Source organism: Balaenoptera musculus, chromosome 7, assembly GCF_009873245.2.
Source record: "Balaenoptera musculus isolate JJ_BM4_2016_0621 chromosome 7, mBalMus1.pri.v3, whole genome shotgun sequence".
Taxonomy (NCBI): domain Eukaryota; kingdom Metazoa; phylum Chordata; class Mammalia; order Artiodactyla; family Balaenopteridae; genus Balaenoptera; species Balaenoptera musculus.
This window is the reverse complement of record NC_045791.1, coordinates 47,077,302-47,221,480: the sequence shown is the minus strand read 5'-3', so window position 1 is coordinate 47,221,480 and position 144,179 is coordinate 47,077,302. Positions and strand designations below refer to the sequence as shown.

Sequence of the window (144,179 nt, the reverse complement as noted above, 5' to 3'; positions counted from 1 at the left end):
CATTGGGGAAACCAACAGAGTAGAGAGGACTATGGCATAGTATGAAGAAACCATTGAAGCTCCTCTTTAACCCCAAGCCATGGAAGATGGGATGGGCAGAGAAATAGGAGAGGAGAATGTAGAGATTATAATGAGTTTATTACATGAGAAATTAGACCACAAACTATCTCAATATGTTGGAAAAATAAGTTAAATATTACAAAAACAGAATGGTTAATAGAGATAAATATAAAGCTCTGGCTTGGATATAAAAAATATAAGTTTAGGATGAGGTGAATCAGGTTTAATAAAACTGTATCTGAAAAATAAAAATGTAGAGTTCTGGCTGCTTAGACAGAATAAATTTTAAACTAAAACGCTGTAGAGATCATTCTCTTTGGCTCTCTGTGTATCACTTTTATGCAAAGGAAATTTAGTTTAGCTAATGAAATATAAAACTCTTGGGGGATATTTCAAATGACATGATAAATAGGAAAACACCTTAAAAATTGCAAGTTAAGTTTTATTGTTTTTAATCAGAGGTAGAGCAAGACTTAAGAAGACACTGCCCAACAGTGAGATTGTCTTTGAGTGAGTGTTAGCTAAACATTTATCTGAATTTGGGCTAGAGAGAAGGGTTGTCCACTTATTTGGGTGTTCAGTTGCCACAGACATATTCCTTACAAGACAGAATCTTTAAAGGAACCATTTCTGGGGAAAGCAATTTTAGTGGCCTTTAGATGTCACCACAAGACACTCTCCTTTTGCTTCACTATCCTCTTCTAGAAGTGACCAGCGGGAAAAATCTATAGCGGATACTTGCTGCACTTGCAACTCTGCACACTCTCCTCATCTGCTTACACTCACACCCCAATTTCTCTTTAGAGATCCTTCTTGACCAAACTGTTGGTACCTGTAGTCCAGGTAACTCTGTCACTGCCACTGGCTTCTGTATTTCTCTGGCCACCAAGCCTGGTTCAAGATTGGACATTAGTCTCAATCAGAACCAACGGATCAAAATATCAAAGCTTTGGAACTGGACTAGAATTGTGAGCATATAAACATGTAATTCCTAGAGGCCATCTTGGCATAAGAGAGGAGAGAATATCTATGAATAAAGCCAATAGTGAGAAAAGAAAAGGCAACAGCTGGAAGAGAGATCAGGTCCAGATGATTTCATTTGATCTCCAGGTGCAGGCTTGCCCGAAGCTATAGCATATGCTGGACTTCCCAATCCTATAAGCCAATAAACTCTCTTTCCGCTTAAGCCAATTATGGTTGAATATTCTGTCACTTGAAGCCAAATAATCCCAACTAATTTTTACAGCGCTGCTTCTAAAATGCCTGCTTCGTGGCAGGCAAAACAAAACTGGGCAGTCTTTTTCATAGGCAGCTAAGGCCCCTACATAAGAATAAATCAATAAATTAAGGCTCGCTTAGCAAACATCTTTTCTTTCCAAATGATTTTGATTATTAATGTGATTGATCTAAGTCTGCGTAAAACATAAATGGAATAGCACTATATTAAAGGAAGCTTTTTATTTGCAGTGCTCAGGGAAAACATTATCAGGTATATGATAGCTCTCAGAAAGCAGTTTTAGTTCTAGCACTTGAAATTCTTGTACTCAATTACAAGTCTGTTTTATTAAATGGCAATCTCATTTTATTTGCTCTTACCATGCCCTGGGCTTTGCTTTTGCTAATGCTTAGGACACACCCTGTGAATTAAACCCTCAGGAAAATACCGTCAATGCTTCCTGCAATTGACCTCCATATTAAAAGCGGCATGAAGGTTGTCCAACAGACATAACATGTTCCCTAAATGCAATGCTTCCAACTTGTAAAAGAGACATGGCAGGCAACCTTGCTTTGTCACCTCATTTATTTCCTCCGAATTTATGATCTATACAATGGAGTTTTTCATGTTTTTTTCTTCAGCAGCTAGCTTGCTATGTGTAGTGATGTATAGAACTGTGGGACTGAAGTTTCTAGAGATTATTTAAGTATTCCTCTCTAGTTAAAATTGTGTATGTGTATTCAATCAGAGATTGTTTACACCTTGAATCATTCATCTTTCTCCACATCACCAACCCATCATAATTAGAAGATATATTTTTTTCTGGCAGATCATTTCTGTCTAGATCATTAGGAGTGATCAAAAGTTTAATTGATTATGTGGTTTTAGTTATGTCCGACTCTAGATTCTGGGTGTGATACTTTAGGAGATGAGAACTCTGGTTTATTATTATGGCTGTTTCTTGCTTGCCGAGTTACCTATTTGCTGTTCAAGGTTCTTACCACGCAGTTACTGATAATTAGCAACTAATTTAAGAAGTAAAACTACTTCCTTAATCTTCAATTGTTCTTAAAGTCACTATCAAAAGTGCTGGAATTTGCAGAAGAGATTTCTAAATAGTGAAGAAGAATTGTTCATGCCACTCAATTTTAAAGGAAAAAAACCCGAATTGCATTTTTGACAGTTATCATCATGTTGCTTGTCGATGATATTAACAATGCTAGTTCAATTAATCTACAAGGACACTCTTCAAACAGAAGAACCCAGCAAGGACAAAATCATTGTAGTGCCTGATCATTTCTGTTGGTAGAAAATTCAGTAGATTACAGAGTTGTTGAAAAGTAAATGAATCAGTGGGGCCTTATACAGATGCAAGAGCATACTACAAAGGATTTGGAGAGGTGAAATGAGTGTGAGTGTGGATTAAATAGTAGGTGAATCACAATATTTAAATTGGAAATTTCAACCAAAGAACCAAGAATTAATAAATGCAATGCTGTATTCCAAAGAAGGTTCCAGACATGCATACTTGAATGAAGTTTCATGATTCTCACAACCCTGCACCCACCTCAAGGGGACAAAACCTGGTCTGTGGAAATTAGAGGGTATTTTTGAAGAGGAATTGTTTTGAAACTTCTACTAATTAGTCCCCAAAACACCTTCCACCAAGAGAGAAGAGTGGAGGTAGCCCCATCTTCACCTCAAGTATAGTAATAGGATTTTCAAAGGTATCAACCATGGAGCTCAATAAAAGTCCCCAGCATTTAATCAGGCATAGGACACAAGAAAATCTAACATGCTCCTTTTGCAAAACAAAAGAGAGGTGGTTTCTGCACTGGGATTGGAGTCCATCTCCAGAAATTTTGGTAAATTTTAGGCAGAAAAATGCAAGAGTTTCCACATGGAAGACAGAGTCAATCTGGAACCAGTTTTAAACCTTTTCAGTTGTCCATCTGAAAAGGCAGTAAGATGTGGACAAATAACCTGGATGAAGTGGGTCTCCAGAAAACCATGAGTCAAGGGAGGAGCATTTTCCAAGGGGAATAAAAATGCATTGTCCCTGTGAAAGGAAGAGTAGTCAAATACTCCCTCTAAGAATCACTCTTGAAAGAAGAATTGCCTCTAAACATTTGGCAGTTCCTAAGACGTCAAGATGATGAAGCTGTCTTACAGCCTTACCAGCCAAGTAAGAACTTTCCTTCTTCCACTTTCCATCTCCTCCCATCTTTAATCCTGCAAGGGTCAGGACCCAAGAGTGGCATGCTGGGGGAGGAGAGGTAGAGTCTTAAGGAGGGGAGAGAGAGGACTGCATTTTGATTTCCACCAGAAAGAGAAAATTTTAAGTTTAAATCAAGTTCAAATTTTTATTTTCTAAATGGGTTATTTATACAGCTAGTAAATTGAGATTAAGTTTGTGACAAAATGAGACTATAAGACTGTGTATTACTTAAGAGTGACAAGAAAAAATACTGAGCATGTCCAAGATTTTAACCATGAGCAGGGGAAGAAATTCTTCCACTGTATTCCTTTTTGAAAACAGTGAAGATAAATATAGAGTTGCCTTTGATATCATACTCTGTGAGCCCAGGCCTGTTCAATGTATTATTTGACTGTGAATAGTCTGTACACAAATTGATGGCCCAGTATTTACATGGTCACAATGCCTATGAGGATACTTATTTCTAAAGCTCCTGAATGAGAGCTGTTGCATCTAATTTGTTCAGGCATTTTAGTAGCCACTTAGCTACAAACAGAATGATTACCTTATTTCAAAGGCTTCCAAACAATCAAATAAGTATGGCTAACTTATAGATGACTAACAAACAAGCAATAAAAAGCCACTGGAAGAATCTAGAGAAGTATGAAAAAATCCACGTCTTAATTTTCTGGAAAATATAGGAAGCTAAATTATCATGTTAGACATTAATTTTTCTAAAGTTTTCATGTGTATATAGGAGATAGAAATAATACAGTGGAAAGAAATCTTTATACAAAATCAAGTAAAAATATGTGTTTCAAAAATAAATTTTATGAAGAAATGTAGTAATATTTTACAGTTTAAAAACCATATTGTCATTTTATTTATCTTGCCAACAATCCCGTGAGGGAAGTGAGGCCACAAAAATTACTACATTTACAGTTGAGAACATGGAGCCTGAAAAAGTTCAGGTGTTTTGCCTAATACCACACAGATTTTTATTAGCAAAGCTAGGACTGGAACCTAGGGCTCTTTCCTTGTTCTAAAATAGAGATGTTGATTACAAATGCAAATTGGAAATTTTCTTTAATAACTTATTAAAACAAAGGGTTTTGAAAGAGTAGCTTAGGAAGTTTGAGCAAGTAGACATTATTTTTTTTTAATCTTTAAATGTTTAACACTTAAAAACATGTGGGTCTACAATTATCTCAAAATAAAAAGTTTAATTAAACAGAAATCCATGGGTTTTGGTGGCTGATTTGCCTAACAACCAGTCTCACCTCTAATAAGAACTCCCCAATTTTCCACAGGTAACTACCTCTCACCTGCTGTCAGCCCACCTGATTCGGGTGAGCTGCCTCTATCCCCTTCTCTAAAGGTGGCACGTGGCCCAAGTTTGACCTTTTGGAGCAACTTATCCTCTTTGTCTCTATGATTGTTCAGGGTTGGGCACCTGACCCAATCAAAGGTCATCAGAGCTGATCCTGGGATTTTTGCTGGTGCACTTGGTAATGAAGTGTTCTCATTCTCACTATTCTTGAACCTGGTTGGATGGAAGCCAGTCCTGCAGGAGTACACCACGTGCAGACAGCCTGCCTAAGAAGGAAGGCCACACAGAAGAAAACTAAAGATGGAGGGAAAGCTTCCAGATGCCATTATTTCAGGACATGAACCCAGATGTGTCCAAAGCACCTCTAGCTCCCACAAGTTTTAATTTGTGAGCCTGTTATTGCTCCTTTTGTCTTGAGTATTTTTGAATCGGGATTCTGCCACTTACAAATCCAGAGAGCTCTAAAATGCACATGGTGTCAATATAGCCATATGATTTCTTCTGAAATAGTTTTCTAGAAACACTCGTTAATATACTTCACAGAGACCATTCTGTGTGAGGTGAGTGACTTGAAAATATTTACACATTGTAAACCCAGCTATCCCATTTTTGAAGCTGTTTTTTTCTATTTCACATAAAAATGGAGGAATAATTTTCCTCTGACGAGCAGTTTCAGTCAGGTGTTCTACAGCCCGTGTGTACATCCATCTGCAGATGTGCATCATGTTGAAACTGTTGTGTTGTCAGTTTCCCTTCCTAGTCTATAAACTCCTTGAGGTCGGGGACTGTGTTTTATTCTTATTCGTGTCCCACCAACCACTTTTCAAGGAACACTTGTTAAGCAAACGAATAACTCAAACTTCAGTATTTTAAAACATCTAAATTACTGTCACAAATAATTCCTTGAACTTTGAAGGTGAGTTTCCCCATCTCAATATTCTTTAACAGTGATATTACATGATTTTCACATAAAACACACTGAGCATGTCTCTGATCCATCATAATAATCAGTTACCAAGATGAATGACATAATTCTTACCTTGAAGCTTCTACCTCTAAGAGATAGAGCTAATCAGGCTGTACACTTTTATTTATTTATGTTTACAAACCTACCCAGATCAAGGGACTTGCAGCCTTGCATTAATATGACTGTGACTTCCTCTGTTGTGTTCTTAAATATAAATTAAATAAATAAATAAAGGGGCTAGATGAAGTAAATTAGTAGTATCTACCTGAAGGCTGGGAAACTGACACTCTTGAAACAGCGAGAATAAATCAACAGCCAATATTTATCCAAGTGCTTACAACTGTCCAGCCCATGCAGAGCACCTGCCATGGTGTTAACCAGCATTTAACTTCTGTGTGAACGGCTGCCAGGCTCTACTTACTGCTACGAATTATTTTAGATTCTGAAGTCTGTGTTTGCATTATCAGCCCTTCTATTTGGCTCCCTCCTGAGCCTACCATAGCCCGTTCCAGCCTACTCACTCAGCAAGGCTGCCTGGCACAGGAGCAAAGCACTGTGCGGAGTCCATGTATGTCCCACAGGATAGCCCACCCTCATCACACCTGCTCCACTTGAAGCTGAACAAATGGGTCCAGGTGTGCAGTGACCCATAGCAACAGGGACCAAAGCCAAGGCCACCTGTTTTGCTGGGTAGCAGAGGGAAAGATTTTGCTACAAGACTACACATTGCCAGTTTGGGGCAAATTAACATCTCTAGCTAGAGGAACATTTTGCAAGGGAAGTAAAGGTACTATTCTTTCCCAGATAGAGATAACAACAACAACAACTTGTGTTGCTAGAGATAACCTATTGCAAGAAAAATAAGAATGCAGTTGCCCTCCAAAAGACTTTAAAAGATACTTAGTGTTAGTTAACCACCATATACAAAAATAAACTCAAAATGGATTAAAGACCTAAATGTAAGACCAGAAACTATAAAACTCCTAGAAGAAAACATAGGTAGAACACTCTTTGACATAAATTGTAGCAATATTTTTTGGACCTGTCTCCTAAAGCAAAGAAAATAAAAGCAACAATAAATAAATGACGGAGGGAGGGGCAAGATGGCGGAAGAGTAAGACGCGGAGATCACCTTCCTTCCCACAGATACAGTAGAAATACATCTACACGTGGAACTGCTCCTACAGAACACCCACTGAACGCTGGCAGAAGACGTCAGACCTCCCAAAAGGCAAGAAAATCCCCACGTACTTGGGTAGGGTAAAAGAAAAAAGAAATAACAGAGACAAAAGAATAGGGACGGCACCTGCGCCAGTGGGAGGGAGCCGTGAAGGAGGAAAGGTTTCCAGGCACTAGGAAGCCCCTTTGCGGGCAGAGACTGTGGGAGGCAGAGGGGGGAAGCTTCGGAGCCGCGGAGGAGAGCGCAGCCACAGGGGTGCGGAGGGCAAAGCGGAGAGACTCCCGCACAGAGGCTCGGCGCCAACCAGCACTCACCAGCCCGAGAGGCTTACCTGCTCACCCGCTGGGGCGGGCGGGGGCTGGGAGCTGAGGCTCGGGCTTTGGTGCTAGCCGGGAGGGAGTCCGGGAAAAAGTCTGCAGCTGCCGAAGAGGCAAGAGACTTTTTCTTGCCTCTTTGTTTCGTGGCGCGCAAGGAGAGGGGATTCAGAGCGCTGCCTAAACGAAATCCAGAGACGGGTGCGAGCCGCGGCTATCAGCGCGGATCCCACAGCAACAGGGGCGCAGAGGGGAAAAAAGGAGAGATTCCCGCACAGAGGCTCAGCGCCGAGCAGCGCTCACCAGCCCGAGAGGCTTGTCTGCTCACCCGCTGGGGCAGGCGGGGCTGGGAGCTGAGGCGCGGGCTTCGGTCGGATCGCAGGGAGAGGACTGGGGTTGGCGGCGTGAACACAGCCTGAAGGGGTTGGCGTGCCTCGGCGAGCCGGGAGGGAGCCGGAGAGGAGGTCTGCAGCCGCCGAAGAGGCAAGAGACTTTTTCTTGCCTCTTTGTTTCACGGCGCGCAAGGAGAGGGGATTCAGAGCGCCGCCTAGACGAACTCCAGAGGCGGGCGCGAGCCGCGGCTAACAGCGCGGACCCCAGAGACGGGCGCGAGCCGTGGCCATCAGCGCGGACCCCAGAGACTGGTAGGAAACGCTAAGGCTGCTGCTGCCGCCACCAAGAAGCCTGTGTGCGAGCACAGGTCACTCTCCACACCGCCCCTCCCGGGAGCCTGTGCAGCCCGCCACTGCCAGGGTCCCGTGATCCGGGGACAACTTACCCGGGAGAACACACGGCGCGCCTCAGGCTGCTGCAACGTCAGGACGCCTCTGACGCAGGCTCGCCCCGCCTCCTCCGTACCGCTCCCTCCCCCGGCCTGAGTGACCCAGAGCCCCCGAAGCAGCTGCTTCTTTAATCCCGTTCTGTCTGGGTGGGGAACGGACGCCCTCAGGCGACGTACATGCAGAGGCGGATCCAAATCCAAAGCTGAACGCTGGGAGCTGTACGAACAAAGAAGAGAAAGGGAAATCTCCCCCAGCAGCCTCAGAAGCAGCGGATTAAAGCTCCACAAACAACTTGATGTGCCTGCATCTGTTGAATACCTGAATAGACAACGAATCATCCCAAATTCAAAAGGTGGACTTTAGGAGCAGGATATATTAATTTCCCCTTTTCCTTTTTTTGTGAGTGTATATGTGTATGCTTCTGGGTGAGATTTTGTCTGTATAGCTTTGCTTTCACCATCAGTCCTAGGGTTAGGTCTGTCCATTTTTTTTTTTTTTTTTTTACTTCAAAAAAATTTTTTTTTCCCCTAATATATGTTTTCTTAATAATTTTTTCCGTATTTTCTATTTTTAGAAATTAAAAAATTTTTTAATAAGTTTTTTCATATTTTTTATTTTAAAAAATTAAAATTTTTTTTCTTAATAAATTTTTTTCTTAAAAATTTTTTTCTTATTTTTTACTATAAAAAATTAATAAATCTATTTTTAAAAATTAAAAAAAAAATTTTTCTGAATACATTTACTCTTAATAATTTTTTTTTCTTATTTTTTATTATAATAGCTTTATTTTATTTTATTTTATCCTCTTTTTTTCTTTCTATTTTTTTCTCCCTTATATTCTGAGCTGTGTGGATGAAAGGCTCTTGGTGCTCCAGCCAGGCATCAGGGCTGTGCCTCTGAGGCGGGAGAGCCAACTTCAGGACAATGGTCCACAAGAGACCTACCAGCTCCACGTAATACCAAACGGCAAAAATCTCTCAGAGATCTCCATCTCAACATCAAGACCCAGCTTCACTCAATGACCAGCAAGATACAGGGCTGGACACCCTATGCCAAACAACTAGCAAGACAGGAACACAGCCCCACCCATTAGCAGGGAGGCTGCCTAAAATCATAAGGCCACAGACACCCCAAAACACACCACCAGACGTGGACGTGCCCACCAGAAAGACAAGATTCAACCTCATCCACCAGAACACAGGCAATAGTCCCCTCCACCAGGAAGCCTACACAACCCACTGAACCAACCTTAGCCACTGGGGACAGATACCAAAAACAACGGGAACTACGAACCTGCAGCCTGTGAAAAGGAGACCCCAAACACAGTAAGATAAGCAAAATGAGACGACAGAAAAACACACAGCAGATGAAGGAGCAGGGTCAAAACACACCAGACCTAACAAATGAAGAGGAAATAGGTAGTCTACCTGAAAAAGAATTCAGAATAATGATAGTAAGGATGATCCAAAATCTGGGAAATAGAATAGACAAAATGCAAGAAACATTTAACAAGGACGTAGAAGAACTAAAGAGGAACCAAGCAACGATGAAAAACACAATAAATGAAATTAGAAATACTCTAGATGGGATCAATAGCAGAATAACTGAGGCAGAAGAAAGGATAAGTGACCTGGAAGATAAAATGGTGGAAATAACTACTGCAGAGCAGGATAAAGAAAAAAGAATGAAAAGAACTGAGGACAGTCTCAGAGACCTCTGGGACAACATTAAACGCACCAACATTCGAATTATAGGGGTCCCAGAAGAAGAAGAGAAAAAGAAAGGGACTGAGAAAATATTTGAAGAGATTATAGTTGAAAACTTCCCTAATATGGGAAAGGAAATAGTTAATCAAGTCCAGGAAGCACAGAGAGTCCCATACAGGATAAACCCAAGGAGAAACACGCCAAGACACATATTAATCAAACTGTCAAAAATTAAATATAAAGAAAACATATTAAAAGCAGCAAGGGAAAAACAACAAATAACACACAAGGGAATCCCCATAAGGTTAACATCTGATCTTTCAGCAGAAACTCTGCAAGCCAGAAGGGAGTGGCAGGATATACTTAAAGTGATGAAGGAGAAAAACCTACAACCAAGATTACTCTACCCAGCAAGGATCTCATTCAGATTCGATGGAGAAATTAAAACCTTTACAGACAAGCAAAAGCTGAGAGAGTTCAGCACCACCAAACCAGCTTTACAACAAATGCTAAAGGAACTTCTCTAGGCAAGAAACACAAGAGAAGGAAAACACCTACAATAACAAACCCAAAACATTTAAGAAAATGGGAATAGGAACATACATATCAATAATTACCTTGAATGTAAATGGATTAAATGCTCCCACCAAAAGACACAGACTGGCTGAATGGATACAAAAACAAGACCCGTATATATGCTGTCTACAAGAGACCCACTTCAGACCTAGAGACACATACAGACTGAAAGTCAGGGGATGGAAAAAGATATTCCATGCAAATGGAAATCAAAAGAAAGCTGGAGTAGCAATTCTCATATCAGACAAAATAGACTTTAAAATAAAGAATATTATAAGAGACAAAGAAGGACACTATATAATGATCAAGGGATCGATCCAAGAGGAAGGTATAACAATTGTAAATATTTATGCACCCAACATAGGAGCACCTCAATACATAAGGCAAATATTAACAGCCATAAAAGGGGAAATTGACAGCAACACAATCATAGTAGGGGACTTTAACACCCCACTTTCACCAATGGACAGATCATCCAAAATGAAAATAAATAAGGAAACACAAGGTTTAAATGATACATTAAACAAGATGGACTTAATTGATATTTATAGGACATTCCACCCAAAAACAACAGAATACACATTTTTCTCAAGTGCGCATGGAACATTCTCCAGGATAGATCATATCTTGGGTCACAAATCAAGCCTTGGTAAATTTAAGAAAATTGAAATCGTATCAAGTATCTTTTCCGACCACAACGCTATGAGACTAGATATCAATTACAGGAAAAGATGTGTAAAAAATACAAACACATGGAGGCTACACAATACACTACTTAATAATGAAGTGATCACTGAAGAAATCAAAGGGGAAATCAAAAAATACCTAGAAACAAATGACAATGGAGATACGACGACCCAAAACCTATGGGACGCAGCAAAAGCAGTGCTAAGAGGGAAGTTTATAGCAATACAAGCCTACCTCAAGAAACAGGAAACATCTCGAATAAACAACCTAACCTTGCACCTAAAGCAATTAGAGAAAGAAGAACAAAAAAACCCCAAAGCTAGCAGAAGGAAAGAAATCATAAAGATCAGGTCAGAAATAAATGAAAAAGAAATGAAGGAAACAATAGCAAAAATCAATAAAACTAAAGCTGGTTCTTTGAGAAGATAAACAAAATTGATAAACCATTAGCCAGACTCATCAAGAGAAAAAGGTAGAAGACTCAAATCAATAGAATTAGAAATGAAAAAGGAGAAGTAACCACTGACACTGCAGAAATACAAACGATCATGAGAGATTACTACAAGCAACTCTACGCCAATAAAATGGACAACCTGGAAGAAATGGACAGATTCTTAGAAATGCACAAACTGCCGAGACTGAACCAGGAAGAAATAGAAAATATGAACAGACCAATCACAAGCACTGAAATTGAAACTGTGATTAAAAACCTTCCAACAAACAAAAGCCCAGGACCAGATGGCTTCACAGGTGAATTCTATCAAACATTTAGAGAAGAGCTAACACCTATCCTTCTCAAACTCTTCCAAAATATTGCAGAAGGAGGAACACTCCCAAACTCATTCTACGAGGCCACCATCACCCTGATACCAAAACCAGACAAAGATGTCACAAAGAAAGAAAACTACAGGCCAATATCACTGATGAACATAGATGCAAAAATCCTCAACAAAATACTCGCAAACAGAATCCAACAGCACATTAAAAGGATCATACACCATGATCAAGTGGGGTTTATCCCAGGAATGCAAGGATTCTTCAACATACGCAAATCAATCAATGTGATACACCATATTAACAAATTGAAGGAGAAAAACCATATGATCATCTCAATAGATGCAGAGAAAGCTTTCGACAAAATTCAACACCCATTTATGATAAAAGCCCTGCAGAAAGTAGGCATAGAGGGAACTTTCCTCAACATAATAAAGGCCATATATGACAAACCCACAGCCAACATTGTCCTCAATGGTGAAAAACTGAAAACATTTCCACTAAGATCAGGAACAAGACAAGGTTGCCCACTCTCACCACTATTATTCAACATAGTTTTGGAAGTGTTAGCCACAGCAATCAGAGAAGACAAAGAAATAAAAGGAATCCAAATCGGAAAAGAAGAAGTAAAGCTGTCACTGTTTGCAGATGACATGATACTCTACATAGAGAATCCTAAAGATGCTACCAGAAAACTCCTAGAGCTAATCAATGAATTTGGTAAAGTAGCAGGATACAAAATTAATGCACAGAAATCTCTTGCATTTCTATACACTAATGATGAAAAATCTGAAAGTGAAATTAAGAAAACACTCCCGTTTACCATTGCAACAAAAAGAATAAAATATCTAGGAATAAACCTACCTAAGGAGACAAAAGACCTGTATGCAGAAAATTATAAGACACTGATGAAAGAAATTAAAGATGATACAAATAGATGGAAAGATATACCATGTTCCTGGATTGGAAGAATCAACATTGTGAAAATGACTCTACTACCCAAAGCAATCTACAGATTCAATGCAATCCCTATCAAACTACCACTGGCATTTTTCACAGAACTAGAACAAAAAATTTCACAATTTGTATGGAAACACAAAAGACCCCGAATAGCCAAAGCAATCTTGAGAACGAAAAATGGAGCTGGGGGAATCAGGCTCCCTGACTTCAGACTATATTACAAAGCTACAGTAATCAAGACAGCTTGGTACTGGCACAAAAACAGAAATATTGATCAATGGAACAGGATAGAAAGCCCAGAGATAAACCCACGCACATATGGTCACCTTATCTTTGATAAAGGAGGCAAGCATATACAGTGGAGAAAAGACAGCCTCTTCAATAAGTGGTGCTGGGAAAATTGGACAGATACATGTAAAAGTATGAAATTAGAACACTCCCTGACACCATGCACAAAAATAAACTCAAAATGGATTAAAGACCTAAGTGTAAGACCAGACACTATCAAACTCTTAGAGAAAAACATAGGCAGAACACTCTATGACATACATCACAGCAAGATTCTTTTTGACCCAGCTCCCAGAGAAATGGAAATAAGAACACAAATAAACAAATGGGACCTAATGAAACTTAAAAGCTTTTGCACAGCAAAGGAAACCATAAACAAGACCAAAAGACAACCATCAGAATGGGAGAAAATATTTGCAAATGAAGCAACTGACAAAGGATTAATCTCCAAGATTTACAAGCAGCTCATGCAGCTCAATAACAAAAAAACGAACAACCCAATCCAAAAATGGGCAGAAGACCTAAATAGACATTTCTCCAAAGAAGATATACAGATGGCCTACAGACACATGAAAGAATGCTCAACATCATTAATCATTAGAGAAATGCAAATCAAAACTACAATGAGATATCATCTCACACCGGTCAGAATGGCCATCATCAAAAAATCTAGAAACAATAAATGCTGGAGAGGGTGTGGAGGAAAGGGAACTCTCTTGCACTGTTGGTGGGAATGTAAATTGATACAGCCACTATGGAGAACAGTATGGAGGTTCCTTAAAAAACTACAAATAGAACTACCATACGACCCAGCAATCCCACTACTGGGCATATACCCTGAGAAAACCATAGTTCAAAAAGAGTCATGTACCAAAATGTTCATTGCAGCTCTATTTACAATAGCCAGGACATGGAAGCAACCTAAATGTCCATCGACAGATGAATGGATAAAGAAGATGTGGCACATATATACAATGGAATATTACTCAGCCATAAAAAGAAATGAAATGGAGGTATTTGTAATGAGGTGGATGGAGTTAGAGTCTGTCATACATAGTGAAGTAAGTCAGAGAGAGAAAAAGAAATACAGTATGCTAACACATATATACGGAATCTAAGGGAAAAAAAAAGCCATGAAGAACCTAGTGGCAAGACGGGAATAAAGACACAGACCTACTAGAGAATGGACTTGAGGATATGGGGAGGGGGTGGGGTGAGATGTGACAGGGTGAGAGAGTGTCATGGACATATATACACTACCAAATGTAAAATAGATAGCTAGTGGGAAGCAGCCGCATAGCACAGGGAGATCAGCTCGGTGCTTTGTGACCACCTAGAGGGGTGGGATGGGGAGGGTGGGAGGGAGGGAGATGCAAGAGGGAAGAGATATGGGAACATATTGTATATGTATAACTGATTAACTTTGTTATAAAGCAGAAGCTAACACACCATTGTAAGGCAATTATACTTCAATAAAGATGTTTAAAAAAAAAAAAAAATAAATAAATAAATGGCATCTAATTAAACTTAAATGCTTTTGCAAAGCAAAGGAAACCACCAACAAAATGCAAAGACAACCTACTAATGTGGGAGAAAATATTTGCAAATGATATGACCGATAAGGGGTTAATATCCAAAATATATAAACAGCTCCTACAACTCAACAGCAAAATAACAAACAGACTGAATAAAAAATGGTCAGAAGACCTGAATAGAGATTTTTCCAAAGAAGACATACAGAAGGACAACAGCACATGAAATGATGCTCAACATTGTTAATCAACAGAGAAACGCAAATCAAAATCACAATGAGATATCACTTCACACCTGTCAGAATGGCTAACATCAAAAAGACCACAAATAACAAATTTTTGACTAGGATGTGGAGAAAAAGGAACACTGTTGGTGGGAATGTAAAGTGGTGCAGCCAATGTGGAAAACAGTACGGAGGTTCCCAAAAAACTAAAAATAAAACAGCATTATTTACACTTGCCAAGATAGGGAAGCAACCTAAGTGTCTATCAACAGATGAATGGATAAAGAAGATGTGGCATATATATATACAATGGGATAATATTCAGCCATAAAAATGAATGAAATTTTGCCACTTGCAACAATGTTGATGGACTTGAAGGATATTATGCTAAGTGAAATAAGTCAAACAGAGGAAGATATCACTTATATGTGGAATCTAAAATAAATAAAACAAACTGGTGAATGTAACAAAAAAGAAACAGACTCACAGACATAGAGAGAAACCTGTGGTTACCAGTGGGGAGAGGGAGGGGGGAGAGGCAAGATAGGGGTGAGGGGTTAAGAGGTACAAACTACTGTGTATAAAATAAGCTACAGGGCTTCCCTGGTGGTACAGTGGTTAAGAATCTGCCTGCCAATGCAGGGAACACACAGGTTTAAGCCCTGGTCCGGGAAGATCCCACATGCCGCGGAGCAACTAAGCCCGTGTGCCACAACTACTGAGCCTGTGCTCTAGAGCCCGTGGGCCACAACTACTGAGGCTGCGTGCCACAACTACTGAATCCCATGCACCTAGAGCCCGTGCTCTGCAACAAGAGAAGCCACCACAATGAGAAGTCCACTCACAGCAACGAAGAGCAGCCCCCGCTCGCCACAACTAGAGAAAGCCCATGCGCAGCAACGAAGATCCAATGCAGCCAAAAATAAAATAAAGAAATTAAAAAAAATAAGCTACAAGGATATATTGTACAATACAGGGAATATAGCCAAAATTTTATAATAACTATAAATAGAATATAACCTTTAAAAATTGTGAATCACTATGTTGTACACTTGAAACATATAATATTGTGTATCAACTATACCTCAATAAAAAAATTTTTTAAAAGGATGCTTAGTGATACTTATCAAGGGCAAGATAAAAATTGTTTAGATACATCCATACAACTGAGTAGATCTATGGTAAATTATAGTTTTCTTACACAGAACCAAACTTTGTATGTTTAAAGTTACCTCTCTGTTTTTCCATTCTCTAGACTTAAACACTATATCACAATCAGCATTTCCCTATGGTATTTGTACTCTCAACAATTGTACCATTGCTCCCTTTTTCATTTGGGTCAATTTTGAGAATCATTATTCATAATGATTCATATGTCTCATATACATAATGTGTCTCCACCATTTTGTTTATTATTTGTCTCCACACTTAGCAATTAAAAATTTCTGATATGAGCACTCCTGCTGTCCGTGGTTCTTAATTTTAGCACTTTTTTTAAAGTTGCTTAATTAGGTCTCAGCTTAGAAATGCTGCAGCATTACAAAATGCATTGCCTCTTTTGTTATCAAAGGGATAATCATTTCTCTGAGATATTTTACTGTAATTTATTATATGGTTTTGTCCAATTTTTTTCATAGTTATTTCAAACATAAACTATTGTGTACAAGAGACCACATCAGAAAATTTAGAGATTACAAGGATAAGCAAAATATTTAAGCTTTCATGAAACTTACAATCTACTAGGTGATCTAAGATATTTAACAATCATGCTACATGTCTACACATAATAAATGCTATAAAGAGAGCAAATCAGCTCTTCCACTAAATCCTCTACTGTAAGAATAAAAGCTCAGTAACTACTGACATTCCCATCCTAAATTCACCAGATATATGATCTTGGTCAAGTTACTGGACCTCTTGAAACCTCGATTTCTACATCTTTAAAATGAGGACAACACCAACGCTTAACTCATAAAGTTGTGAGAACCAAATGAAAAAAAATCCATGTGAAGCACTTAATACAGTAACAATTACTGTGCCCACTAAATATAAGCCATTACATTTTTATGGTTATATATTTGTATGCCAAAATATCAGAGAGGTGAAAAGACAGATAGACAAACCAATGAAAAACTGAGAAGTAAACTGTTTGGATAGAAGACTAATAATGCTGGGTAAGACCTTGGAAACTTCACTTCTGGTGATGGGGGAAGGAGGAAATAAGTCCTGAAAATAACAGTTTGAATTTCCTGCCACTTCAGTGGGATGGGGCATCAAAATCTAAATAGGTTTGTAGAATGTAAGGAAATGTGGTATTTCCTGAATGCCTAGGGTGTGGACTCTCAATTAGACTTACTCATATAGTCAAGGTTGATGCCATGGAGAGCTAACTCCCTGCATTTCTGGGTTGCATCATCTAGCCACTCAGCAGCCACTCAGGAAAGTAGATTCCCACACCTTGAATATTGTGGTGTTTGCTTCTAAGTCCAAAGGAGGGAAACCTGGCCCAGGTAAACATCAGGCTAGAGAAAGAAGAGGATGTACAAGGGACCGTGAGAAAACACCCAACTCAAAACTACAAGCAACCACCCTATCAACATTTTAATCCCTTCTGCTGTGTTTTAATTTTAACTACTTTACTTAGCACTAATCATCTTCTAACATATTATAATTTACTAATTTGTTATGATCATTGTTTATTGCCTATATCTTCTCCATCGCTAAAAACATAAGCTTCATGAAAGTGGAGATCTTCGTTTTGTTTACTGATTGATATGTTTCAAGCACCAAGAACATTTCCTGGCAAACAGTAGATGCTCAGTAATATTGTTGAATAAATGAATCCTTGAACTCTTCACCTTTATCTTCTGCCTTGATCCTATACAAGAGTCTGGAACTTTGATATGATGAGTGGAGGTGCCCTAGTAATTACTGAAGTTGAAATTACTATCAATCTAAGTTTTCATACACCTGCATATAGACTAAAATTCATATATACAACGTAAGTTTTATAATATATTTCAAATCTGTATACTTTTATCTATCTCCACTTCCATTGACTTATGCATATCATCATCTTTCTCCCAGATTTACAACAATAACACGCCATTTTTCTCCCTGCCTTTCCTCTTGGCTTCTTTCTAGTAGATGGAGTACCTTAAGAATGCAGCCCCTTGCTTCCTTTGCAGTTTCTCCTTCATCAGCATCTCCCAATTCCTCCCACACCCCCTGACCTTCACATTGTTTTCAATGACCCTTCTTTCTGCCCACAGCACATTGAAAAGTTTCATTAACCTATTTATCTTTGTAAACTTAGTTATTTTCTGAAATATAAACACAATAATTTCAATTGTGATTAGTTTGACTAAAAAATAATTCTAGTTTCTTTTCTCCACTAATAAAGTGAACTTTCAAACTGCGAGGAGTTTTTTTTTTCAGCTAAATTCACCTCTTAAAATCGATAAACTAAATAAAAATATATCTTACAAAACAAGCTTATAAAGGATTACACCCTCTAGACTTAGACATATAGTCTATGCATGTTTCCTATCTTATTGTGTTAGCATTAAATAATGCTAAACAGCAAAAATTTAATGTAAGTTCAAGTAAATATTTTCAAAAAATAAAAAAATAGTATATTAAATCAAAAATGTAATTCTTCTTATCTTAACCTAATCCTGCATAGATTGGGGCATAGTTACTCGCATGTACCAAATTTTAGAAGATAGAATGAGAAATTGTATAAGAGAATTGTCTAACTACTTGCTTATAATTAGCAACAGACGTTAAGGTCTCATGGAAGAAACAACAATGTATTTTTCCCTTTAGCTTAGGGGATCCCATAGTCTGACAGTGTCACACTAACAAAGTTTGTGTAGGAAAAAAAAGGTCTGTTGCTTAGTCACAAAGCCCTAGAGCAGAAAGCATGTGTGCATATGGTTAAACAGATTATCCAGTGATCTTTCCTGAGAGAAGCAGAGCGTATCTCCAATACCTGACCTTATCTGCTTCACATCTGTCCTTTCCCAATGAAATCCCCTGGTAAATAATGGGCATTTACAAGCGTTTAAGAATATTTAGTCATCTGAATGGATGACACATTCTCACTTCTGACAATGTGAATAACAGTATGAAAGGTAATATTGAAAGGTTATAGTTAATACTTTGCACTTAAGTATAGGTTCCCACAAGTTATTACTATTGGTGAGGTGAAGTAAATTTGCTTACCCTCTAAAAATAGAGTAGGTTCTTGTTCTAACTCTGTTATTAGATGGCAAAGCTTTTCTCATTACTGGCTTTCTAAATGAAAGAGGTAAATGATATGCCAGTTTATACATAGTGACACAATACCATCCTATGCATAACAGATACTTATTGAATACCTACTCCCTGCCAGGCATTGTGTTAAGTAACAAAGAAAAGGATATAAAAAAGTAGAGTACTTGCTCTCAAGGAACTCATAGTCTGTTTAGGAGAGTGTTGAAGAGGATGATTGGAAACAAATAAGCCAAAATTTATAGTGTAGTGTGAAAAATACTACCATATAATATGACATAATATAGTACAACCATATAATATAATCTGGGGAATGCAGAGGAGGGTATATAAGTCATTTATGGGGAGAGCAGAGCAGGATATCAAGTTCATTATCCTAACTGAGTCTTCAAGAATAATAGCAACTGGGCAGGTGTTGGAAGGAAAATGGGTATGAAAAAAGCAATAATGTAAAGTAATTTCAAGCTGAGGGAATAGCAATTAAAATGGCATAGTGGCCCAAGATACTTTTAGAAAATTGTAATTACATAGCTGTATAGCGACAACATGGAGGGTAATCTATATTTGGAAACCACCTGGAAATGGAGAATTTTTTACTGCATTATTCTTTTATAATAAAGATAAAAAATATTTTAATATTCCTAAACTGAAGCACACCTAAGTAATATTTTGACAGCTGTTATATCTGGAATATTTGAGTCCTTGATATAAAATCACATTGTCTACTGAGTAGACTTGAAACTGACAATAATCCTGTTTTTTAGACCAATTTTTACCACCATGTAATTTTTGTCTTTCTGTACCAATTTTTCTCAGCTAAAAGATGTGAAAAGTATCTACACTTCTCAACTTTTAGAGACATTATAAAGAAAAAAAGATGGACCAGATGAAAGTATTTCATTATTTTCTTTCAGAACAAAGAAATTATTCCTTTGTATAATTTACAACACCTTATATATCAAGCACTGGGCAAAAGTGAGTTTGTGTCAGTATCTATCAGCAGGAGATTCTGATCTAAAATGGACTACAGAGGTGTAAAGGGACAGAAAACAAAATGTAAATTAATTTACGTTTTGATAAAATAATAATAATTAATAAAAATAAATGCAAGCACAGTTGTAGGTAACTTTACTATTAGGGTGACTAAAGACAGAAGCATGGAAGCTGAGTATCAGCATGAATAAGGCCTTTTGGAAAAAGACATATTCCAGGATCTCTTTGAATAGCAGAAAGATCTATTCTAAACTCAACTTTAAAAGGGAACAACTGAGGAATAAATAAATATAAACAGTATGAAGGTACACATTTAGTGTATTTTTAATATTTTAAATGTATTTTTAAATTGCACTACTAATGCACACATATATAACTGTACAAGGTTCAAATAGAACAGAAATATACAGAGCAAATCCTGAAATATTCATACATTTACCCTTCATTCCCTTCTTCCCCTGAGACATGACAGCTGTCAAACACTTGATGTATCTTTTTTTTTTAATTTCAGTATATCACACATAAATGTCTGGCTCAATGAATTATTATGAAGTGAATTCTTGTGTTACTGCCACCAAGGTCAAAAAACAGGATCTACCAGCCTCCAGAATGGCCCCAGTCTCAACTAATCCTTGCCAAAGATTACGTTATCTCAAGAGGATTCACTATTCTTACTTCTAATATTAGTGTTCATTTTACCTGTTTTTAAATGTAATAATAAGAATCAAAATGTTTTGTTTATGTGTGTCTACCGTCTTTCTGCTCAATGTTATATTTGTGAAATTCATTAGGTTTCAGAGAGTTGCTGTGGTTCTTTCATTTTCATCTCTGTACAGTATTATAGATCAAGAACATACCGTAATTCTTTTATCCATTCTCCTATTGATGGCTCTTTGGATTCTTTCTTGTTGGAACTGTTTTCACTCATGTTGCTACAGACATTCTTGTATACCTGCACACATGTCTATCAAGTATGTACCTAAGAGCAGAACTCATTAGTGTGCAGGGTATGCTTATGCTCAGCTTTAGCTGATGATGCCAAATAGGTTTTCAAAGTGGTTATACTAATTTACATTTTGGTGCTTGCTTCGGCAGCACATATACTAAAAATGGAACAATACAGAGAAGATTAGCATAGCCCCTGTGCAAGGATGACATGCAAATTTGTGAAGTGTTCCGTATTTTTACAAGATTATAGCCAAAAACTTCCTTAACCTGAGAAAAGAAACACTCAAGTCCAGGAAGCATAGAGTCCCATACAAGACAAACCCAAGGAGGAACATACCAATACACATATTAATCAAAATGACAAAAATTAAAGACAAAGAAAACATATTAAAAGCAGCAAGGGAGCAAGAGGGAAGAGATATGGGGACATATGTATATGTATAACTGATTCACTTTGTTATAAAGCAGAAACTAACACACCATTGTAAAGCAATTATACTCCAATAAAGATGTTAAAAAAAATAAAAAATAAATAAAAGCAGCAAGGGAAAAGCAACAAATAACATACAAGGTTATGATAGCCCATAAGGTTATCAGCTGATTTTTCAGCAGAAACTCTGCAGGCCAGAAGGGAGTGGCATGATATATTTCAAGTGATGAAAGGGAAAAACCTACAACCGAGAATACTCTACCCAGCAAGGCTCGCATTCAGATTTGAAGGAGAAAACCAAAAGCTTTACAGACAAGAAAAAGCTAACAGACTTCAGCACCACCAAACCAGCTTTACAACAAATCCTAAAGGAATTTCTCTAGGTGGAAAAGAAAGGCCACAACTAGAATCACGAAAATTATGAATGGGAAAGCTCATCAGTAAAGGCAAACATAAAGTAAAGGTAGGAAATCATCCACACATAAATATGATATCAAAACCAGAACTCATGAGGAGAGTACAAATGTAGGATATTGGAAATGCATTAGAAATTAAGAGACCAGGAACTTAAAACAATCTTGTACATATATAGACTGCTATCTCAAAACCTCATGGGAAACACAAGCCAAAAATCTACAATAATTTACATTCTGATCAGCAGTATATGAGAGTTTACACTCATATACTGTGGATCATATACTGCTATAATACACTAGTATTAGCAGCCTCTTAAAATTTTAGCCATTCTGGTGGGTATAGAGTAGTACCAGCAGGACAAGAGTGTTCCTCTAAACACTGTTTTGAAAATAATGGTCTAGGAAACAGGAAAATGAGGCTTGTGTCTGTGAATTTTTTCATGAAGTTTATAGATATTATGAAAAAGCATTATTTGGCTATGATGCTTATGATATCAAATTAGAGCCAAGTAAAGTTATAGTTCCACCCACAATGTTTCCAAAGATCTCGAGGAACTAGAGGCTGAAGGAATAGAGACCAACTCAAAGGTCCTAACTGGAGGTTACAGCTCTATTCTACTCTGAATTTTTGTGATTTATGCACAGTTAATATGCACAGATAATATGTTTACAAAGCATGGTCAGATACCATTGAGGTTCCAGAAGCCCTATATTTGTAGCTAGTATCTATTTCACCTAAACCTCAAGATCCACTTCCTGAAGACCTGAAGGTCATCTGTCATTCCATCTGCAGAAGGAAAGCCCAAAAGCCACAATGAAGCTTAGAATTATAGAAAATGATATCACCCTTCTTGTCACTTTTCCTTTTTCTTTTTTGTATTTAAAATGATAAACCCTGCCCACATAAAAGAATTTCTTTAGAAACAAAAGGTAAAGGTTTCTTCGTGGATATTCATTTATTTTCTCTTTGCTATGAGGTATATTGCCACAGTAATTATCCTTTTTTTTCCTCACTTTGTTCAAACCAGTCATTAAAATGTGGTCCAGATTGGTTCAACATTCAAAAATCAATTAATGCAAAATGTATTCCAATATATATTAGGTGCAGACAAATACTGTTTGATTTCACTTATATGGGGTACCCAGAATAGTCAAATTCATGGAGTCACAAAGTACATCAGTAGATGCCAGGGGTCGGGGGGTGGGGGGTGGGGGGGAGGGCGAATGGAGATTTAATGTTTAAAGGGGACAGAGTTTCAGTTTAGGAAAGTGAAAAATTCGGGAGATGGATGATGGTGAGAGTTGCACAACAATGCGAATGCACTTAGTGCCACTGAACTGTATGGTTAAATATGGTTAAAATAGTATGTTTTATATTATGTGACTTTTACCACAATAAAAAAGCATTAAAAAAAAACGGTTAATGCAATCCATCACATCAACAAGCTAACAAAAAGGAATTAATCATCCCATTTATGTTGGATACTTAAATTAGGTTTCTTTTGTGGATGTTCCTTTGTTTCCATCTTACAACGTGGACTAATAGCATTTTCAGCCTCCACAAAAATGTTATCCTGGGATAGGATATTCTTACCCAACTAGGCAGATTCATGGATGTTTTCTGGATGTCATGTCTTCCTCTTCCTTGACCTACCTTCCTTCCTTCCTTCCTTCCTTCCTTCCTTCCTTCCTCTCTTCCCTCCCTCTTTTTTTTCCTTTCTTGGCTGGAGTGTAAGTTTAAATAACTTATTAAAAAAGGATATAGAGGGGTTAAAATTTCAGAGTTTACATAATCAGAAATACCTTTTTTTTGCTTCTCATACAAGATTTATTTGATTTTTCAGCTTGGCTGGGAATAAAACTATATCCCTACATGTTTTGATGGCCTCTCTTCCTTGCTTCTTACCAACAGTTATTGTTAATAAGTCTGATGGTGATCTGATTCTTGTTTGTTCTTTTTATCTTTGATGTTTTGAAATTTTATAATGCATCTCAATGTGTTCAAGTGAACATTTGGTGAGCCTTTTCATTTCTGGAAATTTGTCTTGTACTATATCTACATGGTATTTTACTTTAGGGACTGATACTCTAACTTTTTTTTTTCTATCACATTTTTATATCTTTGTGTTTTGTTCAACTTTCTAAAAGATGTCTTTATTTTCTTCCAAACTGTCGAATGATTTTCCCCTGCTTTATCTATGATATATATAATTTATGAGAGCTCTTTATATATTTTATTATTCCCCCAAGGTATCCTACTCTCACTTCATAGATGCATCTAGGATATTAAATATAGTATTAACATATTTATCTTAGCTCCATGCATTGTCTTGACTTTTCAAATTTACTAGTTTTTATGTTTGGTCTAGGCCCAGGGAACCACCATTCCAAATAGTAAGGTAGGGGAGGAAGGTAATGAGAGGGAGATATCTAGGAAACTTTAAAAGAGAATTGCTAAATCAGGTTTGGATATTTGGAATAATAATTGTTACTCATTGACAGATCTAGTGGAGCAATTAAAAATATTAGCAATGGCTATGTGAATCAGATAAGACAAATATTTCCATGATAACGTATGAATTCTATCTGTTAAATTTAGTATAATTCATACTTATTATAATTACATAATTCTGTTAAATTTGTTATAATTCCATTTGTTTATTTGTTATAGAACTTAATTGCTTTTCTTTTTCTTCCCCCAATTTCATTCCATGATAATTTTCCCTCACTGTCCTAAGAATAGTTTATACTTTAAGGCACACACACACACACACACACAGCCTAGAATCACCTAAAAAAATCAGTTCCCCAGAAAACACTACCAGGAACTCTCTTGAGCATATGGATACCCAAAAGTGGGCATCAGAATGAATATACTTCTAAGTATCATTACTAGTGGAGAAATTAGTATGGAGCACTAAGGACTGGCAGAGTTAATGAGCATTTAGTGAAGGGATAATTTGGCTGGGACAAGAGAAAAAGGTAAAAGTTCCTAGAAAATAGAAATATCTTATGACAGAAAACTTATACACAGCAAAACGGTAAATCGTCTTGAATTTTCACTGAATTTGTGAGTAGCAGTGGTCTAAATTAGTAGAAGTTCATTTCCTTTATGCTCCTCGAGCACTTGGTGCATATTTGTATCACAGCAGTTATCTTACTAGATTATAATTGCCTGTGTGGTTAAGATATGTGAAGTACTAACTGACGTACTTTTACTTCCTTCGATATTTCATTGTTTCACCTGTAAGATACAAGTAATAATACCCTCTATGGGTGAGGGTTAAATGAATATATGCAAAATGCATAAAACAACATCTGGCACATAGTACTAAATAAATATTTTTTTTACTGTTGTTATTAAATTTCTTCACTATTACCAGAGGCTCTTCCTGCAGCCCTCCCCCAAAATTCTGGCCAGATATCAAGGCTATTATTCCCTAAGTGGAATTGTCACAGGAAACAGAAAAAAGAATCATCAGATTCTTGTGTTTCAAATTTAAAAGGTCTTAATCGCCCGTGTTTATGCTGTCTACAAGAGACCCACTTCAGACCTAGGGACACATACAGACTGAAAGTGAAGGGATGGAAAAAGATATTCCATGCAAATGGAACTCAAAAGAAAGCTGGAGTAGCAATTCTCATATCAGACAAAATAGACTTTAAAACAAAGACTATTACAAGAGACAAAGAAGGACACTACATAAGGATCAAGGGATCAATCCAAGAAGAAGATATAACAATTGTAAATATTTATACACCCAACAAAGGAGCACCTCAGTACCTAAGGCAACTACTAACAGCCATAAAAGGGGAAATCGACAGTAACACAATCATAGTAGGGGACTTTAACACCCCACTTTCAACAATGGACAGATCATCCAAAATGAAAATAAATAAGGAAACACAAGCTTTAAATGATACATTAAACAAGATGGACTTGGGCTTCCCTGGTGGCACAGTGGTTGAGAATCTGCATGCCAATGCAGGGGACACGGGTTCGAGCCCTGGTCTGGGAAAATCCCACGTGCCGCGGAGCAGCTGGGCCCGTGAGCCACAATTACTCAGTCTGCGCGTCTGGAGCCTGTACTCCGCAACAAGAGAGGTCGTGATATTGAGAGGCCCGTGCACCGTGATGAAGAGTGGCCCCTGCTTGCCACAACTAGAGAAAGCCCTCGCACAGAAATGAAGACCCAACACAGCCATAAATAAATAAATAAACAAATACTTTAAAAAAAAAAAAACCAAGTTTGTGCTTTTAAAAAAAAAAAAAACAAAACAAGATGGACTTAATTGATATTTATAGGACATTCCATACAAAAACAATAGAATAGGGCTTCCCTGGTGGTGCAGTGGTTGAGAATCTGCCTGCCAATGCAGGGGACACGGGTTCAAGCCCTGGTCTGGGAAGATCCCACATGCCACGGAGCAACTAGGCCCATGAGCCACAACTACTGAGCCTGCGCGTCTGGAGCCTGTGCTCCGCAACAAGAGAGGCCACGATAGTGAGAGGCCCGCGCACCGCGATGAAGAGTGGCCCCCGCTTGCCACAACTAGAGAAAGCCCTCGCACAGAAACGAAGACCCAATACAGCCAAAAATAAATAAATAAATAAATAAAATTAAAAAAAAAAAAAAAAGGCTGATCCCTTAGACTTTAAAATTAAAAAAACAAACAAAAACAAAAACAAAAACAATAGAATACACTTTCTCCTCAAGTGCTCACGGAACATTCTCCAGGATAGATCATATCTTGGGTCACAAATCAAGCCTTGGTAAATTTCAGAAATTTGAAATCGTATCAAGTATCTTTTCCTACCACAACGCTATGAGACTAGATATCAATTACAGGAAAAAATCTGTAAAAAATACAAACACATGGAGGCTAAACAATACACTATTTAATAACGAAGAGATCACTGAAGAAATCAAAGAGGAAATCAAAAAAGACCTAGAAACAAATGACAATGAAAACACGATGACCCAAAACCTATGGGATGCAGCAAAAGCTCTTCTAAGAGGGAAGTTTATAGCAATACAATCCTACCTTAAGAAGAAACATCTCAAATAAACAACCTAACCTTACACCTAAAGCAATTACAGAAAGAAGAACAAAAAAACCCCAAAGTTAGCAGAAGGAAAGAAATCATAAAGATCAGATCAGAAATAAATGAAAAAGAAATGAAGGAAACAATAGCAAAGATCAATAAAACTAAAAGCTGGTTCTTTGAGAAGATAAACAAAATTGATAAACCATTAGCCAGACACATCAAGAAAAAAAGGGAGAAGACTCAAATCAATAGAATTAGAAATGAAAAAGGAGAAGTAACAACTGACACTGCAGAAATACAATGGATCATGAGAGATTACTACAAGCAACTATATGCCAATAAAATGGACCTGGAAGAAATGGAAAAGTTCTGAGAAATGCACAACCTTCTGAGACTGAACCAGGAAGAAATAGAAAATATGAACAGACCAATCACAAGCACTGAAATTGAAACTGTGATTAAAAATCTTCCAACAAAAGCCCAGGACCAGATGGCTTCACAGGCGAATTCTATCAAACATTTAGAGAAGAGCTCACACCTATCCTTCTCAAACTCTTCCAAAATATAGGAGAGGGAGGAACACTCCCAAACTCATTCTACGAGGCCACCATCACCCTGATACCAAAACCAGACAAAGATGTCACAAAGAAAGAAAACTACAGGCCAATATCACTGATGAACATAGATGCAAAAATCCTCAACAAACTACTAGCAAACAGAATCCAACAGCACATTAAAAGGATCATACACCATGATCAAGTGGGGTTTATTCCAGGAATGCAAGGATTCTTCAATATACACAAATCAATCAAGGTGATACACCATGTTAACAAACTGAAGGCGAAAAACCATATGATCACCTCAATAGATACAGAGAAAGCTTTCGACAAAATTCAACACCCATTTATGATAAAAACCCTCCAGAAAGTAGGCATAGAGGGAACTTACCTCAACATAATAAAGGCCATATATCACAAACCCACAGCCAACATTGGCCTCAATGGTGAAAAGCTGAAACCATTTCCACTAAGATCAGGAACAAGACAAGGTTGCCCACTCTCACCATTATGCAACATAGTTTTGGAAGTTTTAGCCACAGCAATCAGAGAAGAAAAAGAAATAAAAGGAATCCCAATCGGAAAAGAAGAAGTAAAGCTGTCACTGTTTGCAGATGACATGATACTATACATAGAGAATCCTAAAGATGCTACCAGAAAACTACTAAAGCTAATCAATGAATGTGGTAGAGTAGCAGGATACAAAATGAATGCACAGAAATCTCTTGCATTCCTATACACTAATGATGAAAAACCTGAAAGAGAAATTAAGGAAACACTCCCCTTCACCATGCAACAAAAAGAATAAAATACCTAGGAATAAACCTACCTAAGGAGACAAAAGACCTGCATGCAGAAAACTATAAGACACTGATGAAGGAAATTAAAGATGATACAAACAGATGGAGAGATATACCATGTTCTTGGATTGGAAGAATCAACATTGTGAAAATGACTATACTACCCAAAGCAATCTACAGATTCAATGCAATCCCTATCAAACTACCACTGGCATTTTTCACAGAACTAGAACAAAAAATTGCACAATTTGTATGGCAACAAAAAAGACCCCAAATAGCCAAAGCAATCTTGAGGAAGGAAAACGGAGCTGGAGGAATCAGGCTCCCTGACTTCAAACTATACTACAAAGCTACAGTAATCAAGACAGTATGGTACCGGTACAAAAACAGAAATATAGATCAATGGAACAGACAAGAAAGCCCAGAGATAAACCCACGCACATATGGTCACCTTATCTTTGATAAAGGAGGCAAGGATATACACTGGAGAAAAGACAGCCTCTTCAATAAGTGGTGCTGGGAAAACTGGACAGCTACATGTAAAAGAATGAAATTAGAATACTCCCTAACACCATGCACAAAAATAAACTCAAAATGAATTAAAGACCTAAATGTAAGACCAGACACTATAAAACTCTGAGAGGAAAACATAGGAAGAACACTCTATGACATAAATCACAGCAAGATCCTTTTTGACCCACCTCCTAGAGAAATGGAAATAAAACAAAAATAAACAAATGGGACATAATGAAACTTAAAAGCTTTTGCAGAGCAAAGGAAACCATAAACAAGACAAAAAGACAACCCTCAGAATGGGAGAAAATATTTGCAAATGAAGCAACTGACAAAGGATTAATCTCCAAAATTTACAAGCAGCTCATGCAGCTCAATATCAAAAAAACAAAAAACCCAATCCAAAAATGGGCAGAAAACCTAAATAGACATTTCTCCAATGAAGATATACAGATTGCCAACAAACACATGAAAGAATGCTCAACATCATTAATCATTAGAGAATTGCAAATCCAAACTACAATGAGATATCATCTCACACCGGTCAGAATGGCCATCATCAAAAAATCTACAAACAACAAATGCTGGAGAGAGGGTGGAGAAAGGCGAACCCTGTTGCACTGTTGGTGGGAATGTAAATTGATACAGCCACCATGGAGAACAGTATGGGGGTTCCTTAAAAAACTAAAACTAGAACTACCATATGACCCAGCAATCCCACTACTGGGCATATACCCTGAGAGAACCATAATTCAAAAAGAGTCATGTACCACAATGTTCACTGCAGCACTATTTACAATAGCCAGGACATGGAAGCAACCTAAGTGTCCATCGACAGATGAATGGATAAAGGAGATGTGGCACATATATACAATGCAATATTACTCAGCCATAAAAAGAAATGAAATTGAGTTATTTGTAGTGAGGTGGATAGACCTAGAGTCTGTCATACAGAGTGAAGTAGGTCAGAAAGAGAAAAACAAATACCGTATGCTAACACATATATATGGAATCTAAAAAACAAACAAAAAATGGTCATGAAGAACCAAGGGGCAAGACGTGAATAAAGAGGCCGACCTACTAGAGAATGGACTGAGGATACGGGGAGGGGGAAGGGTAAGCTGGGACAAAGTGAGAGAGTGGCACGGACATATATACACTACCAAATGTAAAATAGCTAGCTAGCGGGAAGCAGCCGCATAGCACAGGGAGATCAGCTCGGTGCTTCGTGACCACCTAGAGGGGTGGGATAGGGAGGGTGGGAGGGAGGGAGACGCAAGAGGGAAGAGATATGGGGATATATGTATATGTATAACTGATTCAGTTTGTTATAGAGCAGAAACTAACACACCATTGTAAAGCAATTATACTCCAATAAAGATGTTAAAAAAAATAAATAAAAAAAAATAAAAGGTCTTAATCTAAGTGTTATGAGTTCAATTGTTTCCACACACATTCAGAAAAGAAATATGTTGAAATCCTACTCTCCAGTGACTCAAAATATGCCCTTATTTGGAAATAAGGTCTTTATATAGGTGAGCAAGTTAAAATGAAGTCATTAGGGCCAACCCTAATCCAAAATGACTTGTGTCATTATAAAAAGGAGAAATTTGGACACAGAGACAGGTGTGCACAGAGGGAAGACAATGTGAAGAGATGCAGGGAGAACACTATGGAAAGACCTGAGACAGAGATTGGAGTTATACTGTCACAAGGAATGTCTGGGCTACCAGAAGCTTGAAAGACACAAGGGAGGATCCCTACAGTTTTCAGAAGGAGCATGACCCTGCTGACACCTCAGTTTAGGAGTTCTAACCTCCAGAACTGTGAGACAATAAATTTCTGTTGGTCTGAGCTACCCAATGTGATACTTACAGCAGTCCAAGCAAACTAACACATTATGTATAAGACAGGAAAGATTTCAGAGGAAAACTTGTGGATCCAGTTTACTACTGGCACAAAAGGAAGAGAGCCAAGCTAAACTCTTTGGGCACTGGAACGGAAGCTTGTGAAGAAGCAAGGGAACCCAACCCAAATGGGGTCTCTAATAAGGAGCCCCTACATAGCTTGCCTGCTCAGTAGTAGCTAAAAACGCAGAAAGATAAGAAGTTGAAATATTCTAATGTAGCAGGGATTGTGCCTCATTTGTCTGAAGCCCACAGAACACATTACGCTCCATGGGATGGAAACAGTAGAACAGAGATGGCCGTGTGGGGTGCCTGGGACATGGGACTTATGTCAGCCAATTACAGCCCAGAGTGACTCTGGAAAGTCGCTACTTGCTTGTTTTCCCTCTTCCCCTAAGCACAGGAACAAAAGTTACCTGAGAGAAAGAGCTGACAAAACCTGAGGTAACTAATGGTCATGAAGAGGGGATGTTGCCATGCAAAACTGAATTGATGGTGTTTCTGGGGCCAAACAGGAATGAAGGCACATTGGTAGATGTCTGCGTGGAGGGATGAAGATGCCCAGGGATCAGACAGGATTCCACACCTCACTGGATGCCCACATAGAAAAGTGGGAGGCTGGAGATCAAACTCTGCTTTTCTCCATATGTATTCCTGGACTGAGATCAGTCCCCGTGAGAAGAGTGTAAACCTGAAATCACTGGAGAAAGCCTCAAGTGACTCAGTCCGCCTGGAATTGACAGGATTTATTTTTCTGCCATTAGGCAAAATGGGGGCTAGAATTTAAAAGCTAAGTAAATAACACTCCTTGAGCACATGGCATAAAAATACGGTATCCGCTATATTCTCTCTTCATTATACATCAGTTCCTTGATGACAGGCACTGTGTGTTTTTATCTTTGTCTTTTCAAAGCTAATATAGTGCCTGACATATACTAAGGTGCTCCATCAATATGAACATATTTAATTAATTAATGATAAACTTATAAAATTATAGTTGTTTTCTCTAAAGTAAATTGAATAGTCAAATGAAATGAATAGCACTTATAGTTAAGAAATCTCTTTTAATAAACTGATAAAATCATTTTCATTTTGCTTATGTATTGTGTGCTTCAATATCCTTATAAGCCATGTTTTCTTAAGTATTTTAGCTACATAGATATAATAGTATATAACCTTTGATTGAATTATCTTATGTAAGATGAATTTCACCTGTTCCTTGTGTCATATACAGACCAAATAATCCATAAATCTAAATTACATAGGCCTCACTTAAGTTTAAAATACTTTCCCAGATATTATTTCTCGTAAATGTTTTACCAAAAAGCAATACAAAATGACTATCAGTTTTACACTGTTCTTTAAGGAGTCAGATTACTCACTCAGAAAAAGAATTCATCCTGTGCAAAGATAAAGTTTTCAGAAGGCTAGAGCAGGCCACAAGAGAGATTTTACAAAACGCTACATGTAAGGTGTAAGGTAATCTAAAAACCTAATTTTCAAACAGAAATTTGGAGGGTTTTTAATTGTAGTCATTTATGGTTGAATCAACTTTGTAAACTTATAAAATTTAGAAAAATATACAATATTAGAAAATGTGCATACTCAAGTAATTTAGTATGCAAAAGGATATTTTTGTACATACTCATATGCAGGGGATAGGTTACATTTTACCTTATGATAAAGAATAATGGGGATGTTTTTCCTTTCGTTCAATTTTATGTGTCTGCCAGTAGATGGCGGTACCATGTTGAGTGCTGTCGGCTTTTTTTTTTTTTTTTCCTCCTCAAAGCTGTTTTCTGATATATGTTGGGTACCACAGAGTGAATCTCAGAACAGGAAGCGGAGGCATAAGCAGAGAGGATTCTGGAAAGGTCTCTTTGTTTTCTTGTCCACAGAGAAAGCAAAGAAAAAAAAAATTGTAGTTAATATGTAAACCTCTGTGGCCAAAAATCTGAACAACTGCAGGAGGCTCATTATACTCTAACCATCTTGGATGCGGGCTTTGTTATGCTGTGATCCATAAGGCTCTGTTTTATCAGGTAAGCTGGCAAAACATTTAATTATCTGAACCATGGAATCTAGCCACCAGATCATTTTTCTTATTTTAAAATTATCTTCATGCTTCTACTTTTAACCTAATGTTGTTTTAATGTAAATTACAGGAACCAAAGGCATCATCTGATGTGTAGACTGCTTACTACTCCTTTATCTCAAAGGAAATAGAGCCTCTGTCTAGAAATGGTGACTTATGGTACAGACTAGGCACTACTGAGCTTGTATTTTTGAAACATGTAGATGCTTATGATTCATTGTAGTCAGAGAAAATATTTTTTTATTACACAGAGCTAGCCTAATTGATATTGTGGTTGTACCTTATCTATTTAAATGTCCAGTGTGCCAAGTATTTTTTAAACATAAATGTACCGTGAAATTGGAACTGTCATTCTTGTGCTTTGGTCTTTTTTTTTTAACAGCTTTAGAGAGGCCATGCGTATAGGAAGTGATAACAATATAGAGGTATATAGCTGTTTGAAAAACATTATCATTTGTCTCTAAAATAACCTATTCTCACCAATACCAATCATTAAAATGAGATTTAACCTTCTAGTAATAAAATGATCCCTATATACTCCAGTATGTGTTGTTTCTTTATTTTAATATATACATTTTATATTAAATATTTACCATTCTATTTATTGATGTAAAGGGTATTGTACCTTCTATGAGTTGTCTCATAAGCTTCACATATTTCTGTATTTTTTCTGTGTGTATTTAATACCTGGTTATTATTATTATCACTAATTATCAGGGAGAGCCACTTGGACAAAAAACAATTATTTACTTTATCTATAATCTGTATTTTCTGTAGTTTTCTTTAAAATATTTTATAGAATAATCATAAATGTTTTATTCAATTAGCAATCACATAGTTAGAACAGGAAATTATTGGCAGAAAATCTATAGGTATTAATTTAAAGAAGAGTTTTAAAAATCATCAAGCTTTTTAAAAAATACAACAGGTGGTGTAATGTAGCATATGGGGACAAAGATAAAGGCATACGTGCTTATAGGAATTTGCATGAAAACATTTCATCACAATCAGTCCAAGTAGTGAGTGCCCTGTGTGGAATAAAGACCTCTGATTTCAACCTGGGTTTCTAGTCAGTACTGGTCAAATCAGCCTAAAAACAGAACTTGAGGCCTCAGCTTTAAAAGCAACTGTAATCTCTAACGATATGGAAAAATATTGATTTCTCACCTAAGATTTTACCATGGGTAGCAATAATACTCCCCCTAAAAATGTTACAAAATAGCAGTTGCCTCAGAGAAAAGTCCTAGGTTTTATGTATTTCAGGAGATCTCCTACCATAGGATATAGAGAAAACTGTTTCTTTGAAAAGGGTTCCCAGAAATGGATGCTAATTGGCATGAGCATATTGTACACTCCATGTTTCTTTGCAGGTGACTGAATATAACTTTGTTCTGTGTAAACACCAGAGCTGGTCTTTCTGAACTGTTTACATTTATGAATGGATGCTTATATTTTGGCCCTGATTATTAGCAATATTTGTATCGGTATAGTTGCAAGAACCTCTTAATTTTTGTCTGTATATGTAGTCACAATGTGAAGAACAAATGTATACAGAGTTCTTCACTAAATGTGCTCTTTGAAAATTTTTAGAAATCAAACCTGTTTTGATTAAATGACATATCAAATAAGTTTGGTATCTTATTCTTTTAAAGAACTAATAGTGACTTCATTTGTAAGGTCAAGAATAATAACTATAGTTTATTTGTGTGATAGAGAAAAACAGGTTGGACACTGAGCTGGAAGTCTTGATTTCTGATGCAAGTTCTGCTACTAATAAGCTTTGTCACCTCAGAAGAGATACCTGTAAAAGATGGGAATTGGAATCAAGGATATATAAGGACACTTTTCATTCTTAAAATTCTATGATTCTAATTTATCTGGATTTTCACCAATTTATTTCTCCGCTTAATTGTAATCTGATGCGTCTTTGACTTTTACTGAGTTGTTTGTTACCATTAATGGTGTGCTAAACATGAGGATAGAGAAATAGAGAGGTTTTAAAGGTCCTTGGCCAGCTTCTCTGTGGTGGAAACAACCAGAAAGCAACATGGAGAAGTGGTTAAGAGAAAGGGCTGGCAGAATAAATCCTAGCTCCACTATTAACTGACAAAGATTGAAACTTTCTGAGCCTCTATTATATCACCTATAAAATAGGAATGATGATGCCTATGTTGCAGGATTGTGTAAATAAATATTGCCTGTCCAGTGTTTATTATATATCCTGGGACATGATTAAATGCCCACCCTCCCCTCCTCCCCTGTTCCCCAACCCCTGACAAAAGGAACAGATATCATTTTAATACTGGTGATGGTAATATATCTTCCACCACAACAGGAAGAATAGAGTGAAACTGCCAAGAAATTCTGTAGTTGAAAAGGGAATAATTCTCATCCTGGAAGCATGCCCTTGCTGAAACAACAACAACAAAAAATGTGTTCCCTATAATAATATCAATTAGTGTTAACATCTGGCCATTTCCTGGATTGTTTATAGAACTCTCATAATACCTTCTAGAAGACTACTCTTTTGCCCAATGATATATTATCATGGACCCCACTTCAAAGGCTTGCTTCTTTTTAACAAAAATAGGGGCAAAAGACTTTATTTCACTTGTACCTTAATAGATACACCTATTAGACAAAAGGCTTTGTGAAGATTCACAGAGAAAATCTAGATTTCACCAAGAACCACATTTATATGCCAAATAATTTCTACTATGACCATCAAATTACAGAACCTGAATCCCAGAAATGATTGCATGTGTTGGCTATGCGATCAGCTCACAAACTGTCTACTGTTTAAGTCATATTGATGGTCCAATGAAAGGTGGAAAGTCAAATTGTGCCTGATGAAATTGTTGACATACGGCAAAATCCCTGCTTCCCTCCAAAGGGTTTCTCTACATACAGCTTCGTGCTCTTGACAGCTGTGTGCTACTGGGATCTTGGGGAGCTAGAGCTGGGAGGTCCTTTCAGCACCCCAGGCCTCCTAAGCCTTCCCTTCAACCACCCTGGGCCTCTTTAAACTGACTCAAATAACTGTGCTGTCAGTTTCATCTTCATGGCAGCCAAGATGACTTAATGGGCTCATGATTAGACAGATCTGAGACGGCCTTGAGTTTGAGAGTCTTAAAGACATGAGCGGAAGTTTTCTCAATTAGACAATGCTCTGCTTGGAACTTGTAACTAGTCCATCTCCCTGACTCTGGCTCACTCCCAGCTCTTCTGATTCCTTATTTTTAGGGGTTAAATGAAAGCACCCATGAGCGTAAGCATATAAAAACAAATACTTTTTTTCACCAAGGAATGAACATGTGACTAGATAGTGAAATTTCTTTGCATGGGTGGCTGTGCAGATTACTTTTTTCTCATCATCATCCATGTATAGGAACACCGTGAACTCACTGAAGGCTGGGAATTAATGTTTAATTTGTCATCTAAAAATATTCATTCCACCTTAATATTAATGGTTATTTTACCAGTTTTCCAAAACTATGAGGATTAATTTACCCACCTACCCCTGAAATATAATTTAAGATATTAACAGTACACTTCTGTACTGGGGATCTGTTTTTAAATTTTTATTAACTTCAATCCTAAACTCTCTTTACTTCCACTTAAATTTTACCCATAAACACTTTTAATGGCAATTCAGTGTAGAACCTAGTATCCAAACGACTAGTTCTTGAGGTAGACTGTTCTTTGAGGTAGTTATAAAATTTGGGAAGGATAAAAGCCAATTTTATTGTCCCTTGGGTTGCAAGCTCACATATTTATCTTTGATTAGGAAGCTGCCTTTTCAGTTCAGCTTTACCTGATAATATTTTTCACACTGGGGTGAAGTTAACAGATTCTTTGGATGCATTTTAATGGGCTATAACAAGCATAGATTTAAGAGCAGAATAATGTTAATTTTCTGTTAATTTTACTTGAAAAGAAGTTAATGAAGAAAATCTTGCTCTCTTGCTAAGCAAAGATGTGCTTTGCTCTGTGAACTGCCTGATGCGCATCAGCTCTTTGGATATCTGAAATTTGAATCTACATTCAGACATATGATTAGCCACAATAGAAGAGTTCTTTAAAATTTATATGCATACCTACTCAACTGGATAACAGAAGTTTTAATACGTATTTACTGAGTGATTCTTATAATACTACACCTCTTTTTTCCAGGGTTTGAAATGATAAAGGACCTTATAGAGAGAATATTAAAGAAATTTCTGCCCAAGGTATATGAATAGAGAACAGCTGCAAAGTAACTTATAAGCATGCTTACAAATTAAATATACATATTAAACACAAATACAGTGCATATAACATATGCTAGGTGGTTGTATTAGGGAATTCTCAGGGGTTCTTTTAGTTCAGAGAAACCTTTTAAACGTCTGGAGTTATTTCTGTAATAACTGAATTAGGTTTTCATCCTTTTGGAGACTGCATATAGGGAGCCCTGCATGTGATTAAGCTCTGAGGTGGAGGAAAGTGAAAGAAATGATGGTCCTTAAATTTTTAAACAGTGGTTTAATATTGTTTTATTCAATGGGTGATTTCAAAGATGGGAAGTCACTCTTTAAATAACTTCGGCCATTTTCTGCCAAGAAGCTAACTTTGGGGAATTTTAATCTCCTAATATTCAGAAGATACTTTATTCTTACTTGGGTTGTACAGAACATTTTGTCCTTTTCTTTTTCCAAGAGCTTGAACTGGAATAATTCATTAAATCCCAGTTCTTGCTGTTAAGTGACATTGTGCTTCTGAACCAGAACCCCAAATATTCTTGCACAGAGCTTATTAATAGGACACGTTTTATGGGCTCAAGCCTCTATTTGAGAACTGATGACCTGTTTGTTAGCTTCTCTTCATCCTTGATGTTTTTGCTTGTGACATTTATTTTTCTCTTTATAGGTTACTTTTGCTGTACCCAAACAAAGTATTCTGATGAGATCAGGAGCATTCAGGGTGGTATGGCTGTAGACTAAACAAAGTATTCTAAGCAATTTCTTTTCATGGAACTTATATCATGGTTGGACCTTAAGAATAAATTCTCCAAGAAATAAGCCCAAATTCCTACATGCGCAAAGCAGGTAAGAAAAATGAGTAAAGCTAGTCAGGCTGGGACTAAGGAACTCCATAGCCCATGTGCTTTCTAAAGAGGCGCTAGGAGACTGTTGAATCAAATGATTTTTCCAATGAAGCTTAAAATCTAGATTTTTATGAGAAACCTCCCTCTTGTTAAATGTTGTCATCTATTTCAAATTATTTACAATACTGGATAGATTCAACAAAGCATACCTACAGGCAGGATATGGCCAAGTATTTTTTCCCTTTGCCAATCCAACCAGAAGTTTTACCAATGAAGGAAAATAAACTTCATGGAGAGGAAATGGCTTGACTGTATTTGGAGGAACTGCTACACTAGCGCTCAGATTTCTTGTCTGCTCCTCCAGGCTCAACCAACTGCCCACCATTTTTCTATCTCTTTCATTTCAAATCCTTGAATGTTCTACATATTCCCTCCCATATTTCTGTTTATACTGCTGCTAATTACATCACTGAACTTTGTCTTTATAGATCTTTTTTCTCCCCTTTTTTGTTGCTATTAATGCTCCCCTTGCTGTGGATATCTTGTTACTGATATGCTATTTGATGAGGTATGTGATATTCCCATTTCTGCACTGTTCTGAAATGATTGAAATTTGTAGGGCAAACATGTCCTTTAGCTATGAAAAGATAAAAATATTATTAATAGGATAGTTATATGTCCTTGAGTCCACATGGTCTCAAAGTTTTAAAATATCTTATTAAACTTTCTTTAATCATAGCCAATACTGATTACAGTCCAAGTAAATCCATTCTTAATATTATTTTTCAACAATTTTATTGGGCTCTATTATCAATCTTTATATACCTATAGCAAAAATTAAAGTATATTATTATATTAGCATTGGAAGAACAGACAAAAGTATTATTCACAAATATATTGCATTCTCTTTCATTGATATGGAACTTGGTAGTATTAGATAAGAATAAAAATCAAATACATGTGCCTAGAATGAGAACTTCTTGGCCGTTATGGAAAATCAGAAAGAAAAAGCAAAATGAAAAAATGAAAGAAATCAGATTTTTTAAACTTCCTAATAAAAATGACAGGAGAAAAAAAAAACAGTTGAAGGGGAATAGATATGCAAACATCTGAGAGAAAACGGAAAGAGGTAAAACATGATGAGCTTATTCAGAGTGGCCCACAGCTCCGGCTGCACACTGGAATCACCTGGGAAGCTTAAAAAAAGAGCAAAGCTGGCTCCACCTTAGGCCAATTCAATTAGATGCTCTGGGGCTAAGCCTGGGTATCCATGTTTGTTTAAAAGCTCTGCAAGCATAGTTCAAATAATGCAGCCAGGTTTGAAAAGCAATTGACTAAAGGAAGACAGAGAAAAATAAGAGAAGCTAATGAAAGCTTGGCCAGAGAAGTGAAAGACAACTGAGAAATGACTTTCAGAATAATTTCAAAATTCTAACAAGTGGGCGCATGTTAAGTAAAAAGACTATGCAAATACTTAAAATTGCAAAAAATACATTCGTGTCCATTTCTCCCTTGGTTGAAAAGGGTGGTATTTATTCTATATGTTTAAGCAGTTTTATATTTCAAATTGTTAATTTCCTACCCTTACCTCTACTTGAAAGTTGACCCAGCTGCTGGTTATGGTATATTTTGCAAACTAACAATATAAACAATTGTGCACACTCAGAAATAAGCATCCATTAACTTCAATTTATACAACCAGAGATTTGCCCTCTTTTTATTTTGTACCTTATAAATTGCTCCTTTGAAAATTGTCTTAAAATCAAATAAGAGTGTCCATTGAAAGATACTCTTTGAATGTCCAGGTCATTCAGCTGGAAACAAAACATTGATTTGTAATTATTGAAACTTCAATTGTGGCAGACTTAGAGGAAAAGCAGATATGTAAACCAACAAATTTTTTAGAGCCAAAATTCACTTAAAAACGTATTTTCAGAAAGTGGCATTTCTGAGGGAGAAGTGAATTAACCTAATAGCTAAGTGGAATTAATAAGGAATTGAGTTTCCAAAAAGGAATTCCATTACTAAGATGAGTCTGCCTTTTCAACTCTTTAAGGAGACATTTGCTGGGTTAACACCACAGTTGCTTTTCCATGTTGATTTCCCACAGTCCTTTCTGCGACTAGGGAGAGACTGTGGTAGCCCCTACTAAAACAATCCTCTACATCCTTCAGAGCAGATTATATCCTAAAGTCTTTCCTCTGGAGAAACGTCCTTTAATATTACTACCGAACTATGCTTTCTTCATGACCTCTACCATTCTGTCAACCAGGTCACCACAATTATCACTATGTATGAAAGATCTGTTAAATCTCAGGATGAGAATATACATATTTTGAATCAGGAGGCTGGTGATTGCATGGTGAACAGAAGTAATACTATATTATGTTTGAGGCTAAGTTTATGATGGATGTCTATGAAATGGTGTTTGGGTTCTCAAACTGGGATTGGATCACTGACTTTCAAAAAAATTACATCCTAGCTTTATACACAAAGTACTTTGGTAGTCTACAATGAAAATATAAGTAACAAACCAGTAAAATACTAATAAGAATGAAAGCCTGAACCAAAAAGAATGTTTTTTGATGAAGGATCACCTTAATTTAGTCAGTGTAGAGAGCAAAAAATTTACTGTTGATTAAAGCATTCCCTCCACCAACACAGTGAAAACTGTGAGAACTAACTTGATTCTTTGGGGAAAAGAATTCCAACTTGTTATTCAAAAGCATTAAGTATATTTTGCAAAGGGAAAAGGTAATGCTTAGGCGTAAATGAAAAGTGGCGGAGCACATCCAAATCATGATGCAGATCTCTATGCAAATTAGCACAAGAGTTAAAATACACCACGGAAACCACAATAGCGAGCTCTCTCATACATTTGTTAGATTTGTTTACTCTGTCCCAAAATTATCCTGAGTCTTTGTAAGACACATTTCTTTTAAATATCCATTAAGTGTACTATAATGGTGCTACGTTTCAAACAACAGTCTGTGAGACCAATTTAACCATAAAATAATACTCATTTTTTCCAACAATCCATATCCCTCAGGAAAGCTAAATTTGGGGAATTTTATGCATGACAAAATATTTTCTATTTATTCTCTTAATTTCTTCCTGAACAAAAATTTGAAAACTAAATATCTAAGACATAAAAAGGCACACTTGATTTGGAAACTCTTTGAACTTTTTTTTTCTCCAACATTTGATAGATATTTTATTCTTTCTATGATTTTTTAAAATTAAAGTATAGTTGATTTACAGTGTTGTGTTAGTTTCTGGTGTAGAGCAAAGTAACTCATTTATATATATATGTATGAATGTATATATATATTTTTTTCATATTCTTTTCCATTATAGATTATTACAAGATATTGAATATAGTTCCCTGTGCTATACAGTAGGACTTTGTTAGTTTATCTATTTTATATATAGTAGTTTGTGTTTGCAAACTCCTAAATTTATCCCTCCCTCCCCTTTCCCCTTTGGTAACTATAAGTTTGTTTTCTATGTCTGTGAACTTTCTAATCAAGTTTTTGGTAAACCTAGAAATGCCCTACAAAAATAAAGTCTATTAAATTTTTTTAAAAGGGGAAAGACACTTGAAGAATAACTGAATTCAGTGCTCAACGTTGCACAGGCAATTTGATCAGAATCCTAAATTATCCATGTCCTTGAGGAGTTAGTTCAGGTTGCACACATGGAACATTGTAGAAATACCACAAATTCCAGTTCTGTCCTTCCTAGCATCTTCTCTATTCAGCTCTTACTTTTCTCCTCATGATTGCTGCCCTCTCTAGTCATGGTCTTACTTGCTACATCCTCCATCCTGGGAAGGGCCAGATAGGCTATGCCTGTCTTTTCTCTAATTAGCATATTGGTTGCTGCAATCTGTCAGAAATAAAGTTTTGCATCAAATGTAATTTTCTCTTACCTGTGGCATCCTGGCTTTCCTTTAGCCTCAAAAGAATTGAGCACTGAACAACATCCCTCCTGCCTTTCCATGCAGACCCTTCACTGTGTGTTCCCGCTGCAATAAGTGGCAACATCTACACCTAAATCAGGGCAGTACACACAGGCCCCTGCTCTATTTTGGTGCCAGTGATGTGCTAAATGGCTAAAGGAAAAACATAGACTCTCTGAGTCCTGAATTCAGATCCTAGGGACGATATTTTCAGTTTCTTTAGTGACTGGTCATATTTCACTGAAAACTAGACTTCAAGTTTTGTCATTTTTTTAAAAAAATTATTATTTGTATAGAATTTCTCAGATGAGAAGATTTTTGATATTACCAATTTCATGAAGAAATCATGTATACAGAATTGAATATCTAAAGCTAGAAAGGATTCAAGGGATAGTTCTTTTCAGAAACCAACTCTCTGGCTATGCTCTTCGCAAGCCATTCATAGTGTTGACTCATCAAAAAACATAGTTTAAATTTGAGCAAGCACATAGTTCACTGAAGTATTCTGAATATGAAGGCAGACTTTAATAGGTATAACACAGCCAACACCAGTTACATCACTAGTCCAATATTCAGTGACCCTTTTTGTTCAGAGTATAAGGCGACTGCTATACCCTTAGATCATTGTCTCTCAGAAGGGATGAATGTTGGAATACACCGAGTGCAGAGTCCCTGCACTTCTGAGATAAAAGAGGCACTACAAATCAACTAGTCACTTTCCCCTACTCCCTCTCTATAACGGATGTGGACACTCAACAACAAAGACACTGAGTGTTCAATATGTCACAGCAAGTGATGTCAAAGATAAGCCTAGAAAACAGGTTACCTGAATCGCAGGTACATTCCCCTCTTTCTGTTTTCCTCCCTCTCTTCCTTATCTTTTCATTAAACCCTGTTTCTAAAAGAATGGGGCAGGGCATGCTTTTCCATTATGTTACACTGTCTTCTGCAGCACCACCTCAGGGTAATCAGACTCCACAGCATTATAACCATCTAGCTAGGGGAAATGCTTAACAGAGAAGCCACTCAGGTGGCTGGGTTCTGGCTGGTGAAGAATCACGTGACAGCCGAACTGCAGCCCCACCTAAATCAGTCTGTGCTCCAGTGGAGTTTACCACTAGCACTAATCTGAGAGCAGATTTTACAGCTTCCCTGCTCCAGGCTAGATAAAGCTCAATCCTCTGTATTTTAAGCCTCAAAGGAGTGCAGGTAACATGTGAAGTAAGCACCACCATTTTGAAGTAATGCAAGTTGTACCTCAAGTTCCCTCAGGTTGCCAAGTGAAAAAGGCAATCAACTCTTAACGCTCTGTTGTGAAAACAGTGCACTGTCATTTTGATTACAGTAAATAAACAGTCTGTGGTTGCTTGGAAAGAAACTGGCTAAAGCACAAGTCACCAGCAAGCAGTAGGTGAGACGTGGCTGAGGGCAACTCAGAGGGCTCTCTATTATGGCTGAAGCAAAACTGATGTTACGATAGGAATATGGATCAAGGATTGTTTATTGGGCTGAGAACTTTGCTTTCTATTTTCCATGATGCCAATTTACTTCAAAATAGAAAGCTTCCTATAATTCTGGTTATATTCTGATTTAAATGTGGTTTCTGCTCCAGAAACACGTGCATGCATTACACACACACACACACACACACACACACACACACACACACACACACACACAAAGCTCACATTTGTTTCTCAGCCCAAAATCCTAGGAATTAAGAACAAAAACAACAATCTGACCAAGTAAAACAGGAAAATTATCAATCCAGAGAGAGCCTGCCCCTCCCTTTTAGAGCATCTCACAACAAGGGATTGCCCCCTTTCTTAATTCACGCATTTGTTTATGGGTTTGATCACTTGGTGGAGGGTGAAGGAATAGGGGAAAGGCATACACTAGACAAGCACTAGCCAATATAAATATAATGAGACACATATGTACTTTGAAAATTTCTAGATGCTAACATAAAAAAAGACAAAGAAACAAGTGAAATTAATGTTCCTAATGCTTTTTTTTCAAATAAATTTATTATTTATTTTTGGCTGTGTTGGGTCTTCGTTGCTGCGCACAGGCTTTCTTTTTGTTGCGGCGAGCGGGGGCTACTCTTCATTGCAGTGCGTGGGCTTCTCATTGCAGTGGCTTCTCTTGTTGCGGAGCATGGGCTCTAGGCGCACGGGCTTCAGTAGTTGTGGTGCGCAGGCTCAGTACTTGTGGCGCACGGGCTTAGTTGCTCCGCGGCATGTGGGATCTTCCCAGATCAGGGCTCAAACCCGTGACCCCTGCATTGGCAGGCGGATTCTTAACCATTGCGCCACTGGGGAAGCCCACTAATGCTTTTTCTTAAGCCAATATACCCAAAATATTATTTCTGATTTGGCACTAGCGACATTTTTAGTGCTCAATTCTTACATGTGACCAGGGCTTGGACAGGGTATTTGCAGAATTTGTTTTAGGTAATTATATTCAACAGATATCTAATAATGTCCTGCTCACTATGGTAGGTAAGCAATAAAATCCTTATCCTCAAGGAATTTAAAATGTAGAAGCAATAAGACACATCCTTAATAAAAGCAGAAGCCAGAATATTGTAATTATTATATGAATTTTTAAAGCAATATGTGCATGTTGTTGGAGTTCAGAGGAAGGCAAAATCACTTCTGACTCAGAATTTGGGTATGATGAGCCTTGGAGTATAGGTAGGATTTTTTTTTTTTTTTTAATTGGAGTATAGTTGCTTTACACTGCTGTGTCAGTTTCTGCTGTACAGCAAAGTGAATCAGCCATACATATACATATATCCCCTCTGTTTTGGATTTCCTTCCCGTTTAAGTCACCATAGAGCACTGAGTAGAGTTCCCTGTGCTATACAGTAGGTTCTCCATAGCTATCTACTTTATACATGGTAGTGTATATATGTCAATCCCAGTTTCCCAATTCATCCCACCCACCCCCTTCCCCCTTGGTATCCATACATTTGTTGTCTACGTCTGTGTCTCTATTTCTGCTTTGCAAATAAGATCATCTTTACCATTTTCCTAGATTCCACATATATGCATTAATATATATTTGTTTTTCTCTGACTTATTTCACTCTGTATGACAGTCTCTAGGTCCATCCACGTCTCTGCCAATGATACAATTTCATTCCTTTTTACAGCTGAGTAATATTCCATTGTATATATGTAACACATCTTCTTTATCCATTCATCTGTTGATGGACATTTAGGTTGCTTCCATGTCCTGACTATTGCATTGGGTTGGCCAAAAAGTTCATTCGGGTTTTCCTTAACACCTTACGGAAAAACCCAAATGAACGTTTTGGCCAACCCATAAATAGTGTTGCAATGAACATTGGAGTGCATGTGTCTTTCTGAATTATGGTTTTCTCAGGGTATGTGCCCAGTAGTGGGATTGATGGGTCATATGGTAGTTCTATTTTTAGTTGTTTAAGGAACCTCCATACTGTTCTCCATAGTGGTTGTATCAACTTACATTCCCATCAACAGTGCAAGAGGGTTCCCTTTTCTCCACACCCTCTCCAGCATTTACTGTTTGTAGATTTTTTCATGATGGCCATTCTAACTGGTGTGAGGTGATACCTCATTGTAGTTTTGATCTTCATTTCTCTAATAATTGGTGATGTTGAGCATCTTTTCATGTGTTTGTTGGCCATCTGTATGTCTTCTTTGGAGGTGAATGATATTTCAGGCAGAGGGGATGTTTTTAAAAGCCAGAGGCCAGAGACTGGGGGCTTTCAGGGAATGGCAACTAGATCCGTTTGACTACGGAGGAGCATACATGTAAGATGAAGCTGGAGAAGCAGGTTAGTAAAATATTTTTTAGAGAGAGTCTCTGATTATTACTTTTTCTAAAGAAAAAAAGACACTGGATTTGGTGGCATGATTTACTAGCCATGTGACCTTGGACATGTTACTTATCCTCTCTGAACCCTATTATTTCCTTACCTACAAAATGAGGACAATAATCACCATTATCTCATAGGGTTATTGTGAAGATAAAATGAGCTAATCAATGCCTGGCACAGAACAAGTGCTTAGTCAGTGTTCTCTATTATCACCACTATTACTTCTCTAAGATATTTTGAAATGGGAAATTCTTTGAGTAAAACATTCAGTCCTCAATTTGCTTTGTTTTAAAGAGAGTCTGGTAAACTTAACTTACTTAGTCAATTATCTTTGAGGTAAACAGGAACTGAATGTATGTATTTTGGTCTAGATTAAATAGGACTACATAATTCAGAAATATTGTGCCTATAGAGAATTCAGCTTTTGTTGTTCTTTTATGTGTTATCATCTTCATGGCTGTATGATACAAAACTGAATTACTTTATTTACCTAACCAATCCCCTATTAGTAGATATTTCAGTTTTTTTCCCAGACTTTGCTGTTATAAAACATGCTGCCTTAAATAGAATACAAGACTTTCTAAAGAGTACTTGTAGGCTGAACTTCTAAATAGTAAGTCTAAGTAAAAACTTTAAATCTTTTTGAGAAACTAAAATTAAATAATTCATTTATTCAGAAAATGTCTGTTGAGCACCCAGTATGTGCTATGCACGGTTCTATGCACTTGGGATTCATTGGTGAACAAAATGGACCAAAAAAGGCAAATATTCCAGCCCCTGTAAGTCTTATGTTCTACCTAGGAGAAATAGAAAATGAACAATAAACATTATAAGTAAGTAAATTACATAGTACATAATAAGGTGATAAGTGCTTTGGAAACAATAAAGTGGGATAAGCAGCTGGAGGGGAAGCACAGTAGGTCTCTCTGAAAAGGTAAACTTTTGACCAAGACTTGAAGAAATGAGGAAGTTAGGCCAACTAGAGGAAAGAACACTCATGGGGGAGAGGGAACAGTATATGTGTGTTTGGTAGGTGCAGAGGACAGCCAGAAGCCAATTTGGCTAGGGAGGAGTGAGAAAGGAGGAGAGCACAAGATGAGTTCAGCTAGGTAACTGGAACGCCACATCATAAGATCTGAGAGGCAATTGTAAGGAGTTTGGCCTTTTCTCTGGGTGGCTCCTATAGGCTCCTGCACAGAGGAATAACTTATTTGCTTTCTGCTTTTCCCAAATCACTCTGACTGCTGGGTGAAAATAGGCTATGTGGGAATCAGGCTGGAAGCAGGGAGATGGTTAGGAAGCTATTGCAGGCTTCTGTGAAATACTGCCATAAATCATTTCAAGGTTCCAGGTTCAGAAGAATTACACCACAGGACATTAAACAAATGAACAAATGAGACTGAAGAAGCTATGACTGTCATCATTGAGAAATCATAAAAATGAGAGCAGTGTGACTGGTACATATGTTTCTAACTTCAAAACAAACAAACAAACAAACAAAAAAGCACTTCTGGAGTCTACAAGCCAGTCGTTGTCAAAATGTGATTCGTAGGCCAGCATCATCAGCATCCTCTGTGCACTTACTAGAAACGCAGAATTTGGGGCTTCACCCATATCTACAGAATCAGCAACTCTGGGGTGGGGCCTGGCAAGCTGTGTTTTAATAAAAGCCCTACAGGTGATTCTGATGCTAAATTTTGAGGACCACTGCTATAAACTCTAATGGTGAAAACTAGATGGACTGAAAGATCCTTTTCAATTTTGGGATACTGAGCTTCCAAGCTCAGTGTTTAACATTTATTTTCAGGGTAAAATTAAGTATAGTCCTTGAGAAAAATGATTTGTTTATAAGAAGCATAGACTCATGATTAAGAACAAATAAATCTTTTAAATCATGTATTTAGAGAAATTTAACTTTCATTTATTATATTCCATCTCTTTATAAAAAAGTGAAGTAAAGTGGTATATTATTTTTTCAAAATCCACATGCACTAGGCAGTTGAAGACAAGGAAAATGGAGAAAGTGTAGATGATAGACCTGTTAAAGACTGTGCATTAATGAAGTTACTGGTTTAGAATGTACATTTAGCTCTGAGCCTCCTGGGCTCAACATTTTTAGAGTAAGGCAGAAATGAATTTAATACAACTCAAAGAAGGAAATCCCAGGTATTAAGTTAACCTAACCTAGACCCCCATTTAGTCTTCTAATGGTCAAATTTGCTCCAGGAGAATCTCTGGAGTACACAGAGAAGTAGATGCATGGTTTTGCTTCCTAGACAAATTTCCAGTTTTTCACTTCACAGTATCTTGGTGATTTGACCATGTGAAGTTATTTCCTTGATAAGAGTCTCAAGACTTAAAACCAAATGAGCAGCTGGTAGGATAGGGCTATTACAGACATTGGAGAGCCAACCAGTGATCCCATCCAGATGGAAGGCTGCCCTTTCCCCATGGGGAAACGCTGCCAGGGACCTGCTGGCAAAATCTGTGAGCTACTCAGTGAGCAGCTTTGGATTTGCTTCAGCCCTTGCACAAAGAGCTGAGTCCCAGAATTTTCCAGCCTAATGCCTGCCAGAAATGGTTTTGATCTGGAAAATTCTGAAGCAGGTACATCACGTCAGCATAAAGGAAGATAAAATGGATTGAAAGGAAAGAAAATGGCATAAGTGGCCAAAAATAGCTAAAGGAGAAACTAAAGAGGCAAAATAATGGTTAAAAACAATGGAGCTGGAGTAAGACAAAAATTAAATGAACACTGGACTTTAAAGATATTAAATGATAAATCAATTGTTAGGATAAACTAACACAAAAGGCATTTTGCCTTGGCATTAGTATTACAATTATTAATAGTAAAAATAGAAATGAGTTAACAAAAATAAAATTAAAGCAACTTTGTCCAAAGTTCCTCAGCTGGTGACACCTACCCTTTTCAGAGTAAAGCTTCTATTACATTCTTTGAACAAGCACTTCCTCATTTGTGGTATAAAGAACTTCCCCTTAATTTCCAAACTGCTAAAATTCTATTAAGGTAATTTCAAAGGTAGGCTATTCATTTTGGGGGGATCTCCAGGTCCAATACTTGTATTAAATAATCTGAAAGTATAGTTTCTGAATCATCTTATCTCATCACCATCTTAATGGAATTCACTGAGCTTAACTAATTTTAGCCATCAGTAGAAGTCTTATTTGATTAAACCTTGTATGGGTCTTCTGTGAAATTAAATTTAAGACATCTGCTAAGCATGTTACCTAGTGTCCCTTATAACAAAACTTCCCTCAGTTTAGTTCTCAGAGAAAGTATGTCTTTTTATACATAGCTTTTAAGAATTGTTTTTGGTTTTGTTTCCTAAAATAAAATCAAATACATGTGATCCAGTGTGCTTCCACTTTTTCTTACCTACTGGGAACAACAGAGCTAAATGCCGGCCTTGATTGTGTAAAGTGACCATCTCATATTCATAGTAATCTCTACTCTTTTCCTTCAGGGCAAACTTCTTTACTTGTAATCCATGTGCCATCTCCACCAAATTCATTTAAGGAGCTAGATTAAAATGTAGTTCCCTGCGCCTTGCCCTAGACCAACTTTTTCAGAATCTCCAGAGGTTGAACCCAGAAATCTGCAACTTTAACAAGTAGTCCAAATGATTCTTATGCTCACTGAAGTTCAGAACTGATTTAAAGAGTCCTCATTCTCCTCTTAACTCACGTAGTCCAATTTTATCTTACGATTAATCTACAAGCCATGGTCTACTTTGAAAGGTGAGTGAGATAGAGATCTTATTAGGACATAATATTCCAATGCAGAGGACATGGGTCCGAGCCCTGGTCCGGGAAGATCCTACATGCTGTGGAGCAACTAAACCCGTGCGCCACAACTACTGCACCTGCGCTCTAAGAGCCCGCAAGCCACAACTATGGAAGCCCGTGTGCCACAACTACTGAAGCCTGTGCACCTAGAGCCTGTGCTCCGCAACAAGAGAAGCCACCGCAATGAGAAGCCCTCACACCATAATGAAGAGTAGCCCCCCCTCGCTGCAAGTAGAGAAAGCCCGTGCACAGCAAAGGAAGACCCAACGCAGCCAATAAATAAATAAATAAATAAATAAATAAATAAATAAATAAATAAAATCTATTTTTAAAAAAAGAAAAAGAATAACTGCATTTAGCTGAATACAACATAAAGGTAACGGTTTAAAATATCAAATTGTTAATTTCAAGATTGTTCTTGATTTTGAATTCCCATTTTCTAGCAAGAAATATTTAAATAGTTCTCAATCTAAGATTTAAAGAACATAGAAATGTATCAACTGCAATTATCTGAAACAGAGCTGAACAGTAGAAGAAAAACAAGAACAAAATTACAAAATAACAAAAACCAAACCACTGGAAGCCCAGGTTTGGCAGGCGGATTCTTAACCACTGTGCCACCAGGGAAGTCCCGGGAGGATTTTCTTCTTGTACTTCAATAAAAACAACATATCTCAACAGATGGAACCCCGAAGAGGATGTGAGAATCTAGGTGTATTTCATTAAGCCAGACAGGAAAGAGATTTGCCCAAATGTAAAACAAGTTCATTCTTCTACTCAATTCTTTTCCTTTGGGATAATAAGTTATTTTCATTAAAAATCTGTTTTATATGCAAACATACAAGGGCTAGTTATTAAGTTAATTAAAGCATGTTTTTAAATTTTCTATTTTAATTCTTAATACAGTAAATATGGACAGATAAGCCTCCCCTTAAACAAAAGCTCTTTGAGGTCTTCTATAATTTTAGGCGTATTAAGGGATCCTGAAACCAAAATGTGTGAAAACCATTGCTCACTCCCTACCTGTCTGTCTTTCATACTGCCACCATCTTTCCAACCTTCCAAATGATCATGCCACTCCCCACCCACAGCTTACCTTAGTGTGCTGAATGAGGCCTTTGGTGATCTATATCCTGCCTAAATTTCCGTTCCTTTCTCTCTCCACTCCCTTTTGGGCAGGTTGGTCCCCACCCATAATGAACTGCTTATAGTTCCTCCCAAACAATCCATGCTCTCTGTTATTTCTGGGTCCATATACATGCTGCCTCCCTGCCTACCTAGTAGGTCTCTACTGATATGTCTTCCTACCAACCCTCCCCCAACTACCACCACCACAACTAGTTGGTCAAATCCCAACCAGTCTACAAAACCTACCCCAATATCACTTCTTCAGGAAAACTTGCCTGAACCATACCTCTCTGGGCAGAATAAATTGCTCCCTTTTATGGACCTCAGACAATAAGCAGTTATACATAATTGTATTATAATTATTAGTATAGAAATCCATCTCTCTCAATGGACTATCAGTTCCTTAAGGGCAGGGACTATGGGTACCTAGTCCAAGCACAGTGTTGATACATAGTAGCCCCTCAATAAATATTTCCTAAATAAATGATCCTAAGGTTCCTTCCAGGCTTGACATTCTGTCGTCCACCCCTACAATAGGATATTTTGAACCACAGTCTTTCTTGATTAACAGAAGGATGTCTTTGTTTTACTCAAACACATTAACACACACAAACACTTTAGTTTTTAATCAAAGAGATCATCTCCTCAGATCTTTTATCTTTTTTGTCCTTCCAAGGACAGTTCTGGAGAAAATTTGGTATGTTAAATTTGATGTGTTTTAATAAATTATAATGCACATATATTCATTAATAATATATATTCCACACCAAGGCATCAGTAGGAATTAATTTTTTAAAGTCTGGCCCTAATAGGAATATAAAATTATGTAAGAGCTCTGTATAATAAGCTCACAAAGAACAAGAAAGAAGAGGAAAAAAATTAAAATAGAACTGCCAAAGAACTATGAGAGGTTTCTAAACAGCAACGCTGTAGATGAAGCCCCGAGAAACTCTGTTCACTATAATCTTTAATGTCTCAGCCTATCCAAATGTTGAACAAACCCTAGTTCCCCTTGCAGACAAAAATCTGAGAGTCTAGAACTGGCCTGTCTTCTCAGGATTTAGAGACAGCAGCATGGGAATTTCAAAGAGACTTCTTTACTTCCTTTTGACCAAGACTCAAATTTTTTATTCTAGCCCTTGATAAGTGAACAAGAAGGTAAAGGATTATTTATTTTTAAATAAATTTTCATGATTTGTGATGGTTCCTTGTTCCATGTCATCCCAGAGAAATCAAAGTCATCTGTAAAGATTACTGAAAGATTTCTACATGTTTAAACTAATTTCATTTTAAAACTTAGGAACCAGGAGACTCCAATTAAGTAAGTATAATTATTTCTTTATGGCAAAGTGTTGCCTCATACATGATAAGGTACTTCGATGACACTGAGGTTGAGGAAGGTTAAATGACAAACTGTTAGTAACAGACTCGATACTAATCTAGATCTCTGATACCAATTGCTGCATAGTTTTCATTCCACTGTCAGTAAAGAAACCAAAATCAGTGCAAGTAAATGCTCAAATACAAAAGAAACCTTTCTTCTCCCTTAAGAAAGCAACCACGTTCCACAGAAATTTTTAAAGATATTTTTCTCATGCTGTGTCATTTTCATTTAGCACTGGGGAGGAACCTTATCCATTTAATTCATGACAGGTGATGAGACACAGGTGGATTACACATCCCTGGGTATTTAAGGTTTGCAGTTAAGCGCAAACTCTTTCCACACTGAAAAGTATAAAATCTGTGATTATTCCACAGCAGCCTAGAGTTTGGAGTGCCTATGTCGCCATTGAAATGACATAAAATGGCTGAAACCGTTTTATTACCAAAGTAATTCTACTTTGTGCCGTCTACCATGAATTTAGAAGGCACAAAATAGATGGTTGATTCATTTTTAAATAAAACAGAATAACTGTTCCCAAACCTTCTGATTTATATACCAGTTGATGGAGCATAAAAAAAGAGCCTTGTCCCACCACAAATCAGAAGTTCATTTTCAGAACTAGTAGCAAAAATGGCACAATTTTTTGACAAGTCTGATAATTTATAACTTATCTAGAATATACCTTCATAATAGCAGGAAATATAATAACAATGTCATATTATGAGTATGAATTCTATGAAAAGACACAGGTATTAAAATACGTTTTGTTACTGGAACAGACCAGGGAACCAGTAACTCAGATATACACTCAAAAAACATATAATAACCTATATCATTTTTCTTATGTTACTATAAGATCTAGAGTTTCTCCTTCTCTGGAAGGTCAGTATACCCATGCAATCAACTGCTAAGAATTAGAAGGCCATTTAGGGATAAACTACTATGGAGACTAGAATAAGGGCAGAGACAGGTGGGTGGTTGCAGATAGGGAAAATGTCACAGATGACTTGGATGATTATTTTGATGCCAAGGTTGTAGATCATTCTACAAGATGACTGATGTACTCATTGTATTTTTGTTATTTTTTCTATTTTCTATCTTGATTTTATAATGAGATTCTTGGCACAGTGCAAAATAATATAACTGTTAACTTATGTTTCAAAATTTATGTAGCTAATTTCCAGTATTTTTGACAGCTGTGTCACATTTCCAGCAGATAGAATTTTTTCCCTTCCCTGGGAAATTGAACAGGTCCACTCCACATGTCTGCCTTATCTCCATTCCTCTCCCAGCCAGGTGGTAGGCATGAATGAATGTGCCCCTGTACTCTGCAATTCCCAGCCCATTCCTGAACCTCCACAGTCAGTTGTAGTTCCAGCAAGTTAAGACCTTATTTAAAGAAGAGTGGTTTGAATTGTGAGGATGCTTGAAACCACAACAGAGGAAATGGCTGGAGGAACTGAAGATAATTAGATGATGATAGTTGACACTAGTACAGTGCTTGCTAATTCCAGAAAATAGTCTAAACATTTAATGTAAATTAATTCATTTATTCCTTACAATAACCTGGGAGGTCAGTTCTCATATTATCCCCATTTTATAGATGAAGACTGAAGCACCGAGAGGTTACATTTTTAAAGTCATGCAGCTCATAAGTGGCAGAGCCAGGGTTTAGAACAGAAGAAGTCTAGCTCCATAGTCCATGCTTTTACCGCACTACACCAAATGGAAGATTCAGGAAGAAGATGAAAATTGTCTTGGAATACTTAAAGAGCAGCAGACTGGGAAAGGAAGTAAATATATTCTGCATTGCTTCAGAAGATACCTCAGAAGGATCCAAGGTGAAAAGCTAAACAGAAACAGTTTTGACTTCTCTGTCCCTGCTGACAGTCAGACCTTGTCTGGAGAACCAGTGGTCAATGATGCTGATAATCAGAACAGTGGCTGGGTTAGGCAAAACTTCTTTTCCTATCCTGAGATTTTATCCCTGAGTCAGGGATATATCACTGCATTGTCACCAGGATTTCTTTCTTTGGGAAGTTAGTAAGATGTGATAAAAGGAGGAGGGAGAGAAATAATGGGTCCTTGAGTAATTTTATTGACAAGCATTCTTGGCATTACTCTTTACCAAACATATACTATACATTGGTGCAAAGGTATCAGAACAGACTTTTGATGGACATATAAAGTTGGCGTATTGAAAATTAGATTGAATGATGCTTCTAAGTTAAAATTTGTAGTGCAGCATGAAAAGCACTACTTAAAGTTTATACTTAAAAAAATTACTAGAAGAAACATTAAATGACATCTTGGTTGATTTTCTTAATCCCTCTCGTTCATTTGGTTTCCTGACTCTCATGCATTTTTTAAAAATTGTAGGCTATTCTTATGCAAGAAGCTAAACGTAATTAAATGTGCAGGATGAAAAGATGGCACAGGCACTTCTGGCACCCCCAGGACCTGAAAGCTTCCGCCTTTTTACTAGAGAATCTCTTGCTGCTATCGAAAACCGTGCTGCAGAAGAGAAAGCCAAGAAACCCAAGAGAGAACAAGACAACGATGACGAGAACAAACCAAAGCCAAACAGTGACTTGGAAGCTGGAAAGAACCTTCCATTTATTTATGGAGACATCCCTCCAGGGATGGTGTCAGAGCCACTGGAGGACCTGGACCCATACTATATCAATAAGAAAGTGAGTGTTGATTTTATCCTTCCAATAAGTCTTTAATTTAACTCAACTTTAATATACTTTGCTGGGGCTCATATATATACCACATCATAACTTTTCTACTGTTAAAGATTTTATACTTTTTATTTCTACTTATTTTTAAGCATAATATAATAAGCAGAAATATTTATAAGAAATGAAGTCAAGATCTGGCCACAGTGAAGAGATATAAAGAGATGAACAATTTCTACAATTTCATAGTAATTGATACTGTCAAAATTAAAACTGACATCAACAAAGCAAAATATCTGTTATTGTTGACATATTTAAGCACACAGTAGACAACAGAATAGTAGCTATGTGAAAGAAGCGTTATGGGGTACATATACCTATTTTTTAGTTCTTATTTGGCTTGAGGTTTCTTCACAATAGATTTGTGTTCTAGAGGGCAATAAATAATCTTTTACTTAGCATCCTCCTATAGGAAGATATACATTGAGAAGCATGTTCACCCAAGGATACATGTTTTTGGTCCACTAACCTGGAATATGATTGGGAGCTTCTCTTAACCTTAATTTGTCACAGGCTAGATTCTTTAACACTTACATATTGTTAAAAAATCACTCCAAGAAAAAAATGTCAAGAACAGAAGGCAAAAAAAAAACCCCCAAAACCTCAAGTCTTTCCATCTATATATGATTTAAATCAACAGCTATGACTGTGCCTTCCTAATACTGTAATAATCACATAATTCTGTCAGAATTAGCTAGTTTTTGATGTTAAACCAGCTGTGCAGTATTTTATAGGAAATATAAAAAATGGATGATAGATTCTATGCTTTCTAATTGGGTATTTTGACATCTTACAACCACAATTTATATTTCACGTTCACAAGCATAAAAACAGGCCCATGTAGAAACTAAAGATAAATTAATATCACCATGAGTCATTGGCTTACAGATTAAAGGAGATATTGAGCACTTTCACTAGTCGAAGCCAGACCTTTTAAAAGGAATGGCGAAAGAAATTGCATTCTTTAAGCAGCATACAATTTATAAGATCAATGATGGTTAAAGGAACTGACAATTAACCATTCAGACATGGAACTAGCCCTACTACTCTAAAGGAGTGCTTCTCAAACTTACATGTACATACACATCACCAGAGGATCTTGTTAAAATACAGATTCTGATTCCATCATTCTGGGGTGGGGTCACGGATCCTGCGTTTCTAACAAGCCCTCGAGTGAGACTCATGCTGCTAGTACCTGGGCCACGCTTCGAGTAGCGAGCTTTAAAATGCTTTATGTAAAGTTACAGAACAAAGTTAAATAAACAGGTCCTTTCTTCTTCCTTTTAAACTAGCTTCATGAAAGGTGGCAGATAATATATATTCATATAGTTCTAAAAATAATTTATTCCAGTACTTTACTATAGAATCGATAAAGAAAATTTTGAAATTTAGTTACTGTATTATTACACGTGATGATGCTAGTGAGGCATTCCCCAAGAAACTAGAAGAAAATTCTCCTCTGAAAATTATTGATTCAAACTATATATTTGCAAAGATACCTTCAAGAGACAGGGGCATGACTGATACTCTGACATGATTAAAATTATTTGCTACTTAAAGAAAGGAAGTGTCCTTAAGAAAGGGAACTGGTAAAATTAAGGGGGGAAAAGCAGAGTAATAGAGACAAATGTTAGCATTTTCCCTGGGAGACAGATCTTTAGTTAGTAGTAGCCCTGAAAGCATATTCCTCCCAGAAAGTCACTTCATTGTAAAGGGGCTACACTGTACTACCTAATCAAGATGTCATCAAACATATGTATTATTTAACTAAGTCAGCTTATTTGGACTCCACCCTCAGCAAAGAATATCTTATTATAATTTGTCTTCCCATAGATCTGCTTAAAGAAAAGAACGTGCTGGTTGTGCTATGGCAATTATTTCAGCCCATGTGACAGTGATATATCTGGTTGTATATGAGTAGATTGGCATTCTGATTTTATATCAGGCTTTCAAGCTTGGTTAATGTGAGTCTGCTGCTCGGAAACAGAATTGTTCTCTGTGTGCTAACGAAGTCAGTTTTTATTGCCTTCCTGTCTGACAGCAAGACTTGAACCCTGATTTATTCATAACGGCCATGACCCATCTTGAGAGACATCTAGACTGTTTACTGTTGTCTGCACAGCTTTCCTTTATGAAGTGTCCATAAAGATAAAGATTGAGGTGCTATTGAAGAAAAAGGTAGTTTGTGGTTCTTAGGATAGAAGGAGCTAATGTAGGAAGCTAATGGAGAAGTTCTGGAATTTAAAATACGGTATAGAGCTTGTTAATTATATGAAATAATGCAGGTGACAGGCATTTTAAAATTGTAAAGCATTATGTAACTTTGCTTCCATCAATTAATGATACAGTTTCCATACCTAATTTAATCATATGAGCAACATCACAGTGTATTTTGATGGCATTCAAATTGAACAGATAGAACAAGAATAGTGACAGTGATAATAATAGCTAACATTTGTTATGCTCATACTTTGTCAGGTACTGTTTGAGTGCTTTAACTGGTATAACTTATTTAATATTCAAAGAACCAGTGAGGCGGGTACTATGTTAACCTCATTTTATAGATGGGAAGGTGAAGCCCAGAGAGGTTAAGTAACTTGCCCAAAGTCACATTCCATAAGTGGCGGATTAGGATTCGAACCCAGGCAGTCAGGCTCCAGAGCCAGAGCTCTTAACCACTAAGCAAAACTACATATGGTGTTTATTAATATAAGAAAAGAAAATTTTTTTTTAAATTGGTTTTATAATTTTGAATTCTCTGATGTATGCGGTTCTACTCAGAGAACTTATTCTTGCCTCAAGTAGTAAAAATTTTAGTGAACCTGTAAAATGTGCATTTACCTGGAAAAAAGAAGCAAGCAGCATTCCAGAGTAGACAATAACCAGTTTAACATACTTCCAGATATAACATTCATCACCTTAGTAGCAGTAAGTAGTACTATTTTTTTAAGTCACATCAATACTTATCATTTCTTAGAGGACTGATTTTGGAATTGACACTATTTATCTCTCCTCTATTTACATGTCATTCTGTCAAATAATTTTCAGTTTAGATATATCTCTCAATAATGTAAGAGCCCCAAATTTCAAATGCCTTTCTTGAAATTTTTTCCCCATACAGGACATTAACGTTTTATTCTTAATTTCTCAGAACTCAGAGTTTTCTTTGTGTTAGGGGCTGTTCTCCAGAAATAAACTGGTATTGTGTTCTTAAGGTCTGCTTTTTCCAGAATCAGTAAATTCACCGAAGATGCCCTTGGCATGTCGTTTTTAATCCCATTAGTACTACAAAGGCCAATCTTGTGGGAAGAGAAGAGGACTCCATGTTTTAAGGGACAGTTCATTCCTGTTCACTCTATTTTTGGAGATTTTTTCAAAATAAAATCCTCTCAATGTTACAAGTGGTTTTTTCAGGGATATTGTTTCAAAAAAGCATGAGTAAATGCACCTTAAACTATGGTAACTTTACATGTTACTGCTGTCATTGAATGTTTAAATGGATCTAGATTGTTTGGCTATAATATTACATGATTTAATCCTGTGAATTCAAAAAATCCTTTAATGCATTTGTGCTTCAAGGGCACTCTTCCCAATGTACACTGTCCCTTGTGGATAATCTCAGTGCTAGTAAAGAACAGTTTATTTGCCCTTGTCATAGAATTGTTCAAATTTATAGAGTACAGTTCATGGAAAATGGTTGGTGAGGTCCATGGTCTTGAATACAAAAGGCCAATGTGCAGAGAAGATGTTTTCTCTACCCTTTATACCTACAATACATTTTATATTTATAAAATATAAATATTATACTCACAATATATCTATTCAAACAGAGCATGTTGTCAGTGAACATGAATGTATGGGATATAGCCCTTACTTAAAGGATAAAAACATATTATTAAGTAACTTGTTATATAGAATAGATGTCCTAAAGGTAAATGGCATCTTAAAGATAAACCCACATTTAATTAAAACAGGTGTTTATGTGCAAACCAGGCTATTAAATACTGTGGAAAAACTGGAGAAAAAGTAGCAAACAGGCTCTTTATGCTCAATGATTTATAACAACTTCTAAGCTAGTCCTCAGTGGAATGAACTCTACATGTAAATTGCTACTTGACTGTAATTACAAGCAACATGCCAATGTGCGTATATTAATGTACTAAGACTTACTGGAAAAGGGAAACAATTAGGGAGTGATCACAAGGCAGTGTGATTTATCTGGAAAGACATGGTGGAGGAGATGATATTGATAGCTGAGGACATTCCCAGAGAGTAGGAATTTTCAATCCTTGGCTGCATATTAGAATCACGTGAGGAAATTTTTTAACATACCATGGTTTGTGCCCATCCTCCAGAAATTGATTCAATTGTTTTTGCGTGGATCCCATATGTTGGCAATTTTAAAATCACCCCAGGAAATTCTAACATGTGGACAGGACTAAGAACCTTTGATATAATAGTGGGTCGTTGTAGGTGGACAGGACTAAGAACCTTTGATATAATGGTGGGTCGTTGTAGGTGGGACCTTATTGTCAGGTCTGTTACGGACCTGAAACGGGAGGAAGTTTGCATTACATGACCTTTCAGGTGCCTCCCTCCTCTAGGATTCTATGACACTCATTTTCAGAATCAGAGGGAGAAGCTGACAGTGTGTGGAATTGGCGAGTGAATTGAATTGGCTGGAACAGAGATGCTTTGGTGGGAAAAAAATAAAAGATGATCCTAGAGAGACCTACTAGGTAATCACTGGGTAGTACAGCTTAAATGCTAAATTGAAGATTATAGGTTTCAGGGAATGCCCTTTGAAATGATGTAGTCCAGCCTAATTCTTAATGCAGCTGTTCCTTCTCAGTATTACCAGCAGATCAATAGAATGAGCGAAACCAGGTTATTCAGCCTGTTTGAACATTTTAAAGTAGGACAACTACCATAGGGAAAATAGCTTTCATAAACTTTGGAGTTAAAAGCCTTGATGCAATTAAAATATTTATATAAGATTATTTTAATAGCAGTATGTACAGAATAATCTGAAAAGTTACCAAAGCTGGAGACAGATGGTAAGCCTTAGATAGACTTAGAGTCCATAAAGTTACCTTACATCTTGGTAAAAATTTTGTGTAGGATCATCAGTTTGTATCAGGAAGTTGATACCTGAGAGACAGATTAGATAATAGTATATCATATCTTTATTTGTAGCTATGTTAATTTAAGGGAGAAACAGCTAACATGTTTATAGTTATGATATACAAACTGGCTTAAACAAGTTCAAACAAATCAGGTAAAAAGTTTTTTTATGTGTATAAGCTCTTCAAATAAGCCACATGTCTAATCTAGTAATTTTTTTCTCATATTTTCTTTTTCAGACTTTCATAGTATTGAATAAAGGGAAGGCAATTTTCCGATTCAGTGCCACCTCTGCCTTGTATATTTTAACTCCACTAAACCCTGTTAGGAGAATTGCTATTAAGATTTTGGTACATTCATATCCTTTTCATGTGAATTGTCTAAATGCTGTTTCTAGTAGTTGATTTTACAAAAAATGTCATTCTTTTTTTATAAAATTTCTTTGAGATTAATGGTAACATTGTTGTTTAATCTGTTTTACTCATTGATTTTCTGCTATTTATAACAAGATTATTGTAGAATGACTATTATGATTCTAGAAGTAAAAACGCTACCATGATAGTGAATGTGTAAATGAAACACATTGTGTAGTAGGAACAACAGCAAATCTACTTCAAACTTTTTATTAATCTCAATTAGACCATATATAACCACCACTAAAGAAACATAGTCTATGGTGCTTAGTATTATTATCTATATAACCAAATGTTCAAACTTTTGTGCCTTAATTCGTTCTGTATTTTCATCACCTGGGCCTGTCCTCTCTCTCTCCCTCCCTCCCTCCCTCCTTCCCTCCTTCCTTCCTTTCTTCCCTCTTTCCTTCCTTTCTTCCCTCTTTCCTTCCTTTAGTAAATATTTTTTAAACTACTATGTGCCTACGTATCTGATTGATAATATATATTTAAAACTCATTGAACTTAAAACTACTTACAGTGATAGTCAAAATGTATATGTAAAATGACATAATAGGGGTGGATTTCAAGAAAATTCTCAAGACATGATAATAAAATAGAAAGGTGATCTTCAGATGCAGTGTTCAAGAATGGGCATCTTATACAGATTCAAAACAGGCTAACATAAAAACTAAAAGAGAGACAAAAGAGACAGGGTTAACCTAGAGACAGGGGAAATGGGACTGATAATCTTTCGAAATGCATTTGAATTCTCCCATTCTATGGTTTGATACTGTAAAGTATTTACGTTTTAAAATAAAAGATTTACCTCAAAATATGTAATCATAAACTTCCTTAGAGTGAAGTCTGGATTGAGAATCTAAGGGAAATTACTACATCTAATTCTTAGGAAGGTTTAAAAACAGTGTTTGTTTAGGTATGGTGTGGACTAGATACAGGAAGACAGCTAGATGGTCGAAGTTCCCACACTCTCAAGTGAAAATAGAAAGTTAGAAAATAATACTAGCTCTTTAGCAAAAAATTGCCTCTCTCTTTATTCTTACGTTGTAAACGCTAAAGGAACAAGTTACATCAATATAAGACTGCTAGAGTTCCTAATTACAGTGGAATTCTCAATCAGTGTAATCCTCAAATATATGGGGCTGTACATTCTCAAGTGTATTATATTGCACTCATTAACCTTTTGTCTGTCAGTAGAAATTGTAAACGATACCTGAAGTATAACTTTTAGACTTATACTATAAACTTACTAAAGAATGGTCATTTCCCCTGCAGTGCAGTTTCACACAACTCAGTGAAATGCAAAATTCCCATTTGCTTCAAATAGAGATTTCTTTCTATTGAATTCAGTTTTGTGAGAAAATGATGTAAAATAAAAAAGAATGGACCAAGAGTATATGACAGACTTTGAAGTTTCTTACTGTTTTTGCCATTGTTTTAAAAGAAATAAGTAAGGTTAATTTTACAGGTAACTTGTGTTGATTTTTTTTTTTTTTTGTACTGGATCATTTTTAAGTGGCCATGACATTGTACTAGCATTTATTCCTTAACTATAATCTACTTTATTCAGCATGCTTATCATGTGCACTATTTTGACCAACTGTGTATTTATGACCCTGAGTAATCCTCCAGACTGGACAAAGAATGTAGAGTAAGTAGAAATAATTTCTTGGAATGAGAAATACACACTCAAATTCTCTAGCAATCTCCTTATAGTTATGGTCTGGCTCATGGTTTCCACTTTTTTGAAGTCAGGCTTAACACTTTTAAGAAAAAGTTATTTCCTTAATGTGAAAAAAACAGAGGAAGTTCTTTAGGGGACTTTTTCTCCTATGAGGTAGGTATTTCTTCTGACAAAGGATAGTATCTGTTTAAGAAAGGTTATTAATTGTATATACTAGGTGGTAAACTAAACAATCATTTAGCATAAAAGTTAAGACTGAATCACAGTTATGCACTTTAGATAAAATATAATTACCATTTGAATAATTTTATAAATAAAATTATTTTATTCTAGTATATTACCATTATTGTTATATTCTGATAAAATAGATTTAGGTGTTTAGCTCTATATTACTATATTAGGCATTTCAGTTATATGTTATATCATTACATTTAGGAAAAATACATTTAGGTATTTAAGTTATTTTGATGTTTAGTTATATTTCGACACATAGTTTATTTAGACAGAGGATGTGTGCTAAAACACCACAGATGTGTTCTGTAAAAAGGAAATATAGAACTACCATATGACCCAGCAATCCCACTACTGGGCATATACCCTGAGAAAACCATAATTCAAAAAGAGTCATGTACCACAATGTTCATTGCAGCACTATTTACAATAGCCAGGACATGGAAGCAACCTAAGTGTCCATCGACAGATGAATGGATAAAGAAGATGTGGCACATATATACAATGGAATATTACTCAGCCATAAAAAGAAACAAAATTGAGTTATTTGTAGTGAGGTGGATGGACCTAGAGTCTGTCATACTGAGTGAAGTAACTCAGAAAGAGAAAAACAAATACCGTATGCTAACACATATACATGGAATCTAAAAAAAAAAAAAAAAAATTGGTTCTGAAGAACCTAGGGGCAGGACAGGAATAAAGACGCAGACATAGAGAATGGACTTGACAACATGGGGAGGGGGAAGGGTAAGCTGGGATGAAGTGAGAGAGTGGCATGGACATATATACACTACCAAATGTAAAATAGATAGCTAGTGGGAAGCAGCCGCATAGCACAGGGAGACCAGCTCGGTGCTTTGTGACCACCTAGAGGGGTGGGATAGGGAGCGTGGGAGGGAGACTCAAGAGGGAGGAGATATGGGGATATATGTATATATATAGCTGATTCACTTTGTTATAAAGCAGAAACTAACACACCATTGTAAAGCAATTATACTCCAATAAAGATGTTAAAAAAAAAAAGGAAATAAAATGTCTTTGCAAAACCATGTTCAAAAAATAACAGGGCTTAAGGGGAAAACATGATTATGGACAGATCACTCAAAACTTATAAAACTTTGTAATTAGGACACTAATAAAAACAATGACAATCCTAATAAAAAGATATTGGCCCAGTTAAATCTCTATGGACATTTGTACCTAAAATCTCAGCCAGCAACCTCCCTGCAGTCTCAGACCATGGGTCTTGTCCTTTCTCCCTTGAAATGGAGACTCTGGGAACATTTGAATGATATCATCAAAATAAAACATTTGACTCAGTATTTTAATACAGAGGGAAATATCTAAGCACAGTAGTTTTGGGCATGTTAAACTAAACCCTGCTTGCACTAAAGAAGGAACTTCTGTTAATTTTTTCATTAGTATTAAGGTCTTTTATTGCTAAGGATGTTCTACGTAAATGTGAAGGAAAAGGTGTCCTGATTATTTCAAAGCATCAATACGCTGGGGAAAACTGTGCTTTAACTAATACAATCTCTGCATTATAACAACATTATTCCCCAATTTGTCCATCACATGTGAGATTATTCGTGACAAAGAAACATGCTATTTAGTGAAACAGAAGATGTTTAGGTTATACAGGCTATTTATGTATGGTATAATGCAATGATCAGGTATTTGTTTCAGTGCAAAAGAAAATTTTATTACGTTCTTCTTATTGTTATATTTTTTAAAGTAATGTCCAACAGGAGATAAGTTATTATGACAAATACTGCCACTTTTATTTCTGTTTTTTATAGATTTCTATGAGGATTTACAGCATCATTCTAAGCTGTCATTTGTCAGTGGTTTAACACATTAGTTAAAGACTTTTTTGAGAGTAGATTGAAAATGCTCCCTAGAAATCATTTTAGTAGAGAATCCAGTTCTTATGTTGAGGCAAGCCACTTAACAGAATTCTTATGATTTGGGGATTAACAAATGGACATACCTATGTAAAACTACTCTGTATGTTCTTTTCCCTGCAGAAATTATTGACATATTTTAACATGTACGAATTCATTTGTATAACATTATTAAAAGACAGGTACGTGAGAGAGTGGCATGGACATATATACACTACCAAAACAGATAGCTAGTGGGAAGCAGCCACATAGCACAGGGAGATCAGCTTGGTGCTTTGTGACCACCTAGAGGGGTGGAATAGGGAGGATGGGAGGGAGACATGAGAGGGAGGAGATATGGGGATATATGTATATGTATAACTGATTCACTTTGTTATAAAGCAGAAACTAACACACCATTGTAAAGCAATTATACTCCAATAAAGATTTTTAAAAAAAAGAGACAGGTAAGGGGACACGTAAATATTATTATTTGAATATGCAGTTTTCTCTTTTTAAAGTCATTTTTAGAGATGACTATATCCATTATTAAAAGTCTTAGCTTTACAAAAGCTTTTGACTTACACTGTTTAGTTGGGAAACTTTGCACAGGTTTCTCATCAATTATCTCTAGTCAGTTGACAGCAAGGCAGCAGGAAGACAAGCAAAATATTAGTGGTTACAGCCAAAAAACAAAACAAAAAACAAAGAAACAAACAAACAAAAAAATCACACAAAAAAACAGAGTCCAATGAAAAGAGAAGTCAGTTCCGACATGAAAATAGAAGTCACTGATAGCAGAAACCGTCCCTGTACAAAGAGGTGGCATACTCAGAAGGCCTGAGGACCATATTGTATAGTGAAGGTTGTTGTTATGTAAGGCAAGGCACTTCTATAGACATCAAAATTACAGGGGAAAATAAAACACCTTGTAACATGGACAGAATCAACAATATGATTAAGAGCCTAGTGGGGGTACAGCCAAGAAAAATCAAGATCCCCTTGATTCTCACTGACCTGTTCAATCTAGTTTGCTAATAGGTACATCTGAACACCCATTCTGTGCAAAGCTGTCCCAAATGTTAAGTTCTAAGACCTCTCTTCCTTGGATAGCTATCACACTCACCATACACTCCCAATGTCCCCACAAATTTTCTTCCTTTTCCAAAAACAGGAATAGGAGTAGGGACTTTAATCTTGCTCCTAGTCTGTAGATAACTTAGAATTGCTTAAGCAATTGCTTAAACCACAGGGCACTAACCATTAATAGGATAAACAGAACATACAGTGGAGCTGTCTCTTATGCCTTTTGCAATGCCAGGTAACTCTCCAAACAGAAATGTCATGGTGATTATGTGTAATACACAAAGATCCAAACCAAAACACAAGTAACCATAAGCTTGGCATTGTAAATTATATGTCTTCCTAATAAAGTCAGCTGCTTCATAATAAGTAAAGATAGCAGTTATACTCACTCCTCATGAAATTAATTGAATTGTTTAAAAAAGGAAGACGAATATTCTTAGGAAAACTAGACGTGAAGATTTCTGCATACATTTTCCTTTGATTTCTTTGTTCCCTCATAAGAGAGAAATTTCTACAGAAAAAGAAAATGCGAAAATAACTCTCCTAACTTTTTTCACATATAAAATACTAGTAGGCTAGAAAAGATAATGAATTTTAATGAAAGTAAATTAAATCTTTGTGGCTTGAGAGGAGTAATCTGAAGAACAAACTTAGATTGTACTTTCAAAAAGAATCCACTGTTGAAAAACAAGTACTCTCTCCCAACTATTTTTGGAAGAAACAGAAATAACTTGTATTGTCAACACTCAAAGGAGAGAGGGCTAGAAACTCACTACCAAACAACAAATGGAAAAGTCTTTCACCATTTTGGAGGCTGAAACTTGAATTTGAGCATGTTTAAATGATTTGGCCCAATTGCGTAGTAACTGATGAGAGGTTAGATTCAGGAATTTTGGTATCCCTGAATTTTGGTAATTTTGGTAATTGTGTAAACACATACACAGAAAATACTAATGCACGGAAAGTTTTTTGATGAATATGTATATATACATATATATATATGTATTTGGTGAATATATGTGTGTGTGTGTATATATATATATATAGAGAGAGAGAGAGAGAGAGAGAAAAGCAGATTTATAACTTTATGCCTGAATCTTAAGGATAAAAAGGGGAAGTACATTTTCTAGATTAGACATGTAAAATATCCCCCCAAATTATTTTAATCATTAAGAAATTTGAGTGAAATATTTTAGTATAAATAAACAAATCCAAGAAATGTTATCTCTAGAGGTATAATGTCCAATGAGCTATAATGTCCAATGAGCCACATGCAGCTATCGAAACTTGAAATTTGGCTAGTCTTAATTGTTGAAAGGATAACATTTTAGATATGTTGGTTTAAATAAAATATAATATGCAAACTAAGTTTATTCATTCCTTCTTACTTTTTTATTTGGTTACTAGAAATTTAAAAACTACATACGTAGCTTGTATTATATTTCATTTGGACAGTGTTGCTCTAGCAGATCAAGCTTGATAATTATCCATAAAACACATGAAACTATTATTCTAAAACCTAAATATTTAAACAAGATCAGATTCTTTGTGGAAGGTATTATCTCTTCAGTTTAACCCTTTACTCAAGCTCATAAGATTAAACTAGTAGGTTTTTTTTGTAAGTGGAAATAAGGAACAAGGTCTTAGTGAAGTGAAAAACCACAAAAGGATAGGATTTGCTATATTTTAACAGTTCAAACGAAACAGTTAATTTTTGTTTGGATGCTTTTCCTAGGTACACATTCACTGGAATCTATACCTTTGAGTCACTTATAAAAATCTTGGCAAGAGGGTTTTGCTTAGAAGATTTTACATTCCTTCGTGATCCATGGAACTGGCTGGATTTCAGTGTCATTGTGATGGCGTGAGTATTTTTGAAAACATGTTAAGCTCAAAGGAATGAAAACAGTTGCAGCATAAACCAGGTAGTTGTGACATATTTTTAAACTAGAGTTTGCTTATAAGTCAAATTAACTATGTGCCTCATATATTTTGAGAATACATATTAGAATATATATTGCAAGGTAAATATATCTGGTAAATGAGCAATAAATGGAATTACCTTCATGTCATATAGCCTTCTACTTCATCAAAGTGAAGTTATTCATTGACTATAATTTAATACCACCAACTGTACTTCGATTAGTTTTGTAAACAAACTTGTTCATATTAGTGAAAACTGCATTGAAATAAAGCAGCAATATTTTATTCCGTAAAGGCAGCTGTTAGCACATGGCACCCTGAAGTCTATAGCATTTCCATAAAACTCAAGGGGCTCTATATGCCAAACCAACCCACTTTTCATTCTTTATTTAGTATAAACTTTTCCAAAACTATCAGTAACTCTGATTTAATTCTACAGGTATGTAACAGAATTTGTAAGCCTAGGCAATGTTTCAGCCCTTCGAACTTTCAGAGTCTTGAGAGCTCTGAAAACTATTTCTGTAATCCCAGGTAAGAAGAAACTGGTGTAAGATGGTAGGCCCCTTATATCTCCAACTTTTCTTTTGTGTTATTGTGTTTGTGTGTGAACTCCCTATTACAGATATGTGACAGAGTTTGTGGACCTGGGCAATGTCTCAGCGTTGAGAACATTCAGAGTTCTCCGAGCACTGAAAACAATTTCAGTCATTCCAGGTGAGAGCTAGCTTAAACACCGAGGCTGACTTTAAATACACTGTAATAATATTGAGATTGAAATTACACTTATAACATTAGCCTTGTTGCTTATTGTTTGTCATCTTCAAGAATGCCAAATGAAATTACATGTTTATTTATAAAGTCAGCCTTTGAGTTTAACAGAGAATTGCATGAGGTGTCTATAAAAAATACTAGTTTTGCTCTCTTTCTCACCCACTTTTTTTTGCATTTACGATGCAGTGTTTTCTTTCTTACATTCTAAAAAAGTTTTGCTACCATGGCTTTACTAACTGATTTAGATTTTACCATTTACCGCGGATCTGTTTTGAAAGTGGATCTCCTCTTATAAAGGAGAGAAGATTATTATTGAACAGCATGTACATGGCATGGGATTTTTATTATTTTCAAATTCTTTCCTCCTCTAAATCATTGCTACTTGGAAGCTAGTATTAAAAAATGGTTGGAGAGAAACAGCCTCATGAAACACAAAATCTGAAGTGTAAAACAACTGCAAGTTTGTCTTTACATGTTCGTGGCAGCACATAAAACCACACATTAAGGAAACCTCCTGTCTAGATATTTACACTTTTATTTTAAACCTCCAGAAAGCACACTGATCATAAATAAAATCTGCTCTTCATCCATTTCCCAAACCACCTGGCTGTCCATAAAGCTTTGGTGTCTAAAGAGACAAACAACTGTTTGTGGGGAAAGAGAATGTGTATGACTATTAAGAAGACATTGTGGCTTACGACACTCTTTCTCAGCTGACCTATCCTTCTCTCTCCTCAGGTTTAAAGACCATCGTGGGTGCCCTGATCCAGTCTGTGAAGAAGCTTTCTGACGTCATGATCTTGACTGTGTTCTGTTTGAGCGTGTTTGCTCTAATTGGTCTGCAGCTGTTCATGGGCAACCTGCGGAATAAATGTTTGCAATGGCCCCCAAGCGATTCTGCTTTTGAAACCAACACCACCTCCTCCTTTAATGGCACAATGAATTCAAATGGGACATTCGTTAATGTAACAATGAGCACATTTAACTGGAAGGATTACATTGAAGACGACAGTAAGAAATATTGCTCCATTGTTAATCTCACTGTTGCTGAATGAGTTTTCAACTATAAATAGTTGAGGCTGTGGGCTTGAAGCCATCTTTGTAAATTGGTGTCCACTTTGGAAATAACTGAACTAAACAAATTCTCATTTGTTCCTAATGGCAATAGGACTGATATGAAATGAAACAGTTTATTCTTTATATTAACAGGTCACTTTTATGTTTTGGATGGACAAAAAGACCCTTTACTCTGTGGAAATGGCTCAGATGCAGGGTAAGGAAAACTTTTTTCTAAAGATGTAGAACACTTTGGAAAAAAAGCAAATAGGAAAAATATACCAGGATAGCCTTACATGTGTATAATAAAGAGTGGTACTGCCTACCTAGGAAGTACCTTCTCTGTCTTAATTGGATTGGTATCGATTCTAAACTCACAGCCATTAAAATCATCCCTTTGGGTGAAGAACTGTCATCAAGAATTTGACAGTTAAGATGTACCTGAATTATTGCTCCAAGTGTGAAGGCCCAGCATCTGTCTTGTCTGTAAACCCATCAGAGCCATTTAAGAATTACAGGGAAGGAAACATAAGATGGGTACATTTTGACTGATGTGAGGATGTATTGATGGGATAAGTTTTGCTGTGGCTAGAAATGATCCAGACCGTAACATGGTCTTCAGGGTGCAAACCCAGTTGGGAAACTGCTTTGAAAGACTTAGGTATTCTTGAAATAGCATGAAATCCTGTGTGCAAGGAAGCCACGAGGCAGATGTATGTCAAAGGCATGTTTGAGTCTGCATCTGCATATTTTACAGTTTTTTTTCACATTCCACAATAAGAGATGCTGTAATGTCTTAGCTATCCTGCTAGTCTCTGATACTTAACATATTTTGCCAAGAGTATTATAAATTAATTTTAAGTCAGGGTAGAGAGTGAATTTCTTAGAAGCCAAGGGACAGCAATAGTAAGTGACTCTTAAGATCACAGAACTTACACAGAACATATTTTGAGTCATCCTAGAAAATGGGAAACTGGTGTGGTCATAAAGGTTTAAGAGGGTTACTGAAACCATATACCAGTCACAGAGATGGAATTTGGGGGAAATTTTTTTTCCTGATAGTTTTCTCAAACTTTGGTAGGAGAGTATGGTGAATAAGAGCATAGGTTCTACAGTTTATGTATACCTGGGTTCAAATCCTACCTCCACCATTTACAAACTCTTTGACCTTGGAAAAGTGTCCAAAGCTCTCTGTATTTGAGTTTATTTATTTCTAAAATGAAGAGAGTAATATCATCTCTCCCTTGGGGTTATTACGGTGATTAATTACTTAATACACATAAAGCACTTGGACTAGCAGCCGGTCCATCAAAAACATTTATTGCATGTTAGCTATTGTTTTTATTATTATGGTTAATGTAAAAACCTAGATAAAATTTTGGATAAGGTTGGTTAATGCATACTTTATCCCTACTAAACCATACTAATCCCTTCCCTTTATAGAGTACCTGCTATGGATCAGGTAATTTACATGGTAAAATTGACAGTCACTCTATTGTTAAATGTCAAATAAAATTCTAAAGAAATCTATGTAATTTCAAGACTTCCTGTAAGACTATGGTCATTAAGACAATATGGTATTGGGAAATAGTAGATATAGATCAATGAAACAGAGCAGACAGCCAAAAAAATAGACCACAAAAAATGTAGTCAACTAGTTTTTGACAAAGAAGAAAATACAATTCAATAGAGACAGGAAAATTTTTTCCAAAAATGGTGCTAAAACAATTGGTGATCCATATGCAATAAAATGAATCTAGATACAGCTTTACACCCTACACAAAAATTAACTCAAAACTCATCATAAACCTAAATGTAAAATACAAAATTATTAAAATTCTTTAAGAAAACATAGAATAAAAGCTACATGACTTTGGATTTTGCAATGAGTTTTTAAATGCAACCCCAATAGCACAGTCCATGAAATAAATAATTGATAAGTTGGACTTTATTAAAACTAAAAGCTTCTGCTCTGCAAAGACACTGTAAAGGGAGTGAAAAGACAAGCCACAGAGTGGGAAAAAGTATTTGCAAAACACATATCTGATAAAGGACTTGTATCCAAAATACACAAAGCACCCTTAAAACTCAAAAAAAGAAAACAAATAACCCAATCTAAAAATGGGCAAAACTCTGAACAGACACCTTACAAAAGAATATACACAGATGGCTAATATGGATATATAAAGATGCTCAACATCTTTTGTCACTAGGGAGTTGAAAGTAAAACAATAATGAGTTACTACTATATAGCTATTAGAATGACAGAAATTTTTTTTAAAAACTGAAAATACCAACTGCTGGTGAAGATGCAGAACAGGAATTCTCATTCATTCATTGCTGGTTGAAATGCAAAATAGTACGGCCACTTTAAAAGACAATTTGGCAGTTTCTTACAAAATAAACACAGTCTTACCATACAACTCAGCAACTGCCCTACTAAATATTTAGCTAATTAATTTGAAAATTTATATCCACACAAAAACCTGATATGAATATTTATTTATAGCAGCTGCATTCATAATCACAAGAAACTGGAAGCAATCAAGGTATCCCTCAAGAAGTGAGTAAACAAACTGTGGTATACTCATACAATGAAATATTACTGAGTAATAAAAAGAAATGAGCTATCAAGCCATAAAAACATTGATGAACCTTAAATGCATATTAATAAGTGAAAAAAAGCCAATCTGAAAAAGCTACATTCTGTATAATTCCAATTACATGACATTCTGAAAAAGATACACAATAGAGATGATAAAATGATCAATGTTTTCCAGGGGTTCAGGGTAGGGCCTTGACTGGTTGACGCATAGTGGATTTTTTAGGGTGGAGAAGCTATTCTGTATGATTCTGAAATGGTGAACGTTAAGCATTTGTCAAATTCATAGAACTTTACAGCACAAAGACTGAACAGTATAAGCAAAAAAAAAATCTTATGTGAGGTTTAGGGATCCCAGGTTGAAACACAGAATGTGACAAAGGTATCTAAATATATTTTAAAGTATAAAATAACCTCACTGAAGGAGGGAAATAGGTGCTAATCTACGTAACTTTAGAAATGAATGGAGCCTGTAAGACTAAGGCAAAAGGAACTGTACTCTATTTAATAAAGTTGTTTTCCATGATAATATGAATTAACAATACTGAAACAATTATACATGTATACTGGTACTGAACAATTAAGTATACAGATAGCAGATGACAGAAGCCAGGTTTCTCACTTTTGGAGTGAGGGGTTACAGATAAGCAAAGGGAGGAGGATCAATCCAGAATGATCCCATAGTAATGAAATAAAGTTGGAGAAATGAGTATGACCTCATATTTAGCTTAATCTAGGCACATGTAAAAATATATACATATGGTATGAGAAAGCAAGATCTGGGTGCTGTGTTTATTACCAAGGCAGTGTCATTGCTTCTAGGCCCTCAGCTGGCAGAGCGAGGAGATATATGTGTATACACAAACACATACACACATTTATCATGATTTCTAATGCTATTCTTCAATAAAAGAGCAAAGGCTCCTTGGAGAAATGGCTGATTCTAGGACTGGGGCAGAAAATATAAAAGATGAGCCTGGAGCATCTTGTAGTTCCAGAATGTAAGAAAGTGCTGAAAAACAAACAAAAACAAAACACACACCTCCATGGGTTATGGCAAAGAGATACAGGAGCCAAGTGAAAAAGCTCCCAATGGCCAAAACTGGAACAATTTGAGCAAAAAAATTACACTAATTATATTATAAATATAATTGTATTATAATTCAAAGTATAAAATGAATATCCATGAGTACATACTTATATAAATAACTGATTGAATAAATAAATAGATAAATAAATGAGAGATAATAGATAAATCTCATGCAGAAGAATTCCAAATAATTTCTGTACATACTCCACTCTTAAGAAGGTGGATCATAACTCCCTGCTCCTTACGTGTAGGCTGCACATAATGACTTCATTCCAACGAGTGCAGTATGGAAAAAGAAGAAAAAAACAGAGTAAATTTACAGTGGAGAAATCTGACAAACACTATCTCACCTGACAAACACTATCTCAAGTCAGGTGATGAAAGTTAGCATCAACAGTGATAAGTCATACTGATAGCATGTACCCTTGACATGATGTAAGGATAATAATATTTTACATCTGTGGTCTTCCTCCCAAAAAAATCCATAACCTCAATATCTAATCATGAGAAAAACATCAGACAAATCCCAATTGAAAGATATTCTTCAAAATACCTGACCAGTATTCCTCAAAAATGTCAAGGTAATCAGAAACAAGGAAAAGTCAGATAAACTGTCACAGCCAAGAGGAGCCTAATGAGACATGATGACTAAATGTAATGTGGCATCCTGGATGGGATCTTGGAACATAAAAAGGATATTAGGGAAAAACAGAGAAAATATGACTAAATTATGGACTTTGGTTAATAATAATATGTCAATATTGATTGAAATGTACCATACCAACATAAGATGTTAATTATATGGGAAACTAGGCATGGGATATATGGGAAGTCTCTGTACTCTCTTTGCAATTTTTCTGCACATCTAAAATTATTCTAAAATATAAGTTTTATTTTAGGAATTTTTATAGAAGTGACTAATGAAGTAACTCATTAAGTTGTTCCCCACCTTCTGGTTGTTTTCTGACTTTTCATCATTGAAAAGTCAGACTTTTTAAAACTTTTTAATCATTGATTCTTGCCACTTTGAAAAGAAAGGTGTCAGAGGCAAAAAAAAATGTGTGGTTGCTGCCTCTCTGCCATTCTAAATGTCTATAAATGATTCCTCACACCTAAGTTTTCTATTGATTTTCCTAATAAATTTCATCTGATAACAGTTTCACTGTGAGCAATTATCTAAAGTGTTCTGGAAATGAAGGCAAGCAAATTCATCACAGACAGCAACTCTAGGTTTTGACAATTCCTATAAATTAATATGGATTGAAATAGCTATAATTGCTCTGCTGACCCCAGCTCCATTTCTCTCTCTTGCAGCCAGTGTCCGGAAGGATACATCTGTGTGAAGGCTGGTCGAAACCCCAACTATGGCTACACAAGCTTCGACACTTTTAGCTGGGCTTTCTTGTCTCTATTTCGACTCATGACTCAAGACTACTGGGAGAACCTTTACCAGCTGGTAAGTGTATTAGTCCCTCTGGGTTGCTATAACAAAATGCCATAACAGAAATACATTTCTCACAGTTCTGGAGGCTGGGGAGTCCAAGATCAAGACACCAGCATGATCGCATTCTGACAAGAGCCCTCTTCCCAGTTCATAAGCTGACATCTTCTTGCTGTGTCATCACCCAGAGGAAGGGGTTAGGGATCTCTCTGGAGTCTCTTTTTATTAGGCACTAATCCCATTCATGCGGGCTCCACTCTCATGACCTAAGCACCTCCCAGAGGCCACACCTTCTAATAGCATCACATTGGGCATTAGGAATTCAACATATGAATTTGCGGGGGGACACACATTCAGAGCACAGCAGTAAGGTTCAAACTAACATGCATGAAATTTAAATTTATGAACATATATGAAATGACTAGTATAGATATTTGTTTATAACACTCTAGAATACAGAGAAGGGTCCAGCATAAAGCAAGTGTGCCTAGGATCCCAATTGTTCATTCAGTCAGTACATGTATATTGAGGTTCTTTGATGACAAGCATTCTGCTAGGGGCTATGAAGGATGCAGAGAATGTTCATGACTTTGAGTTTATAATATAGTTGTGGATTTAACAAGAACATGTGAAAAGATTTCACAACTCAATTATATAAAAATTTCAAATTAAACCTAAGGTTAATTGGAGCTACAAGAGGAGGGAAGAAAGATGTTCTCTCTAGATGATGTGGAGAGTAGTAACTCCATTTAAAGGAATTAAAAATAGTGTCCTTACTTGTAATATTGCCCCACATTATAGACTCTAAGAAAAGCATTTTAGTAGTGCTCAAATATATATCCAGTATATACTAATTTGAAATGTGTGTGCTTACATCAAATGACACTACAATCAAGCCTCAAATATTTTAACTACTATTTGTGTGTCTGTCTGTGTGTGTGTGTGCATTTTAACACCAAATAAAATCTTGGTCAAAATACACTGAATGCTAAAAAGCATTTGTCTTCTGACTGTCTAATGATGCTAATCCGATCTTTATTTGGGGACATTTTATAAAATATTGTTGAAATTTATCTTTTTTTTTTCCCTAGACGTTACGTGCTGCTGGAAAAACATACATGATATTTTTTGTCCTGGTGATTTTCTTGGGCTCTTTTTATTTGGTGAATTTGATCCTGGCTGTGGTAGCCATGGCCTATGAAGAACAGAATCAGGCCACCTTAGAAGAGGCAGAACAGAAAGAGGCTGAATTTCAGCAAATGCTCGAACAGATTAAAAAGCAACAGGAAGAAGCTCAGGTACTAAGTGATAATGAGCAAAGCTGCTTTATTATTATTATTATTATTATTATTATCATTGTTACTATTATTTAGTTTTAAGTAGGAATATTGTTGCACCATAGAGGTCAAACTGGAACTGGCTTTTCATTTGGCATACAGGCATTGTCATTAGAAAAGAGAAAGCTATTCAAACATAAAATTGTTTCCTAAGTTAGAGTCAGAGTAGCTTTTTAAATATTATGGATAAGGAAATTAGCTCAGGGTAGAAAGCATATTCAGAATAAGGTTAACTATACAATTGTCGCATGAAAACTCAGGGGAGATTTTGATTTTCAGTTTAATGTAGAAAAGATACATAATGGATATTTCCAACTATTTCTGTTTTACCCCTAATTACAACATTTGAAGTTTTATTCTATAGTTGATTGATCTCAAATGTGAACAAGAAAACTTTATGCATACCTAATTTTAACCGTTCTTCGGAATTTCTATAGCACAATACGATGTCAGGATATCAGGAAGGCATCTGCTATTAGATTCCAACTTTAAATTCTCATTAATATTAAAGGACGTTTTGGGCTAGGGCCATAGTGAATGAGGCATTCATGTCTTGAGGAAAAGAGAGAGAAAAACAGTACTTAATTTAAAGAAAAAAACATAAATTGAAGGTGAAAGTCATGGGAAGACAAAGCGAAATCCGATTCACTTCAGTGAGAATTATAGATCCTCTACATCTTCACCAACATTTGGTACGATCAGTCTGATTAACCATTCCACTAGGTATTTCATTGATGTCTTATTTTGCATTCTCTTAATTATTAAGGAATCTGAGCATCTTTTCATGTTTTTATTTTCTATCTGTATGGCTTCTATTGTAAAGTGGATATTCAAATATTATGCCCACTTTTTAGCTGGGTTGTTTGTTTTCTTATTATTGAGTTTGAGTAGTTTTAATATATAAATGAAATAAGCTCTTTAGTCCTTCATGATATCTATGCTTTGCAAATATTTTCTCCCAGTCTGTAATTTGTCTTTCATTCTCCTAACTGTACTTTTCTGAGGTAAGAGTTTTTAACTTTGATGAAGTACAGTTTATCAAACTTTTTTTTCTGTTTCTTTGATCATGCTTTTGGTGTTGCATCTAAGAAATTTCTGCCAAATCAAAACCACAAATATTTTCTCCTAATTTTTCTTCCGAAATTTTTATAGTTTTATGTTTTATATTTAGGTCAATGACCCATTTTAAGTTAATTTTTGTGTAAGGTGGTGTGATTTATGTGTTGAGTTTTTTTTTTGCATATGGATATCTAATTATTCCAGCACCACTTGTTGAACGAAATATCTTTACTCCACTAAACAGCCATTGAACCTTTGTCAAAAATCAATTGTCCATATGTGAGTGAGTCTATTTCTGGATTCTATCCTATTCAATTGATTTATTTGCTTCTCTTTATACCAAAACTGCACTCTCTTAATCACTGTAGCTATTTAATAGCTACAGTCTTGAAATCAGATAGTCTTTTTCAAGACTGTTTTGACTATTCCAGGTCAAATATATTTTAAAAATGTATAGCTTCATATGAGTTTTAGAATCAGCTTGTCAATTCAGTATGGATAGTTTCTATTGTTATGTCTTCAAATTTATCATCTTTTCCCCTGCAACGCTGGATTTGCCATTAATCCCATCCACTGTATTTTTCATCTCAGACATTATAGTTTTCATCTCTAAAAGCTTGATCTGCATCTCTTTTATACCTCCCACATAGCTAACATTTTGAACATACACAATACAGTTATAATAACTGTTTAGAGTCCTAAAGTCCTTGTCTGCTAATTCTAACATCTGTGTCAGATCTTGGTCAATTTTCATAATTTATTCACTTTTGGTTATATATTCCTGATTTTTTTTTTTTTTTTTTTGCATTTCTGACAATCTTCAATTAAATTCCAGACGTCTGAAACTTTACCTTTTGGGGTGCTGGATGTTGTTGTATTCCTATAAAAATTCTCGATCCTTGTTTGGGAGCATAGTTAAATTACTTATAAACAGTTTGATCCTTTCCATCTTCAAACCTTTGAAGATTTATTAGGTAGAACTTAGAATTTTATCTAAGGCTAATTATTCCCTACTACTAAGTGAAAATCCTTCTGAAAATTCTACCCAATGGCCCATTCATATAGTGTCTTCAAAACCATTGTTACATGTATTTAGTCTGTTTTAGTGGTTGTTTCAGAGGAAGAGCAAATCTGAGCTGTTACTATATCTTGATCAGAAGCAGAAGTCCAAATAACTTTTGTGCATAGTGATTTTTTTCGGATGGATGTTTCCAAATATTTGAAGCATTATTCGAATGTCAGTAAATCCTTGGAATCTTCGTCTTACCATTGGGCACAGAGCAGTATCATGGTTACAGTTTATTGATTTTATAAGAAAAGCCATAAACAAATTTGGTGATACTTGAAAATCTTATCAAGTATACATCATGCTTGCCATAATTTTTTTTTTTTAAAGAGATTGGAGTTTATTTATTTATTTATTTATTTACTTATTTATGGCTGTGTTGGGTCTTCGTTTCTGTGCGAGGGCTTTCTCTAGTTGCGGCGAGTGGGGGCCACTCTTCATCGCGGTGCGTGGGCCTCTCACTATCGCGGCCTCTCTTGTTGCGGAGCACAGGCTCCAGACACGCAGGCTCAGTAGTTGTGGTTCACGGGCCTAGTTGCTCCATGGCATGTGGGATCTTCCCAGACCAGGGCTTGACCCCGTGTCCCCTGCATTAGCAGGCAGATTCTCAACCACTGCGCCACCAGGGAAGCCCCATAAATTTCTATATTTCAAGTATCTAAGAGTTTATTCCAGATCACTACAAATAAAACACATTTGTAAGATAATGAAATAAGATAGCTATTTGCAGGGCAAAGAATTTCTTCATTTCAAAGCTTAAATAAATGCTATAGGAAATAATATACATGTATACATATAGATAGATAATGCATAGTTGTATTTTAAAGCATTGGATTATTCTATTATCATTTATAAAAACACACAAAGCGATGTGCTTGAGGATACTAAACAGACATACAGTACAGGGGTAAGAATGTACTCTGAAATTCAGCCACTTTAGGGAAAATATGGCATCAATTAAAAGAGTATAATCTTTTAAATTTAGCAGTAAAAGTGCACTATGTCTAACAGAAGTTTAAAGAACTTAATTATCTCTATCCTAATTAGGTCAGCTAAAAAAATGTCAGTTCTTTTCTCTTAAAAGTCAGTTATTGGATTACAGTGATCAAATCATGATTTGACTCAGCTTTAGCTTCATACATTAAAAAAATTTAAACTGATTCTAGGGTATCTTATCCCAGTGTTTTAATATTGACTGGGATGGCACAGGACTAAGTTAATTTTACTTCCTTATTGACAATGCAGGTGACAATGACCAATAAATAGCCAGTGTTGAAGGAGAGGAGGGAGTGGAGGCAGGGGGTGGGACTTAGTCCACCCATGAGATCACTGGTGCTCCAGTGTAATGTGAGTCTTGCTAACCACCTTTGACTCTTCAAAAGCTACTATCTAGCTAATGACTTCATGAAGCCTAGCATCATTTCCATTTTTATTTAATAACTGTTGAAGGACCTCCTAGTGCTAGTCATTGTTTAGACATGAAAAAAAAAATTTCGTATTCAGCTCAGTGGATTCACAAACCAAGTACAACTTTAAAAGACAGAGAGAGAAAAGTCAACAAAGAAAGAAATGTTTTGTCCTATATCATCATAATTGTGCTTGGCATTTAATTTGTGATCTTTAAACGTCTAATAGTGCCCAACATAGCATATTCCATAGCAGTATATATTGGTCCGATAGGAAAAATTTAGGAGTAAGCTTTGGGACAAAATTAGAAATAGTGGCATTTAAGAGATACAATATAATTAGGGGTAGAATTGTAATAAGTATAGTTAATGTCTTGTAGTTTTAAAATGGGATTTTAAAACTGGATCTTATGTTTACAGTGAAGTATAATCACACATAGTCATGTGGTTTTATTTTTTAAGGACACACAGATACAGTAAGTTATAGAGCCTATTTTGAATCACACAGAAATGATATAAGAAAAAGCAAATGTTATTCCCTGTGGAAATATTAGCACATATTTGTTATTTGTTACAAGAGGAATTCAGCAAGCCAGTTGTGAAAGTAACCCTATTAGTCTAAGTAAACAGGACATTGGCCATGTCACAGAGCTGGGTATAAACAGGTACACAGACATGGGAGGTGACAGGAAACATCTGCCTTTGAAAGGGAATTGGCAAATCCCTGGAAGTGGAACAAGTGACAAATTTGAGTTAACGAGTGACACAGAAAATGTGTTGTGTTGGGAGGTTACCATTGTTGCCTTACAAATCTGTTCGGTTTTGAGTTACTCCAACTGTTACCCACAATAGGTAGGGAAATCATGTCTTATGCAAAACAAATTCCGGAAGTGATTTAAATGAACTGAGTTTCAGAATTATGGCAAGGGAATATTACCACCACTTCCACTTCCTTTGATCCTGACGACAAACAAGCCAATAAATGATTAGCACTATGTGTTGTGTGTTTCTGCCTATACAAAATGGAAAGGAGAATTGACTTTATTCGGATAAAAAGAAATATATATATATATATATATTCATTCTTTCAAGGAGTGGTGTATATTATGTATCTCCTATGTATCAAGCACTATGCAACTATATTTAACTTGCTACAGATTAGTACTTCATTTATCCACTATATTTTACACATTTATATTAAACATTCATATTTATAAAGGGCCCTTAATATTTCTCATCTTTCATTACTGATGATATTAAAAGTGATACTGATGATCAAGAATTCAATAAAATAATCTGGTTATCTGATTATATGCAATTAAAGTTTCATTTAAATGTTAGGCATTGTCCTATATCGAGTCTTAGATCTGGGTTTCCATGATGAATATAGTATTCAAAATAAACATTTTATGTGTTGCTTAGCCTAACACACATATTTAGTACTATATGTAATGCTATAGTTCCCATCCCTGGGGTCATGTTAATCTCAGAGAATTTGTATCATAGCACCTTTAGTTTTAAACCTTTTTTAAAATTTTTAGTTGAGATGAGATTCAGAAATGGAAGCTACTTAGGAAGGTTTGCTCCTCAAGAAGGAGGAAACATAAAGCACATGTTTTCAAAGCATTCAATATGAGTTTTATCTTCTTTTCTAAAATATGTTTCTATTATACAGACCATTCTGACACACAGTTTTTATGAGATCTTAAAAAGTCAAGTCTAATTATGTCTTGTTCTTCCCCCACCCTCACTCAGTGTCTAAGACAACTGACAGCACGATGTCTTTTTTTACCTTAATTCACCAAATATTTACTGAGTCTTTTTTTATGTCAGGAGACAGAAGAGGCAATGTGCACACAGACACACACACACACACACACACACACAAATGACAGAATTCCTAACTAGCTTAGAGTCTAAGTGGAGAAGATAGAACAAAATGGTAGCTATATTAGACTTGTTTGTATTCAGTAATGACATATGTAAAGCGTTGAACCAATATTCTCCTAATTTAATCATTTATGTTTATGAACAGGAATACACTTAATGAGAACTCAGTTTTGAGTTAATGGTTAGATCAATGCCCATCTAAAACTACTATTCATATAAATAAAAATACAAAACATCTGGCATGCCATGTTTCACCTTAGGCCTCCTGTGTTTCTTTAGTAGGTACAGAAATTCAAAATGCTTAAGTATATTTAGTGATGAAATATGAAAAGAAAGTATTTGAAGAAGTACTCATAATCCCTTGAATGATTATTTCAGGTACTTACTGACTGATATGTTAATCATTTGTTATTATTTATAATAATAATATATAAACATTTAAAATTTAAAGTTAAAAGTGCTATCTAATAAATTAATCATGTTAAACTCTGAGATTAATATGACCCCAGGAATGGGAACAATAATACTGAATGTGATTCAAATAAAGGAAGAGGATCAACTAGCCAATACATTCCCACTACTCCCATCTAGAGGTAAGAGTAGACACTTTAAATGCTTTGAGTTCACAAAAAAAGAAAAGAAAAAGACTTCTGTCCTAGATTTAGAAGGAAAAAATACCACTAGGTTGTTCACAATCACAAGTGGGAGGAATAAATCTATGGATGGAATTGGAATAGTAATCAGACCAAGAACCACCACTTAGAGAACATTTGCTTTTTAAGTGTAGAAGATATTTTTAAGAGAGCAGTTGTTCCCTGAAATGAAGCTAATCTCAACAGAGTTTTTAAAAAAAGACTCTTCAGAAGATGTGCCAAACCACACTTTTCTAGTCTTCATGCATAAGCTAACATATTGCTTTATACTATTTAAAATTGTCATTATTAAGTAAACTCTCTTGTAGTAAAACACAATGAAATGACCAGAAGACATCATTTTCACGTATAGTTAATAGTCTTAAATAGCAACATTTGTATCACAGTCAACTGTTTTCCAAAGTTGTATGTTGTAAATAATGCCTGGCTTTGTTTAAACAGGCAGTTGCAGCAGCAGCAGCTGCTTCAAGAGATTTCAGTGGAATCGGTGGGTTAGGAGAGCTCTTGGAAAGCTCCTCAGAAGCATCAAAATTAAGCTCTAAAAGTGCTAAGGAGTGGAGGAACCGAAGAAAGAAAAGAAGGCAGAGGGAGCATCTTGAAGGAAACAACAAAGGAGCGGGAAACAGGTTTCCCAAATCTGAATCTGAGGACAGTGTCAAAAGAAGAAGCTTCCTTTTCTCCATGGATGGAAATCGACTGACTAGTGACAAGAAATTCTACTCCCCTCATCAGGTATGGTTTTCTACTAAGTGCTCCAGTTTGTTTTATCATTGCTGTATTTTGGTATATTTTTTGTAATATCTGATTTAAATGAGGGATGGGGAACTAACATGTAATACAATTATTTAAATTTATACCCTAAATTGTCTTTAAAAGGGACTTTTATTAAACCATTAATAACTTTTATTTTAAGGTAATCAGTTTTAAGCATTGCACTATTTTGAGACCATTTTCTTAATCAGCTTTTTTGGGAGGTAGGGGGAGTGAAAACTATCTATCAGACTTTTTTCTTCAGGGAGACAGTTTTGTAATCCCTTGTTTACCTTTTCCATTTTGAGACCTCAAATGAACCTACTTTTCTTGCATATGGGTTTCTGCCTTTATTATCTGAGGTTGTGATGCAAGATATGTATGAATTTCGAAAAGAAATGTCTCTGGATTTTTGCTTTTATATTTTTTTTTATTAAATTTATTTTATTTATTTATTTATTTATTTTTGGCTGCATTGGGTCTTTATTGCCACGTGTGGGCTTTCTCTTGTTGCGGCGAGCGAGGGCTGCTCTTCATTATGGCGCGTGGGCTTCTCATTGCAGTGGCTTCTCTTGTTGCGGAGCTCGGGCTCTAGGCACGCGGGCGTCAGTAGTTGTGGCATGCGGGCTCAGTAGTTGTGGTGCACCAGCTTAGCTGCTCCGCAGCATGTGGGATCTTCCTGGACCAGGGCTCGAACCCGTGTCCCCTGCATTGGCAGGCAGACTCCCAACCACTGTGCCACCAGGGAAGCCCTGCTTTCATCTTTTGATATGAGAACCATACTGTCATGAGCTTCCATTATGCTGATATGGTGTCATGCCTTGATACATTAGAATGAAGTTATGACCTAAACACTCTCAAAGAGAACTAAATTAAAGAGTCTATTTTAGCTCTGATTTAATGCCAAGTACCCAATTCTTCAGCATATTTTCAAGTCAAAGAGGGAAAATAGTTTCAACTCTTTGTTTATAAGTTTTATCAGTTGCATAATGAAGAGTAAATAGTTATGAAATCTGTGATAAGTACAATTATGGCTTTGAACCCTATCTGGTTACATTAGAATTTCACGGGCTATGAATTATTAACTCTTCTAATTATATTAATCTGGGTCAGAATTATGTCCTAAAGATAATGCTTTGAGAGACACGCTATATAATTAAGTTAAATCAAAAAACTACATCATCCAAGGGGTCTTATAAAGAACAAATATTTTTGAAAAAATGGAGTGATAAGCACAAAATTCAGTATAGTGTTTGGCTCTTGGCTGAGAGGAAAATGCATATGCTAGTTAACAATGGGTGTTTATTTTATAGTTTATACTGAATATGTAAGTAAGAATTTTAAAAAGAAATAAACTCTATATTAATAACTTATAACTTGAATTCTCATATTAGGACAAAATATATATGCACACACAAAAATTTATAAGACAAAAACCATTTCCCTACAGATAATGCCAGTATCAAGAGATCCAACTATTACCTTGCATAGTACAAATATAAAGTATGGTATTACATGAGTATAATACATTTGGGATTAACTTGAAGCTCAATAGGCCAAGTTAATTTCTCATATTAGATTTTTTGGCTTAAACTTCACTCCTGATATTTTAGCATTATTAAGACTATTAGGAGTCATTAAGACTAGGAATATTTGACATTATAGCATAATGATTGAAGGCTTATGTTCATATCTCCACTCCAAATTAGTTCTGTGACCTTGTTCGAGTCACTTGTACTTTGCAAAATTTCTGTAAAATGGGGTAATAATGTCTACCTTAAAGAGCTGTGGGTTCTTAAAGAGTTCTATATATTAAGCAATATATAGAAACCCTATGTGACAAAGAGTAGAGCTCTTATTAAGTTAAAATGGGTCATTGAATTACAAATTAGGGAAACTAAAAATTTTTGAGTAGTTTCAGTTATCACAAATGTATACACATAGCAGTAATAATTACATGAACATATTTAGGTGTTTTGAAAATAGCACTATTTCCATCACTGTTTCATCATATAATGCTCAAATAAAAGCTTGTGGATTAGTTCACTCAGCCAAAAGCTTGTGGATTAGTTCACTCAGCCAATCCACACTGATCACCTACTATGTGGAAGAAATAGTTCTAGAAAAAAATCTCAATGAACAAAACAATATAATTCACTGACCTCATGGAACTTTATACTAAAGGAAGAGATAGACAATAAACAAGATAAGTAAGTTATGGACTATGTCAGAAAGTGATAAGTGCTATGGAAAAAAAAATAAAGTGGGAAAAGGGGATTAGGAACACTAACCGGTGGTTAAAAAAAAAAAAAAATTTAAATAGGGTGGGTTGGGAAGCCCTCACTGTAAAGGAGAAATCTCAGCAAAGATTTCGAGGAGTCAAGGGGAGAGGCTATCTCATCAAAGAGCATTTCAGGCTCACTGAAGAGCAAGTGTAAGGCCCTGATGTGGTAATATGCCCGGAATGTTCAAGAAGCAGCTGGAAGGCCTCTGTTGAGTGAACCACAGAGAGGGAACAGCAAAGGGAAGTTAGCTGAAAGCCAGAGTTTAAATACTAAAAACAGAATTGGCATATACATACGTTATATGTAGTTCATTTCATATTTGTAAATAGAGAGATAGCGACATATGTAGATAGGGAGGTAGGTAGATAGGGGGAGAGAGAAAGAGATGATAGGATGATAGATAGATAGATAGATAGATGAAATAGATAGATAGTAGATGTTGCAAAAGAAAAAGAAATAGCCTATTAGCATTGATAGTTACATATCCCAGTAAAGACAGGCAGAGAGCATCACCACAACTCACAAGCAAAAATATACCAGAAGCACTTTACAGAGTCTGGTTGTGTAAACAAGCTCTCTAAAAGGAAAGAGAATCAGTGGAGGTAGTGGGGATAGGAGGCATAAGATGGACATGGCATAATGTTCAACACAAATATATCTTCTAACAATGTTAAGGCCAAGAAGCCATAAATAATGGGTACCCTGTCCTCTACTAACAAAAACTTTAGATGTTATTTTATATTTATTATATTATTTTATTCTTAAATAGATAATACGTGTTCCTAGACAACATGAAAGAGTACTTAAAGGCATACAATGGAAAGTGAATCCCCTCAAAGATTTTATCTATGTTGTCTGGACATGAGGAGAGTATTTTAAACCAGAAGCTTTATAGCTAGAACCAAGTGTAGTTGTTGACTTATTGAAAACATTGATAAGCTACATATATTTAACTTGAAATGCTATTAAGTGAGTATTTCCAACAAATTCTCACTTCACATGCTTCTACTAGAATATCTTCAAATTCCCTACATCTTCCATTTTGACATCCCAGTCCACTTCAGGTTCAGTCCCTACATGCAGGATTGTGCCTTACACACCGAAATTCTTCTATTTTCCCTTTTGTTACTGAAAATTAAGAAAAAGGGTTCAGATTTACCTTCTTGGAACAAGGCAAAACAAAATAATAAAGATGCCTGGAATTTATATTTTGGCATGCCTGAGGCAAAGAAAGATGGCCTTTAGGTCCTTAAAGCATAAAAGCTTGTTTTCCATAGAAAAAGGGCTGCCACAGCTGTGGGTATTCCCTCCACTCTGCTGCATCTTCTAGTGTGTTATTTTTGGTTTATTTTCTCTCAATACTATTTTTGCTATCTTCTTTTCTCAGTCTCTGTTGCCTTGAAAGCTGTGCTCACACCCATTATTATACTTTCCAAAGAGTGAATAGAAGTTTCAAATAAACCCAAGGATCTGGAACGCCTTTGAAAACACCCTGACATAAAAACATGCAAATTAAAGGCATGTACCAGATACGTTATGGATGTACACACATACCACATACTCCCAACCAATACTGTGTATACAGATTTTCAGTTTCCAAAGACAGTATTCTAACACAGGTACATTAAGATGATTGTATTGAACCATCCTAGGAATTAGTGTAAGACAAAGTTGGTATTCTTCTGAGTGTAGGGTGAGGTCCACCTACATTAGAATTACCTAGAATGTATGTTGAATACTCAGATTCCAGAGTCCTACCCCCTGCTTACTGAATCCCAATTCCAAAAAGCTGGGACCTAAAAAAACACACTAAGATTTCAAATATGAGTCTGAACATACAAATATTATATTGATAATTTAAATTGAGTCTGAAGAGATTAAAAACATTACCATTACTTATTACTGAGGGCTGAATTAATGTCTTCACAATGTCTAATTTCTTGATCACTTTGATGACTGGAAAATCAGTCTAACTACCATCTGACATTGGGTAAACAAACCTGCTGCATGAACTATCACATTACACACAGTCTCAGGCTGGATAAGCTGGGCAGTCAATAATTCCTGTGACTGTTTCTAACCAAATCCAAAGCAATAGCACATTTCTCAATGAATAGTATCTTTCCAGAACATCACTGAGACAGAGGGCAAAAAGATTATTCTAGTGCTTTGCAGGCAGGGAAAAGCCATAAAAATAAAACTAAAAATGGAGCCTAAGAAAATCAGCATGACCTAATTAGGCAGAGGGACCAAAAATAAATTTGAGGGAGTCTGCCTTTCTTACGTTTTTTTCCACTAGAATTATTTTCTTTGGTTTTACACCGAAGCTTGGAGGAAGAAAGGGAAAGTCCAGGCATGTTTCCTGCTGGCATATGGATATGTATGCATATGTATGTGTATGTATGTATATATGTTACCCTGGCTATGCAGAGAGATAGAACAGGCCATGAGAAACCGCTGGGTGTAGGAGGGGAATATTGGAAATGTCGTTGTTAATGAGGAAGGTAGCAAACAAAGATTCTGCAGGAGAATAGAGATGTTTTTGAAAACTCACCAAGGCTAAAGTAAACACAGAATTATTTGGTACTGCTGATTTAAAGTCCATTGAAAAAGTGAAAGAAGGGGCTTCATGCTAAATCCTCATTTTCCAGTACCAGAAACTGTTTGCTTGATTTATTCACAAACAAATATAGTTTTAAAAGTTTCTGAATCATCCAGTTCCTTTTAATAAAATTAAATTGAGATTAGAAGGATAAGCTGTCTTCTACATCACCCTTATTGGTAAAGTCATGTATAAATGTGTTACTTTTTTAAGGCAGTGTTAAATTTTAAGTAAGAATAGTAATTTATACAGCAATTTAGGCATTCTCTCTGTTGTGTTTGCTATGACATATATTCTCTCCAAACAGGTGAATCATTAGTAGCCATTTGGGAAACTGTTAGCAAATTTAGAAGATAGCATCATAGGTTACGTTTTGTGACTTTTATGCCCATGTGGATAGAGACAAGCAAGTCCAGAAAAAAAAGAGTAATTTCCTTTTAGAACTCAAAATTAGAGAATGGAGAGATAATGGTTTTGTTTTTAAATCATTATCCAAAAGTAACATATTTGGTACAAATATTTTAAATTTAAGCCAACAGTCTCACTTGAACCATAACTTGTTTTCCAAGTTGTGTGCCCTTTCAGACCATAGCATTTAGGAGTGAAAGCCACCTACCAAAAAGAATTATTTGTCCTCTCCAGCATCAGGTTCTGCTCCTAGAACATTACGGTAATAAAATCCACCTCACAGTACTAGAGTGAAGATTAAAGGAAGTGGTCATGCACTTAGTAAATTGCATATCAGAATTCTTAATCAGAAAAACTATTCTTTTATACTTAAATTTGCATTGTGGTCTTTAGTAAAAATATCAAAACATATGTGTTCTCTGTAAACTTGATTACCTATGTTTAAGAGCAAGACTATTCTAACCCAAAAGCAAATAGATTCTGTAATATTAAGACTTTTATTATATAGTTGTGTCCCCCATCCCAATTCTTTTCTTCCTTGCTCTCTCCTCAGTCTCTATTAAGTATCCGTGGCTCCCTGTTTTCCCCACGACGCAATAGCAAAACAAGTATTTTCAGCTTCAGAGGTCGGGCAAAGGATATTGGTTCTGAAAATGACTTTGCTGATGATGAACACAGTACATTTGAAGACAGCGAGAGCAGGAGAGACTCACTGTTTGTGCCACACAGACACGGAGAGCGACGCAACAGTAACGTTAGTCAGGCCAGTATGTCATCCAGGATGGTGCCAGGGCTTCCAGCAAATGGGAAGATGCACAGCACTGTGGATTGCAATGGTGTGGTTTCCTTGGTGGGTGGACCGTCAGCTCTAACCTCACCTACTGGACAACTTCCGCCAGAGGTGATAATAGATAATAAATTAGCTCTACTGATATTATACACCAATTTAAAATAACCAAGGCCTGGGCATTTTAGCCTGTTATACCATCCTGCTTCCCCAAAATGAAAGTCCTTAAAAATAATATATGATTTATTGAATGGAAAACAATAGGATCTTTAGAACCAACTGAATTGTGTGGGACCATTAACTTTCAAATGCTTTAGGTTAAAAGAGCCCAGTTTTTAGAGACTGGGATGAAACTCGTATCTGCAAATTCAGTAGACCTACCAGCACAAAATAATGGGCACTTTGACAACCAATTTGCTATTATAGATGTTTGTCGACCCAGAATTGTATAATAATCTATTCATATTCTGGAAATTTCATATACTTAAAATTAAATATTGTAATGACCAATATATTGATAATGGGCACTTTTCATACAACTGTCAATATTACGGTGACTCTAAAATGTTTTGATGTCTATTAAATGACTCTAAAGTGTTTTGATTTCTTATAGGATGGCATATAGAAATAATTAAAGAAATCTCAGGAAAGCACACACATTTCATTGTACATCTGTGTTTGTGCATGGAAAAAAATTGGCCCATATATGTCAATATTTTCAATATAGCCTCAAAGATAATAATTCAGCCTTAAGACTATATAATACTATTATTTGTTTGGGGGGAAGATTGATCTGATTATTAATCATTGAGATAAGTTAAAATACCTTGCATTTGAATGAAATGGAATAATATATGACTTTGGCAGGCTTATGAAAATTTTCCCTGAAAATTCCAACAGGTAAACTAAAATATTTCTGCAACATAACTGCCTTATATAATTGCATCCAACTGGTAAATTCTTGTTTTAACCCTTCAGGGTATCACCTGTGATTGTTTTAAGTATTTATAACTAAATAACAAATTTAGTATTTTACTATTACTTGAAAATTGTTACTTGGGAAAACTGCATGTAGCATGCCTTTCCATAGAAATGCTATGTTGTGTTGTATTATTCATTGAAAAGGGTGGTTTGAGCCAGCAGTGTTTGGTTTGCAGGGTACCACCACTGAAACAGAAATCAGAAAGAGAAGGCTAAGTTCTTACCAGATTTCAATGGAGATGCTAGAGGATTCCTCCGGAAGACAAAGAGCCATGAGCATAGCCAGCATCCTGACTAACACAATGGAGGGTAAGAAGAAGGTCATGGGATAGTCAGCTTCCTATGATTATATACTTTATGGAACTATTACTTATTCCCATAGAATTACGCAAGTCAGTTACCCAAGATCAAAACTGTATAATAGACCTAAGTAGATAATATATGGAATACACTATTATCACATTGATTACAAAAATTAATATTGTCCTTATTTCTTTTTGATTCTGGTTCTCATCTGAAGAGCGATATTTCACCACTTGATACCTCATCAGTGAGGATTTATCCTTATGTTATATTATCCTTAAGCAATTAGAGTAAAAACTTGCCTTTTTAAGTTTTGGTGTGTAGAAGCACAAGGAAACATCTCTTTCAAGCTTCAATCTGTTGTCCAGGCATGGAGGTAGTGATGGGTTGGGGAGGCATATGAGTTGGAGAAATCAAAACCTGTGCTCCACTTCGACAGGGACCCTAAAAAAAGATTTTTTCCTCCATCTTCCACATACACAGAAACCATTACATTCCTCCAATGAACAGCTGACACAAATATTTGTTGATTTTGATACACAGGAATGGGCAGCAACTATTACTTCCTTGTTCATTCATTAAGTCCCCATTTCTTCAAGTTTGGAGGAATATTATATTAGTACTGCTATTTTATAAATCATTTATAAGCCATATCTAATATGAATTCTTTAGAAAACTTCAATTACATTTTGTATCTTATCCCATTGGTGTACTGGATATACAAATGGGCATATAATAATTATAATAGGTTTCACCCATTAAATTACTAGTGCCTTTTTAATATATTAAGCTAAAATTCTCAAAAATATGAGTAACTATGAATAACAGAACTAGATTTGGGTCTAAATCTATATTAAAAAGAAGGACATACTACATTCTCAGTGTGTGGAAGATCAGTGCTGATGTGGAGACAGAGAGAGGAAAGAATGGGTCACACATATTAATAAGGATCACAGCTTTAGACAGTATTCTTAAAAAGGTCTTTCAAAAGAAACAATAATTGTTTGATATATTTAATAGTTCTATAAAGCTTACTTTAAAATTCTGTTTTGATAAAGAAAATATAGCAATTTAATGACCCACTACCTATTTAATAGGTAATTAAGTTAGTTTGAGGCAAAATATTAAATTCAAAGTATTTATTTTCTGTTTAATTAAAGGAGAAAGTCTATTTACTTGACATTTTTAATGAATATATTGTGAAAATATTTAATGGGATTGTCTTCTCAAGTCTGTTAAACTAATATGAACTTCCAACCCCAAGTAGAAGCATCAATTTTATCAAATAATGTATAATCTACAACAACAATAATTTGTTTTTATTGTTATTTACTACTCTTACTCTTTATTGTTCCTGCAGAGCTTGAAGAATCTAGGCAGAAATGTCCACCATGCTGGTATAGATTTGCCAATGTGTTCTTGATCTGGGACTGCTGTGATCCGTGGTTAAAAGTAAAGCATCTTGTGAATTTAATTGTTATGGATCCATTTGTTGATCTTGCCATCACTATTTGCATTGTCTTAAATACCCTCTTCATGGCCATGGAGCACTACCCAATGACTGGTCAATTCAGTAGTGTGTTGACTGTAGGAAACCTGGTGAGTTCATTTGATGTTTACTTATTTACTTTGTCAGGGATGGGGCAGATAGACCAAAGAAGAAATCCATTTGTGCTGTGTGGAACCCCCAAATTATACCCTCTTTCTTCACAGGAAGAAATATCTAAAGGAATATTGAAGGTATTCTCAGTGATAAGGTCTAGAATTCTGGTATAAATGCTGACTACTGAGACCAACATCTGTGCTGACTGATCATGGTGTCTTACCCTTTGTAAACTTGTTAAAATCTTTACTGTCATTCTTGCTGGAATTATAGGTCCAGAGAAACAATGACGTCTAATTCTGGCTCCACAAGCATGCAGTTTTAGCACACATAGCTTCTGAAGAAATCATGTTCTTTGAAGGGAATACATAAGGATTGATTTCTGTGCAAAAGAGGGCATAGTTGTTTCAAATTGAACTTCTTAATAAAATGCTTCAGTAGAATTCACAGAAGAGAAGAAATAGTTGATAATGCATTTGTAATTTAGCCACATTTTTGGTTCAAGTTACTTGGGCAGACATCTGTGTATGTGTATGCTGACATGTACATTTCCTCCTAAATGTACATGAAGAATCTGAAATGGATGAACAAGTAAGAAAAGAATTTACATAGTTTATTAATCAAGACCTTCTTTTTTGGCACAAGACAGAAACAGAACTCAAACTAGCTTAAGAGGAAAGTAAAAAGACTGACTCATGGAATGGAAAGAAAAAGATGAACTACCAAACCATATGAAGGGTAATTTTGCAATTGGGCTTCAGGATATCCTTTAACCAAGGGACTGGATATAGCCCAAACATTCATTGCATCTTTTGTCTGTAGGTCAGGAACATGATCAGCCATAGCTCATTGGTTTTACATCATGTAACCTCTGCACTGGAAAAAGACTGGATCTCTTTTTCAGTTCCAGCTCAGACTCTCGTGATAGGACTCTATTCGGCATAACCTGGGTCAGATGCTCACCTGTGGTTTCATCAACATTGGCGAGGGTGGAGTCATGTGAAAATGGCAGTCCTTAGGAATTACACAGGTGGAGGAACTATTCCCAACAGAAAGAAGAAAGCGAATACTGGGCAGACAGTTGCATAAATGTCTACTCCAATAAGAGAACTCAACTTCACTGCATTATAGAACACCCACCGGATTCTTGACACTTTCTTCATCTTTGACACCTGTGATACAGATTTTTTTGTCTAATTTCTCCTTCATAGGAAGATGATTTCTCCTTCATCTTTCCAATCACTCTATCTCTGCTTCCTTGTCTGGACTTCTCTTCTTTTGCCTATTAAGGCTATGTTTTTCACTCAATATTAATATGTACTCAACAACTGTAGGTATTATCTACAAATATGGTGTAAGTTGTGTTCCATTCCTGTATTTCCAACAGTTACGGATCATTGCTCCAGGATAACTTTAAACACAGTATGTGACATCTGAAATATCATCTTTCTCACAATTTACTGAAAGCCCTAAAAATCTCAGTTTAGTCTTGTATTACCTCTAGTAGTAGCCTTCCAACTTCAAAGAGCCTTCCAGCTTCAAAGATAGCCATTTGACTTACTTTCTCTTTATTTCTTATATATTTATACAATTTTATATGAAGAGCCATTATTTCTTTTTTTCCAGGTATCAACTTTTTCACTCCTATAACTACTATTAAAATCATATTTCTAGTACTCTGCACTCAGTATGCTTTCATCTTGCTAAAGTATCTATTGCCTATATTTGTGGTTCAACACTCTTACCTGGTTTTCAAAACTCCCTATCTGATTCCATCCTTCCTATACCAGCTTATTTTCCTTTGGTTCCTAATCAACCACCACCAGCCTTATCAGAACAGCCTTGTCACTATAACACACAAATGTTTATATGCTTACATATGGGATAGTATTTCACTGTTCTCTACCTTCACATTTAAAGTATTCCAACTCAAATCACTTCATCTCAATTCTTCATATTCTTCAAGGTCCAACTGAAGCCTCATCTCCTCTAATATGATACTCAGCCCATATCAAACACACTTTTTCTTAATTCCTAATGCATTTGTGAATAGAACATGGTTGAATATTAAACAAAATCCACTATAAATTACTCCATTGCAGAGCTCACATCCCATTTTTCTTTTGTGTCTTGCAGAGTGTTTACATGGTTGTAGCTCGATAAATAACCAACTGGTTGTTTCCTACCCAAAAAGGCATCATGCAGCATCTTTTCATAAAAGAACATGGGTTGGGAGTCAGGTGGAACTGGGTTTGACCTTACTAATAATGAAGCATCTGGACAAGTCTGATAAAAAATCTGAGTCTTTGTTTTCTATTATTGAAATGGATATAATAATACTCATCTCCCAGAGTTGTTGTGAAGGTCTAATGAGATAATGTGAAAACATGTAGCACTGTGCCTGGCATCTAGCGTGTGCTCAATAAACAATTTCCTTCCTCTTCTGTATGCTATTAACCTTTCTTTGAAATACTGACGGAAAATAGTTCTGCTCTAGCTGCTGTATTTTTCCCAGGATATTAGACAGTTAGGGAAGTTGAACAGTTAGGGAAAATTTTGGAAATTTGTCAGAGTGAAGCAGGAAACTGAGGTTTTATAGAATTTCAATGTTGAAGCAACTGAGTATGGAGGGACAGGATAAGAGACATTGGATTATAGGACAATCAAATGGAAAAGCACTAGACTAAAGCACCAAATCTGGGTCCAAATCCAGTTGTCCATGCTAAATATCTGGGTGGTCTTTAAAAAGTCACAAGTATTTCCTTCTCATGAGCACAGTGTGTTGGACTAGATGTCCCTCATTCTAAAATCTGTAACTTTGAGTAGTGATGGAGATAATGAAGTAGGGAAGTGGGTTTCTACCACTGGTTGACTGTTTGTGGTAGAACCATGCATAAGCTGAGCTTAGTGTTGGGAAAACAAGACTCTTGAAGACAGAGTGTAGATGACAAAGAACAGACTTAACTATTTCTAACCTTAGGAATAAGAGAATGTGTAAACTGACTGTTACTATTGGCTAAAAGCTAATTATTAGTAGTAGTAATAATGTTGTATATCTGTAAAGTATTTCATAGTTTTGCATATCTTATTTTATACCCATAACAAGCTTTATAATAAATATTATATATGAAAAATTATATATATATATATATACACATAGAGAAAAAGAGAATATATTCCTTATAGCATGGGTACTTAGCTGAATTTGGATTTATATTATACTCCATAGATGGATGTTACATTGCATATTTTGTGGGGAGTTTACAGTTTGCTCATTAAAATAAATTTAAAATTTCTATGGACTAGTTTATTACTACTCAAATGATTGCATACTGCCTTACAAATAAGGACATCGAGTTTTTTGGCTGAATTGATAACAAAAGAATGTTCCATAAAAGAGTTGTGGAACTTCCAGTCTTTACTTAGATCAATGTGCCTTTTTGTTTCCTCTTTCTGGAGCATATAAAAATTACATCACTTCCTGTTGATTGGATTGATCAGATTTGAGTATCAAGAGACCTCAAATCTCTATTGAGTTTCCCTAAGATGCTCTGTTTTGCTTTTGTTTTTAAATTTTGTTTTAACCATTATAAAACCCATGCACTCATCTTCGGGATTCTATAAGCAAGGAATCTTCCATCAATCATAGTAGGTTAGATAACCTCTTCATCATACAAACATTTCCAACTAACCTGTAACTTTTTCTTCAGGGAATAGCGATAGAGATCTGTAGCTCCTACACAAATTATTTTTCTTACTATAACTCTCCTAACCAGTGATTAGAGGTCCATGATATCCCTTTATTCTGCTAGACCTAGATGGGAACTTAGAAAATGGTACCTGTTCTAAAAATCTTACAGGCTATTTGCAAATAAAAGTCTAAAGAAACATAATTAGCAAAATTATTTTAATTAAATGGTGTGGTATAGGAATATGAATTCAAAATCTCAGGAAAGGGGCATGATAACTTTTTGAAGGAAAAAAATGGCTCATTTATTGAAAGATAAAACCCATGGGAGCCAAATTCTAGACCTCACCTATGGAGCCTCTCGCATCAATGAAGAAGTGCTATTTGGCCATCTAACTCCTCTCCTAGTGTAATATAAAACTGCCTTCTCGCCTCTTTCTAACAACTACTAATAAAGCTCTTGTGTAAAAATAATTGTGTGTACACTACAGTTTGTAATAAAATTTGCTAAGCAATATAATACTGATAGAAATCCAAGAATATTAAACACAGACCTGATGAATCATCTCACTATCCTCATTTGACAGATAAGATAAAAGAAAATCATAAATGTTAAATGATGTCCCACCATTTTTCTTTAAATATACTTCAATTTCATCCTCTAAAAAAGAATCAACAACAACAACAAATATTTAAAGATACAAATCCAAAAGGCATGGGGATGATAAAACTAAAACCATTAAAACAAGAAGCTAATAGTAATGGAGCGAACGGCGGCTACAGTTATGTCAAATTCACTACAAAAGAGTGGAATGTCAGTCTGGACAAGAAGAGGTTCTGTGGAGCAAACTGATCAATATTCAAACTTGAGCCTTTAGAACTAACATTTCTATCTTTTTAATGTATGTACCAACAGAACTTTCCTCTCTAAGTAAATACTCAGTAAGGAAACTTTCTTATCCCTGAACTGAGACTTTAAGCCCTAACATCTGATCATCCAAGCCCAGTGTGCCCCAAAACAAAATGCTCGAAATTTGTTTACTCTTGGTCCAGACTCCCAGGCTGATTCTCATCCCCATCTTTAGCACTTACACTTTTGCTGACTGTCCTGTGTCATCACATACAATAGGTTAGAAACTTTTCACTGAACTTATCTCCTCATTAAAGAAGCTGGCTTAGGAAGCCTATAGGTGTATTGCCCATTAGAAATTTATCAGCCTAAATGAATTAGGTTTATGCAATCTCAGTTTGTATATCCTAATTAGTACTGCATTTTCAAAGCCTAGTACAACGTCTAGTAAGTACTCAGCAATTTTTTATTAATGAATGAATGGCTACAGAAACATATAATCCAAAATTTCAAAAAACAAAAATCTTCTTCAGAAGACAAGATATATTATAATTAGGCTAAGTCCAAACAATAAACATTCAGTATGTTTTTATTAATTGTCTTAGTCTTAAAAATTCTTCATGATAAAGAAATTCAAAGGTAGCAGAATGTATGTTTATAAACCATACACGGATTTATGTACATAACCATATACATATCCAGGGGTTGCAGTTGTCTGTGTTCTTAGCATTTTTTGATGGAGTTTTAAAATTTTATAAACATAAGCATCATGATCAATAGCCTTAGTTGACCTTTGCTAGAATGAGAAAGATTTTTTCAAAACTCTTAATCACTGACAATGCTAAACTAGACTAAAATGTACCTAAAACAATCCCAATGATTTTTAGGGCCTAAATTGAAAGCATTTAAAGAGATAAATAGCTATGACATTAAACTGCAAATTGTAATTAAAATGTTATTTTTAAAGAGAATTTCATGCTGGGATTAAATTTTAGATGAAAGAATGTAAGTTTAAGGTATGGGTATTTAAAATGCAGGACATCATCTAGTCATTTCAGAATATCTGAAAAGTTCACCTTATGATTTTCTGTAGGAAGAGATAATTGTAGATCATTTACCTGGATTGTTTCTAACTCAATTTAACTAATATATTTCTATAATCAGGCTGTTTATTTCAAATAGTAGCTGCTCCTAAAACTTTATATAAGAAATAAAATTCATATAAATCAGAACTTATTTTACATTCATCAGGGAAAAAATACCCCAGGATAAGTCCTTCTATAAATGAAAAAAATCACTTTTTAATGTGCATTCCAGCATATCTGGATTTTCATGTACTAAGCTTGCTTGAATTACATTTTACTTCTATTTGAGTGAATGAATGATGAACTGAAGTTAAGCTATTTTTTCTGGTATGAGTATTTCCCTTAGGTCTTTCTGTGATTGGGAAAATGAGATGTTAGCTGCAATTACACTTTGTAAGAGTAGAACAAGATTTCCTTTAATTAATATGATATTTTAGGAAACCAAATAATTTTGATACTGTTATTTTGACAAAGTTCCTTAAAGGTAAAGGCTGATTTACCTTGGTAAGTGGTAAGCTTGACTTTATAGTCATAATATGCAGCTTTTACCTATAGTTAATTAATATAATTGCTTTAAAAGATTTTTCGCACGAGTAATTTCATAGCTCTTCATGTCCTTGGGCATCTTAGCCTGTGGTTTTGAATTAAAAAAAAAAACCATTTTCAAATAGACATTCATCTAGCCACTCAAATAATTTATTAAGCCTAATTGTGGGTGTATGCATACTGAGAATGTTCTCCTGATGCTTTCAATTAAATCTGCAGTTCCTTGCTCTGCTTATCCATTAACCTTAATTCTGAGGCATAAATCCAGAGATAATTATTATAAAACATTTGTGGCAAACTCACTCTTATTTCAGGAATGTTTATAAAATTATAGAAATAAGATGGTGTCCCTTAAAAAATAATAAAAATCAAGAACAAAATATGGTTTTTACCAACTTGAAGTAATTTTTGAGTGACTTCCAATAATACATAAATTGTTCTTAATGCAATACTTAAAAAAAATTGGTTGTGATTATGGTAGAAGCATAGGGTACCAAAAAGGGCAATAATTCAGTAGCTATTATTTAGTATCAGATTTCAAATGTGGACAATGAAATGTTTTCCAATCAGCATTGTCTTGGAAATCTAGCAGATTCATTAACTAACACAAATCCACTTAAAATATTCCCCTGAAAAAAAATACTAAACTTGTATATCCATTTGTCATATTTCTTCACTTTAAATTTTAGATATTTTTACTCATAACTATTTAACCTTCCTTACAAATTCTTAGAGTGTCAAAACTTTTTCAATGCTTGTGAAGTACTGATCTCTATTTTACTTTAGGTCTTCACTGGAATCTTCACAGCAGAAATGGTCCTCAAGATCATTGCCATGGATCCATATTATTATTTCCAAGAGGGCTGGAATATCTTTGATGGAATTATTGTCAGCCTTAGTTTAATGGAGCTTGGCCTGGCAAATGTGGAGGGACTGTCTGTACTGAGATCGTTCAGACTGGTATCTGCATAGACTATGTTTATATTCTATCTTTCATTGGCAAAATACTTATTTCAAAAATGAATCAATGTGTATAGTTTTTTACCTCTAATGATATTTTAAACTTAAACCAATATGTGTGATATTCTAAGAAAATATATAAATGTTCTCTTTAAAGCTGAGTGTGACTGTTTATCAAGAATGATGAAAAATGGTTGAAACACTTCATAATAATTAACTATGTAAGGCACATTTAAAAACACACATGTGCTTCTAAAATTATGTTTTAAATTCATTAAAAAAATTTTTTTGCTTTAAAGTCTATAAAGAAATATAAATAAAAACTTTACACCCAATTAATCTTATCTTTTTATCAACCTTACTTATATTAGTGGTAACTACTTTAAAGGAATATGTGGGAAAATATTTGATCCCATTAGCACTTCAGACAATGGTATAACAAATTTTTTTGAATTTAGCAAAAAAAATTTAAAAATATGCAAAATTTTACTGGAAATTAAGTAAAATGTGTATTTTTCAAATTGAAAAGAAGCTTTTCCTTAAGTTTATCAAATTAGTTTATTTTACTTTTATATTATAAATGTCCATTAAAAATATATAACTCATACTTTTAATATTTCTTTTTACTCTCTAAAATACAGTTGGAGGTGACATTAGCTTGCTAAATTCACAAATGTCTGTAATCAAAGTATTAATTTGTTTTCATGGATATATCTGTTGATGAATCAGAAATATTTTATCATTTCTAAAATATTTTCCCTCTCTTATATTGCATTTAAATGATATTATGATTTGATTTACAATTCCAGTATTAGTAACACTTTTTTCTGGATTTGAATTTTAGTACAGTTTGAGATTTTATATTCCTCAGAGGTGGGACTACAATATAGTATCATACTGATAAAATGATGTCTAACTAACTTTTTAAATTATATTGTGACTACTACTAAGAGTATATTTTCACTTGATTACAGCTTCGAGTTTTCAAGCTGGCAAAATCCTGGCCCACCCTGAATATGCTAATTAAGATCATTGGCAATTCAGTGGGGGCTCTAGGTAACCTCACCTTGGTGTTGGCCATCATCGTCTTCATTTTTGCCGTGGTCGGCATGCAGCTCTTTGGTAAGAGCTACAAAGAATGTGTCTGCAAGATCTCTAGTGACTGTCAGCTCCCACGCTGGCACATGAATGACTTCTTCCACTCCTTCCTGATTGTGTTCCGAGTGCTGTGTGGAGAGTGGATAGAGACCATGTGGGACTGCATGGAGGTCGCCGGTCAAGCCATGTGCCTTATTGTTTTCATGTTGGTCATGGTCATTGGAAACCTTGTGGTACGTATGTATTACAAACGCTTATAATTAAGAACAAGATCAGACAGTGGCTAAGAAGGTGGCCTGATGCAGCAGACACATCTGGTTTTATCATCAACAACCTAGACTCAAATCCCAGTACTAGCACTCTGTGCATGGGCAAGTTGCTTAACTTCTCTCAGCCTAAAATTCCCCGACTATGAAACTGGAATAACAAAACTGAAATTTTATGGTTTATGTTAGGATTACATGAGGTATACCTGTGACAGTCCAGGGACAAAAATATTAGTTTTTAGTTTTCCTTCTTCAAAAAAAATGTTTTTATCAAGATTAACTTTGTCCTAATATTATTTTTTATGGCCTGAATTATTTTTTATTCTATTATTATTTTGATGAGATAATGATCTCCAGTAATTCTAAACAAAAAAGACTATTGAAACTGTATTGAAACTGTTCTTTACACATAGATAGTTCATATTGTTTGCTTACTCAGAGGCATAAGTTGCATATTACCATATGTGGCCTTCCAAAAAACAGATTTTATTTAATACATAAATACAAAATATTACCAAATTTTGAAGGCAAATTTCAATGAAATAGTGCATTATATTTTAGCTATGTATTGTAATTATCCAAACAACTTGGAAATATATTCTTCCCTGAATTTGCTTTATTAAAGGAAAATAAATTATTGCGGTTTAAGTTATGCACATGTATAAACACTGACCAGATTTAAAAGACTTACTTTTAGCTCTGACTTAAAAGCACTAATATAGAAGCACAATTTGTATGTTTATGTGTTTTAATGCTTACATTTTTCAATCATGTGTGGTCAGAGTGTTTCTTTACGCTATCATACTGAACCTTTCCTTTGAGAAGTACATTTCAAATGAGATTGCTTAAAAGAATGTTTGTGGGATATCTGTGGACATGCAATTTTTTTCAGAATAGTAAATAAGGAAGCTCTAGATTCTGAACAAATCTGATATAAAAATAAGGCAACAAACTGGGGTTCTGGCTTAGCATGAGTCTTCCTACCATGTAACATTTTTTGAAACTCAGTAACTACATTTCAAGCTAAAAATATTCCTATAAATAAATTTTCTTTTGCATCAGCTATAATGAATTCTTCTTCTAGTATTCATATTTTATCTGTTAATTGGGTAATATTTTCCCCATGTATCCAAATGATACTCTGAGATTTCTTCATATTTTCTGCAAAAAAAAAAAAAAAAGGAAAAAGAAAAGTAATTTACATTATATGGGTCCAGCCTAAACCCTGGAATAATTTTAGACTTCTCTCCATCTGTTGAACTATTTGGACACATATATTTCAGAGTATACTAATGAGAAATGTGTTAAACCTTTTATAATTCGCCTTTAGTAATTTCTGCTGCTATAAAAGTTTGTGGTCATTGGACAATGGAATTTGTATTTCAAGTATGTTGTTTTAACACATATCCATCAGGCTATTAAATAAATAAATTCATTATTTACACACATGAAGCTAGACATTCCCTAGACAAACTGGTAAAATGCAGTAAAATGACTAAAATGAAAATATCTCTTTTTTTCTCATTGGCCAAAACCACAAAAATGGGATTTTTGTCTTTTCACTGGCAACCCTGAGTACACACAATTTAAATCTTAGAACCTCCAGTTTCCTGTTATCCTTCTCGGTTTGAAAGGAAGGGTGCTTGTTTTACCATTTTGTCCTTAGAGCAGGTAGAAGATTTCAGGTTCTTTAAATGGTGTGTGATTAAGACAAGGTTTCTGAAATACAGTAAGCATTTAAGAAGCAGTTGTTGAATTAATTTTAGCAAAGATCTATGAGTTCCCTGTTTAAGCTATTATGTTTATGCATACTTCAATATTAATAGAGCAAATTTTCTTTTTTTCTTTTAGGTTCTGAACCTCTTTCTGGCCTTATTGTTGAGTTCATTTAGCTCAGACAATCTTGCTGCCACTGATGATGATAATGAAATGAACAATCTCCAGATTGCAGTAGGAAGGATGCAAAAGGGAATTGATTATGTGAAAAATAAGATACAGGAGTGTTTCCAAAAAACCTTTTGCAGAAAGCCAAAAGTTATAGAAATCCATGAAGGCAACAAAATAGAAAGATGTGTGTCCAACAATACTGGAATTGAAATAAGCAAAGAGCTTAATTATCTTAAGGATGGGAATGGAACCACCAGTGGTGTAGGTACTGGAAGCAGTGTTGAAAAATATGTAATTGATGAAAATGATTATATGTCATTCATAAATAATCCCAGCCTCACTGTAACAGTGCCAATTGCTGTTGGAGAGTCTGACTTTGAAAACTTAAATACTGAAGAGTTCAGCAGTGAGTCAGAACTAGAAGAAAGCAAAGAGGTAAGAATGCTTTTAAAGTTTTTCTTGCATTTCCTATAAAAACCATGCACCACAGTTACTTAGTAGTTTTATTGTGCTTATATGCATTATTAAAAAGTGTACTGAAAGTCATATATACAGTAATGTTGGAAAATAATGAGATATTCTTTTTTGAGAATTCCATCCATTGAAATTCCAACTTTCCACAGAAAATCATCATTCTGAATAATTAGTATATTCATCTTCTTGATAGTTTGAAAGTCTGATTAAAAAATGTGGCCTTCCAAAAAACAGATTTTATTTAATACATTCTATTCTACATTAGATTATGCTCTTTAGAAAAAAAACAATGAACCATATTTTATTGATCATTGTTAAAGTGTTATCTCCTTACTTTCTATAATATATTAAGTTTTGCTATGATTTTTTTTTAATGTGAAAGTTTCGTGTAGTTTTTGTTCTCCTCTAAACCTTTTATTGCCTATGATAAGAGTATTATTCATTTACTAAAATTTTACACATATTAAGAAATTAAAAGTAGTACTGATTACATTTTGCCCAGTCAAGGATGAGCAAATCTATAAGGTCTTCCAGATTAACTTGGAAATAGTAAGAACTATTTAGAAAAACTCTACTTAAGGATTACAGTTAAACTGTAGACTGGAAAGCTGTTCTTACTGTCATATTACTACTTATTTAAATGAAAAGAAAGGAAATTGTTCCTCCTGTAGGATTAAAATTCATAGGATCCTATGATAGTAGCTTAGTGGTATTAATTCTGCAATTCTGCATTGTGAAGAACAGGATTAAATTTTTTACTATTACTTATTTATAGACTTCTGATATACCAGTAGGAAGTTAAGTCTAGCACAGGGTTATAAAAGACAGGTTTTAGCATGAGGGTATAAATATTGACATCATAGGAATCAGACAAATGATGTCTGATTCTGTGAGCATATTTGCATATTTTGGAACCTTCTTTTTTTACTCATGTGTCAACAGAATTTGTATAAGTAGTAAGTAGCTGACAGTGTCACAACTGATAGCCTCCTGATCCTTTTTTTCAGGCATTTCAGAGCTTCTGAGATATATTATAATAGTAAATTTGAAAATATTTTGAAAAAGGTAAAAATACATACAAAATGAGGTATAACATTCTTTCTCTGAAATTCTACTCAAAGTCTACTTAGAGAGTTCAATTCTAATTTATGTGTTTCTCATTCTGGTAAAATAAGAATTCAATTCTAATTTTATTTTCCATCACTTGACATAGATTTATTTAAGAAAATCATCAATTAATTAACAAGCATTTATTGAGGACTTTTGTAAATTCAGCACTCTGCTGGATACTAAGGGTAAGGAAGAGTTAAAGGAGAGATTCATAACATAACCCCCTTCAGGGAAATCTCAACATCTTTGAGGAAGCTAATACTAACTCACAAAATTATTAAAAACCTATTAAAAAGGTTAATCCTGTAGGACTGAATACAAGATTATACAAGTATTGAGAACAGCAAGAATATAGCAAATTGTTAAATGGAAGAGATAAAATTGAAGTAGGCCTCAAAATGTGGGTCAAATACATGAACAGAAAGCAAAAAGCAGAAATTTACTAAACAAAAGCCAGAGTTAGAGTGAGCTTAGTATTAAGGTGAAGCAGTGAAATAATCAGCATGTATAAAGTATTGGTTGAAAACACTGGAAAAATATGTATGGGTGAGTAAGGTAGTTTCAGATTATACAGTCTTTGAAGTAAGTCAAAGAGCTTGGAATTGGCTGCATAGTCAATAACGTGCTATTTGTTCTGAAGCAGGTGAAAAGCAATAGGAAAGTGATGTTTTATGAAAATTTATTCAATAGCAATAAGTAAAACCGTTTAGAGTGAAAACTGTTATCTTGGGGAATGTGGTAACAATCATTTGATAATAATGAGGTGACAGAATTCTGGGCTACGGTAGTAAGTATGGGAACTGAGACTAACTGGCTTTTGACCAACCTAGTAAAGAATCTGAGAAATTGGGAAAAGGGTAATGCAACTGTCTGAAATGGCCTTTTTAAGAAGGTTACCAGGTTTATGGGGGAAGAGAAAGAATTCAATTGGGAAATACTGAATTAGAAGTGGGATATAGTGGGAACGAGAGACTGGATGAGCAGTCAGGGTGTAAAAATAGATTTAATAACGCAGATTTCATAATTATCTGATTCCTTGAAAATAGAGGAGTTCCCCAAAGAAGTAATTACAAAGAGAAAATAAGAGAAGACTAGGGACAAGACTAGCTTGGGGTCAAGAAGAGACAGAAAAGCCAAAGAGGTAGAGAAACATTTGCTATGTTAACATCATAGGTTTCATCTCACTGCACTCATGGAAATGATATATCTTAATTTCTTTTTACCAAAAAGTTGGTTTCCTGAATACTTCAAAAACTCACTTTGTTATACAGCAGAAACTAACACAACATTGTAAAGCAGTTATACTCCAATAAAGATGTTTAAAAAAAAAAAACTCTATGATGTCCACAGATATTTCAAATTATTGCTTTAGGAGAATACCACCTAATTGTCATGTCTTTTTTTTAATGACTAAAAAATCATAAATTTGGAACAATGAGATACAATGTCTTCATTTTCAAGTCCTTGAAAACATTTTATTATCTGAACAAAAATTCTTTATTGGGTGATTTTTTTTTTATAATCATCTGTCCTCTTCCAAGCTAGTTTTGGATACACGGAATCCAATTACAGAATGTAATAAAATTGTTTAAAGTGTACAGATATATTAGAGGGAAAATACTTAAAAGTAAATATAAAATTAAAACTTTTATAAAGCTAGGATAAAATTTCAAATTATTTTGCACAGTAAAGTTAAATTCAGCAATAAGTTTTATGTGGATGATTTTTTAAATTAGTACCAGAAAAACCTTGAAAGAATAATAGGGCAATTCTCACGTATGCTCACACAAAGTTTAAAAGTACATTTGACCCTTGAACAACACAGGAGTTAGGGGTGTCAACCCTACATCCAGTTGAAAATCTGAGTATAATTTACAGTTGCCCCTCCATATACATGATTTCGTATCTGCACTCCCACATCTGCAAATTCAGCCAACTGAGGATCCTGTAGTACCGTAGTATTTACTATTGAAAAAAATCTATGTGTAAGTGGACCTGCGCAGTTCAAACCTGTGTCATCCAAGGGTCAACTGTACACTGTTTTTTAAAATAAAAGCAAAAATCAGCATTATAGAATAGATTTAAATAAATTCCAGCGAAGTTCAGTCTTGATCTGAAATTTCTGAAAACTGCTGGCATTGAACACAGGTCACATATCAGATTCACATTTATGTTGGCTGGTTGTTCTTTTTTATTAGCTATTGCACACACACACTCATACACACACACACATACAAATTAAAAATAACGTATCCATAAAGTGGCATTTTGGTTCGCGCTTCTTAGTTTTTTGAACACAAATAGAAAAAGAACATTGGCCTGTGCTTTGGGGGACACAAAATATCCTTTCTCTTTGCTGAGAAAGTGAAAAATCATACAAGTTAAACCTAACAGAACGATACATTTCAAAAGAAAGAAAGAAAGGAAGAAAGAAAAGAAAAAAAAATTTGCAACACATTTCTGCTTTAAGAAGAGGCAGTAAATTAATCATTAATTTAGATAGTATTTGAAAACTCTAGCTGCTCTATTCCTTCCATTCATTTTCAAAATATCTAGCTATACCACAGTTGGGGAGAAATGATCTCTAGAAGTTTTTAGAGATAAAAATATGAATTGCTGTTATTATATTATGTAATACATATTTTATATATGTGTATCTATTATATGCACCAGTAACATAAACAGACTGGTATGGAAACGAACATAAAGTTTTGCATGAAAAAAATTTTAAGGAAATTGAAGGCATGGATTTCAAAATACTGATCCTTTTATTTTGGAAAAACTTGGAATTATACATATCTTGTGACAAGATATAATGTAGAATTTTGTTTTTATATAAACATGATTTCTTGACATTTTTATATAATTATGGATTTTTACAATTTAGTTCTTAAAAGGTTTCATTGTCTTCCCAGGTGAAGGATATAGAATAAATGCTCTTAAGAAGCATATTTGAAATTGAATTCCAAAGCTCAATCTAGGAATATCATACTGTGACCTTCACTGCTTACCATTCTTACTTCTCACAGGGGTAAAATCAAGCTGGAGCCTTCAAGAATGAAACTCTGGTGTTTTTTAACCAGCCAGAGGCTCGTGCCACCACTTTTACCCAGGTTACCCAAGCAAGTTGTACATGTACAATCACTTTCTAAATAAATTTTGACTGGCCTGCATGCTACTCAGCTACGTTCCTTCCCCTGCCATGGCAAGGAAGTGCTAGACGTGCCCAGCTGCTCTCTGCTGAATCGTGTGACACATCACAGCATGGTCAGGCAAGACGGGCAGTCCCAACACCATATTTGATTCTGTTAATGACTTTCCAGTTTAGTCTGTTTAGGCTTTTAAAAGCAATAATTGCATGCTCTATAGGATTTATATCTATTTTAAAACATGATAGAAATGTTTAAAGTTCTAAATAGTTAAGAACTTGAGAGGATGAATATTTTTCTGCTTTTATTTCATTAAAATAAGACCACAACTTTTTGTTGTTGTTGATTCAGCCCTTATAAGTAAACTGTATTACCAAAATGAGCCTCACAGGGTTTGTTTGATAGTGTTGCCATTTTCAGATCATTATATTCAGATCTGTGAATATAATTTTCAACCCATCCAATTCATGTGCTCCAGATAGAAATGTTTGGTTTCATGTTTTGGGGGAAAGCCTCCGTTAAAAAAAAACAGTAAGGTGATCATGAGATTTTGGATATGAAGGGCCATAGTCTGTATACATTTGGGCACCACATATCTTGGATTTTCATGTAGTTTGGGGAAGTTGTTAAGTCATGTGTCTGCCAAACCCTAAGTGATCACTGTAATTAAAAAATGAAAAGCATCATGATACAGGGTAGGAAAAGTTCACTGCATCTTAATATTAAGTAATTGGTTCAGTGTACCCATTTTTTAAAATTTCCCTGATCTACATTAATTTCTCCCTAAATGTTCTACCCAAAACTGAGCAGGCAAAAAAGAGACTTGGAAAATTTCCTACTTTGGATTATTAATTATTGATTATAGTTTTATGAGGAGTAAAGGATATCTCCAAAACTTGCTGTAGGTTTGCGGATGAAATAAATCATTAGTTTATTCTCTTGACTCAACTTTCTCCTGTTACTGGAATCACAGCCAGAGTGAATGTTCTTGTTTGTTTGTTTTTGGGCACACCACATGGCTTGTTGGATCTTAGTTCCCTGACCAGGGATCGAACCCGGGTCCACAGCAGTGAAAGCCCGAGTCTTAACCACTGGACCGCCAGGGAATTCCCCAGAGTGAGTGTTCTTGAAGGCAAATTAAAAAGCAAAAGTGAAAAGTTCATGAGTATTAGCAGTTTTCAAGGCTTTTGGTGAAAAAGAAAAAAACCTAATTAGAGCTTGGGGTTTGTCTGTAGGTTTAATTTATACATACTCTCTTCTTCTTTAGGGATAACTGAGAATTAGTTGTAAAATGAAACAAATTCAGACATAAAATTATAAATAAAAAATTTTTTAAAATACAGCCCCTGGTGATTTATGTAATTTTACTTAAAATGACTTTTAGTTTTAGGAGTAAAACAAGATTATTAGTCATTGAAGAAAATCTGATTATTTTTTCTTCACAAGCAGGGCAGAATTAAATGGTACTGGAAAATTATCTTTTACACCATGTTTATAACAGGATTCCCTCTTTTTCAAAGCCGTTATGGAAACTTTGAAAATGATGCTTGACTAAGGTCCCAAGCACGTACCCTTCTAGAAAAGGCCCTGTGGTCTGTTTTCAGAATCTGGAGAGCAATGGGAGAATACCTCTAGCTTCCCATTTCTGTTAACGTTCTCAGTGTCTTCCAAATGCTCTCTGTGAAACTGAATGTGATGCAACTCTTTCAGAGGCACAGATGGGAGTGTGAATAGCCATTTTAAACCTATCTTGACCTTTAGAGAATGGATTTGGTGCTTCTGCTGAAATAAAATTAAAAATAAAAATTAAGGCAAGTTTAGATGGAAATTTTTGTATTATCTTCTTAACATAAACCAGCTTTTTCTTTTGCCTGCTGGATGCCCTTTTACCTTATTCTTCAACTACCATATAATTATTGTCAGTTTCCTATATTATGTTCTTAATAAGGCTCTTTTAAAATAAAAGGTGCATCAGGGGTGTTACACATTTAAAATATGTTAAGGCCAAACAAAATAGAGATGGTTTATATTTTTAACCATTCAATAAGTGGTCCAGAAAAAAAAGAGCCATTGGTTTTAGTCGTGTTCTTCCTGCCTTGGATATGCAGCCCAGTGACCTCACTGTGTGGCTACCTGTCCTTCAAATGAAATATAATAAGTCAAGATATGGATATGCATATCCAAAAGATCAGACTAAGGCCCTGATAGATTGTGTAACCAAAAGATTTTCTTCTTTTACTTTCAAGACAAAACCCAGAAGTTTTGAAAGAAATGGCTAGATTTTAAAGGCAGTCTGTAATGGCTGAATCTTTTATTTTTGCCTTTTGAATCATACAGCAGTTTGTGAGAGTCAAACATTTGATAGGTGACTGAAAATAAATGAAATGTGAGCGCATTTCGGTGGAAGTAGGCCAGTTGCTAACATTCTCTTCTATTTCTGAAAGTTAAATTTCACTATTTAATTGGATAAAAATTGAGCAATATTCGCCATAAGGGGGGATTTCTATATAAGTTCATGTTATCGGGGGAAAATGGCCTTTTTGGGTGCTGATTCTGTCATTTCTTACAAGTAGTATTTGCAGCTAACCTTGAAAACTTCACATTCAGGTGTCATGTCTTTGAGAATATGGCTCTTAGACCAGTGTGCGGCTTCCACAGCATTGCGCCGGGCTTCTGCTACAGCCAGGCATGCTTCCTGTGGCTGAATTAGGCCTGGAGAATGTTGCATCTTCAAACCTGCTTTCCAGTGTGCATTTGTAGAGCATAAGTCATCATCCCTCTGTAGGCTCAGTAGTTTCTACAAGGGATGGAAGAATCTAGCCTTAAGTGCCATAAAATACTGGACAGATAGGGAGAAAACAGTACAAGAAAACAAGTGATGAGCTTGTAGTATGTGGTTTTCTATGGAAGCTTTCTACTGTTATGCCTATATACCTAATTACATGTTTATAACTACTTCAGAACAAGTATTAATTTTAGTTATTTAGTATAGTCATCAAGTTCCTTAATGTGGAAAATTTCATTTCAGGTTTCTTTTTTTTTTATATCATTTTAGTAGCACAGCTATGGCAATTTAAAGAAAGTAAGTTATTCTTTGTATTTATCATCAGTCACCTGCTTTTAAATCAGTTATGTGTTTTTAAATAAAATTTGGAAGTCATTTTGGTATGGCTATGATAAAATGTATGACAAACTACCCTCTACCAGAGTATGAATGCCAAAGTGTTGAACTTAATTAGAAATGTTTAGATTATGAAGATAGTATTATATCCATGTATAGAATTTTAAATGCTTAAGTAGTTTTCTAGGATATAAATTTCAAAATTTAAAAACACAGCAGTAAAATTCTTTATGTTTCCAGTGACTATAGCTTATCAGGCAGTATATCTGAATTGGTAAGTTGTTGTAACTTAATAAGAACACAGCCTAAGCTTTAATTTATAAATGTAGGTAAATTCACAACTTTAAAATGTTTATGTAGTTGATACAATATTTTTATAACTTCATAGGATAAAGTATATGTACTTTCTTATGACAAAAATGTGGCCTATGAACATTACACCATGAATAAGCCTGACTCTCCAACTAGCAGGAATTAACTTTATGCCAACTTTCATAGGAAAAGGAGCCTCCCACAAAACACTTTTTAGTGGCAGAAACACTAGCCTACCAACTATTTTTTAAACCTTGGTTCATTAAGTCTCTGTCCAAACATTCCTTAAGGAGTTTTGCAGAGCATAAGGTTAATGAGCTTATCCTTATAATCAGAAAAACTCCTGGATAACGGTGAAGCAATTCTGCATGTAAAATGGGTTCTGCTCATTTGAGAAGAGCAGAATACATGCAGAGTTTTTTTCCTTGTCTGTTTTCAAAAGACATGCTATGCTTCATAACGCCAGGCAGATAGAGGTAAACTAACTCACACACGGACCCTCTCTGCTTTACAATGTACATAACCTCCATAGCCATTTAGAAAACTGAAATTATTTGTATTTTAACATACTAACCACATTCACAAACGTTTACCATCTAAAGACAGTACCAATAACAAAGACACATCCAGAGGTCAATACTTGGTAAACGGTGGATACAATTGTCATTCAGATTAATGGCCACCATTACTTGTGCTGTGAAGGATTTGCTTTAAATATTTGTATTTAAATATAAGACACTTGTGTAATACATGGCAGAGAATCATAATGCAAAAAATTGAACATTTCACAACTCTATTAACAGTGGTAAAATAAGAAGTGAAGGGTGAGTATATTTTCTAAAGTTTTCAAATGGAAAAGTATATGTGTATTTGCGTGTGTATACATATATACTTATTACTTTCTTCCTTCAGATTTCTTTATTGAATGTCTGCCAATATTTTAGAGAAACATTTTGGAAATATGTGTTTTTATCACTAAAATATCATTAATAATTCCTATTCATTAAAAAATGCATTTTCTAATACAATTAAACAGACTTCTGTAAAGGCCACAATTGAGTTACATATCAAAATGAAGAGATCAAATTATCTAAACACTATAATTCTCTCTATAAGAGTAACAACAAAATGCATTCAATCATTCATTTATTCATTTTTCATAAATTCAACATAAGCATTTAGTGTCTATTTTATGCTTGGATCTTTCGGTGTATAGATGTATATTTGTGTATGTGTGTACATTTTAATATATATGCACATAAATATACAATTTTATGTATATATATACTTTATATACATATATTTATGAGAATATTTGGTCAAAGCAAACAAGTATTATGGGCAAAACGTTCTATAAAATTTAGCATGGAGAAATCATAAGAAAGAAAGGCTTCATGGAAAAGGTGGATTGTGACCAGGCTCAGAAGAAATTATTCAGCTTGGATTGGCCAAGAGGAAGAAGAAACATGAAGCTTTTTATAACTAACCTCAAAATAATTTGGTTTTATTTATACAGTGGATATTATTGCTGCCACTCATCAAATGTCATAGTGTCCAACCCATAAACCACCAATGAAATTGGAAGGGAAGAATTATCTAGTATTTTCTTGGTTATACCAGAAGCTGCTGCAATTCTATCCAGCAGTAGCTTTCCTGGGATTTTTCTTAAAAGAATAAAGATATTCTGGCTGTAAGAAGCAGAAAAATGCTGAGAGAAGAAAATATGTCTTGACCTTCCACCTCTCCAAAAAGTAGAGGATTTTAATGGTAAAAATTCTTGTACTCTAATGATCCTAAGAACCATCGGCCATAATCGATGGCCTAGTCTCTCTTTAGCATACTCCAGACTAGGAGATATTTTATTATAGAATTATATTTGACTTAGGGTAACTTTCATAATATATTTAATTGGACATGGTTAACGTCACCCTCAAAGTAATACCACAGAAAATATCATCTGGATACTACTCTTCCATGTTCACATTATAAAGTATTAAACTACATTTGCATGGTGATTTCAAAAAATCCAGAATTTTGAGCCAAATTTCCTCCGATATGACTGATGCTTAGGGAGTTATCCAGGTATTTTTCAGTAACACATTAACTCTTTCAGAGGGCTAGGACAGAGTGACCCTATCACTCAGCTACTAAAGTTAATGGGGCCTTTGAAACCATTAACATGTCCATGTTCTTTCATTCTAAAAGTTTTACATTCCCTGGGTTGTGCTGTATGTCATGTCTGCATCACTTTTCATAAAGCATTGCATAACCATAACGTCTTCCCAAGTGGTATCAGAGTACTTATTAGATATTTATTCTTGCAACACTAAAGTGGCTCTTCCTAGACATGTGGCATGTCACAATAATTTTTTTAAAGGAAAAATTCACAGCCTGATCACATGTTGAATTCGGAATGTGCTCCTAATGAAAGTCTATACAGATTTTGAACAATATCATTTATGAAGAAATTCCATTTCGTTTAGAATTCTTTGGCAAGTATTGAATTCATTTAAGCGGTTCAAAAAAGGGAGAGAAAGAGAAAGACAGATCTATCATTTTTCTGCTAGTAAAGTAAAAAGAAAATTATGTAAGCCAGAGAAAAATATAGCTCAAAGTTGAACTATAATGACTGTGACTAATGTTAATGTGCCACCCTTCCTTTCTAAAATTACAGAAACATGGACAGTAGTTACAGACAACTGGTAATGTTCTTTGCCCTATGAAAATTTCCATTGAAGAGTGGAAATTGCAATTTGATTTGAAGCATTTTAATTAATATAATCAATAGTGAATGTCAGCATACCAAACTTTTATTAAACTATTCTTGATTTGGCCTGAGTGTTGATGTATTAAATTATTTTCGTATGGCATCCATAGACAAACAGAGATCATAAACAAGTTAATCAGTATAATCACTCCCTTCCAAATCACCCACACTGAATGCTGTCTAGCCATTTTTTGTCTGATTCAACTTAGTAGTTACATTGTTTTAAACAATAGGACTTCAAGTATGTTAAATTATTAGTACATAATTATCAGTACTGTTAACAGAGTCAAATGCTATCACTACCACCACCATTTTTTCACACCATCACAGAGCATTTCCAAGTTAGCTGAATAAAAGGGGAGAAAAATCACATCTTTGCAATGGGGTTTTGTTTCCAGAAATTAAATGCAACCAGCTCATCTGAAGGAAGTACAGTTGATGTTGCTCCACCCCGAGAAGGTGAACAAGCTGAAATGGAACCCGAGGAAGACCTTAAGCCAGAAGCTTGTTTTACTGAAGGTAAACAAGCTCTAATATGGTTAAATGCAATCTCCCTTCTTTCCTTACAGAGACTAAATATACCTCATTTGAAGGAAATATTTCAAAGAAACGGTGAAGGCATATTTATCTTTGTTTTCCTCTTTTCTTCCAAAAAGTTAATTTATCTGTATTTCCTGATTATACTATAGCAGCTACTGTGCCTGGACAATTAAGATAATTTGACATGTCCTTTCTTTCATCCTCCAGAATGTGGAGAAGTGAACCCTAGAAGATAAATGGCATTCTGGAACATCATCTCATTATTGATAAAGCAATCCCTTCAGACCTCATTGGCAATGTTGTGATTTGATTTATAGATGCTGCAATAATTACATTCCATCTCTTACAGTTTCAAATGTGGTGAACTTGGGCTGTGACCAGAGCTGTTTGGGGATATAGATGTGCTCTAGAGCCTTGTCAGGGAGACCAGCAGTTATTCTCACAGTGACCAGTACAGTGGCTAGCACACAAATCAATAAAGTTTGCTGATTCAGTGTGATTGGATTGAATCCCATAAGTAGTAACTCAGAGCAGAAGAGTGGATGGAAGTTAGAAATAACATGAAAGCTAAGAGCGGGAGGACAAAGGAAGAGAGATACTGACTGACAAGATGAGTCATAGGTGTGACTAAGAAAAGCACTGAGGCTGGAAATAAATAGCTTGGGAAAACTGACAGTGGATGATACCTTGGGAGACAGGGGAATTTTCTGTGTGAAAAGAAGTGTGTAAAAATCCAGGATCACATCCAAAAATGAATAAACAATTTGAATATGCAGTTTCTCCCCAAACCTGAGAGATGTTCTTGTCCATGATTGGCCTTGAGGCAAAGAGAGATCCTAAGCAGTGTTAAAGAATGGAACCATTTATACTCAAGCAGCTCTTGGTAGCTGGATGATATGTAAGTCTGAGATTCTAGGTAGCTGGCTGATATGTAAGTCTGAGAATGATTCACTATACAGGAGGGATGCTGAAGATAACTAAGGAATGAAGTAACCAGCTGCTGTATAAAATGATGATCTGAGACTAGGATTGGGGAGGGAGCAACAAAGTTTATTTCTTCCTATTTAAGATTGAAATATATTTTTCTAATGTATTATATTTAATGTTATCTTTTAGGATGTATTAAAAAGTTTCCATTCTGTCAAGTAAGTATAGAAGAAGGCAAAGGAAAAGTCTGGTGGAATCTTCGGAAAACCTGCTATAGCATTGTTGAACACAACTGGTTTGAGACTTTCATTGTCTTCATGATCCTTCTCAGTAGTGGTGCTTTGGTAAGTGTAACACATTATTGGCAAGAATCAGGTTCTAGTGAAATAGCTTATCTCCAAAAATACTAGAAGCATACACTTAGTTTAAGGAGCAAAACAAGGGATATATTTGTACCTTGCAGAGCTTGGCACCCAGGGTTTAACTATGCAAAATTCATTACAGAATATATTAGAACCATGAGCAGCCAGATGGAATTTCTCATCTGGTGCTTTTCTAACAGATGTTTTCCTTATTGAGACAACCATTTCCAGGGACATTCTGTAACTACATTACCTTCCGTGTCAAATCCCATCCAGTTCTCCCAAATAATCATAGTAATATTTACGGACTAAAAGTGTACTTTTTTATGTCTAATCAATTTATTCTTTCAAAATGAGCCAGATCATTCAGAGAACTGATGAAAGTAAGGTTGGAATAGGCCAAGTCTATCCCTCGTTAACAGAACTTCTAGATATTTTCTGAGTTCATATTACTTCTCTAAAAGCATGTCTTTGTAGAAGTAATTGAGATACAGATTTTGGGCTGAGAGGCAGAGAAGAAAGCACAAACTAAATCAGTAAAGATATTGACATTTTCCATTAGTTTTAGTCTTTAGATTTTGTCTGGTTCCACATTTGTCTGATATTAGCCAATATTTATCAAATTAGTGCTTTGTGCCAAGCATTCTACTAAGAATTTTATCAAGTATTTGGTGGAGGCAAGCCATTCAAATAAAATAAAAGCATTCTTGATTCACAGGCTTTTGAAGATATATACATTGAACAACGAAAAACTATCAAAACCATGCTAGAATATGCTGACAAGGTCTTCACTTATATATTCATCCTGGAAATGCTTCTCAAATGGGTAGCTTATGGATTTCAAACCTATTTCACTAATGCCTGGTGCTGGCTAGATTTCTTGATTGTCGATGTAAGTATCCTAAGTGATTTTTATGAAATTATTCTTAAAAGAGGCAAGTTTGACATTTCATATATTTCTATAATTAAAACCTTGACTTTAATTAGACCCTAGTTTCACTAATTCTGACACAATTATGCAATTATCTTTTTAAAAAACTACAAAAAAATGCAAAAATGAGGTAAGTCTCATGGGAAAGCAGTAGAAAAGGTCCTAAAAATGTGGACAGTGGTAAGAGAAAACACAGAGAGAGTTGTTCTATGCCACAAGCAAATAGCTCTTCTTTTTCTGAAAATTAAGGATCTCAAGGTAAGGAATAGCTAAAAATCTGTTAATTGACAGATCTAGCTTATTAACAGTTCAATTGAAAAAAAATATCTCCAGGAGGTAAAATCAAGACAGATTTGGGGCCAGGAATTGTCAGAATTGCACTCTAATCCCTTACTAGAGTGTACGTTACTAAATAATGTTAAAATAACCTATTCACTGTATTCATTCAGCCACAAACCCACAGAGACAATAAAATGTATTTCCATTCTTAAATCAGTAGTTAGATATCTCAGTAGCTAATGAAATATTTACCATGCAAAGAGATAGGTGTAGAAGCCCTGTTCTGAATCTGATTACCCTGAGGTGGGTAGTCACAGGAACATCGCCAATAACGAGACCTGACTTGCAGCCTACTTTTTTATTTCAAGCAATGGAGAGGCACTGGGGCAAAATGAGAGTCAACTGGTCCTTTGTAGTCTGTGATGTTCCATTGCACAAGGCTTCTCAGCCTCCTCCACCTCAAAAAGGTGCTTTAAGCACTATCTCTAGCTGTTTCCCAGCAATCATAAAGCACTTTATTTTTAGTTGTAACGCTTGCCACTATGAATCAATGATTGTCATTATGTGTGCATTCATTCTTTTTATCGTCTTTGACAAGTGTGGGCCTATCTAAATTCTACTCCCCTTTCTCCCATACATACATACTCATAGTTCTATAACCAAAATGTGTTTAACCCTTTGAGTTGAGAAGAAATCTGGTGCCAAGTCACTATTAATAGATCAGAAATGACTTCCAACTTCCCGTGTCTGGTCTTTAATGAATAATAGAGATGAATCTCAATACTGTCCTGAAAAGCCTCCAAACAGGGAAGTTTAATATTTTCATATCCTGCAGCTTGAATGGACCTTAAAGAATATCTAGGCTCTATTCTACACAGTCTTCTAAACAATTTATTGTAAACTAAAGCCTCAGTTTAAAGAATTTTCCTTAGATAGCACAACTACTTAGTAACAAAGTTGAGATTAGTGTCGTAATTTCGTAATTCTCAATTCAGTGCTCCTTTACCCTATAGATTTCTTATCTAACTGGTACAAATGTTACATTTATATTTTCATACTGGCTTTGGAATTCAGCATTTATGATCTCCAGCTTTTCCCTGAAATGATGGAACATGAAATACATAATATTCTCTGGTTCAAAAAAATTTTGTCATGTATGAAGATCACTTACAAATATGATAGAACTTCTCCAGAAAATTCTGAAATTTACTAAAATATTTTCATTTACTGAAAAATTTACATTCACTGAAACACTTACTACATTGTACTTAAGTCCGTGTATTTCCCTCATATAGAAGAAATAAATATGATGCAAAAATCTGTCAAGGTTTTGTATCATGTTTGAATCCTTAGAAACCTAATATAGACACTTAGTTAGCTACAGAATAATGTCAAAGAATGGTGCCCCCCAAATTACTTCCCTTTTAGTAAGTTTAAATTAGTAAAATGGAACTGGGTACCTTTGGGCAAGTTATGTAATTAAATGGGTCTATCTTCTTCTTTTCCCAAAGCAGGGACTAAAATGTGTGAATTCATGTAACCTCAACTAACAACTTGTTCTCAGACCACTGGGTCCAATAAGCTAAAGTAAACATAGAGTTAAAACAGTTTTTGAAAGTACAAGTAAAACATACTTAAAAGGGTTTCACAGTCCATAAGATATATTGCTATACCAACTAAGCAGTCACAGAAAGCTCAAAACAAAACAAAGCAAAACCCCAAAAACTGAAGTATAAGTGAAGTAACTTCAAACCAGAAGAAATACACTTTCAAACCTGGAGAAATTTATCTATGTAAAATTTATCTATCTTCAATTCCCTACTTAAAAATAAAAGTATTGGGTTATCTCTCCAACCTCCATTAACATTCATTCATTGATCTAATAAATATTTTGAGCACCTAATAAGGGCCACATGCTATTTTAGATAAAGGAGATATGAACAAGACAAATCAAGCCCTGTTAGATCTACAGGATCTAACACTCTAGGAGAGAGTGGAACAGACAGTAAAGATGTAAACAAATAAAATCCAAAAATAAGATAAAAGCAGATAGTGATCACTGCTATGAAAGAAAACAGGATAACAGGATAGAGAATGACTGCAGAGTGGGGAGCAGGAGAGTTTTACCCAGAGTCTCTATGGAAGGTGTCTTTGATGAGGTAAATGATGAGAAGGTAAATGATGAGAAAGAGTGTCTCAGTCCATTTGGGCTGCTGTAACAGAATACCATAGACTTAGTGACCTATAAACAACAGAATTTATTTCTCACAGTTCTGGAAGCTGCAAAGTCCCAGAATAAAGCGCCAGCAGATTCAATGTCTGGTGAGAGCCTGCTTCCTGATTCATAGGCAGCAGTCTTCTTGCTGTGTTTTCACATACAGGAAGGGGCAAGCAAGCTCTCTGGGGTGTCTTTTATAAATAAGGGCACTAATCCCATTCATGAGGGCTCTGCCTTCATGACCTAATACCCTCCCAAAGACCCCACCTCCAAATACCTTCACACTGGGGATTAGGTTTCAAATATGAATTTTGGGGGGGACATAAACATTCAGTCTATAACAATGGGACAGTTATTTGAAGACCTGAGGGAATAGAAAAGAACAATCTCAAGGCACCGAAGTATGAGCCAGGGACACTCAAGAGACAGAAGGAAAACTGTTGTGCTTGTGTGCGATGAAACATGGGCAAGAGTAATAGACACTCAATTCAGAAAGGCATCTAGAGGCCATGGTAAGAAGTTCATGTTTTACTGTAATTTAATGTATATTGTACATATTATGTAATTTAATGTATATTGATTACAGTTACAATGGGAAACTCAAGGGAGAAAGGGTGAGCAGGGATCTGTTCTACTGTTTTTAAATTATCGCATCTGGCTACGGGGAAGGAACAGCAAAAAAGTCAAAGCAGGGAGACCAATTAGGGAGCTGTGTTAATAATCTAGGAAAGAGAGACTATGTCTTAGACTAAGGTGATGAGACTTACTGATGAACTGGATGTATGATATGAAGAAAAGGGAGAATTCGATGAACAGAGTTTCTTTCAATCTGAACAAATGGGTAGAAGATGAAACCATTAACTGGAATGGGTAAGATCAGAAAACAGGCTTGACAGGGCAAGCAGATGGTAGGTGGAAGAGGGATGTACTAAGTTTGAGATGCCAATTAGACATTCAAGAGTACACGGTGAGTTTTACACAAGTCTCGAGTTCTGAAGAGAATCTAACACCTGATTATGGATTTAGCAGTCATCAGGAAAGAGATGACATTTGAAATCATGAACCTGGATTAGCTCACCTAGGCAGAGAATGCAAGTTGACAAACAAAAGAGCCCAGACCAAACTCTGGAGACACTTCAACATTTAGAAGTTGGGCAAAAGAGAAGTAACCAGTAAATTAGATTGAGAAGTAGCAATTAGAAGAAAAAGGAAAACAGAATATACATGGTATCACAGAAGCCCAGAGGAGGATAGTTGGTTTTTTCCAAAGGAGAGGTGATCAGTTTCGTCAAAGACTGCAAGGAGGTCAAGTGACATGAGTACTGAGAAATGACACTTAGATTTGGCAGAATAGACGTCATTGCTGTCATGGTTAAGAGATGTCTCATGGAAGTATGGGGATAAAGTACTAGAAATATTGGTAAGATTGAGGAAAGAATGGAGGCGAGGAGATAAGAGACAGCAAGTATGATCATTCAGGTTGGAATCAAGTAGGACAACTTAACCCATGCCTTTGTTGTCAGAATACCACACTAGATGGACCACTTTTTCTAACTCTGTATAATTATTTTCCCCTATCCAAAGGCAAAAGATACTATCTTCATATGAAAACCAAACTATCCTGTATTATAACTGTACAAGCTATACTTTAGATGCTATTATTATCCACAGAATGAATTAAACATGTGATCGTAATTTATTGAAAAAAATTCACATTTCTTGTGGTCCTTATGGATTTTTGCATAAGTGTCATCCCTAAGAAAATTCATTGAGCATCTATCATGACAACTTCAAATTTGGTTCTAAATTATCCTAAGGTGCTAATGTGTCCAAAACACACTCTTGGTAAAGATTCAACCATCATGAAATATTTATTGTCCACAAGTGATTTCCACTTTACAGACAGCACAGGTTGCTGATGTGGTTGAAATGAGATGCTTGATGTCTGCTACTCAGACATCCTGCTTGCTCAAGGGCTCCTTAGAATCCTCATCAGCTGCTCTGCTGAAGTGAATAAAAGCAGAATAGGGACATTTTCTGATTTTAATACGTATTTACAATTGCCATCAACCTCTAGAATCTGGTGATCCTGGCCATTCTTGACATTTATTCTTGACATATCAGCATCCTCAATAATGAAGCCAGAATTGTTATTAATATTAGTAGCCACAATAAGATGCCTAGGACTTCCTGAGCACTTACTGTGGGAATAGCACTCATTCAGAGCCTTACCTAATAATAAAGAAAATTGGTAACCCTGATTTAATGCTTCCTGTGTACAATTGCTGCTAAAATCACTTTACATATGTTAATTCATCTAATCTTCAAAACTCGATGAGTTAGAAACCATAATTATTCTCATTTTGCAGATGGGGAAACTAAGACAAAGAAAAGTTGTTACTTGTAAACACAGTAAATAAGAAAGAGGCTAAGCTGGATTTTGTAACCAAGGAATCTGGCTCTAATGACCGTGCTTCCTAACCCCTACATTACCAACCTCATTATCAATATCTCTTTTTAATTATACAGTATTTATTAATCTCTTAACAATCCTGTGATGTAATTCTTATTATTATCTCTATTTTGCTACTGATAAAATGAGGTTTAGAGATGTCACACAGCTATTAGGTCAGAGCTACCTCTGTCTAGCACTGTGCTCTTTCTTTGCCCCATATTTTGCAACAGAGCACAGATATATGTAAAATGTCATGTTGCACTAGTCAAAGAGTTCCCACATTACACTCTGAAGGTGGCTGCCTTTGGTGATGGTGAATGAAAACAATAAGATGCCTTGCTAATATGGACACACCTGCCTTGAATTTCACCTGGAGCTCTTGTGGAAATATTTGATTAAATTAAGAACTTTGAGGTAAAGGAACTGAATAGCTATAAATTATTATCATTTCATATCAATTTCTGATCTCTCTTCAAACATACTTCCATGTAAACAGTCTAGTATGTGCTTTGGCTTTTTCTACAAATGTCTCCTAATAGGAATGACTCACTTTCTTCCTTTTCAGGAAGAATTTAATTCTTTTAGCATTATCAATTTATTAATAAGAAAATTTTTTCACTGGTTAGTTTTAAAGAGATAATCCTGTTAATTTAACAGCATAAATTCTATACTCCAGTTTTTAAAAGATTATGACTTTTAGCCAATACTGGTCTTTCCTTAAACCCCAATTCACACTTCTAATTGCTTCCTAGATAATACCTACTGATACTCCTCCTGACGGAGTACATTCATTATTTTTTCCCTCCAGCCATGAATTTCTTCCTGAATGTCCTGTTAAGTCTGGTAGTGGTATATTTATGAAGCTAAGCTAAATGTCATCTTCAGCCTCTCCCTTTCTTTCACCCCTCATAGTCAATCAATCAGCAAATTCTACTTCAAATTACCAACTAAAAAGTGAATTGGAGGTCCGGACCCTCCTCTTCAACAACACACCAACATCACAATGACTAACTGGACCAAGCAATGGCTTTTTTTTTCTTTTTAACATCTTTATTGGGGTATAATTGCTTTAAAATGGTGTGTTAGTTTCTGCTTTATAACAAAGTGAATCAGATATACATATACATATATCCCCATATGTCCTCCCTCTTGCGTCTCTCTCCCACCCTCCCTATCCCACCCCTCTAGGTGGTCACAAAGCACTGAGCTGCTTTATAAATGTTCTCCCTGCCTCTAATCATGACCTCGTTAAATACCTCCCTTAGGAAGATCCACGTGGCTCTTTCTTTTTCTAAAAGACTTCCCATGGGATATCGTACCAGCTCATCACTGCTACGATTCTAAGCAGTGACAGTAAAGGCAGATAAGGGCTCTCATGGATAATATTAATAACGATTAACCTTTGCTTTAATTCATTTAATCATCACAACAACCACTGAGGTATCCACTGTTATGATCCCAATTTTGTAGATGAGGAAACTGAGACACGGAGTAATTACTTAGCTATTAAGTGACTATATAACATATGTTCATTATGTAAAATGTCAAAAACAATTCCTATTTTCCTAGAAAAAAACAATAATTAAACCCAAGGACAGATTCACAATTACATACCCCATAAGTAATCATGCTCACTATCAATCAGACTAGCACTTTTACCAGTATTTTACCAGTAGAGTACTTGATTAAAGATGATGCCTCCATTAGTAAAGATACTGTGATTTATCTTCTCAACATGAATAACATATAGCGTTATATTGCTTTAATCATCTTGAAATTACTGAATTATGGAATTCCAGGCAAGGAAGTAAACTTAGAAATCACCTGATTCAAAGTCCTCGTTTTTAAAAAAATGGTGTTTGGAATATTTCAGTGAAATTCCTATGGAACCCATGGTGTCTACATGACACAGTGCAGTCCCCAGCGATGCACCACCAGAATTTACTCATCCATTCCCCAGGAATGAGCACTTAGATTATATCCAGTTTCCCTCTGCCACAAACAATACCATAATTACCAAGATGCTCACTTTTACATGTCTGGTGAGCATTATGAAATTTCTAATCATGTAAAAAGTTATAGACAAATAAATAAACTATAAAAGCCTAAGATAAAAGTAGAAGAATGTCAAAAGCAAAGAGGCAGCCTTGAGTTACAGACTTCCCTTACATAAAAGTGTAAGGACTTTCATTCCTGACTGACACTGCATACGAACTGCTCTTCACTTCTCAGACACTGGGATGGTCTTCACTCCATTCCTACCATAAAACTTACCCATCCCAGCTGATCCAATCCTGCCATCTCCAGTATTCCCAACCTCCCATCTTCGTTAAGAGCCCTCTGCCACCACTTCCATGGAAGATTTGTACCTGTTCCCTCACCATCACCTGAGCCCCTTTTTAGAAGCTGCTTAGCCGACTGTTCTGGAGTAGAAGGAAGGAGGTATGCACTTAGCAATCTGAAACTCTAGGTGCCCTTCTCTAGGAAATACTGAGTTAGTCCACATGCTATTTAAACCCTATGGTACTATTAACGGAAAACCCTCCATTGCATGATGTATCAAAGAGGCTTTTGTCGTCTCACAAGGAAACCCAACCACAATGTGGATTATTGTTGCTACGTTCTGACCTCTGTAACAAATATAGATTTTACTTTGTAAGCCGTGAAGGAGTATTACTCCATTCTGCTCTCTGGCAGGGCTGGAGAGGGGTGGGTGAAGGGACTCAAGAATGTCCAGCTTCCCTATATAGAGACTTCCAATCGATTCTGTTTTCAGTGCCATCCATTAACCCCCTGTTTCAGAAGAACATAGGGCCTCCATGTCCAGAGCCTTTTCAGAGTCCATTGGAACAATTTGACTTACTTCTTCAGGCACTTGGGTTTCTGCTGCTGCTTTTGCTCTGCTGAGAAAGTAATCATTCCGGTGTGCTTTATTTTTTCAAACTCCAGAAATTTTTTAAAACTCTCTTCCTTCTTGTCTCTTCTTGCATCCTCTTTGTATTGTTTTGCTTTCCTTCGAGTTAAATTTCAATAAGGAGTATAAATAAATACGTTGTTCAAACAAATATATTAAAATGAAAGTTTAGAGGGAATTTGTATGTTATACTATTTGGTTAATGACCTTTTTGTTACTGATTTGTAGGACCTCTTTTTACATTAAGGAAATTTACTATTTTGTCACATGTGGTATGACTATTTTGCTGATCTGGGCTTTTGTCTCTTGAGCTTTTTTTGTCATGTGAAAATGTTTTCATATTGGTTTAGTCAAATTTATCAGCCTTTTTCTCCCTTTTTGGTTTTTCTCATGCTTAGAAGACCATTTGCTTTAAAGATTATTAAAACATTTTGTCATGCTTTTTCCCTCAGCTTTACTGTTTGAGTTTTGTTTCTTCATCCATTTTTATGTTTTAATTTTTGATCAGTCTGGAACTTATTTTGGTGTAAGGTGTGAGGTGAGACTCCAATTCTATCTTCCTCAAAATGGTTTCTCATTTTAGTTGTTTCTTTCACCTCTCATTTAAAATGCTACCCTTTTCTATATGCTAAATCTTGGTATGCCAGTATGCCTTGGGTCTAATTTGGGTTTGTTTATTAATTCACTTCTTTGTCTACTAATATGACAGCTTTAATTTTTGCAGATCTATAATTAGCTTTAATATCAGGTGGAATTTGTCCTTTCTGATTGCTCTTCTTCTTAAAACAATATTTTAGATTATTCTTATACTTTTATTTTTCCTTGTTAATATTTTAAAGTTTGTGTAGTTTCAAAAGACACATATAAACGTTAAAAAATTAATATGAAAAAATATACTAGAACCAAAAATAATTATATTATTGTTTATAATAGTTTTTCACTTTATTCCCCTGATTTTTTGAGGTCAACAATAACATATATGTAAATAATGGCTTCTTCCACTTTTCTAATTGTTATAGCTCTTATTTCTTTTTCCAGAAAGTGTTAAATAATAATGTTGGTAGTGGACATATTTTTTTATTTCTGGTTTTAATGAGAATGCTTCTAAATTTCTCCATCAAAAATTAAGCAAGGCTTTGCATTGAAATGTATCATCTCAATGTATGGAGGTGATCATATGGTGTTAATCTTTTAACTGCTTATATTGAATTTAAAAAATTATCTTTAGCCATTCTAAGGGAAATAAATTCATATCACTTAGTTCATTAAACAATCACAGGACTTCCAGGGTCTTCTTCAGAACTGTCAACCCCCTCCTGCATTATTCCCTTCCTTCTCAGTCTCAACTGCCACAGGACCGTGGAAGGGTGTGGATGACAACTAAACCACCCCCTGTGGTTTCATATATTTTCTGGGTAGTAAGGTATCTAGAATCATGTAAATTTGTACTAAAAATTCAGTTTTTGGCAAAGAGTTTCTGTTACACTTTGCACACATTAGGAAGAATGCCTTTTGTGTTTAGCATAAGAGACTAAGATGAAAACACTGTGTATTGAAAGGTTGAGGACAAAGTTGCTGAGATGGGAAACACACTGGACTTGAAAACAGAAATTCCAATTATGTGCTTGCCCCTTGCTACCTTTTCTTGGACTAGTCATTTGACTACTCTGAGACACAGATAATGAGTGAAAAAGATCACTGTAAGTTTTAAAGCACCCTACCAACATAAGGCATCATCTTCCAATTTTAAGTATGTTGAAAATCTTTAAAATTATTTATTTCAAAATTGCCTTTAAAGCATATTAAGTTTTTCACAATACTTAACTCAATAAAATGAGTTTTTGTCCTACACAAAATGACATGAAGTCCATTAAAAGAGGGCAGTTTGCTACAATGCAGCTTCTCTAGCAACACACAGAGCCGCCCCAGTGTGCAAGTGGTACCTCTCAGCTTTGAACCCACAACTTGCTATTCTTCCAGAACCTCCTGGTTCTGACCATTACCTTTCGTTTCCTTTCAAAGCGTGGGCTTCCTTACATCAGGGTCTTGAGAAATTTGCAGCCACTTCCCTTTAAATGCACAAGTCTCAGGACTTGGTTGGGAAGATGAGGGAAGTCTTCAGAAAGCAGCTCCAGAAACTTAAAGAAGCTGTGAATGCTTCCGGAGGCAAATGAGCCCAGAATATAGAAGCCTGTGGGTTCTCTAATAATAACCTTCCCCATCTTTCCACTCTTCTGTAGCAGCGAACACTAGACAGAAATGAATAGCTCGATAAATTATACTGCCACTAGTGAAGTTTAACATTCAAGTCATTTATTTTTCTGTTCAATTCTGCGAGATGTATGTTAAATTAAACAATGAGGGGACAGTGGCTCCATTTGCCTGTAAAGTCTCGGTTCTGGTTTTGGTGTCACCTTTACACCATGACCCATCCAGTGGATGTGGTAAATTAACCTCTCTCCTATGCATCAAGAAGAGGATAGTTATATACAATCCTTGCAAGAATTGAGAAGATAATCATACAAGTCATTTTCTGTGTTCTGTGGTTCAGATTAAGAATGAATTTTTGATAATGGAGGAAAAAGGTTAAGATATGGTTTTGAAGTCAGATCACTTGGATTCTAACTTCACCTCTTTCTACCTGTACATCCTTTTTTTTTTTGAAGGGGGGAGTGTGGGGGAAACTCAACTTCCTCACTGGTAAAAAGGCAAAAGTAATAGTACCTACTTCTTGAGATTTATACATGTAAGACACTCAGAACAGAACCTAACATATAGTAAATTTTCAATAAATGTTATTATATTGAAAGAAAATAAAAGCAATAAAGTCTCTTCCTCCGAAAAAAGACATGTCTTCTTTAACCTTTCATATATTTAAGTAAAATTTAGCATTTGTGTAAATATCAGAAAGATGTATTATCATTCTGAATGAGAGGTACCGTATTCTAAATTGTAAGTCCAGTAGTTTAGATAAAATATTTTTCTTTACTATGAAACTATGTGGTCGATAAAATGTTTTTCCAGGTTATAGTTTCTTCTTTTTTTATTTATCCAACATATATTGACTAAAACACATTCAACCAGACATTATTAGGAACGTTAAAAGAAAAATGCTTCATCTCAGCCCATAAAAAGTTAATGTGACCTGGAAGGGGAGAGAAGATATCTAACGTATTGACTCTACTACATGGTCAATGCCTCCAATACACATAACCAAGATATTACATAAATTTGGAAGCAAAGCATGATTTCTAATCAATGATATTAAGCACAGATACGTGGAGCATATGGCTTTTGAATCAAATCCAGAATCATCAGTGGTGTATGCACAGGTTGAAAAGGGCTCCATGGGTAAAATATCTAACTGGATAGGTTTACAGATGTTTATATAAATGGGCAAAGACTCCAGTTTCACTGATAAGCAATAATATGATATGAGGCTGGCAATGTAAGATGATCGCACTATGTGGAATATGAAGGCTGCCAAGGTATGTCTGAAGTTTTATTTGGTTGGCACTAAAGAATAGATATTTTCTTGGTGGACTGATTGATATTTGTTTCTTCTTTAGGTTTCTTTGGTTAGCTTGGTAGCCAATGCTCTCGGTTACTCAGAACTTGGTGCCATCAAATCCCTACGGACATTAAGAGCTTTAAGACCACTGAGGGCTTTATCCCGGTTTGAAGGCATGAGGGTAAGAAAAATAAAGGCTCTCTGATGATTCATGTCAAAATTAAATGTAGAGACTTCCCTGGCAGTCCAGTGGTTAAGACTCCAGGTCCCAACACAGGGGGCACAGGTTCAATCCCTGGTCAGGGAACTAAGATCCCAAATGCCACACAGCGTGGCCAAAAAATAAATAAATAAATAAAATAAAACGTGTTGTTGAAAAAAAAATTAAGTGTAGGTAATGATTTAGATACAGAGGGCTGCCATACTTTTTTTTTTTTTAGTTATTTCTGAGATACACATTTTAAATAACTAGAATTATGACTTATAACATTATACCAGAACATATAAGATTTTTAGAAATTTCATGTAATGTCTGAAACATTTATATTAACATATTTCCATACAAATAACCCAAAGAAAGTTTAGTATTAGCTGTTTTTCTGGTTTTTTTTTTTTATACTGCAGATTCTTATTAGTCATCAATTTTATACACATCAGTGTATACATGTCAATCCCAATCGCCCATTTCAGCACACCACCATCCCCACCCCACCATGGTTTTCCCCCCTTGGTGTCCATACGTTTGCTCTCTAATCTGTGTCTCAAATTCTGCCCTGCAAACCAGTTCATCTGTACCATTTTTCTAGGTTTCACATACATACATACATCCATAATATACGATATTTGTTTTTCTCTTTCTGACTTACTTCACTCTGTATGACAGTCTCTAGATCCATCCACGTCTCAACAAATGACTCAATTTCATTCCTTTTAATGGCTGAGTAATATTCCATTGTATATATGTACCACATCTTCTTTATCCATTCGTCTGTCGATGGGCAGTTAGGTTGCTTCCATGACCTGGCTATTGTAAATAGTGCTGCAATGAACACTGGGATGCATGTGTCTTGTTGAATTATGGTTTTCTCTGGGTATATGCCCAGTAGTGGGATTGCTGGATCATATGGTAATTCTATTTTTAGTTTTTTAAGGAACCTCCATACTGTTCTCCATAGTGGCTGTATCAATTTACATTCCCACCAACAGTGCAAGAGGGTTCCCTTTTCTCTGCACCCTCTCCAGCATTTGTTGTTTGCAGATTTTCTGATGATGGCCATTCTAACTGGTGTGAGGTGATACCTCATTGTAGTTTTGATTTGCATTTCTCTAATAATTAGTGATGTTGAGCAGCTTTTCATGTGCTTCTTGGCCATCTGTATGTCTTCTTTGGAGAAATGTCTATTTAGGTCTTCTGCCCATTTTTGGATTGGGTTGTTTGTTTCTTTAATGTTGAGCTGCATGAGCTGTTTATATATTTTGGAGATTAATCCTTTGTCCATTGATTCGTTGGCAAATATTTTCTCCCATTCTGAGGGTTGTCTTTTCGTCTTGTTTATGGTTTCCTTTGCTGTGCAAAAGCTTTGAAGTTTCATGAGGTCCCATTTGTTTATTTTTGTTTTTATTTCCATTACTCTAGGAGGTGGATCAAAAAAGATCTTGCTGTGATTTATGTCAAAGAGTGTTCTTCCTATGTTTTCCTCTAAGAGTTTTATAGTGTCCGGTCTTACATTTAGGTCTCTGATCCATTTTGAGTTTATTTTTGTGTATGGTGTTAGGGAGTGTTCTAATTTCATTCTTTTACATGTAGCTGTACAGTTTTCCCAGCACCACTTATTAAAGAGACTGTCTTTTCTCCATTGTATATCTTTGCCTCCTTTGTCATAGATTAGTTGACCATAGGTGCGTGGGTTTATCTCTGGGCTTTCTATCTTGTTCCATTGATCTCTGTTTCTGTTTTTGTGCCAGTACCATATTGTCTTGATTGCCATACTCTTCTGATATTTATTTCATAGAATTACAAAATTTCAAAGCAGAAATCCTAAGGATCACTAAGCCTAGTCTCCTGAAACTAAAACAGGCCCTCAAAAATTGTTTGTGGCAGAACTAGAACTAGAATCCAAGTCTTCTGGTGACAGTTAAAGGATATTTCCACAACAAGTAAAAACTATGTGTTGCCATTTATTTCTTTTCATTGCTTATGCATTTTATAATGACTATTTACTACTGACATTCATCCTAGGAGGAGATTTTTCTTCCTCTCAATAGGTAGTTTGATTTCTCAAAAATTACCAGTAATGAATGACAGATAGAATGGTTTTTGTATGCTCTACTTCTTCAATTAATATCAGTAATAAAAGTTGTTGTACAAGAAAACAACACTAAATTGTAGCCTCTGACAAAATCTATATATCCTAAGCAACCAAAGTAGGGGTTAGGATAATTAACTAAGCATTGAAGGCAACCCCTGGGGTTTGTTTCATAGATCTCCCTTTTAAGTGAGCATTCTGAATGAGGTTCACTTTTTCCATTAGCACTTGTATTTTCCTCTCCAGCTCTCTTCCTTAATGTATATTTTATGCATCTAAACATAAAGTACACACTTATATACATATCTACTTGCCACGCCCCTCAAAATATTATTTAGCACAAAGGCCAGCTTTGTTTAATCCAGCTTGCAGATGCACATGGATATTGAATTTCTTCTAGGCCACGGGGCTTTTATGTTAGGAGGTGGTTTGTTTAAGCGATAAAAACACTTCAGTCTTGACTTTGAGATTCACTCACCAAGAAGAATGAAACCACTCTCCAGATGCACTGTAAGCAAAGAAATACTTGCTTTTACATTATAATTTTCTTTCATTGCTGCTTGATAAATAAAGTCACAAGACAAGATAAAATTAATAAAAATGATTATGTAATTTCAAGTTTTTTCCACACCAGTCTTTTACCATTACTCACATTATTTAAGCCTTCGTCTGGTTGCATGGTTTCATATTAATAATTCATTTTTGAGGGGAGATAGCAATTGAACAAAATAGAAAACTTCCAAGTTTGCTCTAATCTGAAAACTATTCTAAGTTTGGCATTTTTAATTTTGTCATATGGCAGAATTAACATTCTAGGTATAAAACATGGTAAAAAGTATGCGTTTATTTGATGATAAGAGAACTTGTGGGAGGTCATTTTACACAAATTTTAGAGCCAAGAAAACCTGGTTTCAGTATAATATATATGACAATTTCTAAAAGAAATAAGATTCAAGTAGCATAAGAAATTTTTACAGTTTTGGATTTCAGGTTTTGATATTAATTTAAAGTTCTTTGGTGTTGATTTCTAAAATAATGTTTCAGTATTTTAAAATAAAACAATCGTTTCATTTAATATAAGTGCTTAACAAAATAGTCCCAGTATGAGCTAGATTAATTAGATAACAAAAGATACAAATCACTAGAGATTTGAAAATACACATTAATCTCTTCTGAATTTAGAGGAAAGATGACTGAATTTCTCCTTCATGAAATAGGTTGGCCTGGGTTGGTGAAGTAACATGTGCCCTGAAGTGAACATTTAAGAGATTTGGATCAATAATAATGGGAATACATTCAGTAATTTATGTCCAGAGATGAATTCCATCTCATTTCCTAATTTAATATACTTTTTTAAAATTAGGAATTATCAATATGGGGAAAAAGGACCTTGTAAATTCCTTATACCATTCTTCATCTTCATCAAAAGTTAACTTGATCTGGTGATACAGATTTAAGGCATTATTAATACTTTGTTTATTTGTAATGGGTTTGTTTAACCATGTTTTCAAATCATCAGTCATTCATGAACACTCTTAAAAGTTAACATGTATTGTTGAATGATGATTATTTCTTGTTGGTATTTAATACAACTTTTTTTTTCTTTTTTTCCCCAGCATACAAACATTTTCTGACTCCATCTTACTATATCAGGTTTTTGTTTATTTCTTTTCACACTTTGGCATATTTTGCTTTCTTTAAATCCTTTAGCTCTTTAGTGTGTCACTGTTTGTTTTCCCCTACCGACTATGTCCTAGAAAATATCAGAAGAAACAAACTTGTCCACATAGATTTTTATTTAACTCGCTTCACACCCATTTTATGTTGAATAAATAACGGAAGAAATGGTTTCCATTTTAACGATTTGTAAGCTGCCTTATCCTTATCTCCTCTTCTAGGTGGTTGTGAATGCTCTTGTTGGAGCAATTCCCTCTATCATGAACGTGCTGTTGGTTTGTCTCATCTTCTGGCTGATCTTTAGCATCATGGGTGTGAATTTGTTTGCTGGCAAGTTCTACCACTGTGTAAACACGACAACTGGTAACATGTTTGAAGTTAGTGAAGTTAACAATTTGAGTGATTGTCAGGCTCTTGGCAAGAAAGCTCGGTGGAAAAACGTGAAAGTAAACTTTGATAATGTTGGCGCTGGCTATCTCGCATTGCTTCAAGTGGTAAGTGCCTACTGTATGAGTTTTGAATACATTTTCAAAATGTTTCAAGTAAGATGATTTCTCTGATGTTCTTTGAGTGATTAATATCTGATAGCACGAAAGTAGTTGATGATAACACCTGTACTATTAGCATGACTTGACTGTAAAGATGTTTTGCAGTGATTTTAAAATGTATTTTCCCCAGTTTTCAGTTGTTAATATGTTTTAATGTGATTTCTGCTTCCTGTCTTTTCTTATTCTATTATTGAGTGTTACTGTGCTATTACCATTTTTAATTTTCTGTAGCAATAAATGCCAAAGAAGCAATTATATGTATTAAAATAATAACATATATAATGTAGTGATTAATTAAATGTATAGATTATTAATCTATGTATTAATCAATTAATACACAGATACAGATAATGTACAGATAATGTACAGATTAATGTACAGATAATTAATTGTACCAACATCTAAGGAGTGTAGTTCTACTATGTGTGGAAATGCAAATCTTATGGAGTGGATTTCAAAATGTGTAATATTTAATTATTTTTACTTAACTGACAGTATATTAACTAATCAAGAATTTAATGAAAACAGTTGAGTGTTTAAACACACCAGAGGTTTGAATCATAGAGCTTACCTTTTGAAAGGGATTTGAGACTGAGATGAGAGTTTCACCTAGTTACATGTTAGTGTAGAAAAAAATAGAGTACCTTCCAAGACAAACAAAGAAAAAGAGTTCCAGTTTTGAAATAAAATCTTGTTCTATTTCAATTTCATTTCTTCATTCAATCCATTTCAATCTCTTTGTAGAATATTTCATAATATTGTACAAAAAATTATATTTAATAACACTATCATATTTTCATATGGTAAAATGCATATTCTTGGATTAGGTTTTTATGCAGAATCCAAATATATGTTGTTTACAGGCCACATTTAAAGGCTGGATGGATATTATGTATGCAGCTGTTGATTCACGAGATGTAAGTTTCACTCAAATACTATTTATAGCTACTAGATTTTTCCATAGTGATAATTTAACTGAAAGGCCCAGAATTTTATATTAGAAGCAATCAGAACATTTATAACTGCATATAGAAATTCTCTTTTTAAGCCAATTCACTTCAATGTAAATGATATTTTGGTTAACATATGTCTATTATAGATCTAATATGAAAGGATATCTAACTGCATGGATTAGAAGAATCAGATTGGTCCAGTAAATGAGACTCTTAAGATTGGGAAAGCTGATCAGTGGGGAAGTAACTTGTCTCTCCCTATCCCTGGAGATTATGATAAACCAGAGTCTGTGAAGCAGCTTCCAAAAATATCATGATAAAAGCAAGCAAGTTTCAGGGAAACTCAATTTAGAAATCAGGAATAAAAATAGTTCCTCAGAACATATCTGTTTATGCTGAATTTTCCTCTTAGAATTCGATGTTCTGTTATTAAAGCCTTATCTCCAAGAGCTAGCATTTCCAAACCCAAGGAGAAAATATTGCAAAAAAAATTATAGTAAGACTAATAACAGGTTCAAAATGTTTGCCTTGTTTATACCACTGCTATTTACTCTAAATAATACGTACAGGTAAGCCACAATGGGAAAACAGATTTAAGAACAATTGTAAAATTACAAATTTTCATTATACTAGGTCATACTAATTTGAAAAAAGAATTGCTTTTGCAGAACAGTATCTCAGGTCAAGGCAAAAATAACTCTATAGTAAGTAACAACAGTCACCAAATTTTTAATTTAGCTCAAGTATTTATTGTGTTTTTAAATATTATTTAATATTTTCAATATTATTTAGGTTAAACTTCAGCCTGTATATGAAGAAAATCTGTATATGTACTTATACTTTGTCATCTTTATCATCTTTGGGTCATTCTTCACTCTGAATCTATTCATTGGTGTCATCATAGATAACTTCAACCAACAGAAAAAGAAGATAAGTATTCCTCAGCTCTCACCTTTCTCCATTCTGAGGTTCTGTCTGTTTTACATCCAAATAACCAGGACACTCATAGTCATGACAGAGTTAGATCATTTTTAAATTGTCTTCCATTCACTATGTGATCAGTTCAGCTGCAGAGGAGTCCAGCCTCTAACTGGTGGCTCCTCTCCAGATTCATCCTCTGCAGATCTGCTGTAGTGTCTTTCTGACTCAAAAATATGACCACTGCTTCAAAACATCCAGTGGGCCTCAATGCTTTACCCTTGCTTACAGAGCCTTTCAGGAATTATCTCCACCCAGTCTTCCTGCTTCACCTTCTCCCACACAACACTTTCTATATGCACTTCCCTACTCCTCAGGTCACCACCCACCCACCATTAACACTATCACTTGCTACATACACAGCTACATGGATTTTCTGCCCTTTTCTGAACAAGGCATGCTCTTCTCCCTCCATGACTTTACATAGGATTTTCTCTTCCTAAAATGCTTTGCCTAGCAAACCCTTAATCATCCTTTAAGGTCTAGCTTAAGGGTACTCCCCTATATAAAGCCTGTTTCTGAATCTTGGAACAGATTCAGAAACAGATTATTGTTATCTCTGCAGTACTGGGTTGTTTTCGTTTGTTGGCATATAGACACTGTGTCTTATATATCTATGTAGTTCTGATACTGGGTACATTGTCTAAGACACAGGAAGTGCTCAAAAAGTGCTGAATAAAGAAGTAAAATTGTCAACACTGAAATGGACTAAGATTTTTTTTCTTTCATGAAAATATATTTGAGACTACTGAGCCTCCTTCTAAACGTAATATAATCAAATTAGAATCCTGTGCTAATCAGAGTTTTATGTGATTATGGGTTTTACATAATGTTAAGGTACTCAGAATTTCACATAAAAGGGAAAAGCAGGATAAATCTATATGAAGTAGGATAATATCCATTTAAAAACTGAAAAAAAGGATTAAAGGAAAGACTCAGAAATACTTTTGTAAAAGTACTGTTGTAATACAGGTTGGATTGTAACCAGTTTTATACTATGTCTTTACTTTGGAGGTCAAGACATATTTATGACAGAGGAACAAAAAAAATATTACAATGCAATGAAGAAACTTGGGTCCAAGAAACCTCAGAAACCCATACCTCGGCCTGCAGTAAGAATTACTCATCTTCTTTAACATTCCAAAGCCCTATTTCCATATGATGAAATTGGGCAGTGCTCTGGATCAGAACATATTAGGTGATATCACCAATATATAATATGACCTAATTGTAAAGTACATACTGTGTAACACAATTAGCAACTACTACACTTGTAAGAATTACTAAGTTCTTAAAAATGAGGCAATGTTCTTTAGTTTGTCAGTTGAAAACCTCCAAGTCAGGGTTCCCAATAACTGCTTCCAAAGCAAGGTTCATGCTCCTGCTGCCACCTACTGCTTCCAACAACGCACCTGGTCCCAGCTCCTCTGATCTTGTTACATGGCACCCTCTTGTCCTTTTAAGTAGATGGAGTTTTCCAGACTTCCCATTCTACACCCATGGGCTCCCTCTATGCTGTTTGTTCTCTCCATTGTTATGACTAGAAAATATTTTTAACGTTTTTAGAAAGGAAAAGGGTATCATCAAAATAGTTTGTTTCAGCAAATACACCCACACACAAAAGATTTATTCAGAATGCATACTCTGTGGAGCTTCATTATAGTGGAAAGTCATAAAGATGGTGGATTATGTTCACAGAGCTGTATTCTCAATCACCTATCCTCTTAGATGGGTAAGGAATAAGGAACTGAGACCCAAAGAAGGTAAATACTGTACGTAAAGTCACAAAGCCTGTAATCACCAGAACTGGGACTTGACAAGGTCTCATGAATCCTATAAATGACTTCACTTTGCATTATTTTTAAGAGTAGTTGGAGTAGGTGCAGGTGGGGGGGGGGGGGTAGGGGGGGAGGGGAAGCAGGGTGGAGGGAGGAGGTAAGGCAGGGAACACAAAAGGGCATATACCTGCTTTACTGAATGTCATTTAAATATTATAGTTAGAAGAGGCAGAATTAAATAGAAAAAAACTGACATATTTTGAGGGATGGACAGACAGAAATAAGCTATAATTCAAAATCCCTAAAGCACTGATAAATGAATTGGCATATTCATCCATCTAAAAGTCTGTCTATATTAACCTACTTTGTAAATCTTCATTATTAGTTGTCATTATTTTTTGTAAAAATTATCATAGTTATTAAAATCAAGCAAAGCCCATGCACATTATCAACCAGTTGCCACCAATTTATGTTTTATTCAGCTTTGTCTTCCCATGAGACCTAAATAAAACAATTATATTTTGGTTTTGTCATATGACATTTTTCATTTATTTCTCTTTTTTAAACAAATTTGTTTGCGGTAATGTGAGAAGGGTGCACATCCCATGGGCCATACATAGAAGGACTTCATCTGCAATTTTATGGATCAATATTTATGAAATATGCATATTAACCTTCTCCTTCCTCTCTTTCTAGAACAAATTCCAAGGAATGGTCTTTGATTTTGTAACCAGACAAGTTTTTGATATCAGCATCATGATCCTTATCTGCCTCAATATGGTCACCATGATGGTAGAAACTGATGACCAGAGCAAATATATGACTCTAGTCTTGTCCCGGATCAACCTTGTGTTCATTATCCTGTTCACTGGAGAATTTGTGCTGAAACTTGTCTCCCTCAGATACTACTACTTCACCATAGGCTGGAACATCTTTGATTTTGTGGTGGTGATTCTCTCCATTGTAGGTAAGAATGGTTTATTTACAGAGAAGTGCTGTTGTTGGAAAAGTCCCCAAAGCCTATCACCTGTGTAACATGGAAATTAGATCTAAGAATCATAATGTGTACAGATCTAAAGTTCAACACTCTTGTTCATCTTCCACTAACTGAAGAATTTAACTATTCGAAAAAAGAAAACAATATATTTGAAGATTTCAGAAATAGTCTTTGTTTGCTCTTGGCACATTTCATATGTGAGGATAACTATTCATAGTAATTGGGTGTATATAATCTTAAAATGCCATACCACTACGTGAGATTATTTAACTTATAGGATTTTGCAAGAGTCCATATTGGTTTATGACATTATAGAATTATTAAATAAAACTCTATAATCTTTCACTGGTAATATTAGGAAGTGGATCCAAACAGTAAAGGTTTATACTCATAACAAATTTGTTGTTTTCATTAACCTTGCAAAGGAAAAGCATTCATATAAGCATAAGGTACTCACTGTTTAGCTGTTTTCTGTATTGTTCCATAGGTATGTTTCTCGCTGAGCTGATAGAGAAATATTTTGTGTCCCCTACCCTGTTCCGAGTGATCCGTCTTGCCAGGATTGGCCGAATCCTGCGTCTGATCAAAGGGGCCAAGGGGATCCGCACGCTGCTCTTTGCTTTGATGATGTCCCTTCCTGCGTTGTTTAACATCGGCCTCCTACTCTTCCTGGTCATGTTCATCTACGCCATCTTTGGAATGTCCAACTTCGCCTATGTTAAAAAGGAAGCTGGAATTGATGACATGTTCAATTTTGAAACTTTTGGCAACAGCATGATCTGCCTGTTCCAGATTACCACCTCTGCTGGCTGGGATGGATTGCTAGCACCTATTCTCAACAGTGCACCACCTGACTGTGACCCTGACACAATTCACCCTGGCAGCTCTGTTAAGGGAGATTGTGGGAACCCATCTGTGGGGATCTTCTTTTTTGTCAGTTACATCATCATATCATTTCTGGTCGTAGTGAACATGTACATTGCTGTCATCCTGGAGAACTTCAGTGTTGCTACTGAAGAAAGTGCAGAGCCCCTGAGTGAGGATGACTTTGAGATGTTCTATGAGGTCTGGGAGAAGTTTGATCCCGATGCCACCCAGTTCATAGAGTTCTCCAAGCTCTCTGATTTTGCGGCCGCCCTGGATCCTCCTCTTCTCATAGCAAAACCAAACAAAGTCCAGCTCATTGCTATGGATCTGCCCATGGTCAGTGGGGACAGGATCCACTGCCTCGACATTTTATTTGCCTTTACAAAGCGTGTTTTGGGTGAAAGTGGAGAGATGGATGCCCTTCGAATACAAATGGAAGATCGGTTCATGGCATCGAACCCCTCCAAAGTCTCCTATGAGCCCATTACAACCACTTTGAAACGCAAACAAGAGGAGGTATCTGCTGCTATCATTCAGCGTAATTTCAGATGTTATCTTTTAAGGCAAAGGTTAAAGACGGTATTAAGTGAGTATAACAAAGAGGCAATCAAAGGGAGGATTGATTTACCTATAAAAGACAACATGATTATTGACAAATTAAATGGGAACTCCACCCCAGAAAAAACAGATGGAAGTTCCTCTACCACCTCTCCTCCTTCCTATGATAGTGTAACAAAGCCAGACAATGAAAAGTTTGAGAAAGACAAACCAGAAAAAGAAAGCAAAGGGAAAGAGGTGAGGGAAAATCAAAAGTAAAAAGAGACAAAGAATTATCTTTGTGATCAATTGTTTACAGCCTAAGAAGGTAAAGTTTATGTGTCAACTGGACTCCCAGAGGAGGTCTATGCCAAACTGACTGTTTTAACAAATACTCATGGTCAGTGCCTATAACAAGACAGTGACCTCTCCATCACTACAACTCTGTGAGTCAGGGTATCAACACTGACAAGAGGTTGCTGTTTTCATTACCAGCTGACACTGCTGAGGAGAAACTCAATGGCTACCTAGACTGTAGGGATAGTTGTGCAAAGTGATCATTGTAACTACACCAAACACTTTTAGTACAGTACTTGCATCCATTCTATTTTTAACCTCCATATCTGCCATATTTTTACAAAATTTGTTCTAGTGGATTTCCCTGGTCACTAATTCATAGTTTATTCATAATACTACGTCACTATTTTTGTAAATGAAATTTAAGTTGAGAAAAAATTATATAAGATTCCTGTGTTCCTACTCCACAAGTTTCTCGAATAATCAGACAAAAGGGTTTTGTCCAAGAGATGAAATTCTTGCTCAAAACCAGAAAAAAAAAATTCTAATAACAATTTCAGGTACTTCCATTTTCTAGACGGCTTTAATTTTGAAAGTGTTTTAGTCTGTTTGTTTATATCTAAACAGTTATGTGCCTGTAAAGTCTCCTCTAATTTTTAAAGGATTATTTTTATGCAAAGTATTCTGTTTCAGCAAGTGCAAATTTTATTCTAAGTTCCAGAGCACTATATTTAATTTTGGTTAAATGTTTTCCAAAAAAAGTAATCTAATAAATCTGTTCTAGAAAAGTATATCTAAAGTATCGCTTTAGAATAGTTGTTCCATCTTCGGATGCAGTGTTGCTTTGCCATCTTCTGCTCTCAGCAAAGCTGACATTTTATGTCAATTAAATACACCCTCTGTTATGTAAATAGTTATTTTATCCTGTGGGGCATGTTTGGGAATATATATATATATATTTATGTGTGTATATATATATATGTATATATATATATATATATATATATATATATATATATATATATATATATCTCCTGATAAACAACTTCTATTAAATCAAATATGTACCACAGTGTATGTGTCTTTTACGAGCTTCCAACAGGGATGTATCCTGCACCATTCATTAAATAGTCTGAAGACTAACACTAATGCATGTTAATTACCTACGCTGCTCTATTTTACTCAATCCATTCTTCACAAGTCTTGGTGAGAAGTTGTCACATGTTGGTAGTAGAGTGATTTCAACCAGCTCTATGTCTAGTACATCAAGCAGAATAGCTTGCAGTTATTTAAAAGCACCTTTCCTTTTGCATTTTTAATTCAACTTGTGTCATATGGTGTCTCTCTAGATTTCAAGGAAACACACTGCATACTGCCTACTGTCAAAACCTATACTTCATATTTTGCTAAAAATATGTCCAAAACTTGTTTAAATATAAATAATGTAAAAATATGATCAATTTTATTTGTTGCATTTTGTACATAAGAAAATTATTTTCAGGTTGATGACATGCCAATTTATTTTACTTTATGCTTTTTCTTTTTATTTTTAATCACAACTCCAAACTTTTAAATCCATAAGAATTTTCAATGGATAATTTCTTAAAATAAAAGTTAGACAATGTGTTTTGTGGATTTCTTTGTTATAATATATTTTCTACCATTCCAGTAGGAGAACATTGGTCAAAAATTCAAACCTAGATCATTTTCTACCAACTATGGTTGCCTCGATATAACCCTTTATTCATGGAAGGTTTTTTTTTTACTCAACTTTTGTAGTATTTGCTTATGCAGACTAGTCTTATTTTTTTAATTCCTGTTGCACTAAAGTTATCAGAGATATAACTTGGGCTCTGACCCTTTTAGCCATGAACATAGTGGCTAAGCTGTGCAATTACCTAACATGATATAAATTTTTGTTTTTTGCACAAACCAAAAGATTAATGTTAATTCCTTTTACACAACTATTTACTTGTAGTGTATTGATGAACTGCATGCAGGGAATTGCTATTACTAAAAAGAATGGTGAGCTATGTCATTATTGAGCCAAACGAATAAATATTTCATTTTTTATTGTATTTAATTTCCTGGCTTCTGGGTTTTTTTTTATTGTTAGAAGTTTAAAACATATATAATTAATGAAACCTGTACTTGATCTGACATTTGTATACGTAAAAGTTCACATGAATTTTATAACAACCTACTGCATGATCCACCAAGCAATACTACAGAATAAAGTCTATTAAAAGCAGTTTTTGTGAACTTTTCTGTGTGCAAAAGATCAAGTTCACATATTCCAACTTTCAAGTTCAACAACAATAATAGTAGCCATCTACAATTGTTATCAATTTCAATTAACTCCCTTGGCTGTAAACATTTTGACCTCAGCTCCTCTCAATGTAATTATTGTAATCTCCAAATTTCTTGGCAGTAAATAAATGTTATATTACATAGTTTGTTACTAAATCCATTTTATGAACTCCTATCTACACATAAAATATTAATGATGCAGTGATTGAAAATTTATATTAACTTTTTTTTCAGGGTCCCTTGGATTTATGTCAGGTCAAAACCAAATGTTTCTTCTCAGTAGAAAACTCCAGTTATAATGCTTATATTTTTGATGAATTGGATCTAAATATGCATTTCATAATTTCCCCAACATAAACGGTATGAGGTGACTTAATTGGAATTCACTGCCTTCTTTCTGTTCAGGTAAATTTTCAGATCTTGTCAACACCACAGAGAAGTCAAGTATTACTCTGCAAAGTCCTTAACCTTTTTATGCATCCTATTATATAATCATTAGCCAAGCAATCTATTAATTGATATGCATTATATCTAAATGATCTTATGCTCAGAAGAGTCTCAGCTGCAAAAAAAAAAAAAAAAAAACTTTAAAAAATATACCTAGCTAAAGGATATTCTGAAAAATGTTCAGAATACAGGGCTGCTAATGCAATTTGATAGATTTCTGAAATAACTACTTTCACAAGAAAAATCCTTCTATTATTAAACTTCATGATAGAATTTTGTAAAAAATAGAATTAATCAAGTTGGACATAGAAATAACAATACCATGAAATTAAAGAAACTTAAATTCACCAATAAGTGATACTAAATCAACAATAAGTGATACTAAATTACCAACAAGTGATCCTTTAGTAAAGAAAAACCATTTGTGTGGAGAGAAAAATGAGAATTCTGCATTTCAAATAATGTAACTGAAAGATAATGTCTATATAAATTTATGTGTTTTACTAATTTTCAAATAACTAGAATACGATAACTTGAAAATCATTCTTGTGCATTTCAAACTACTCAGTAGTAACCATAAAGAAAGTTCTTACTGACCATTTTTGTGGAAATGAAAAATGTAGAAAGAACTGGACCACGAGTTCTGCCACTTGGCTTTTAGTTTCAGTTCTGGTATAAAACTAGCAGTGTAATCCAGGCAAACCAAATTCTGGCCCCTCAGATTCCCCCTTTATTTGAAAGGGAATGCTGGATTAGGGATGTTGTCTCTAGTAGTACTTTAATTCTAAAATTCTATGTTCAAAATCAAATTGCCTATTCAAAATGAGTAATTTCCTTTATATGAGTAATACTTAATTTTTAAAAAATGTGCATTGCCAATACACCATTTAAAACATTACTCAGATAACTTAAAATAGAAATGCAACACTTGACCTTGACTTTAGCCCCACTAATGAAGAAGTCCTCTTGTCCTCAAAGATTTTATATGACAAAGTTGAAGAATGTTTTAAATAATTGAAAGGATGGCTATTATTTCTCTTCTATGATGTTACAGATTTCTAAAAGACAACACCTGATATATAACAGAAGAGATTAAAACAAAGAAATCATTAGTTATTTGTAAAATTGTCTTGAACTACAAGTGTACTTACTCCTTCTTTGTCATTAACATTTGCCACAAAACTTCAGGAAGTTGGGCTTAAGTCTTATATTCCCTAGAGCACTATTTTTACTGAAAAAAGAGTAAAAGATGCACATCATTCTCTTATCTTATGATAACACCTAAAATGTTTTATTCTTTCACAGACAAAGACATTTATGATTTGATGCAACCAAACTTTTGTTGTAACTGTCTCCTTCCTATGCATCCTTCCATCTGCAGTATTTCTCCTCTCCTCTTCTCTCAAGTCTCTCCAATATTCTGTCCAGCTGGCATACTGAAATACACATCTGAAGTCTTCTAAACCTGACGGCATCCCATTATTCAGAGAATCCACTTCCCTTTCTTATTACAGAGTTAAAAAAAAAACCCTGAATAACCTGTCCCTCACATATCCCACTACTATCCTCTGTCATTGGCCATCATTCCACAACTCATGCCTCCTCCCCACGGAATCACATAGTCTCCAACTACACAATTTTTGGACATCTCTCCTGTCTTGGCACATGCTACAGTCTTTGTCTGAAATGTCTTTCTCTTTTTTTCCCTGACAAATTGTTGCTCATCTTTCAAAAACTGGCTCAAATATCATCTTTTCAAAGCTTCCTCAGATTTCCCCAAAACATTTCTCCTCAGACTGCCTAATGTGCATCTAGGATTTTATGTACCATACCGTGCTGTATTACCTCCTTTGCACTTATCTCTTCTAATAGATTGTAGTACATCCAAGGTATGGGATGCATCTCATTAATTTTCTCACCCTTTTATCCTTTATCAGCAATGACTAACAGGGTATGTGACTACCAGTTTTCAGATACATTGCTAGAATTGAGTCTTGCAGGAAAACGCAAAAATACTTAAGTGCCAAATAACAACACCAGTAAATTTTTTCCAGTCCTTACTGAGAATGACTCTCAAATTTATTAGCATCTAAATTCAGATAAACCACTACCATAATTACAAAATATCTCAGAAATACAGTAAACCTTGTAACTATAGTTTACAAGCAATGCCTATTGCCTAACAAAAACTACTGAAAAAAATAACTTCATTTCATTAATTCTGTCAGTGAAAGAATAGTTTTACTTAGTTGTCCTCAATTAGATGTATGCTGCATGGATAAAAAAACATAATCAGGTTTTATTTCACTACCTTAATCATGTATATATTCTTCACTTGAATAACTCATAGGTACACTGGTAATACACTGATAACTAGGATTTTGCTTGATGAATGTATATTTCCAGCATATAATGGGATAATTATCCTAAAACTCTTTTTACAAAATATCTAAAAACAGAATAAAATATTTTTAGAAGATCATTTTAATGTATGGTTAGCCTTACCAGAAAAAAAGGGAAATTCCTTAGGACTGATAGTGAAAGGTAAGCTAGCACTAAAGTCAGAGGCTATTCAGTGGGCTTCTATTGATCCCAGTGACCTATAGCTTGGTTTTAATTGCCTGCGTACAGAAAATAGAAGACAAAGATTAACCCAATACGGGTTAGAGATCCTGAATAAATTCAAGATCCACAAAAAGCTACACACTTAATGAAAGCATTTTCAACCTTGCAAAAGCAGAGAGAAAGAAAACCTTAGCAAGCGAACATTTCTGTCTCGTCTTAGCTCTAGTTTATAGAAAAAAGTCTCCCAAGATTCATAGTCATAGACCCAGAATTCAGAGTCTAAATAAAGCAGAGAGATCATGCGTGGTAAAATTCAATATTATTAGAAAGTTATTAGAAAGTTATTACATGTATGATGTAATTATTTTCAACGCAATCCCAACAAAAATCTCAAATCCAAGCAGACTTTTCCTTTATAGAAAATGACGACCTGATTCTGAAACTTATATTGAAAAACAAAAGACTGAGTAAGACCAAGATAATCTTGACATAAAAGAACATAGTTGGGGAATTTACACTGCCTGAAAAAGAAAAAAAAACAAAAAGACGATGAGTGAGAGATACAAAATTATGAGGCATACTTGAAGAAGGATATCATGCTATTTACAGAAATAAAGAATGTAATGATTGAAATTAAAACAAAATGGGAGACTTAAAATCCACCTTCCTGAAACAGGGCAGAAAAGGCACACTGAAACTGCACTCCTCCTACCATCCCAGGGCATGCCCTAGCCTGAGCTGAGCACCGCTTAGACCCACTTCCTTCAGGACACAACTCCACATAGGGCGAGGGCTGCTGTGGCCGAGGGGCGTGTCGGCTGTAAGGCACAAAGATGGCTCAGACCCAGAGCAGTGTCTTAGTAGGGCAGGGGCAGACATTACAGGCACTTACACAGGGAGTACATCAGAAGCAGTCTGTGTCTGTGACTGCAGCCACATGGCCACAGCCCATGCCCCAACCCACACCTACCCCGCCTGCTCTGCAGCACAGCTCCACACTACCACCAGGGTAAGTCCGCTATGTCCTCTATCACCTATGTGTGGAATCTAAAAACTAAAACAAATGTATATATATAACAAAACAGAAACAGACTCACAGATATAGAGAACTAGTGGCTACCAGTGGGGAGGGGGATGAGGGGGCAAGAGAGAGGTAAGGGATTAAGAGAGACAAACTACTATGTATAAAATAAATAAGCAACAAGGATATATTGTACAGCATAAGGAAATACAGTCATTACTTTGTAATAACTTTAAATGGAGCATAATCTATAAAAATATTGAATCACT

At 35.4% G+C, this 144,179-nt stretch overlaps 1 protein-coding gene and 1 non-coding gene across 7 annotated transcripts; both read left to right on the top strand.

Annotated features, from left to right (window-relative positions):
* The first annotated feature begins 21,140 nt into the window (after positions 1-21,140).
* On the top strand, positions 21,141-21,247 carry LOC118898624. The gene has a single exon (XR_005020768.1). It is a non-coding gene; the product is annotated as a U6 spliceosomal RNA (small nuclear RNA).
* Positions 21,248-54,400: 33,153 nt separating this feature from the next.
* On the top strand, positions 54,401-138,529 carry SCN3A (sodium voltage-gated channel alpha subunit 3). Of its 6 annotated transcripts, XM_036858552.1 has the most exons (27): positions 54,401-54,697; positions 60,109-60,227; positions 61,844-61,933; positions 66,902-67,030; positions 67,712-67,803; positions 68,599-68,871; positions 69,070-69,133; positions 73,923-74,064; positions 75,141-75,347; positions 81,902-82,192; positions 88,059-88,406; positions 89,450-89,582; positions 90,937-91,175; positions 98,135-98,308; positions 99,283-99,639; positions 101,524-101,824; positions 101,909-101,994; positions 112,891-113,011; positions 114,149-114,303; positions 115,040-115,213; positions 126,688-126,810; positions 130,834-131,106; positions 132,024-132,077; positions 132,906-133,043; positions 134,099-134,203; positions 135,566-135,836; positions 136,354-138,529. In XM_036858552.1, the coding sequence occupies exons 1-27, from the start codon at positions 54,434-54,436 to the stop codon at positions 137,547-137,549; spliced, it is 5,919 nt and encodes a 1,972-aa protein (XP_036714447.1). In that variant the 5' UTR covers positions 54,401-54,433; the 3' UTR covers positions 137,550-138,529. The 6 variants fall into 6 exon arrangements, with proteins under 6 accessions (XP_036714447.1, XP_036714448.1, XP_036714446.1 ...); XM_036858553.1 differs by having other exon boundaries at positions 88,059-88,259; positions 101,524-101,994; XM_036858551.1 differs by having other exon boundaries at positions 88,059-88,355; positions 101,524-101,994.
* Positions 138,530-144,179: the final 5,650 nt, after the last annotated feature.

Bases quoted from the DNA above. Each gene is read 5' to 3' on its own strand.
- SCN3A (XM_036858549.1), top strand. From the start codon at position 54,434: ATGGCACAGGCACTTCTGGCACCCCCAGGACCTGAAAGCTTCCGCCTT. The intron at 89,583-90,936 runs GTAAGAAGAAGG...TTGTTCCTGCAG, and splicing joins CCTGACTAACACAATGGAGG to AGCTTGAAGAATCTAGGCAG. The intron at 115,214-126,687 runs GTAAGTATCCTA...TTTCTTCTTTAG, and splicing joins TAGATTTCTTGATTGTCGAT to GTTTCTTTGGTTAGCTTGGT.